This window comes from Chenopodium album, chromosome 4, assembly GCF_948465745.1.
Source record: "Chenopodium album chromosome 4, dcCheAlbu1.1, whole genome shotgun sequence".
In the NCBI taxonomy this organism is placed as follows: Eukaryota; Viridiplantae; Streptophyta; class Magnoliopsida; order Caryophyllales; family Amaranthaceae; genus Chenopodium; species Chenopodium album.
In genome coordinates, this window is record NC_137837.1 from 75138530 (window position 1) to 75282708 (window position 144179).

The window sequence follows — 144179 nt, forward strand, 5'->3', positions numbered from 1 at the left end:
AATTATGAATGAAAAGAAACTTCTAGAAGAATCTAGAAGACTAAAACCATTCCTAATTGCATTAGGAATGATAAATCCATATTAGGCCCTCCTCTAAATCATTGGGCCGCATATAGGGCTCAAACCAGGCCCAGTTTAGTAATTTGGCCATAACTTCCTCAATATTCATCTGAATTGGGCTTATAATATATCGTTGGAAAGCTCTTTTCAAGCCCTATCCAACTACACTACTACTGGACCCATATCATGGACCAACCAAACTGGATTGGCTGTTTTCTTAAAATAGGTTTTCAAAAACAGAGAGAGGAGAAAAGAAATTAAAACTATCTGCAACACTAAACTTTCCACACTTTCACTTCATTCGATTACGATTCGATGTGAAAGGTACTCATCACTGGGTTTGGTTTTGGGGAGACACAAATGGGTGTCTACAGTAAGTAAGTGAGGTTGTGTCATCATCAAAATCATTAAGTCCAACAATTAGTAAATGAAAACATAAAAGAAGTACATACTACTTTTATATAATATGTCTACTATCTAAAAATTAAGTTACTACAAAACTTCATATACATGTGTTTTATTATTTTTTTTCCAATTAAAATTTTAAATGTACAATTTTGGTAATAGAATAACTCTTATTATTATTATTATTATTATTATTATTATTATTATTATTATTATTATTATTATTATTATTATTATTATTATTATTATTATTATATGTAGTATAGATTTTGATTTTTTTTTTTTGTGATTAACATTGACGTGTGTAGACACCCATTTATGTCTCCCCAAAACCAAACCCGGTGATGAGTACCTTTCACGTCGAGTCATAATCGAATGAAACGAAGTGTGGAAAGGTCTAGCGTTGCGGGAAGTTTTAATTTCTTTTCTCTTCTCTCTGTTTTTGAAAACTTATTTTAAGAAAACAGCCAATCCAGTTTGGTTGGTCCATGATATGGGTCCAATAGTGGTGTAGTTGAATGGTACTTGCAAAGACCTTTCCTACGATATATTATAAGCCCAATTCCGATGAATATTGAGGAAGTTATGGTCAATTTACTAAACTGGGCCCGGTTTGAGCTTTATGTACGGCCCAATGATCTAGGGGAGGGCCTAATATGATTTATCATTCCTAATGCAATTAGGAATGGTTTTAGTCTTCTAGATTCTTCTAGAAGGTTCTTTTCATTCCTAATTCAATTAGCATTGATAAATTGACTTTTGTTGACTTTTCAGAGTTTTAATCAAAATCAAATAGCATTTTCGAAGAAATTATATTATTTTATCCTCCAGTACGGTAAACTTATCGGATTTTCGAAAACGCGTTAAAATCAAGCTTGGCGTCCAACCCCAGGCCTTGGCGCCTGGAACCAGGCGCTAGCCATTGGCGCCTAGCGCTAGTGGTGGTGCCTGGCGCCAGCTAGCCAGGGTTGGCGCCAACTCTGTTTTCTGAGCGTCAGACTCTGTTTTGTTAAATTATCTTTTCTGGCTGATTTTCTCTATAAATATCGTATTAAAAACTTCGTTTTCATTCATCATCTACATCTACCATTCATCATCAATTCATTCATCACCTATTCTCTCTAATCATTCACCAACTCTCATCAAGATTCGCTTGATTATTCTCCCTTAATTCTTACTTTGTTTTCACCTACAAAATTCCGCATTCACAAGATCTAGAAACACCTAGCCATATTCGAAGTTGCCTTCGCCCTAGACGTGAAAGGTTTAATTTCTGAGGGTTTGGTCCCAAATCTCTCTTTCAATTATTTAATTTTATTGTTTGATTATTATTTTCCTTGAACTTACTAACGTGTGTATTTTGTTATTAGAAAGAGGTACGAGGCATCAAAGTAAGTACTTTAATTGATTTATTGATATTATGATGTAGAAATCATGTTTACATTGTTATTATGATATTCCTAGTATCATGTCTAGGGTAATTTTAATATTAAATATGATTGTTGCGATGCTTCCTATGTTATTCCTAATATTTATGATTGTTAGTATCATGTTAGGGTTAAAGACTTGATTTTTATTGCTTAGTGACATGCTAGGGTTTGTTATTAATCTTGTTAGTATCATGCCTAGGATCTTGCAATTATTATGCTTTAATATTAACATGAACATGATTATGATTATAATTATTTTTATGATGATTATTTTATTTATGATGATTATTATAATTATTATTCATGATATTTATTATTATTGTTGCTTGATATTTATTGTTATTGCTTGATCACACCTTTTATGCATGTTTAAAGGGAATTGGTACTTGTAATCACGCTTAATAAGATTATTAATAATCTTGTTAGGGTTAATTTTGATTATAATTTCAAGTTATCGCCAATAATAGTTTGTTTGTGCATTAATATTCAACCAACATATATAGATTAAACAGGTTTAGGGTTAATCCTATTGATTGTATGTTAATCAGAAAGCGCACATGAATACGATCAGAATAAAGTAGAGGCCTATTATTAGGGCAGGTTCAATCTCTTTAGGTTGGATTTGTACCTTCATCCCCGAACCCTTATTTGGTTCATGACCTTATGGAGTTGACGATCTCTTGGATCGTTAAGGGGTGTAACCTTCACCTCGTGAACGGTTTACAAGTTCCTAAAAAACTTGTTGGCGACTCTTTTGCTCTATCTTCTTTCCTTTTGGACGCCACCGTACTTTAGTGTATGATCACAGTGGGGTTCAAGCTAGTGGGATTAAAGCTTGAAATATTCCCTACAACGTGTATTCTTCTTCTTATTATTATTATATTTATCTTTAGTTTAGGCAAAGTTAAATTGTTTTTCTCCTCAAAAAAAAAAAAAAAAGTTAAATTGTTTTTTTTTTTTTAGGAAATGTGCTGAACTTTTTTTTACTTATGATTATTATTTAGTCTACAAAATCATTTTACGTTTAAATGAATATCATATAAATGCTTAAAAGATCATGATTCCGGAATTCCCTTTAAACCGATTTGTTTAAAATAATAAAATAAGAGTTAAATAATATGTTTTGTATAATTTTTTTATTGTGGCTTTTCATCGTTTATAAATGACACGTAAAAGGTAAATTTGATTCTTAAACCAAAAACCATGTCTAAAATTCTACAGTAAATGACAAATACCGCTATTTACCACTAAAGCAATGTACCACAATCTACCACTATTAAAATTAACTAAATATTTTATTTATTTTTAAAATTTTAAATTGAATATTTACATTATGTGTTAAACTCACAATAATTATAGGAGAAAACGGCTTAATGAGCCTTAACCATTCAACACATATATATAGCCTTACAACATTAACCTAAATTGCCAAAACTCCTAACAAGATATATACAAAGATATTCACAAAATATATCTAACTTATCATAATTATAACCTAACACTCCCCCTTAAGTCGGAGCATGTAAATCACGAATGCCCAACTTATGAAGAAGAAAACTAAATTGTCGTTTCCCAAGTGCCTTTGTCAAAATATCTGCTAACCGATGATCTGTAGGAATATACGTAGTAGCTAGATTACCATTCACCAACTCATCACAAACAAAGTGACAATCTACCTCTATATGCTTAATACGATCATGAAAAACAGGATTTTTAGCAATATGGAGAGCAGATTGACTATCACAATACAACTTCATAGGCTTGGGATGCAAAATACCAAGAGAAGATAACAAAGATTTCAGCCACTTTAATTCACAAGTTGTAATTGCCATAGCACGATACTCAACTTCAGTAGAAGAACGAGACACTGTCGGTTGTTTCTTAGTCTTCCATGAGACAGGAGAACGACCAAGAAAAACCATATAACCAGACAAAGAACAACGAGTCAAAGGACACGATGCCCAATCACTGTCACAGAAAGCCGTCAAACACATGTCCTTCATAGGGCGTAACAATATACCCTAATCAGGACTACCTTTAATATAGCGTAGTACTCTGATTGCAGCATCCCAATGTTGTACCTGCGGGTTACTCAAAAACTGTGAAAGAGTATGAACAGAGTAACTCAACTCTAGAGGAGTTACCGATAAATAAACAAGTCACCCAACCAAGCGACAATACTGATCAGGTTGAGAGAATGGCTCCCCCTCGGCATATGCCAGACGATGGTTCTGCTCCATAGGAGTATCAATAGGCTTACAACCTAACATTCCTGCTTCAGATAACACATCCAAAGCATATTTACACTGAGACAAAAATATGTCTTCCGGACCACGGGCAACTTCAATACCCAAAAAATACTTGAAACACACCAAGGTCTTTCATATGACAGCAAGTACTCAAATATTTTTTAAAACGAATTATTGCATCATGAGACGAACCAGTAATAATTAGATCATCAACATACACAAGAACATGAAGGGAGACCATACCCTGAATATAACTGAACAAAGAATAATCTGCATATGATTGCTTGAAACCATAGGATTTCAAAGCATTAGACAATTTAGAAAACCACTGTCGTGGAGCCTGTTTCAAACCATATAGAGACTTACGCAGCCTACAAACCTTCCCTGGAGTAGGACAATTATAACTGGAGGTAATTGCATATACACTTCCTCCTCCAAATCACCGTGAAGAAAATCATTATGAACATCCATCTGATGTAACTCCCAGTTTAAAGAAGCAGCAACAGAAAGAAAAAGTCTAACTGTCCCTATTTTTGCCACAGGAGTAAAAGTCTCATTATAATCAACACTTGCTACCTGTCGATTGCCATACACAACAAGGCGACCTTTAAGTCGCTCTACTTCACCTGTAGAAGTATATTTAATTTTATACACCCAACCACTACCAATAGCCTTCTTGCCTGGAGGTAAGTCCTCCAATGTCCATGTGCCATTTCGTTCGAGAGCAGCAATTTCTTCTTTCATCGCCTTACGCCACCCTTCATGTTTCACAGCTTCTCTAAACGAGGAAGGCTCTTTACCTTTTGCAATTGCTGTCAGAAAACACTTATGTATCATAGAAAAATTGTTATAATCAACATAACAAGCTATATCAAATTGTTTACCTAAAGAACGTGATTGAGTAGCGGGAGCAGTAATTGTTGAGGGAGTAGGGTCTATTTCTTGGCGAACAGTTATATTAGTCACATAACCACGGAGCTTCGTAGAGGGTATTTTGGTACGATGACCACGACCCAATATTTCACCATCAGTACCTGTAGTTCTACCATCTGCCACATAACCACTACTAGTACCTGTATTGCTACCCTCTGCCACATTAGCACTCGTACTCCCCCTTAAATATAGAGGGTCAGAAGCATAAATTTCACTAATTAAAACATGATCAGAAGCAAGACTTGCACTAGGATCTTGACTTGATGACGAGGCATGCACATGCAAGTCAGAGTGGACATCTTGCCTTAAAACTACTCCATTATCACACATCACAGTAGCATGCATATGTAAATCATCATCAAATTCCTCATCGTCCCACAAACTCACTTGATTAAAGTAACGTTCCCATTGCAACCTCTCAGACTCATCAACAGATTCAATAAAAGGGAACTTATCTTCAACAAACTTCACATCATGACTAATTAAAAACTCGTTAGTCTCCAAATCATAAAATCGCCAACCCTTTTTACCGAAAGGATAACCAAGAAATATACACCTCCTAGACTTCGAATCAAATTTATCTTTACCACGAACATTATTCACAACATAACTCAAACACCCAAAAACACATACTTCATCATAAGAAGGGGGTTTTCCAAACAAACATTCATGAAGAGTTTTTCCACCTAAAATAGGAGTGGGAGTCAAATTAATAAGGTGAACGGCGGCCAAAACACATTCACACCAAAAATACTTAGGCAATTTAGCTTGAAAACGTAAAGCACGAGCAACATTCAAAATATGCTTATGTTTCCTTTCAACACGACCATTTTGTTGAGCGGTATCTACACATGAGGTTTGATGTATTACTCCTTTTTTTATCAAAAAAAGGTCTCAAACACAAAAACTCTTGCCCGTTATCACTTCGTACAACTTTAATCTTTTTATTAAATTGAGTTTTGATTAAAGCCAAAAAATCACGAATTATTTTCCCTACTTCATGTTTACCAACCATCAAACAAATCCATGTAGCACGAGAGTAATCATCAACAATAGTAAGAAAATATCTAGCATTGCAACTAGAAGAAATTCTATTCGGACCCCATATATCACAATGTATAAAATCAAACAAACCAGATGCTTTATTCATACTTAAAGGAAACGAGTTTCGGGGTTGTTTACCCATAAAACAAATATGACAATCTAACACACCACACTTTTTATTCATGCTACTACTGGCTACTCCAGGTAAAGATGATATTACTTTCATCGAAGGATGACCTAAACGCCTATGCCATAACATACTTGCATCTGGAACACCAACCGAATTTTCTAGACAAACACGAGCACGAACCGGCCGGAAAAAATAGACCCCATTACACTGCACCCCCGCTCCAATCAGGTTCTCCAAAGTGCGGTCCTGAATAGTACATAGCTTGTTAGTGAATAGAACAATAAATTTTTGCTTTTCTAATAATTGAGACACTGACAACAAATTACAATTTAATTCGGGAACAAACAAAACATCCTCTAAAATCAAATCATCACTCAAAATAATTTTGCCTTCTTTTGTGGCCGTAGTACTTTTCCCGTTAGGCAAACCAACAGGAGATTTAATGTCACGCAAATTAGAAAATAAACTCAAGTTACCAGACATGTGGTTTGAAGCCCCTGTATCAATTATCCACACATTAAATAAGACGTACCGTGAGATTTAGCATCTGTCAAGGAAGTAGTGGAATTACTTCCCTTTATAGCATTTAAAAATTGTGCCCACTGATCATCAGTAAGTGTTGGAGCAGAACCACAATCCTCGGCATTCACCTCCTGCCCACTGCTTTGCCGAGAGCTGCTGTTTACATTGCCAGCGAACCCACGTCCACTAGAGTCCGCTGTACGACCACTGCGATTGCTGCGACCACCTCCACGGCCAGACCTGCCACCACACTGACCTCCACGCCCACCAGAATTGAAATATTCGGGCCAGTCATTTAAATCAAAGCACTTCTCCTTAACATGAACTTTTTTCCCACAATGGTCACACACACGAACTTCACCACTACTACCACTCGACCAAGTAGCCCTGCCTTGAGCAGAACCCGAGGGCGCAAACCCCACAGCCTCCGATCGCGAGTCTTGAGAATCAGAAACAGTCTGTTTTCTCTCATCCGACACTACTTTCGCGTAAGCCACGTTCAATGACGGAATTGGGTCCATCATAAGAAGGGTCGATACAATACTCCCAAACTTTTTTGGTTCTAAACCAATAAAAAATTGGTGAAGTAATTCACTTTCAAGAATCTTGGCATATTGAGAATCAGCATCACACGTACACTTAGGGAACTTACAATAACTTGCTAATTCATCTTGTAGCTTCCTCAATTCACCAAAATACACGGCCACCGGTCTACCACGTTGCTTGCAATCCACAATTTGAGCCTTCAACTCAAGACTACGAGGACCATTGCCAAGGGAATATCTATCACGTAGATCATCCCATAAAGATTTGACATGGTCGGGAAAACGAACCGTAGAACGTACCGAAACATCCAAGGTATTCACAATCCAAGCAACGAGCATTGAATTAACGATACCCCATTGATCAAAATCTGGAGACTCCTTGCCCGGCACCGTAATAGTGCCATCAATAAAACCAAGTTTGTTCTTAGCACGAAGATTATTTCGCAAAGAACGAGACCACTCCTCATAGTTATCTCCTTTGAGCATAATTGGGCTAATCACAGCCCCTGTACCCTCACTTGGATGGAGATAATAAGCAGAAAATGGCTCATAACGAGGGGCCTTGGGAACATCATCACCACCTGTCATCACTACTCAATAGACGAACAAGCACAAAGCGGAAGCACGACCAGGAACAAAACAGAAAAGGAAAAAAAAATCAAGAAGAACAAAGAACTAGATTTTGTGTTTAGGAAGAAATTAAAGAACGTAAAAATTCTCTAAATTAGAGTGCTGTTGATACCATGTTAAACTCACAATAATTATAGGAGAAAACGGCTTAATGAGCCTTTACCATTCAACACATATATATAGGCTTACAACATTAACCTAAATTGCCAAAACTCCTCACAAGATATATACAAAGATATTCACAAAATATATCTAACTTACCATAATTATAACCTAACATTATGTTAAATCTTTTTAATTAATTGGCTTGGATAAAAAATCTTTTTAGTTAATTGGCTTGGCTAAAAAATCTAAATATGAATATAACCATAAATTTGTAATTATATATATACAATATTTTTAAAAAATTAAATGTAAACACACAAATTTGGTATAAAAATATATTGTAATATTGTAGAAAATCATTTGTTGGTAAAGAATATTAGGATCCCTTCAAAAAGGTAAAGTATATTAGGATAGAATTTTGTCAAAGTTATTCCCTCCAAATCCCCAATTCACGGCAACAGTGGCGTATTTTAAAAAAAAAAAACATATATATATATATATATATATATATATATATATATATATATATATATATATATATATATATATATATATATATATATATATATATATATATATATATATATATATATATATATATTCATTATTTCTAAAACCAATATTATTTTTTTTATCAAAAATCATGTAAAACCTAATTAGCTCCCGCGCGATCCACGGATATTATAAAAATAATTTATAATTGTGTACATTTTTAAGTCAAATTATCACCCAAAATATGTAAAATCTTTGTATTAACATAAACAAAACTACAAAAATTAAAATAATATAATCAAAAGAAAATTTATGTATACAACAAAATTTAGTGGACTTTGTAATTAGAAGGAGTAATCACATAAATACATGGTTAATATTTGCTCTCTTTAAGATTATCTATGTGTGACAATTTTTTTTTTTTTTTTGAGAGAATATAACTTAAGATAATGTAGTTAATATTAACTTTTCAAAATTAAAAAATAAATAATTAAAAAAGTAATGAAAATTGGACTTTGAACATTTATTTTATTAAATTTATTTTTTGCTTTTTTTTTACATTATTAAATCGAACTTAGTAAGCGTGGAGCCCAAGTAAATCTACCAGAACAAGAGCGCAGCGCAGCAATGGTTTAGTTAAGGTTTTATCTTCTAGATTCATTGTTAAATATGTAAAGTAGGATATGCATGAAATTTATTAGAAGCGTGACAATTAGCTTGGCAAATAAATTAAAATCGGAAAAGATAAAAGATAGAAATAGAAAAAGATTTTCTTTAAATATTTATCTTTTAAAATCAGTTTGTTAAAAAGATATTATGCTTTTAACTCAATATTTCTATCTTATTTTCTGAAAAGATTTTCTTCAAAAGATTTACTTAAAAACCGTGTTTTAAGATAAGTTAAGTTTTACTTATTTATCTTTGAGAAAATCTACTTTCTATACAAGTAATACTTGTATAAATAGTAGAGAATAATAGGAGTTTAGGTTTTTGTGAGTTTTATGCGTGAAGAATTTACAGAGCTATATTCGTGTAAGTTTGCCAAGCTTTTCATATTGTCATATTAGTTTCGGGTTTCATGCATAGCTTGCCTATCATATACTAGGTGTTTGTACTTGTAATTGGTTGGGATTATTTGGGTGAGAGAGTATTTTTATCATTGCATACAGAGAGAGCTTCTGGTGAGAAGGGGAAGATCTGTACTTAGGGAGTACGAGAGAGTTTGAGTGTGGGACTCAGACTCGGTAGAACAGTGCATTGTTCTGTAGCAAGTTCATTCAGGAACTTGTGAGTAGAGGCTTAATTATAATAGGTTGTAACTTGGTGTTTTGCCCTATTATAGTGGAAGTATTTGTGTGTGAAATCCCTAAGGTAGGGTCGAGGTTTTACTTCTAGTTGGGCACTAGAAGGTTTCCTCGTAAAATCCTGTGTGCTTTGCAAGTTCCTATTTTGTTATGTTTTATATTTGCAAAATTAGTAATTAGGAACTCATCTACAATTCACCTCCCCTCTTGTAGTGTTCATCTCAATTAACAATATATAATGCCACCTTTGCTCAGTTTTTCTAAAACAATTCCACTTTTTACTTTAATCTTCTTTTAAATATGTCATATAATAGTGGCATATGATATTCATATTCTTATGTGTCACAGCTCAGTTAAAAAATAAATCTACATGTATGACACTATAATGCGATGTAGCTTGTGAATGTGTAGTCTTACCGCAGGATTTTACAAAAATTAATACGAACAAACATCGTGTTAATAATCTAAAAATATTACGCAAGAGCAATATGATCATGGTGATGAAGATGGTGACATACCACATGAAACTTTGAGGCCATGTTGGCGTAGAAGACGAAAACGAAGAGAAACATAATAAAGATCATTCTCATAGGAACTATCATCGTACATCTTGTCGTGGAACTTTTGAAAAATGTCATCAATTTCATTTTCAAAGTGGTATGCAATTCCAAGCCGATGTATGTCATCTAGAAATACAAGTCTTTCCTTTGGATCCTTATGTTCTGCAGGAATCCGATAACCCAACTCCAAGATCCGAAGCTCGAGTGTATAACCCGTTATTTCTTTGCGCACTACCTCCTTCAGTTGTTTAGCCTCTTGCTCCATTTTCCTTTGGATAACCTATGCCAATAGTATTCGTTAATACAATTATTGTTATTCCATAACCACACCACGTTTCAAATAAAATCAAATTAAAGTACTCCCATTGTCTCAAATTAATTACGTGATACATGCAAATTTCATTATCAAGTTTAAATCAATAAACTTTGATTTTAAAACATTATAAACGCCTATGTAGGATTTTTTTTTTTTTTTTTTTTTTTGAGAGAGAGAGCCACAAGAACGATTAATAAGAATTAATCATCAGGATCCCTTTTTAAAATTAATAGAGTAACTCTAACCACTTAAGCTATTCCAAGCTGACTCTCATACGAACAAAATTTATCAAAAAAAAATAAAACATGTGTAAGTGATACATACCTCATCTGGAGGACAATAGTTTAGAAACTGATCGCCCCAAACGTCAGGATGATAATTAGCAATAGGACGACTTATTTCTGCGCTCTCTTTCTCGCACTCCATATTCATTTCGTGTTTCTAACGAGTTTTTTTTTTTTTTTTTTTTTTTTTTTTCCTTTGTTTAAGAGTGATCACATACTATGTGAATATATTACTTCTATATTCTACACTTCTGTAGCGTACCTCTATATATACAAGGGGACAACCCAACCAAGGATCCTAGTGCACATCATAATATCTTGGATAAAAGGGTATTATAGACATTTTAACTAATCAATAAGTTTATTAGATACACTAGATAATGTCGAGCATGGCTCGGCTCTTTTTTATTTTATTTTTTTTTTTTTAATAACTTCCTCTGCAATAACTTCCACTTCTCCATTTTTTCAAACCATTCAAAAAAAAAAAAAAATAAATAAATAAAAAAAAAAAATACTACAACTACCGCTTAATTTATTTTTTCTTTTAAACATACATAAATGCTCCAAACTCCCAATCTTGTTCTCACGCATTTATTTATTTATTTTATATTATTATTTTTTTAAATAAAAAAAAACAACTACCCATTCCACTCCTTTTTTAAAAAAAAATAATAATAATAATAATAATAATTCAATAACTACCATCCCACTATTTCTTTTTTTTTTTTTTGTATTTTTTATAAGGGAATACTAATATTACACTTTAATCTAAGAACACTACTAACATCCCGTTTATAAAAATAAAAAAAAAAAAAAGAACACTACTAACATTTCACTTTGTGTTATGTTTTTTTTACGTATTATAATATATGACATGCAGTAATACGAGTATATAGTTCATTTTATGAATAATTCACCATAACACTCAAAATCCCCAAACCCTTCGATTATATGTATTTTTTTAGGAAATACCCTCCAAACAACTTCGACTTCTCTAATAACCAAAACAATATATATATATAACACGTTTTTTGCGAAACTGGCCTCATCGAAATCAGTTTGCAAAAGAACAGAGTAACTCCTACATCACTGAACCAAGTTACCCGTATAACACTAAACCGGTAACCTCTATAACTTTTACAAAGTAAACCCCATAATTACTCGCCACATTGCGTGGCCACCGACATATAAGAGTAGATCTTGTTCTTTTAAGCTTCTGAGTAGGGTAGAGAACATAAGATTCCAGCATAGCAGTCAGCGTGGAAAACCAAGTGTCAACAAATTAATAATATTCAGTAGAGCAGAGTTCAGCAGAGCAGACTAGAACACAAGTCCACAACATACCACAACAGCTCAAAAGAACAGGGTCTAAGTTACAACATCAAAATCAACTTTCCGTATTCTAAGTATAATTTTTCTTATAGTATATATTTAATATCTTTCTAATATAATATATATATCCCGTGCATTTTGCACGGGTACACTCTAGTTATTATAATTGTAAAGTTATTGGAAAGTTTGAATACTCGGTATATACAAAACTTTCAAATTACAAAGAAAAACATAAAAATTACATATGCATATTTCGAAAAACAAAAATATAAAATAATTGCTAACATTCCATACATTTTAGGTGGGAAAATTTTCTACCACAACTTGACATGTGTACACTTAGGAAAAGGGATGATATTTGTGGTTATTATTTTAGTACTAGGTTAGTCATGGGCGATGCACGGTTTTAATAATGAAAAAATTACTTGTAAGTGTGTAAGAAAAATATTTTAAGCTAGCAAAACAAAATAAATCGTAATCCCTCTAGTAAGATTAATTGAGCTAAAATGAAGAACATGATGATAACATTCATATTAATTTCATAGTTATAATTAAATTTTAAAAATGTTAGCATTTATTTTTTTATTTATCATAGAAAATTTGAAGAATTAATAAAGAGTAGAAAATTCAAATTCTACAATCACTAATAAAATAAAGGAGATTTTCTTTTTTTAAAACAAATCTATGTAAGAGGAAAAAAATGTAAAAGAGATCAACGTCAATTATTTTTACTCCATAAAAAATTGTATAGTTTGCAAAGCATCATCAGCTCTGCATGCTGAGTTACTTGCTTGCCTAGGAGGTCTATGTTGGGCACGGGATGCAGGATTTCATAGCATAACAGTTTATACGGATTCAACAACGGTTATCCACTTACTGCAACCAGAATAACAAAGGGGATATCGAGCAATGTATTACGCCTCCATTATGCTTGGTACAGTTAGTGCAAAACTAGTGTTAAGAACAGAAAATAAAGTTTAAAGAATGTTAATCATCATTAGAGCATCCACAATGATTGCATAAAATGACCTGCTTACAATTTCTAAATAATTAGAGCTACATGCTAACCATTGTGGAGTTACATAGGTTGTAGCTAAGGCCAAATTACACAACTCTATATATATAACTATATAGTTTCACTCCATCCAATGCACATATATTGATGCATTTGTTTAACATGTTATAAAATGGGACATACTAAATTACAAAATGAATTGAATTAGTTTGCCATTGTAGTGGTTGTAGTTTAAATAGTACTCCCTCCGTCCCTTAATACAATGTCTCTTTTAATCATTTATTCCTCACATAATAAAGAGAAAGAGGCATTGTATTAAGGGATTGAGGGAGTACAATTAAGGAAATAATGATATGGTTATTGCTAGCTACGTAGTATAAAAAAAAAAGACATGTTAGTCATTGTGAATGTTCTTCTCTAGTCTTCTTGAGCCGCCTAAGAACAGTCCAATAATCAGCACCTGATCCGTATTTATTTGCTGCAAAAACATTGACATAAATCTTGAAAATTGCTACTCCGTATAAAAAACAAAGCAAAACTAGAAAACTGAAATTCAAGCATCTTATCAAAAATTCAAAACCCATCATGTGTATTGATTATTACATGTTGTTTGGTTTACATGGGAGAAATTTCCATCTATATTATAATTACAGAGTCATTTTGATGAGAGTGCTCTAAAACCTAAATGCTCAACTTTCATGCATATAGTTTTTTTTTTTTTTAAGAACAAAATAACTACCCATCCCACTACTTCATTATTATTATTATTATTATTATTATTATTATTATTATTATTATTATTATTATTATTATTATTATTATTATTTTATCACTTTTTTAAAAAAAAAAAATCAATAACTACCCATTCACTATTTCCTTTTGGTTTTTTTTTTCAAGGAACTACTAATAACATTTCACTTTGGTACAATAGTATAATATATGTCATGCATTAGCACAAGTATACGGTTTCTTTATCAACAATTCACTATAGTACTCTAAATCCCCAACCCTTCAATTATATGCAATTTTTTAGGGACTACCCTCCAAACATTTTCCACTTCTTTAATCATCAAAAACAAAACAAAAAATGTACAACACGTTTTTGTGCATCTAGCCTCAACGAATAACTACTTGCAACAAAACAAAGTATGTAACACCTAAGCAAGACACTAACCCATATGACACTAACTGAGTAACACGAGTAACCCTATAATACTGAATAGGTAACCTCTATAACTTTGAAAAAGTAAACCCCATAATAGCATTGTGTGGCCACCGACATAAAAGAGTAAGATCCTTTTTTTTTTAGCTTCTAAGCAAATCATAGAATATCATATTTCAGCATAGCACATCAACTGTCAGCACATTATTAGTACAATTATTAATACTCAGTACAACAGAGCTAATTAGGGTTCAACAAAACCGGCCAGTCCAAAACCGACCATTACAGCTCAAGTCTAAATTACAACATCAAAATCAACTTTCCATATTTTAAATATATTTTTTCTTATATATCCCGTGCATTTTGCACGGGTACACTCTAGTGATTCCAAATTCATGAATCAAATTCATGGGCATTATCTATACCTGTTTGTTTTTTTTTTTTAACATCTAAAATTGTTTGATTAATGACGTTGGAAATAACTTTCATGCGAATTTCTACTTATCTAAGGGTTTAGGTAAGTAAATTCCTACATTTTGTGGAAACTCAAATTTCCTATAAAGTTTCACTTTCCCTCTTTCACTAAATTTTTGTCAACCAAACGACACACAAAACTTGCCCTTAGTCACCTGTTGGTATACATCACAATCAAGATATAGTGAAAATAGAATAGTACACTAGGGTGCGCCATGTGCGTGGTGCACCTAAAAGGCAGAAAGAACATATTATTGTTTGACAAAGAACATATTGACAAAGAACATACCTATATATATGTTTGATACTATGTTCTTTTATTCTTATATTTTTTAACATCTGTTTACTAAACATATTTTTTTGGGTTTCAATGATACAAAGTATGTTATTTGAATTTGGCTCCTATGTTCTTTGAAGTAATGAGTGATGCACATGACAAATTCTTCTTTTTTTTTTTTTTTTTTTATAATCATATGTTATTTGAGTTTGTTTGTGTATTCTTTGGGTATGAACTATGTTCTTTACATTATAACTTATGTTCTTTTCTTTGTTTATTTTTTTATAATCATATGTTATTTTGAATTTTGAATTTTGAAATTTAATTTGAAAATGAAATCTTGAATTATTTTTAGTTGAAAATAATTTTAGAGAGAGAACTTAAATTATTATGAAAAATTGAAGAGAGAGAAAACTATTTTTGAGGAAATATTATATTTGGTAAAGTTTATGTGTACCTTTCTATGGAATTTTAATAAAGTTTTTATCACGTTCTTTTTGTAATGTCTTCATGTCAAAAAAAAAGTAACGCATATTCTTTGACAAACATGAACATGTTCTTTTTCAAATAAATGAATGTTCTTTTCGCCTTTTTTTTTATTTAACCGGGTGCACCATGCGCATGGTGCACCCTGGTCATGGTGCACCCTGGTGCACAGATCATGCATTAATATATATGGTATCGATCTGACTCAATCTACATCTGTTCACAATCAACATGATACTTTGCAAATAGTATATATTAATTTCATATTTTATTATTTGCAACAAAGTAATATTTTATATATCACATATAATACCCCTTTCTTTCAAATAATAAGAAATTAAGGTAGTATATAGACCCAAGTCAATATTCATTTTGCTTATACGACACTATGTGGCTTTTATAGTTTTCACCTTATTTTTAAGGCCCCGATCAACATATACTTCGCAAATAGTATACAGTACTACCTCCGTTTCTTATCATTTGCAACAATGTACTCCCTTAATTTTTTTTTATTTGCATCAGTTTGATCGGCACATTTGTCGATTCGCAACTTTGACCATTTCTATCTTTAATAGTCTATTAGTAAAAAAATTGTAACAAAGTTATCTTATTAAATTAGACCTTATGACTAATCTAATGATATATTATATAATAACATTTTTTTTATTTTATAAAGGTGAAAAAATTAAGTCAACCATATTATGTGAATAGTAGAAAAATCAAAGTGATGCATTTAAAAAAAAAAAAAAAAAAAAAAAACGGATGGAGTAATATTTATGTCTTACACAAATAATGCTCTTTTATTGCAAATAATAAGAAATTAAGGTTGATATTGACATGAGTCAATATGCATGCTTGTACGCACTACACTATGCGATCGTGAATGTTTTCACCTTATTTTTTAAGGCTCCATTTGATTTGATGTAGCATATTTTCAATAAAAATTAGTTTTCATGAAATATATATTTTCAAGGGAACCACACTTGCAAGATAGTTTTTGTTTGTTGGGTTATTATAAGAAAATTAAAGAGTCATGTTAAAAAGAAAAGTTAAAGAGAAATTAGAAATAAGAGTGGAAATGTGGGATGGATTAGAGGAAATGCTTTGTAAAGAAAAATGTTTTCCACCAATTATTTTTATCCCTTTACAAACCAAAGAAAGGAAAATGGGAAATAAAATCATTCCATAAAAACACTTTAAATCAAACCAAACGGATTTGAAATTTATTAAGATAAGATAATGGTTAGTACTAGTACCAATCAAGTTCAAATAATACTTTCTCGGTTATTTTCTAATCGCAAAGTTTGGAATTTAGCACTACTTATTACCACACATTCATTTTTTGATTTATATGTTGGGAAAAAGGGTTGAATTTTCTAATCGTAATAAGGGTTGAATTTTCTAATTATATTTAGTTTTAGTTCGTTAAAGCTGCTTAGTCTACTAGGACTAAGACTTGAGCTATATGTTCTTTGATGCTGTGCTGCGTGCTTCTTCTTTTTGAAATTTCTACACTTAATAGAAGAAAATTATCCGATATAAAGTTCACTAACAAAGTAACAAGAGTTTCTTCAGTAAATTTCAACACCTAACGAAGAAATTAGTTGCTACTCCGTACTTTTATAGTCACCTTATTTTTAGTACTTCGTAGATCACATGGTCTTCAATCTAGCTTTAATTATGTTAAGAGTCCTTGTGTAGTTGCTAGTTGAAATTTGGCTACTCACTTGTTTGACGCGTTAAATATAACTAATTTCTCAACAGATAATTAAACGAAAACCTCCCCCCTTTCATCGGCCAATATGTTTGAAAGGCAGTTTATGAGTTGTATATGTTTTTTTATCCCCAAATGATTTGAGTGCTTTTTACATGTTATGTAACTGATTGTGCATTTCTCTATCAAGGAATGGGTGGGGGAGGGTCATCGGCGTCGGGGGATGGGAGGGGGAGGGTGGTCGCCGGACGCCGAAAAGTGGCTAGGTAGTGGCAGTACGTGGTAGTGGGTGGGGGTTGAGTGTGTGCATTATAAACCAGACTCACGTAAAATGGTGCCACGCAAAACCTTCTCTTCATACAAAATACGACACACATGCCTAAAAAATCACTACTTACTTTTTAACTTTCCCATCTAATATTCTCACAACATTCTTCACCTTTTTTTCTTTTCCATATAATATTCCTCTACTTTTTCCATTCTTCTTAAAATCGTACCTTTTAGAGATATTTGCTTGTAATTATGAGAAGAAGAGAGTAAAAAATAAAAATAAAATAAAATAAAAAATGTGTATCAATTATTATTGTACAACGAGGGTAGTACATTTTGAATTTTCAAATTGGTACAACCAAAAGAATGACATATTCGCAGTACCAAATATAGTGACGATGAACATGCAAAGAAATTTATTATGAACTTGAAAAGGTAAATGATACAAATAAGAAAGTACTACCTCATTTCAAAATAAATACGTTTGTTTGAGTATTATTTGATTGACACATATGCTAATGTGGAATTATAATCAATAACTTTGTTCTATAAAAATTAATTTCTCTTTTTTTTTTTTTTTTTTTTTTTTTGAAAATGACCTATTTCTTTTATCATGGCGATTTAAAACTTTAGCAACCAATAATTTTAAGTCTTCGTAGATAAAAATTATAAAATGTATATATTATGATAATATTTATTGAGACGAATTGAATTCAAAAAAGACAACACATGAATAAGTTTTTCCTTACATATTATTTGCAAAAGACAGTAAAAAAAGTAGTGGTGAATAGCATAAAAGTCAAAATAGGTCAAATAAAAAAAGAATAGAGGAAGTACAAGAAAGTACTACCTCATTTTCAAAATAAAAAACCTTATGGTCTGTTCACTTCAGCTTCAGTTCAGTTCAATTCAGCTCCTAATTTCCTTCTCTCATAAAATATTGATTTCATTTCAGTTTAATTCAGTTCAGTTCAGCTTAGTTCAGTAAATGTGAACAGGCCCTTAGTTTGAATATCCTTAAGTGTAAACTACTCCCTTTGTTCTAATCTATAATAACTAGCTTAGAGAGTAATTGATATTGTATAAGTATATACAAAAGGTTATATTAGTACAATATAAATACCTTAATTTTGAAAATTTTAACGTATAGGCGACTTTACTATGTTTGATACTTGTTTTGTAAAAAAACATATAGATGTTATGTAAAGAATATATAGTTGTTTTGTAAAGAACATCTAATTTTATGTTTTTTTTTTAATATCTAAATAACATCTATAATATTAATAAAGAACATGATAATATTATATAATGAACATTATTTATATATACAATACCCACCATAATTTAAATACAAATTCAACACTAAGCAATTAACATTATGTCACAAATAAAAGTACATTACATTGACAATCAAAGAACATGGACATATGAACTCTTTTTTGGTGCAAATATATATTTTTTTCTTTAAGTATATGTCGTTTATTATATTTTAATAGTATGTTCTTTTCAATACAACCGCAACTGTATGTTCCTTACATTTGTATAATATGTTCTTTTCTGCAAAACGCATGTACGATGCGCATCGTACAGACAGTAGCGGATCCAAAAATTCAAAGTTGGTGGGTCACCATCTATTATACTGAATATTGTTTTAAGAGAGCAATTTGTTTTTTAAGTTTTAAATAATTTGAACATAAAGTTATAATTGTAAATATTAACATATGGGTTTGAAAACTTCAAATATACGACAATTATGACTACTTATGATAAAATTTAATGTCATAATCCAAGTTTCAATCATAACCAATAATTCGAGGGAGCTGGCTCCAAGAAAACGTGTTATTTCCGATGGTTTCCTTCCGATGGCCACCTAATTTAATGTCATAATCCAAGTTTCAATCATAACCATTGCATTGTGAAAATTTTGTTTGTTTAAAAATATATTATAAAAGTTGTTATTCTTTCATCACAAAATCTTGAAAATTAAAATTTAATTAATGTAGAAACTAGAATTATAGGAAAAGCGAAAAGTAAAATGGTCAAATGATAAGAAAAGAAGGAAAAGATTGAATAAGAAGCCAATTACAAATTCACAATGGCTATGTACCATAAGTCCATAATGGTAAAATAGAAATATAGGGAAGTGAAATTAAAAGAAAAAGGGGTTGAAATTAAAAAAAACTAACAGATCGAAAATAAAAAAAAACCAAATTTTGAAATATTAAAAAATATTGAAAGAGAATTGGGGAGAAAAAATAGAAAAGCGTGCACAACAAATACAAACATAGGGAAGTATTGTATGAAAGACTTAGGGTAAGGGGGGCCTTGGATTGGGAGCATTAGATTAAGGGGTAATAAAAGTCAACCCAAGTAAAATTAAACATAGGAGAGGGAGAGCCGGTGGTTATTTGATTGTAAGAAAATTTATATAGTGATGGTGTGGTCTATGTGAAGAAAAGGAACTAAAACCCTCATTTTGGGATATAAGGTTACACCAGGGGGAGGGTGAGATCCACCCCTCTCTTTTCCTTATGTCACTACAACCTAAATTTATTCATAAACGCCTTGCCTCCCTACAATAATACCTCTAATTAATTATAACTTACCTAGTTTGACTTTTATTACCCCTTTAATTTATTACCCACATTTTAAATGCTTAAAACAAATGTAAAAGAAAAGGGGAAGAAATAAAAAGGCTAAGATGAATGTAAAAGTAAAGGGAAAGAAATTGAAAAGCTAAAATCTATAACATTCTAAAAAGAAAATTCATGGTTTGAGTGAAAAGGGTAGTTCTACAGTAACATCTTTTCACTTAATTCCATTTGTGTCCTTTTTATTATTATTTTTTTTTTTTTTTTTTTTCCTATAACATTCTAAAAATAAAATTCATGGTAGTATATGTGGAAGTATTTTCTATTGATTTGTAGATAAGTATTACTCCCTCCGTTTGTAAATACTTGCCCCATTTCTCCATGTGCGGAGTTTTATGAGAAATTGAAGAAAGTTATAAAATATGGAGGTAGTGAAGTGAGCAATGCCCAGTTAATATTGCATATTAACGAAATATGTTAATATAGTGGCAATATTGCAATTTTGAGAGGTTGTTGCTATTATTTTATTGCTAATTTATTTTGCTGATGAGTTGGCTGATAACTTCACGTTATCAACAAAAGTTAACGATTCTTTTTAATTCTTTCATCTGCCTGTTATTCCGTATTCACAGACTCAATTGAACCCCATTGTAGAAACACCATCTTCTTCCTCTCACACCCCCACAATCTTCTTCGTCGCGTTCTGCTCACACCCCACCATCTCTTTCATCATCGTTCATCGTTTCGGCGGCTTCGCCGCCGTATTAAGCGAAAAACCCTAACAAACATGGAGAAAGAAAGGGTATGGTTAACCCCAAATGGTAGGATTTGTCTTACTCCTGCACTGAACATGTTTGTGAGCATCGAATTCCATTGAAACTGGACGACGAAGGACGATGAAGAACACACTGTCATTGTACTATTACAACCCCTATTTAAACGCCGGCATTTTGGAAGTTAACAGTCCTCTCACATGTTTACAATTTTACCCTTACTAAAAAGGTGGAAATTACCGATGCGCCCTCATATAAACGAGATTGGTTAATATGTCATATTAACCAGACTTTTCTCGTAGTGAGATAGGTGAAAGAATAAAAAAAAATTGTAAAAAGTAAAAGTAGTGGGGAGAATTAGAGGAGAGAGAATATGAAATTAATAAAATATGATTTATGTTGGGTCCATTAGGTGAGAGAAATGAATTAAATAATGTAAAAGCAATCCAAATAAGGAAATGGAGCAAGTATTTAAAAACGGCCGAAAAAAAAAAGTGGAGCAAGTATTTAAAAACGGAGAGAGTACTTTCTTTGTTCTTTTTCATTTAACATGGTATATTTATTACGTTAGTCAACACAATACATAAATTTAATCACCTACTTCCTCAGTTTTTTTAATAGCTGCAACACTTCTCTTTTTACGCTTATCGATGCAAGTTTTCAATCGTTAATATCTTTAATTCTTGACATGTAAAAATTATACATTTGATATTAAAATTGTTTAAGTCGAGACGAATCCAACAAGATCCCACATGACTATATTTTTATTTAAGTATAAACCGTCAAAGTGAAATACGTAAATAGTTTAAAAATCAAACTATTGCAACTATTAAAAAACAGAGGAAGTATATTATAAATTTGTAATAAGTAAATATCATAAAATAATTAATATTATGATAGAAAAGAAAAGAAAAGGGGAAGAAATAGAAAAGCTTAAAAAGGTAAATGCTGAACATGGGAATAATTAATATGTACTTGGACAGGGCCGTCTTAAGTATTTCAGGACCCCGTACGTGTGTTATTTATAAATCTAGACCTCAAAAACTAAAAATACTAATATATTTACATTATTTTCCGATGACGTGTAATTTATTATTATCCTTAGAATAGCACAAAAGTTGGCCAATTGATCATATTGGTAAATAAAAAAGACCCCTAACGACAATTTGGTAAAAAAAAAAAAAAAAAAAAAAACTTACTCCGACGACAATTTGGTAAAAAAAAACTAACCATATGCGACAATTTGGGAAAAATAATAAACTCCGGTGACATTTAGACCAAAAACTCTATTTGTTTTCGACAAACTCTTTAAAAATCCTAATTTGATTTGTTTTTGTGTTTTTAAATTTATTTTTCCCTTTTAAAATTATAAATTAATATGTCATCTCCTTTTTATTTTGCTAAATTCCAATACCAAATTTATTTCCAACCCCTTTTTAAAAACATTTCGTTAACAAAGGGTATGAAAATTAAGTGAAAATTGATACTTAATGTTATGAAATATTGTATGGATATCCATTATCCTCCTTTATCATTTCGTAATGTTCTAGAACTAGGGTTTATTGTTATCTAAGCAAACCCTAGTTATATTGTATGTATATATATATCCCCACTCTATGGAATAAAATAGATAAATCTATTCTCTCCCTAATTTCTCCTCTTTCTCTTTAATTTTATAACACGTTATCAGCACCAAAGCTCTACCCGATTGAATTAGGTTAATCTACTCTAATAACCAGGAAATTAATCTTAGTCGATTAAGCATTAACCTTGGCCGATAAGGCGACTAATCGTTTAATTTAGATCTCAATCAAAGGTACGTATATACTTCAGATTGCTTTATGTAAATAATTCTATGTACAAGCAAAGATGAATAATTTCGATTTTATTTCCATCGATTCGATAATATCACTTAAATTAACGTATACTACTTCGATTGCAATTTATTCTTTTTCCGCTTTATTTTGTTTAAGAATGATTATTTGAGTAATTTCATAATGAATTTGTGATTATCCTATTCACATGTGCACAATTTTTTTTATTTGTATAAGGAAAATTTGCGAGGAAGGTCTTTTTAAGTGGTAAACCTTGTAAGAAAGGCCCTTTTATAAAAAAAAAGTGGCACAAAAGGTCCTTATATCATGTTTGGGTTGTGAGGAGGGTCCTTTGACCATTTTTCGGCGTTGACTTTTTTTATTTTCCGGCCAAAAAAAGTCACATCTAAGTTCTCTTTTTTCTCCCTCCTCTTTTCCCTCGTTTTCCCCTTTTTTTCCCCTATTAAACCCTAATTTGTGAAAACAATTAACACCAAAACTTCAATTGTAATCCCGTAAATTAAAATTGAAGGCTATTCAAAGTAATTCAAGGCTAATCATCCCCACAATGAGAGAAAATAGGAAAAAAAAAAAAAAGGGAACTTAATAAGTCACGTGCTTTACACGTGGCTTTTTTTGGCCGGAAAATAAAAAAGTCAACGCCAAAAAATGGTCAAAGGACTCTCCTCACAACCCAAACATGATATAAGGACCTTTTGTGCCACCTTTTTTTATAAAAGGGTCTTTCTCATAAGGTCGACCACTTAAAAGGACATTCCTCACAAATTTTCCTTTGTATAATTGTATTGCATTGTATCGTATTGGTCAATATTCCTTTTTTTTTGTTACTGTGACTTTGAATTAGTATAGAATTTTATAGCATAATCGGCAAATTCCATTAAAGCTTTTGAAATATTTGTTGATCATCAGTTGGACTTATTTATCAAAATCCTATCGGCTAATCAAGTCGGTAAATCGGTTACGTTATTTTATCATTTTTGTTAATAAATAATAGGATCAAATTAACTATCTATGCTAATCTTTATGTTCAGTGTTATAATTTATGATACTACCTAATTATATTGTGATTAAATAATAATTTATTATTATTTTCTTTATTGGCTATGATACGATAATTTTATACAATATGGAAATCAATCCTATCCGATTAAGAGATAAGGAAAACCTATCATCATCAAGGTAAATGTTTTGTATTTACTGAAATAATTAGTATGAAATTTATCATGAAATCATCACCTTTTATGTTAAGATTGAACTATATTCTGATTTATTATACATGTACATGTTTTCATAATGCAAAGTATATATGATAATATGATATGCACCACTTGTTGAAGTTGTGGTATATAGTGTTACTGATTCTTGCTTTTATCAAAATAAATGATTAAATAGTTTGTCTAAACTTCTTATATGCATGAAGAACACAATTTGGTACCTTGCATGCGCCGAAGAGGTTGCAAAATGTTAACAGCCTAACAGAGTATCCATTATTATTCTCTTTTATAGGTTCAATAATTATCTTAAAAACTTCCTCCTTATTTAAAGCATATATGCTAGTTTTCTAGTACAATAGAAATAAACTTGTATTAGTCGTGGAGTACGTAAATGTAGATATTAATTGTGTTACATATTTAACTTTAGGAGTCTAAACTATCTTGATTGAATCAAGTGATTATTGTATCATGTTAATACTGTCTTTGGTAGAATATAGTGAACCAGTCAAGTTGTGTAGCAAAGTACCAAATAGTACTATTTTATTAAAATAAAAGAAAGAGTCATAATTAGGAAGACAATTTTTTTTATATGGTTCTGAAGCTTTTTAAATTATGAAGGGTCAAAAACTCTCCAAAATAACATGAAGATACGTATATGCCTTTAAATTACTATTAGTTTGTAAAGTATGTTGCTTAAATTATCTACCATTCTCAATACTAATGTGGTTTTATAAGCACAATGTCATAAGAGAATATACAAAAGATTTTGTGTAATATTCTATATGAAAACCAAACTCTAGGTGAGAATTGATGATTCATATATTACTTGATTTACTCACTCCCAGAAGTGAATAGGAATTTGTGGAATTAATAGGATAACAAGTATGTTTGCATTATAGTTTCTTGATTATATATGAAAAATATCTATTTGAACAAGAAATAGTGATTAAGTTAAAGAAATTTAGCATGACATTATGAGTTTCGTAGTTGAAAAAAAATGTATTCATTATGCCCATACTTGAATTTTGAGAATTTTCAATATAAAGATTCATATAATTGGGCAAGAGGAAAAAAATAATTTTGTTTTGTTTGATACATGTACTGCTAAAGAATTTATGGCTTAAAAAGACCAAGAGATATAAAGATTGTTGGATTATTTGTATACCCCATATGCAAGGATTAGCGGGAGACAGTGTTTATTCCTTTGCTTTTATGTAATCCTTGCACATGAATAATTAAATATGTTGATGGTCAGTTTGGTACATACACTAGCCTAAATATCTATGATTTATTTCTTAATAGAGGTGGCCACGTGATAATCAAATATTTAGAATGATACCATCCTGAAGATGGATATGAATAAATGTCATTACTTATATACTAGCTATAAATGTATATATAAACTGATGTCCTAGAAGGACAAGATCAGTTGCTATTGAAACTAGCACACCTAAAGTGTGGTAATCCAAAGAGTTACAACGATAAGAATCCTTGGAAGAGGAAATGAGCAATAATTGACAATGACAAATATGAGTAAGTGACACATTTTTTATGGATCTCCTAAAGATATCATTTCTATTACATTAAAGAGGGTTATGATTATATAAAGTACTCCAAAAGAGTATAAAATGTTGTCCAACAAAAATTAGCATACATGTATCAGGATTACAATCAATGCTCTAGCGGAGTATGAGTATTAGTTAATTGTCTTGCCAATTGTAGAAAGAAACACATTGGTGTATTTATATCACGACCATGCATAAAGTATCTTTAATAAGGTGATCACCAGTATTATAAAACTGACCATAATTTAAATACCTACTAAAGGAAAAGTGATTATTAGATGTGATAATTAAAAATTAGGCCATCCGGGGTTTAATAAATAATTCCCGTTATGAAAACCTTAAGTTTCATTTGATATGAAAGAAATAATGTGCTGACGCTCTCTCATGTAAAATATATGAAATAAATTGAATGGAAAGACATAACATTGAGATTAAGCTATATTTAGATTGTGATTTTTAATAGTTTGTGTAAAAAGAAAAACTCAAGAGATAATATATTGGTTTTTCTGAATAATTGGTGACCAGAAGTTCACTAGAATAATTTATATGTTGACAAATATTAGGTGACCAGAACCTCACCACGTACAAGTTATATGTGAAAATTTTAAGTAACTAGTATTACTATCAATGTTTCTAGTGATCCCGAAGATCACCACCTAGTGAAATTACAAGAAAGTTTATATTTGTATAACAATTCTCTTGATTGGGTCTATTGTATGTCAGCACATAAGGAATAGAATAAGAAATTAACAACTGCACAATTTATTACCCCCTATTAATATTGATCTCTAGAAGAGAACAAAATTCCATTATTCTCCAGAAGAGATAGAACTTTGTTTGTTGAATATATATGATCATCCCACGAGATAAAATTTGATGCACATGAAATTATATTCTAAGTTGGTGAAGAATTGCCCCAACATTTGAGATATTTTACCAACTTAGAAGGAAGAATTGAAGTAAGTTGGCAAAATTATAATACTATAAATAGTTGATCCCTCTAATGATACTTTGTAAAGTTACATGCCAACTTTTGTATCAACATATGTTGCACATCTATGATTTGATTTGTATACCGTTATGACCCATCTAAAGGAATAGAGAGATATATTTTGATTATGGTGATAATGATATTATGTGCATACATTAAGATAGATCTTGCCAATTTACTTTAAATCACTGAACCTGAAGTGTAGTTTGTATGATCGGTTCCAACAATATAAATATGCGATATACGCCAAGATAGTGCAGTTGATATTTTAAAGTATAATAATAGTATATTAATACCATAGTGTGAGAAATACCCTTAATATGTGGTATAGATATCTGAATTATTATAAAAGATGGCCTATTATGTAAGAAAAGTTATGATGGTACCAATGAGAAATGCATTCAGATATCATAGTAAAATAGCATGCGAAATATACGTTATAGGAATTTTATGATACCGGCACACAATGGAACCGATGAATAATATGCATGATAGAATGGACTAGTGAATAAGGGATCTGAAATATATCTCCATTTTATTGTCGACATAATGATCAAAAATTTATTATGGACTAGAAGTCCAATTAAATATGGATTTTTAAATCCACACTGTACAATGTCTTGCATCATTTTGAGTCTTATTTTCATGTGCATGTGTGATTCATAAGTTAATGGATATTTATTACATATATAGGAAGTTGTTAGATGCATTACTCATTGTATATTTGTTAATATGTTATCATATTTTCTATATCTCATATTGCATGCATTAATTTCTTACAATAACTGTGGTGTATGTAAATGTTCATTCAAAGTATAGTAAGATATGTTTACAACTTTGATGAAAAATTAGAAAGAGATAATATTCCAATGGCCTTACAATTGTGATGAAATTATTGATGACACCGATTTAATTGCACATTATGAATTAAGAAGAGTTCCTGAAGAACTTATATACGACCTATTGTAATATCCAGCCCTACAAAGTTTATATCTTGAATTTGCAATTATTATCAAACTCTTGAAAATCTATGTACGTGACAACATTATTAACATCTCAGCCTGAAGTTTGAGCATATGAGAGTTAATGAGATTTACTTTTTGTATTTGCAAGAGAGCTATCGTGTCAATTATGAAACGTCTAAATAATATCAACGGATCACTTATGCGTGACTATGTTTTCTTATGGTCCAGAAGAACCATGATTAGCGTATATAATTACGTGTGTTATATTATAATTTATATGAGAAGAATGATATTAATAATATCAAGTTTTGTCATCAAATTATTACTCGTATTAATGAATGTTTGATCAAATAATGATCATCAATATTTATTATCAACGACTTCCAGAAGAAGTCATAACCGTATAAGTTTATCCTTTGAATCATTTATTAAACAGATATTTGAAATAATGATATTAACGATAAACACATTTATGGTGAAATGAAGACACTTCACATGTTTATGTGAAGACTTGAAGATGCAATTTCAGTTTAGGAGTATCGAAGATCAACGAGTGATATTATACTACATATGAGAAGATATCTAACATATTGGATTCATTGCTGCGACACTAGAAGATCTCAAGCTATGTATTCATCAGGGGGAGAAAATACGCGCTGCACTCTTTTTCCCTTGACCATGGTTTTGTCCCACATTGAGTTTTCCTGGTAAGGTTTTTAACGAGACAGCATCTCGAGCGTATTACGAAGAATGTTGTACTCTTTTTCCTTCATTAGGTTTTTATCCCATAGGGTTTTTCCTAATAAGGATTTAACGAGGCACACTCTTCGATAATGGACATCCAAGGGGGAGTGTTATGAAATATTGTATGGATATCCATTATCCTCCTTTATCATTTCGGAATGTTCTAGAACTAGGGTTTATTGTTATATAAGCAAACCCTAGTTATATTGTATGTATATATATATATCCCCACTCTATGGAATAAAATAGACTGATCTATATTCTCTCCCTAATTTCTCCTCTTTCTCTTTAATTTTATAACACTTAACAAGTTTTTTTTTTCTTGTAATTGTTATTTCCATAAAAAAGGGCTGGTAAAAAAACAAGAAAAACGAACTAATTTAAGTATTCTCGAGTAATTTGTTGGAAAGTTTTGCATTTTTGGCATAAATCTCGACTGATATAATTTATTTACCAAATTGTCACTTAGGGTTAAATTTTTTTACTAGATTGTCGCCAGAGTTAATTTATTTACCAAATTGTCACCGAGGGTCTTTTTTATTTACCAATTTGATCAATTGGCCCACAAAAGGTTATCATTGTCCAACTATAAATTATTCTTCTTGTCTTATTCACGTTATATTTACCATAATTTCCCATTACCCAAATTCAAATTATCACATTGTTTAACAAAAAAAAAAAAAACAATGCATGATCTGTGCACCTGGGTGCACCATGAGCATGGTACACCCGGTTAAATTAAAAAATAAAAAAAAAAAAAAAGGCAGAAAAAAAAATTTAGATGTTCGAAAAAAAAATATGTAGGTTTTTGAAAAAGAATATGTTTGTGTTTAACAATGAACATGCATTGTTAAAGAACATAAAGACATTACAATAAGAAGATGATAAAAACTTTATGAAAATTTTATGAAAAATCACATATTAACGGAAAAAATCTTTACCAAACATATCATTTCCCCAAAAATAGTTCTCTCTCTTCAAAAATTTAACTTTCCATAATAATTTTAGTTCTCTTTCTAAAATATTTTCGACTAAAAAAAATTCAAGATTTAATTTTCAAATTAAATTTCAAAATTCAAAATAACATAGGTTATAAGAACATTTTTTTTTTTGAAGGGTAGGTTATAAGAACATAAGTTATAATGTAATGAACATATACTTCATACCCGAAGAATTTTGGGGTGTAAATCTCTCATTACTCATCGGGATTGAGAGGTGACCATCAATCACTGCTATAGAGAGGCTAATCGGGCTGCGGATTGGTTGGCTAATTTTGGGGTGAATGCGAATGAGAAGATTACCATGTTTGAGGCGATCCCGAAGGATCTTCGTGCTATTTTATTGGAGGACCTTGGGGGTGTGGCTTGGTCGAGAATGGTGTCGGAGACCTAGATTAATGTGTTGCTAGTCTAGTTCGTTTGTTTTTATTTCTGTTGTTTTCTTTCTGCCTTTTTGTTTCTTTTTTCTTTGTTTTGTTTGTTCTCTTGGGGCTTGCCCCTCTCCTTCACAAAAAAAAAAAAAAAAAAAAAAAAAAAAAAAAAAAAAAAAAACCCGGAAGAACACACTGACCAAACTCAAAGAACATACGATGATGATAATAATAATAATAATAATAATAATAATAATAATAATAATAATAATAATAATAATAATAATAATAAAAACAATGATATATGATAATAAAAAATAAAAAAAATAATTGTGCGTCACCCATTACTTCAAATAACATACGAGCCAAATTCAAACAACGTACATTATATTATTGAAACCCAAAAAACATGTTTAATCAACATATGTTAAAGAACATAAGTATAAAAGAACATATTATCAAACATATATGGGTATGTTCTTTGTCAAACATAAGTATGTTCTTTGTCAGTATGTTCTTTATCAAACAACCGTATGTTCTTTCTGTCTTCTTGGTGCACCGTGTACATGGTGCACCCTGATGTACTATTCTATTTTCCAAAAAAAAAAAAAAAAAAAAAAAAAAAAAAACACGAATACAATGTTTATCAAACATGTCAAGTTTTTAATTATGCAGTGTGTTATAAACTGGGGGCCCATTATTTCGGAGGCCCTATTCCATTGCACATCTTGCACTTGCTTTTCAACGGGCCTGCACTTAGAGTAATATAACCAATTTTCTTTTTTGGAGTTGGTGGGTCAAGTGACCCACCAAGACCCATGCTGGCTCCGCTAATGGTACATGCGCCTATACGAATCAGTCTCTGGCTAGTACACGAGGAATATCCAATGGGATAGGGAGTAATTGGTACGAAGTATTAGTATATACAATTACAAAAGGTTGCTCCTTATTTCTTCTCCACCCCAAGCTTGCTCCTATTATCCTATACATACTAGGTAGATGATCTTATTGACATCATTAATTAGTAATTACTCAGTAGTTCGTTATATTATAGATAGATGAGGAAGAACTTTCCTCTTATTTTGTATGATATATGGAGTAAATAGCTTCAATTCGTGATAAAAAAAAAAAAATTCATGCATGTATGTATGAAATGATGGTTCGTCTTATTGTACGTTTACCGTCAAAGTGGCGATAATAAAATTATTATCGTGTGAGGAAGGTGATAATGCTTTCTTGTTGAGTTTTAAGAAATTAAAAAAAGTAATAATCAATTATTCAATTTGCTTTGCTTGAAAATATAAATACTTCGTAAATATGATATCTGAATAACTGCAGTTAAAAAAGAATTAAAAAGAGAAAAAAAAAAAAAAAAAAAAAAAAAACCTTAACTAACTCAATAATTTTCAAAAAACTAACCTGAATTGACCTGCTAATCATTTCAATTCGTTATAAATCGAAGCCGATAAAATCCATTCGAAATTAAATCGTTTATTAGAATTAACATCCCTAAATCAGAATAATTCTTTATCCTCAATCCTTATTACACTACCTTATCCTCCTTAACCTTATTTTTCCTTACCAAACGGCCATTATGAGATTCATCTTAAAAATAAAAAATAAAAAATAAATAAAAAAAAAAGGCCTAAAATCATTTACTTACATGAATTTGATAGGTATTAATTGGGCCTTCTACAAGCCTGGCCCGTTTACATACTCTTATCCACAACATCATCATCATCATCTTGAAGACTTGAACAAAGGAAGAAAGAAGAGGAAGAAAATCGTTCAACACTTCGCAACTCTACTCCCACACACAAATACACACACTTGAAGAAGCTGCAAAAATGGCAGCAATGGCTGCTCTTCAAAGCTCTTTTACTTCTCTTTCTCTCTCCTCCAACTCTTTCCTTGGTCAACGCCTCTTTCCTTCTCCTACCTCTCCTCAGGTTCTTCGCCTAATCTTATTTTATCTTCATATTCCTTTTTCTGGCTTCTAATTTGGATTTTTTTTACAGTGAATTTTGATTTATTTTGACTCTTGTTTGCTAATATTCAATTGGGTTTTTCTTTAATTTATCAAATTTTACATTGCTTACTGGAATTTGATTAATTTAGACTCTTGTTTGCTAATATTCAATTGGGTTTTTCTTTAATTTATCAAAGTTTACATTGTTTACTGGAATTTGGGTGCTAGGGTGATTGTGTATTGTGAATTGTAAAATTATTTTGGTACATTTTAATTTTGATTGCGGAAGTTTAACTTATTCAATTATGCAATTTGTAGATAATCATAATGCATTATTTCTTGATGAAATGTTAGCAGTTTTAATGCCTAGGTAAAATCTTCAGCCAACAAAATTCAGAATTATATGATTAATTAGACAATGAATGATGAGAAAAAGAATACATCAAGTTTGTGTTGAAATAATTTCAAACAGTTTAATGTTGATACGATTCATGTCTACCCCTACCTTACCTACCTGCAAGCCACCACAATTCAACCCTGCCAACCCCCCTAAACACCCGCCCCCATTCCCAAAACCCGAACTCAACAACCCTACTAACCACCGCGAATTATACTTGGAACAAATTTTCTCAGATTAAAGTGAGTTGTAGAGGGGGTGCATTACTCTCTTTTGTGTAAGGAAAAGAAAAGGCCTTGCATCCTTCTTAATATTTGATTATTAGGAAGTATGATAAAACGATCAGTGGCTAATTGTTAAATGGCGGGAGAGAATGTTATCAATGCTGTAGCATTCAGTTAAAGCAAGAACTTTTTATGAAGTGTGTTTTCTTGCATTGTTCAATGTAGGCTTTTGATTGTAATTTGAAACTCTCTAATGTGAGAACATTCAAAGTCCTTTTTGCTTGGGAATTGCATATACTCTTGACTTTAGAAACTGAAGTGTTAGATGATGACTCATGAGATTTAACTGTGTGCACTTTCTCGGTAAGGGTTTTTACTCATAAGGGATTTTAAATCAATCAATCAATCAAAGCCTTAATCCCAAAAGTGGGGTCGGCTAACATGAACCAAAATTGATTATTCCGTGTAGTCATCAACATAAATCTTTCTCCTCCATCCCTTACGATCCAAAACTTCATCCTCACGTAAATCCATGCACTTCATATCCTTCCTCACTCCTTCCAACCAAGTCATCTTTGGTCTCCCTCTTCCTCGTTTAATCCCTCCATGGTCCCACTCTTCCACTCTTCGCACCGGTGCACCCTCGGGTCTCCGTCTTACATGTCCAAACCAACGCAGACGATTTTCCCTTAATTTATCTACAATGCCCGCCACACCTACTTTCTTGCGAATAACCTCATTTCTGATTCTATCTCTTAAAGTGTTTCCACACATCCACCTTAACATGCGCATTTCCGTAACCTCCATCTTTTTAATATGCTCTTTCTTAGAAGCCCAACATTCTGTACCATAGAGCAACACTGGTCTTATGGCAGTCCTGTAGAATTTTCCCTTCAACTTTAAGGGAATGCTGCGGTCGCATAACACTCCCGTGGCCGCTCTCCATTTAAGCCACCCTGACTTAATCCTGTGGGTCACGTCTTGATCAATGTCACCATTCTTCTGGATGATCGACCCTAGGTACTTAAAACATTCACTCATGGTCAAATCCTTTCCATCCAAACTCACCACTTCATTGCTTGTCCCCCTCTGAGTGCCAAAACGACATACCAAATATTCAGTCTTACTCCGACTTAGCTTAAACCCTCTAGATTCCAACCTTTGCCTCCATTGCTCCAACTTGACATTAACCCCATCCTTAGTCTCATCCACCAAAACGATATCATCTGCGAACAGCATACACCATGGAACCTCATCTTGAATTGGTCTAGTTAATTCATCTAGAACCGTTGCAAAAAGAAAAGGGCTTAATGCAGACCCTTGATGCAATCCGATTGTAATAGGGAAATCTTTTGTCAACCCTCCGCATGTCCTCACATTTGTTGACACATCCCGATACATATCCTTAACTAGGTCTACATACCTTCGTGGGATACCTTTCTTCAACATTGCCCACCAAAGTATCTCTCTTGGCACCTTGTCATATGCCTTCTCTAAATCAATAAAGACCATATGAAGATCATATAAAGACCATATGAAGATCAATAAAGACCATATGTCATAAGGGATTTTAAACATGACCCTTAATCACTTTATCAGCAATCTATTCATGAACTTCAGAGAATAGTTTGTCCTCTACCCCTCTTTCCATTGACGTATTTTCTATGATGTCTACATGTAGAATTCCTACTTGACAAAGTTGCTAACTAGAGAATTATAGAGAAATGTTTCTTCCTGAAAAGTTCGGTTCTTCTGCAGTATATCTGCGGAAAAAAGAGGGGGGGGGGGGGGGGGGGTTAGGGGAGCAGGCAGCTCGGGAGATGGCCTTCTAATTATGGGTTTGCAACTTGTGTGATAAGATTAGATATTGAATGGTAAGATGGCATTTTTCTAAAAAGGTAATATTTAAAGGATTTAGTCTTGTATGTGAGCAAATTTATGTGCATCACAATTTATGAAATATACTCCTGATACACCTTCTACCTTCCAAACCTGGATATAACCTGTGTTGCTATTTTATAGATATAGCTGTTGTGCCACTTTCCATGGACAAAACATAATGTGATATGAGATTGTAATATGGATGTTTTTTTAACCATCTGGTTTTCTTATTTGCAGGTTAAAACCGAAGGTCATCCGCCATGTCTTATTGTCATGAAGGTTGGTTCTTCAAACTCATGCTGTTTGTTACCTCTTTGAACTATGTCTTGCCTAGACATTATACAATCAAATTCCATGCCACTCCCTCTCTCCTCTCCCTCCCATCCTTCCCCCAGGTCCCCTAGAGGGAAGTGTGGACAAACAACACAAGAACATTTAGAAAATTGATAGGATACAACAAGAAACCAATCCTGTATAATGCTCGAGACTGACTGCAACCACAATTTCCAAATAAAAAAAAAATTACTGTAGAATTGATGATGATATAAATGTGTATCCCTCTGGAAGTTCTCTTAGAAAGGTAAAGAGAACATAGACTATCAGATTGGTCTTCTTGTGCTTGAAGGATTTCCGAAGGGATAGAATATTAATTCCAATTTACTTGTGAACCCAAAATAAATCATTTTTCAAATATATTTTTTACAAGCATTATATAGTTCTCAGTGACAAATTTTGAACTCTGCTTTTACCTATGAAGAAAGTTCTGTTATTGGTGATGGTTCTCCTATGATCCTATCCCTTGGGCCATGGTGAATTGGTGATCCTTTTTTTTCTCTTTCTTCTCTTTTGCTTATTAAAATACTTTAATTTGTTCTTCAACCAATCCAATTGCATGGTGATATTGGGAACTTTATTTTAGGTCTTAGGATTATTGTCCAATGTCTTATTGGAGAAAGTCATGTATACCTTATGGAGTTTTTGTCACACAAGGGAAATGTTTCTCAATGACCCTTCGTCATTGTATATTTGTCAATTTGTCAGTCTCAGATAGAAGTCAGGCACTTATCCAAGTCATTCCCCTTCCCTGTAAGGTAAAAATCATCGTTGATAATTCATTATGAGAGAGATTATTGGGTGATGTAGGACAATCGTGTCATTCGTGATCCTGAACACTAATAGATCTGCACTTGGAGATTCTAATGGCATATAGAAAATAAAACCCTGAAACATCAATCTTGCTGAGGTAATTTGGTAAAGTGTATCCCATGTGGCAATTTATTACTAGTATTGTTCGGGACTATGAATGTCGTGGTGGTCCTTATGCACTCGATTATATTTTTCCAATGCGGAGACTCGAGCAAACATTACGCTATGTAGTCATTTATTTTTTCATCATGCAGCTCAAGCGCTGGGAGCGGAAAGATTGCAAACCAAACAGTCTCCCAAAACTTCATAAAATGCATGTCAAAGTTGGGGATACGGTGAAAGTGATAGCAGGAGGAGAAAAAGGCAAGATTGGAGAGATTAGTAAGCTTTATAAACACAACAGCACGGTGATCGTAAAGGATATTAACTTGAAGACAAAGCATGTGAAGAGCAAAGAAGAGGGTGAACAAGGTCAGATAATCAAGGTATGTTGATTGTTGACATCAATCACCCTTTTTTTTCTTTTAATATCATTGCTATTTCTTTGCAACTCTGATGATCCGTATCCCCTGTTCAGATGCAGAAACATGCCTGTCAAATTAGCTTATATTTAAAAAAAAAAAAAGTGATTATAACATGATTTCTGCTTTTGCTGTGCTTGTCTGATTCTCATATGAAGACTTGAATATATTTGGTGGCTTGCTTATTGACACATTATTCTAGATATCCTCTCTTATTTGTGGCAAACTTTTATAGTTATATGCTTTTACTCTATCCCCTGAGGTTCTTTAGTAAATTTTATTATGAATTAAAAGATTAATTCAAAATTACCGCTTAAATTGAAAAACACCCCTAATTGTTGGACTACTTGCCTTTTCAGCTAAATATGTTACATGTAAATAAATGATTGTTAATCTCATCTCCAGATTGAGGGACCTATCCACAGCTCGAATGTCATGTTGTACTCAAAAGAAAGTGAAGTCGCCAGTCGGGTGGGTCATAAAATTCTTGAGGATGGAAGAAAAGTTCGGTACCTTATCAAAACAGGGGAGATAGTTGACACTCCAGAAAGGTTGAAGGAAATCCAGAAAAAGAAGGAAGCCGAAACAGCTATTGCTGCTCCTGCTTCCTAGAAAGCTCTTTTTGAGTGATCATGTCTTTTCTGTGTGATATATCCGATCTTCCTTGTTTTTAAAGCTACTGTAAGATGCTAGCTTAGCCGGAGAATAGCCATTCCACATCTTTTTGTAAACAAACTCTTGGCATATTAATTGTTGTAGTTATCCGGGATATCAATCCAAGTTATATGTCATTATTTGCTCTTTTCTTCTGTCTTCCCTGTCAAAGTGGCATATGATCTTTCTGAAGAAGTCGAAGAATAAAAACTTCAGTATCTTGACAACACGAACTTCAGAATATAGTTTAAAGGTTTAATCATATTTACATCAATTACCTCTTATAATGACATTCTATGCTGTTGCATTTCTAGAATAGACGGCTTTGAGAAGACACAGAAGGGCATACCCATAAGGCACCATGATTCTCGCCTTCACAACTGATTCATTTCTTCTCAGGTAACATGATGCCTGAAGCAGTACGATTTTCTTACAATGTGCCTGCTTTATACTAATAATACTAACCTATTAGTAGATTATCAGAAAGATTTTTGAACTAAAATCTAGTGTACTAGATTACTGAGGCGAATAATAGCTGTACGAAACTCGATCATGTAGCTCCTCTTCAAAGTTCTGGTGAGTGGCAGAATACTACTTGGGCTTGAACCTGAAATCTGAACTTTGAACTCGAGTACTCGACTAAGTACTCGACTATCTAACATCCCCTTCTAGTTCAGTTTGACAAAATTTTAACTCCCATTTTTACATTGATCTGAAGTGAACTTAACTTCTTATTGGAGCTGAACTGAACTGAATATTTTATGAGAGAAGGAAATTAAGGGTATGTTCTCATTGACTAAACTCAGCTGAATTGAATTGAACTGAAAATAATCGTATGAGAACATGCCCTAAGAACTGGACTGAACTGAACTTATTGGAGATGAACTGAACTGAAAATAATCTGAAGAGAATAGACCCTTAATGTAATTCATAAAAGTGGACACATGTAATATAAAAGAGAATTTATTAACAAAAAAAAAATGAATAAGTAACGCATCTAAATTAAATTTTCAAATACAGATTATAAAAAGTGATGCATAAAACGAAAAAATACACAGTAACAAGGAATCTGTACGTGACCTTCAAGATTGTTCTACAACCGTGTAGATCTATTTTGACAATTGATGATGAGTATCAAACAAAAACAACGCAGATAGATGCGTCTTTTCTTACACTTAAATCAAGGCATGCTTAAATTAGTACGAGTACTGTTTATTTTACCATTTGTTTTCTATTTTTTTACTCTCTTTGTGCACAAACATACAAAGATACAACTAAGCACTATGCTAAACACACTGTTTAAGGTACTTCTTTGTACTTTTTTATAAAGCAACCAATTTACACTGAAATATTTTAAGTACAAAGTGAAATAGTGAATCAACTATGATAAAGTCAGTATATCACGAGTTATATAGTGGCTTATGCATATTTTCTTTCTTTATTATGTTATAATAATATATAGTTGAATCATACCAAATGTAGCATACTATGCTTAAAAAATCATATCATAAACTTAGTGCTCAATAATAACTGTGTTAATGGAGGATAATGGAGGAAATACATCAAGGAAATTCAAGACTACATCAATAGTAGATGAAGCAAAAACTTATTGTGTTACAGGTGCAACTGGCTATATTGGATCGTGGCTCGTCAAGGCTCTACTTCTAAAGGGTTGTAAGGTTTGTGCCACCGTTAGGGATCTAGGTAAGTAAATTCCTTTTCTTCGTTTTTATTTTTAAATATCATTCGTCAAAATTTCTAAAGAAATTTTTAAATTTGTGGACAAAGTTTATAATTATAAAGAAGAAATAAATTACTATGTAGATTGAATTATTAAAGTTGTATATTTAGGATACATTCTTACATATGTAGGATTTGTTCGATCTCTTAAGACTTAACTTGATATTGATTGAACATACTTTATACTCCTTAATTAATCAATACAAATTAAATGATACATAGTTTTTACAATTGTTGATAATTTCGTCAAAATTGATTTGTACTATTTCCTTGAAATAAAGAAAATATGGAGGTAATTTGCTTTATCTACAAATTTATTTGTTATGAGCTCCCAAAGATTGTAGGGAAAATGATGACTCTTATATGTTGTGAGTTTGTATAAAGAGTGAAGACTGAAGACTAACTCGAGTATATGTAGGGTAAGTTATGCACAATTAGTAATTTATCCAACTAAGTTATGCACAATTAGAATTTTGTGTACTAATATTTGAGGTATAATTTAGAATTATCTACAATCTACTCTGTTCTTTAATGACTAGCTAGATTACTCAATATAGTAGAGGTAGACAAAGTTTTTAATTTTTTTGGAAATCAAATCTGATAAAAGCATGTAAAACGCCAAATCTTCTCATATCTTTCAAGATGCATTGGGAAAATTCTCGAACCATTTGTTTTTAATTTAACTCCATGTACTCAAAAGCCACAAGTTACTCCAAAAACACCCTAAAACATTTTATTTACAAAGTACAATTAAACACGAATATTCAAACATATCCCTCGATCAAATCCTAAGATACACTAGTTGCAAACCTTTTATGGGACTTCGGCTTATAAATAATACACTTAAATGTACCTTAGATATGAACATGTGTAATTTTAAGGTATCTGGATTAGGGATGGCAATCTAGTCCGGATCCGACCCTACTCCGTCCCGATCCGAGGTAAAATATCCGCTTCGAGTCCGAAAAAAAAGTAATCCAAGTTCGACTCCGTTAAAATAATCCGACTCCGAGTCGGAGGAGGGTCGGAGTCGGATCCTATAAAAATCCGAGAAAAAAATCCGACTCCGACAAATGTCCGACTTTAACGGATTATCCGACTCCGACTCCAATAGATAGTGGATTTTTGTGTGGGTCATGGTGGCATTGGGTGTGGGTTGTAAAGGCCCAAATAGCCCAACATCTCAAAGTATATTGAATAATGAAAAAAACTCGGAGTCGGGTCGGATCGGAGTCGGAGTCGAAGGTCGGATATTGAAGTCGAAGTCGGATGTCGGAGTCGGAGTCGGATGTCGGATTTAACCTCCGACTTCCTGTCGGGTCGGAGTCGGATTTAGCATAATCCGCTCTGAGTCCGACCCGTTGTCATCCCTAATCTGGATCATACACTTTCTAAAACAAACGAACATAATAAGCTTCTGATTTTTGTCGAATACATATTATTTCAATTCATATTAGGGAATACTTTTTTTCCAAATAAAACTAAGGGTATGCAAGAACTTGCAAAAATAAACACATCAAAATATTGAAATGTTTATGTTTCTATTAGAAAAGTACTTTAATTAATCTCAAAAGCTCTTTGAAACGGATCGTTCTGTATATATGAAAGTACAGTATAACAAATTAAAGTAGTCCATCCAACAATTAATAAATAAATCAAAAACAACAATTGAAATAAAACACTACGTATATATTAACATTGAAATAATATGACACATTATTTATATGTAAAAGGGACTACGATTTTCATCTTACAACATTGTATGAAGATTTTTGCTACATATATACACAAACATAAAGAATAAGAGTTTAAATTGATACAAATAGCTAAAAATAAAATAAAAGCAATGTTAATGTGATCCAGACAACCTATGAATTGAAGATTTTTCATTTTAGGAATTACATTTTTGCAATGCAATTTTAATTAAATCGAGCAATTTCTTAGGGAATTATGGTCGGAGGAGCTTATTTGCTAGAACCCTTGTCCCCATCCTTCATGCTTTCTGGTGGAATAAGTATATTAACATCTTCTGAATCGATTGGCCGAACTTTGAACCTTTCATTCTTACAAGTTGGTGAGCCAAGGCTTAGACTTCTCTTTAAGGTTCGTCCTGATGACTTTTCTTTCTCCGTTGTAATACTCTCCATAATCAACGAATTCACCTTTTTGAAAAACTCGGAGAGCTTAGAATAAAATGACGGGAAAATATTCTTCAATGATTCCTCATTTTCACTGTAGAGATGCCTAAATGGCTCCAACATGTTAACAATTCGTGGATTAACCAATAATTTTTCATTTATCATCCAATCATAATCACCTTCCTTATTTTCATCCGACTTTTCAATTTGATCAGCATGATTGTTACCCCCTTCCAATAATTCTTGCATGTTTGAACAACTACGAGAATTATTCACAATTTGAGGTGCATAATAAGGTACTCCAATATTTGGAGTCGTACTCACTCTTGGAAACCCTAATTGGGAACCAATATCGTGTACATAATGTGGACTAGGATTATGGTATCCCATAGAATGAGAAATATGAGGAATGAAATAATAGTAAGGAGTAGATGTGAGGTATTGCACATAATTTGTAGCCATTGTGTCATTAAAATGGGGTGGATAAGCATTAATGTAAGTAATTGGAGATGAATACATATTGGAACTTATTACAAGGTTATTTTGGTTTGGAATTTGCTCCATAACTCAAAAATTAATACTTTTGGAATGTAACTTGTTGTAAGAGTATAAAGTTTGTTAGGATGCTAATGATTGTATTTGATATCTATCTTAAGTTTGTCCTTTCTTGGGTTATATATAAAACATTATAACCTATGCTTTTTTTTATTATTTATTATTAATGATGATTTATGTTTACACATTAAGTAGTTGACCTTGTATGTAATTATGTATAACCATCAATGTCAAAAATTTCAAAATATTTTTAAATTACTTACATTTACAGGTGGAAGTTGTTGAAGATAGCCAGATAAGCTATAATCTTTTGTCCATTTTAACATACCATCTTATAGCATAATTATATAATTAATTGTGTATTAGTCATCTAAATATGGTAATTGTAGCGTATTAATTTGATAGACATTGGTCAATTTCCCGTATCTTCTTAAGCAACTTTAGCTTATCTGCTTGATGAATTGCTAATATTACATGTTTAATACTAATCCAAACACTAAAATAATAACATATCAAAAATTGAGCTGTCTTTTTATTTCCTTTATTAATTACAATTAGTTAATTTATTTATATGAAATTTGACGCATAAATAATCAACCAGGAATAATCCACGTCACTAATTGTATCTGTGTTCATCCTTGAATTGGCAGGTTTAGCTAAAATATCCAAAATTTCGATAACATAATTTTCATTCTTACCAATTTTAATCCAACTTGATCAAATATACGATTTTCAATTTTATTGTTTACACCCTCCATTCTTTAATACCTACAACAATTAAACCTTTATACTGTTTTTATTACATTAACTTTGACTATGCATGACTTTTTTACTTTGATATTAATTAAAATCAAATGTTACTCTGTGTGTATGTAGTTAGATTAGTATTAAATGTTAATGTATAATATTATGTGTTATATTTTTATAACTTTTATAATAATATTTTTAGAACTTTTATTATGTGTTATGTGTTATATTTGTGTTAACTTATGTATGCATTGAGAAGTCAGTCATTAAGCTATTGCAAGTAATCAAGAATGGATGGAATAATTTGGAACAAATTGGGCATTGGGGTTTATCTTATAGTGAATCCATATTTAACTCAAAATTGGTTAATTTAATCGCAAATTTTTACATGTGGTTGGCCACATTGTGTGGTCAACCATTATGGAGTTACTTTATTAGTGCTATAAAGGTTACTCACTCGGTTATGGGTTACTAAGTCGGCTAGAGATTACTCGGTTAAAGATTACTAAGTCGGTCAGGTGTTGTTCGGTCAGGGATTACTCACTCGGTCAGGGTTATTAAGTCGGTCAGAGGTTACTCGATCAGGGGTTACTCAATCAGTCAGGGATTACTAAGTCAATTAGAAATTACTCATCGGTCATAGGTTAGTATGTGTTATTGGAAAAGGCTAAGTATGAAATTTCAAATTTGTAAATCCTACTTAATATGAATTCAGATCATCAGATGACATAATCCAACATTCCTTTGAAGCTCGGAGGCACCTCCTTCATGATTCATGACCCTCCTAAATTTGTTGTGATTATTATAATTAATATCACCGCCATATATTATTATAATGCCTATGTTTATATGCCGCCTAAACCTTATTAGATTATGCTTACCATATTCCATTTTGCTTCCTAACTACATAATTTTTGTTTTTTTTTTTTTTTACTCTAGAAGATTCCTAATTACATACCTACTTAATTCTGCCCAATTTTCTATGAAGTGGGTGAATTTAGATTATATCATTGTTAAATTCTACTTCATTCTCACACAATAGAACACATAACTTTATATAATCAACCAAACTGTAATTCTATGTACATAATATCACGGGAGAAACGACTTCTTAGACAATACTTTGTGTAATTTCACATGTTCAACCAAACAAGCACTAACAAGAACAATAGTTTGCGAAACTTTCCTACTTACTTACTCAACATCAAAGGCCTATCAAACACTCAATGCTGCCGAGTAGTTTATTCACCATACTCCATTTTTCTTAAAACAACACTCTGTCTCAGATTGTACCTTTTTTCTTTTTTTTTTTTTTGAAGAAAGATTATGCATTTCCTTTTCTAATTAACACAAATACACAATCTTTCATAATTTCTCTTTATATAATTTACTTATCATAAGAACAATTCTACATATCCATATAACAAAGTAAAATATGCAGATGAGACAATCTTTAAAAGATAGATGGAATATAATATGATTGGTTTAATTTAAATCCAACCCAAATTTAATCTCCAAAATTTGGCTCAAATGGCCATTCCATATGTAGCCCAATACAGATATCTATATCATAATATACATGGCCCAATCAGTAAAGCCTCAGATATGCATTCTTGTAAACCTTTGATAAGTTATTATGCATAAACACATTATTACACTAATCCATTATCCAAAGGCGAAATTTAGAGGGACACTTGGCAATAAAATATAAAAATTTTCCCTTTAAAATTACTTACTAAAAGAATATTTTTTTTTTTACATAAAAATAAGGTTTGTTTTCAATTTATGATGTCAAATTGTCCAATATAACTATTACATATTTAATTATTTTCTTTCATAAAATATTTCATAATTTTTAATATGAGTCCATTCATAATATTATACTCCGTATTTTATATCAATTTTTTTATAAAATGTATTATCATTAAAATTCTTTAACAACTGCGTATTTCACGAGATTTAATCTAATAGTATCTAAAAACAAAAACAAAAAGCCTGGCCTTTTACCATGAACCCAACCCTTCAAGTCTAGAGGTTAGACTCCTTATTCATGTAAATTAAACAAGATACATCTAGAATGCAAATAATCTCGTAAATTTTTTTTTTTTTTATTATATTGGATTATGAAAATTGTATGTCGAACTGTTAATTACTCATTTGTGATGAAAATCCGATTCTTTTTTTTTTAATTGTAATATGTACAATAAGAAGTGTCTCCCTTAGGTAACTAAATCTGTTTTTCAAAATTATGAGCATTTCTAAAATCATGATTAATTATTATTTGAACTCTCCATATCATGTTAGAAAAGGCTTCATATCTAAAATCAAAATGGGAAAATGAAGACCGGTTGAAGCTCTTTAAGGCCGATTTACAAGATGAAGGAAGTTTCGATGAAGCTTTGGAAAATTGCGATGGGGTGTTCCATGTAGCAGCTTCTATGGAATTCAATATTAAAGATCAAGCAAATATTGGTAAGACCTTATAAACAAAATAAAACTCTTTGCATTTCATACTCCCTTCAATTTTACTACGTAGTATTAGGCCGTAATATCTCCGTTAAATATTATGTGCAACTTTGAAATATTTTATATCTCACAAATAATACTCCGAAGTTGCACATAATAATTAACTGAGGTAGGATGTCACATTTAAAATTTAGTGATCTGAGTTTAACATTACAATGAAAGTTCTTAAAGTAATTTAGTACGTCGGACATGTTAGCATGCATTATATTTGTAGACTATACATAAAAATTAGTGAACGATAACTATGGTATCTTAATTTATTTCCTACAAAAAAAAAAAAAAAAAAAAAAAAAAAAAAAAAAAAAATTGTTCAATCAAATTATTTAAGAACGAAAAGAGTATGCACTCTTAGGTACATGCACATCATCACATATGTCATGACTCGTTTGTTCTACTTTATCGGTACTAATTTGTTCTGTGTTTGTACCACAAAGAAAGTTATGTACAATCAAACATCATAGACCCAGCAATCAAAGGAACCTTAAACCTTCTGAAGGCATGCAAAAGATCAAAATCAGTGAAAAGGGTGGTCTTAACATCTTCCATTAGCACCATAACAGCTAGGGACGATGAAGGAAATTGGATATCTGTAGTTGATGAATCTTGTCAAGTTTCTATTGATCATGTTTGGAATACAAGAGCTAGCGGATGGGTATGTTCAATTAATTCTTCCCTATTCACGTATCTATAATAATATTATTAAAACTCAAAGGGATAATATGGTATCGTCATGCATCACACTTCCCTTATTATTTTTGGCGCCACATGAGCAATAATGACGCGTCAAATCTATACTAATAACCAAAATTTAATGCAAATTTATGATTGAGTTATTATTTGAACCATTATTGAACTTAAGAATGGCATATATATACCATCAAACTATTAATTTCTTGACTTATTGTGATTAATAAAATGATTTAATTTTCTACGCGTTATGGTTTTTTAATCTGACTGTAACGCTTTTTATTTCGCAACTTTGTATTAACTGCTCAATATATGTTATTGTTTCATCATTTATTATAAGCAAACATAAATTCATTTTTTTAATTTCAACTTTAATTCACTATTGAAATTTTGTAATCATAATTTTTTTAGTTTCCTCCTTCTAGCTAATATCTATCAAATTTCATATTAATGTAGAATTTATAATTAAAAATAACTCTAATCAAAATAATAGCAATGACCCGGGACAAAAACTAGTTTTATTATTAAAATCCGTAATAAATCAAAGTATAACAAACCGTTTATTACTCTGTATTAAATAATTCGTTGTATATATAAAACAGTATTACTCCATACGAAGTATGTCTAAGGCCCAAACCCAAACCCAAACCGTACATAAAATTCGACGTGTTATACTGTTATTAGTGTTATACGTACATGTGAAGTTGTGAACACATATTTTAGAATAATAATTTTATACTTTTATGTTTGAATAATTTTTTTAAGACCAAATTATATATGTTCGATTTTTAGGTTTATGTATTATCAAAGCTTAGCACCGAGGAAGCAGCGTTTAAGTTTGCTAATGAGAACGGACTTGACCTTGTATCAGTCATCACTACCACCGTAGCCGGCCCCTTCCTTACCTCGACTGTTCCATCGAGCGTTCGAGTCCTCTTATCACCCATAACAGGTTCGATTATCTTCTATTCAGCTGGATTTGTATGCTAGATAGATTTAATACGATGGTTTTTTAAGTTAGGTGTTCAATGTTCATAGTTTGAAAAATAAAACACAATAGGTTAGTCTTGTTATGTCATATACTCATATAGTCATATACACACTAATATTAAATTCTTGTTATACTCTAAATCAACGTGCAAGTCATTTTATTTTGTTATGGTCATGAATATGCGACCTTAAATCATATTCCAAGTATAAGTCTTACAGAAATTAATAGCAAATTTGACCTTGAATATACTGAGTAAATGAGTAATACGTCTGACTTTTTTATGGTATGGAGTGGAGGATTTAGGCATAGTTTAATTTGGTTGAAAAAAATGTTGAAAACAGTGAATTGTTGAAATCATCATCACATCAACTCGGGTCAAATTGCTTGACCATCAATTTCTAGAGTAACATGGCAACATTATAATGATGCAAAACATCCTTTTATTAAATAATCATTTAAATGTATAAAGGGATAGTAAATGATAGTTTAACTGGTTAAAGCTTCTCTCCCTATTGTACTGTATATCCTATATGAGATCAGGGATGGTATGGGTTTGATTCTCGTCATTGTAAGAAGCTAGACAAAAGTATTTCCTCCGTTTCATAATTGTGCGTGATTTTGTCATTTACTCCTAAACTTATACTCCCTTTGTGTTCAAATAAATAAAACGTTTTCTTTTTCCAGCCATGCTTAAATAAATGAAATGTTTCTAACTTCTCTCTATTTTTAATAAGGATCTTGCTAACATGGTATTAATGTACATTTAAAATAGTACCTAAAGTTTTTTCAAAAAATAATAATAATAATAATAATACCTAAAGTGGTATTAATTTGGGAAAGCATGACAAAATCACGCGTCGATCGGTGTAATTAATGTTCATTTTAATTTAATCTTTCTACTTTTAGGTAGCTTACCGGGGCGTTCGTTAGCTTTTTCCTTTTTATAATTCTCTATATTTTTAATAGCATTCTAATAACTAATAGTCTTCACAAAACGCCTTACTTTCTTCTCTTTCCTCAACTAGTACCCCACTACCTAGTACCTATTATTTTAATAAATTCAACTAACCTTTCTATAACTCCGTAAAGTCAAAACGATTTATTTATTCAACTTAATTAGTCGATTGTTCTTAATACTACATAGGTGATCCTGAGCTATTCCCAATTTTAAAAGCCGTGAACGCGAGAATGGGCTCAATTGGCTTAGTACACATTGAAGACATATGCAATGCTCACATATTTCTTATGGAACATCCAAATTCCGAAGGCCGTTACATGTGTTGCACTCAAAATTGTCATATGTCACAATTATTGGAACTTCTTGCTCAATCATATCCTAGTACATCAAATATGAACTGGTAATACTTCATATTATTTCAATTCATCTTTTATATGTCATCTTTCATTAATTGTTGTCTTTTTGCACGATCACTGATTTTCTATGGTACGTCGTTTTCGATTATGTAGGTCAAATGATGAAGGTATCGTACCATCTGTGATTTCATCAAAGAAATTGAAGGATTTGGGATTTGAATATAAACATGACCTAGTAACTATTATCAACCATACTATCAAGCAATGTATGGAATGTGATTACCTACCTTCCTTTGAATAGTTATGATTTATTTGTTTCCTATGAATTTTGTCAATCTATGAGGAAAAGAACTAGGAATTATGTATCAAACAATGCATCTTATTTGATCTTTTTTATGAAAATATTGTACTAGCTAGTATTTGGAAAATCAATTGTTTGTTTATACTAAGACCATGTTAATAAAGGTTATTAAATTTAGAGTGCCTACACAAATTTCACAATTGTATTTAGATTTGTTCAATATTCATGTCTATGAGTGCACGTACATAGATTTGGAGGGAAAATAGAGTGAGTATGTGAATATAAAGATTAAAGACTGGTTTTGGATTGAGAATAAATAAGAGGAAAACCTTACTCCATACTTGAAAAAAAAAAGATGGAGTAGCATAATTGTTAGACGTCTCAAATTAACATTATCTTTAATAAATAAATTTTTACTATCACTCCAATAACCGAGCAATTGATATTAATCAATTCAAATTTTAGGGTCAATGTCTTACTACTAGTACTAAGATAGCATAGTATAAGACTATAAGTGTACAACACCAAACTAGTGAGTTGACATGTGAATCGGCTTAATCGGGCCCACTATCATCACCATCCCCAACAACTTAAAAAAGAGACTAGGATACTAACATGATTTTTACTTGTTTATCCTTAAAAACCAAGGTGTAAATATAGTCAGTTCATAGGTAGGTGCTATAGTTCGCTTAACTAGTTGTTGGTTCTTAGAGCTTCAGTATCCTCTTCATCAAGAAAGTATGGACCGATCAACCTTCTTTCTGTCCTTATTCCTAAAGAACAATACATTTTAAAGCTAGGATAATAACATCTTTAACTTTTTCATTTACATACAAAATAAGATGGCCTATATATAGTCAAGGAAATGACAAGCTAAACTAGTTGATTGTACTATTGTGTTAGTAGTTACATGTCAAAATTTGTTTAAGACTGTTAGCACCTAGACGTTTGTGAAAGTCAACTACATCCTACAGTAAATTTTTCCTTTTTTAATCGTGTTACGTGTTTAAATGATTATTAATGGAGATAATTAATTCCAAACAAAGAGGGTATGAATTAAAACAACGTTTTTTATTCCCTAAACCAATACCGGACCGGGAAAAGGGTTTTAGACAATTGTCTTGTTATATTTGGCAATGTCGTATGCCCTTATTTATGTCCACTTTGTCTTATATCTTGTTTGCTAACATGCATTAAACTAACTCTGAATTCACGAGATTGGAAGATATTATTAATCGGCAGTACAAACCTGTTGTAAAAGAGCTGAAAGAGTGAAAGTTATGATGTTTCATTACTAAGAAAACTGACAAGATTGAGGCTTGAGCTTGTCTGAATCAAAGGCAGCCTTTCCACCAACCATATTTAAGTCCTAACATGCAATATGAATAATAAGGTATTTTCGCGTTTATATATATTATATATACAGCGTAGAAAAGAAAGTTTTATAAAGTATATATTCACGTAAGAATCAACATATGTACATATATAACTTCAAATAACAAATATCCATTAAAAAGAGCAAAAAATTAACACAATACATATTCCGTGTATAAGCTTTATATTTAATCTACTACCTCCGTTAATTATTATGTGCAATAAAAGAGTATTATTTGTGAGACATAAAAAATTTCTTTATTGCACATAATAATTAACGGAGGTAGTATTTAATTTAGACGGAAATTATGCAAAATTTTCGTAGTAGTGTAGTCAGATCTCACAGATGGACACGTATTTGAAATTGACACTTGTAACCGAGCACAAGTAACATCAATCTGTGTCGATTTTTATATTCCTTCAAAAGAAATCCTATACAGTTTTCACATTTAAGTCCATGACATTCAACTTTCAAGCTTTCAAAAGATTTCAATCCACAATTTAGAGATTACTCACATAATGTGTGTTGGAGGTTGCAAGGACCATAAAGCTTTTAAAGCTATGCAGGAATTGCAGCTATTAACATCACCAAACTTCTTAACTCCCCAAATATATAATGATATTAAATTAAATGCTTTTTCTAAATATATTAATATATAATGGACCAATTAGAATCTATTTCCTTATGAAAATCTATGGAATATCTGCCCTGTTTTTTTTTTTTTTTTTTTTGGGGGGGGGGGGGGGGGGGGGGGGGGGACAGATTTATTAAGCAATGAAATTTATTTACAGTAAGAATTTAAATCAGAGATAATTGAAAGTAAAGACAAATTTAAATTAGGCTGGTGCAAAATTTTGTTTCTATTTTTAACCTTAAGTTTATAACTTATTTGCATGGACCACATGCCCTTTTGTCATATGATGCAATTGGTTTTTCAAAATCTTGCTCCTTAGGGATAAGGTGTTTTTCTCGTCGCATTAACAATTACTCTTTCCGGTCATAAATAACATTGTAAAGTAGTCAAAGTCGTTCAAATGTATGTACAACAATACGTAATAAGGAGTTATCACATGTTCTAAGATTGTTCAAATATTTCGTAATAGCATGTGACTTCTAATACGAAGTATTTGTATACCGTAATTAGTTGTTCCGAGTGCTACTAATATGAAACAAAAGGAGTATAAATTTTGGTTGGATCTTTCTCGATCTTATTATTAGTATGAAAAGTCCAGATCATGTTTCTTTAATGCAAACTATAAGTGACAAAACTGAGTAAGCATCATAACTATTTTTGTTGTACACTAGCATAAAAATTGGAAACAATATATTAGACCAATAACAAACAGAACTCCAGTAAATCAGCAAGTAAAATGTAAAATATTAATGGTTTTTTCTAAGAAGGCAGGTCTCAACTAGTCAACTCTCAATGCATGTCTCATAATATATAGTTTAATCTTAATTAACTAGTTTAATAACTATAAAAATATATATATACTACGTATGAATTAGTTTAATATTGGTAATCCTGACAAATTACGATTCTAGAATTCTTCTGTTCATTAATTAGAAGGAATCTAGGATGCACGATTTTATCATCATAGTATTACTGTATTAGTAGACTACTTTTTTCATAGTTGAGGAGGCAAATTGTTAGTTAAAAAAATTAGCATATGTCAATTATTTGTGCTTTATTAATTGGGCAAGTACAGTGCTACATATAAAAGACAAGTAATGATGTAATGACCTTAATAGGTTTAAATCTATGGGTCATGTAACTCATGTTCGAGTTGATTTCGAGTTAATTTTAGCTAGGTCGTGCTCAATTGTCTTCGAGAAAGAAAATAAAGGACAAAGGAGAAGTAAAAATGCAAAATAACACGGAGTAACAAAACCCTTTAGGCTTTAACTTTGTTAATTTCCAAATGTTCGGTATTGTGTGTAGTTAGGATATGCCTTTTAACTATAATTTCATGTTAGGTTCTACTCGGCTTAAAGATTGTCTACTCTATTTTAAACCGGGAAAAAAAGGGGGAAACCAATGAAAACAGTTGCTTGAAAGATCTTCAACTGTTTGATAGTTTGGGGACTTACTAATGTAATGACTACACCTACCAATCCAGTGCTATGAAGTTGATATCAGACCCACCTCATAACTAGTGTACAAGTATATCTAACCACTAAGAACATCAAAATTTTGATTCTGGCAAATTATTTACTCCTGTACTTTAGTATTTAAATTTTTTTTGTACTTGCAAATTGACAACTTCAATTTTGTTTACATTCTACTGTTATTTTCTTTTAATCAGTATATATATAAATATCTTCACTTCCCTAAACAAAGATGAGCAATTTCCAGGAGTTTTCTTGGCCAGAACTGATACTGTCCAAGTTTGGATACTTCTAAAGCCTCTAACATATCCAAAACAAAGCATGAAACATAAAACATGTGATGATGCGCGCATGTTGTGCACGTTTCTAGACCAATCTAGGTACTCCCCGGTGCCTGAAATAATTTTCCGGTTACTATTAATCTCAAATTCATACTACATTGCACAGACTGAAAGAATATCAATATGCATAAAGATGAATTCCCCAAAATTTTCACCAAATGAACATTCAAAGCATCAAACATGAACACATAAAGAGGGAAGAGGCTAATGCATAATTGTCATTTTACGCAAAGAGCTGCCAATGTAAGCGATTTCACAAAAGATCTATCAATGAGGCAGTGAAAATTGGACGATTTTTAACATCCCTTCACATTCACCTACCTACACTTCATACAATGCTCTCAATATATCCAGATTATACACCTTATCAAATGACATTTTTGACACCCAAAAAAATAAAAGATTAAACCATCAGTTTCAGGATTTGCAGATTACCACAAAACAAGGTAGTAGAGCCCTAGGATTGAGCAAATACAGCTCCTCAATGCTTGAATACAGACCAACTTTCCCAGCCAATGAATCAAACCCTGTTTGCCCTGCCAATTCCTGCAAGTTTTCCAACGGCCTGTGAACTCTTCCAGCAATCACCCTGCATACAATAAGCGCCTTCTTTATCGATGGATCACCATCAATGGATTCAATACCTTCAAACGCCCTCCCACTAGTCGAAGTTGTAAAAACACCAACTCCGCTCTTAATTTCCTTCTTTGTATAGAAACCATGCCTTATGATTCGACAAACACAGCATTTTCCTGAGACACAAAGGCTAGAAGACCCATCGATGCCTAAAGAACAGGCCACAGTAGTCCCGTAAAATCTCAGTAACTCATTTCCATCAGCAATACATCTTGGATGCTTCTTAGGGAGCTTACTGGCTTTAATCTTAACCATTTCCCTGTATTCTTCGAATCTTGCTATTGTTTTCTGGGTGTTATGGACTTTCAACACCCTCTCTATTCGACCACAGTGGTTCTCCGACTTCAGCCAGCTTGTTCTGCATATTATTTCAACTATTTTCCTTGAAGAATCACCTTCCACAAGCTCAGTTACTGCAGCAAAACATCAGTATTATTCAATTTATGAAACATCATATGAAACATTGTTTAGAAATTTAAATCCAAGACATTTATTAAACATTATAAAGTAAAACAGCTGAAATTAAGGACAAAACATTCAAATGTATGTAGACTTTCCAAAACTCCTACCAAACTAAAATTCAAAATGCACCCAAAACAAAATGACCCAATTGTGAGTTTGTGACTTATATCGAAATTGAATCAAACAAACCCAAAATTTATACAGCAAAAATTGGCTAAAACCCAAGTATAACCCACAATCCAAACGAACTATTTGTCACCTCTATTATTCGCTAGCAGTAATGGCGGTTTTCTACTTATATTAACACAGTAATTACAAATAGATAGCATTCATAGACTGAAATTTAAGCCTACTAAGAAAACACCTGAAAAATAAACTGAGGAAACTTAATGTACTAATCTAAGCAGAGAAAAAGCAAATAATTCCCAAAAAGAATGTCTAGAAGCTGAAATAAGTAAGCAACCCAAAAAGTGGAAAATCAAATTTAACTACTTTTACACTAAAAAGCATACAACTTTTATAAAAACAATGCAATAAAAAAATCATCAAAAAAAACCCTTAATTAACAAACAAAAAAAATACACTAATTAGCAACTTAATTAGAAACTTACCAGCATGATTAGAGAGATGATGAGCTTCAAGTGCATCCCATTTGCTAAACTGCTCTTTACACTTATGACAACTCAATTGAACGGAAGAAGATGAAGATGAGCCATTCGAATCGATTTCGAGGGAGAATCTCTTCTTTGAATTACTACTTCCACTTCCATTATCTCTTTCCAAACTATAGGACTTTCTTCCATTAGCCCTTAAAAATGAAGGGTTAGCACTATTATTGGTATTGTTAAAGTAATGCATTGTAGGGTGCCCTCCAGGACCAGGGGTACCCGGCCTTAAAGTACCTACAAACGCAGACTCTTCACCCTTCCTCGCCTCGTCTTCTTGACAACCAATCGAATTGGAACCGAACCCGGACCCATCAAAGGGACCATAGCCAGTAATCTTGAGCTCACACCTAGAATTATTATTACTCAAAATAACTTCATGAGTAATTGGGTTTAAGAATTCACTACTTCCAATAGATCTTGGACTACAACTTGGTGGTTTTTCAATGTGCCTTTTACTTCCACCATTAATTACATCTTTTAGATTTGCAATTGACCTTGAACACCCTGATCTTCCTACTCTTCTTGTTAATATTGAGTTCATTATTTTGTTATTATTTATGTTTATATTTTTTGATGGATCATGCACATCGGACGGCTCAGATTTGCAGTGGAGAGATTTCTTCAATGAGAACCATACATTTGGTTTGCTGTTCTCTTTGCCCTGTTGTTGTTGCTGCTTCTTCTTCCCCTGCTTCCCACCTTCCATATTTTTTTTAACTTTCTCTCTCTAACTTCACTTTTCTCTCTCTAGATTTTGCTTAATTTCCACCATTTTAAGATTTTAACTAGCTAACCCTCAAATAAAAATAAAGATAAAACCCAAAAAATTAATTCCAAAATTTGGGTTTTGAAAGGTGAAAGTGTTTGCAATTAATGCTACTTCTTACACTATCAAGTATATAACTCAAAAAAAAAAAAAAATAATAATAAATGAAGAAAATATTTCTAATTTTATGACAAAGAAATATTCAAACAATGTCTAAAAACCAAAGGGTTTTTTTGTTTTAATTTGTGAAGGTTTTTGGTTTCATGCACATTGTAAAATTCTAAAGATAGGTTTTTTTTTTTCCCTCTCTCTTAATTTCTGGGTTTTGGGGGTGGAGGAAGATAGAAAGAAAAAAAGGAAAAAAGAGAGAGAGAATCTAAGAGAGTTGAAAATGGAAGAAAAATGAATGCAGAGGAAAAGAGGAGAAGATGAAGGGGGTGTTGGAGTAATAAATTAGAAGGTGGTAAATAATTTAATTTTATGGCTTGTTTCTGACAACAGGTATTGTGGGGTGAATTCATATTTAATACTCCTACCTGTTAGCTGTTTATGCATAACCCGATTGTATTTGGTATTGGACCCGATGTTTCAATATGGTCGAAGTTAGAGTGAAATGGGTTAAACAAAACTCGACTCGACCCGACCCGACCCGACCCTATATGGCTAGATCCTTGACTCCCTGTCTACATATATATACTCGGCGTATAATTATATACTCCATCTGTCTCTATTAGTTTGCCTCATATTTCATTTAATTTCCCTTTTTCCTAATATAGTAATACTAGTTATTTGCTCGAGCAATGCTCGGATATTCACTAAAAAAATTTACAAATTACTCTAAGGGTCTGTTCTCTTACGTTGAAATTCAATTCAATTCAGTTCAGTTCAGCTCAGTTCAGTTCAGTTCAGCTCAGCTCCTAATTTCCTTCTCTTATAAAATATTCATTTCAGTTCAATTCAGCTCAGCTCCTAATTTCCTTCTCTTATAAAATATTCATTTCAGTTCAGTTCAGCTCAGCTCCTAATTTTCTTCTCTTATAAAATATTCATTTCAGTTTAGTTCAGTTCAGCTCAGCTCAGCTCCTAATTTCTTCTCTTATAAAATATTCATTTCAGTTCAGTTCAGTTCAGCTCAGCTCAATTCAGTTCAGTTCAGCTGAGTTCAGTCAATGAGAACAGACCCTAAGTTTGTATGTGTGTATAGGTTTGGTATACATTTAGATATTTATTTACTTTATCAAATTATTATCGATTATAAACGTTAATATAGGATATCTCCAAATATTTTTGTAGTTTGCTACCAAATTGTGAATCTAAAATTGAGTTGGAATCCCTTTTTTAAGTAGAAAATTAACTATTCAATTCTATAAATTAACAAATGAAAATTAAGGGAATATAAAAGATTTTACTAATCTTAATATATACATTAAATTTATTAGTTTAATAATTTTCTATTTGGTACAATAAATTTCAGTTGAACTAATTTAGAAATTTGAAGGGTACTTAGAAAATCACTAATTTAGTAATTTACTATTATTCCACATTGTTCGTTATTCTTAATCTTTTTTAATCAGTAAACTCACTTTTCTTATTTATTTATAAGGCAAAGAAAAATAAATTTATTTATCTAAAGTAGTTGTTATTGTTCTATTTTTTTGGGTTGATTATGTTGCAGATTTTTTTATTTTTTTATTTTTTGTAAAAGAGAAATTATCTTAATATTAAAAAAGAAAAAAAATTTATGGCGGGAAATTTTTTAATGTGGACGTGACACATGTACTTTTGGGATAACTCTGGTGATTAGTTTAGTATATAGTATTGATTGATTGATGTTCCCGCCACTACACTCACTTATATACACTCATAAAAGTTTAAAAAACAACGATTTTCTTATCAAATACCCCTGAGTAATTTGCTTATTTACGAATCATGATATATTCATGAATCTTTTGAAATACAATGCTCAAATTATTTATGAACGTCATTTAGAGTTGTTTGGTGGTTTAGGGGGAATGGGGAAGGGCGGCGGGAACCACCGGGGGGAGTCTCGACGCCGACTGGGTGTCTGGGTGGGGTTGAGGCTGAGCGGCAATAGTCCGTAGGGTAGGTGACGGGATGTTTTTTCAATTTTTTAAAGTTTTATATTTATTTTTAATAATGAATTGAATTATTTTTAAAAACGAACCAATTGTATGCTGCCGCGTGACATATTTAAGCCTTAGTGACTAATAGAGTTGACGTTTGTTGGGCATTTGGTGACATTTTTAATAAACTCGGGGGTGTATGGTGTATTTCAAAAGTTTCATCCATGGGTATACCGTGAATAACTAAATTACTCAGATGTATTTTGATGAAATAACCGAAAAAAAACAATTACACTCTCAACTTGCAATTTTTTGGTTCAATCCTTAATAAAGCACATTTTGCATATTTGCCAAAGGGAGTATGTTACACCTTTCTATTCAAAAATTTGGGCCTTAGCATTAAATTTCATGCCGAAACTCATAAAATGTTAGATTTAGATTTTTAACCCAAAAAATGTATTTAGGATTATCCAAATCCAATGAGTTAGGTCACCATAATCTTCTCACATTTTTCTTGATTAAGTTCATGTGGCTAGGTACATTCCTCCATCTTTATTTGGAAGATTCTAAGTGTCTTTCAAACATCAATATATAGGAGAGCTTTGGAGATGCTTAGCAATTTAATCCACAATAAGCTTTGTAAGAGTACCCGTAAGAGAAAGAAAGACACTTATTAGGTGAGTGAAAACTGTGAGTATATTATCCATCTATTTTGGGTGAAGATTTTTTGTAATCCTACAATCATTTTAGTGGAAATTTTGGACTACTAGTCCGAGTAGTCTTGTGGGTTTTCTACTTTTCCCTATTTTGGGATTTTTGCTTTACCAAATTTTTTGTGTCACTTTATATATTTTATTATTCTTATTTTTATTCCATTTTAATTACCAAACAAATAAAATACTATATTTCCCAACAAATAATTTTGTTAAGATAATGTTTGTAAACTTACCAATCATAAAAGTTGTTTACAAACGTTTTTCAACCTATTGATAACCAATTTTAAAAAATAAACCCAACTCCTCAATCTTATCTAAAAAAGTAATAAAATTGCATTTTTATGCTTTACTATGATAAATAAACATTGAACTAGCGAATTGCTATTATAAACTTGATTTAATTTACTATTACAAACTTGATTTTGTTTAATATTTCAAGATGTACCCAAAATTAACATTTCAAAAAGAATAAAAGAAAAAAAGTTTATTTTTAGCATGAAAATGAAATATAAATTGATTACAAGATGAATCAATTCCTTTACTTTAGGGTTCTTATGAAAAATCTTACAAGCTGTACGTAATTTGTTGATACTAGTTATTAGAGCACTCGCGTAGCACGCGCTCCCCCGATGATGAAGAATTCTCGAGAAAGTGTATATATATAATTAATCAATGTGTATATGTATAATTATAAGTGTGGTTATGGTAATGAACAAATATGTTATCATTTGAATCATTTTAATGTAGTGATGTTGTGATGATAGTGTGATCAAAATTAATTTATGAAAATTTTGATTCCACCCATCTTTCATAATTGCATTATTTTGGTGGAAGTATAATAGGGTACTTATTAATTTACAGTAATCTATATATTATTAATCGAGTCTAATGTAAATTTAATAAATGTAATACATTTTTTAAGTTTTTTTTTTTTAATTTGAATATCCAAAAAAGCCCTAAATGTAAAATTAATCAAGGTTAATTTTACAAATTTTATTTTTACCAATATAAAGCATTATAATTTCGAGAAATTAAAAGGACAATTGCATTTGTCTCTAGTAAATATATACAAATTATAGTACAGTAAGACTGAGTTTTGGTCACTAAAAAGTGAGATTTTCAAATTGAATCAAATTAGTTTTAATCGTCAAATTGCCACAGGCTCAGAACTAGAGCTGTGCATGGGTCGGGCCGGCCCACGGGTGGCACGGGCCCGACACGAAAATTGCACGACATGGCACGAGCACGCCAGCGGCACGACACGACACGATGACCAAGGAGTGGGCCATGTTGTGAACACAATTTTGAAAATTTGGCACGAACACATGCAGCACGAACCCGCGGGTGGCACATTACTTTGGCCCGCAGCACGACCAAGCACAACCCAGTACGACATACGGCACGCCAGGCATGACCCGTGCAAAACGACTACTCATTCGCCGCTTCAAATAAATCTAATATATATATATATAAAGGGGAGTTTTTTCCCGAGTTTTTAGAGAGCCACGTAGGATTTAATTTTTTAGCGCGCCACATAAGATAATAAATTTTAGTGGTAGCAAATTAAATACGAGATTATTAATTTCTTTTAGAATAAATAATTTAAATGACACGTAAGCAAAATTGACAAATGAGGTTTCCCAGTTTAAATTAATTAAATATAAAATATTATCTTTTGATATCAGGAATTTTCTAAATATATAAAAATTTTAGCACATAAATATATAAATATAATTTATTTTTTTTAAAAAAAATTAAACAAACCGTGCATCGCACGGGTTTCATCTAGTTAATAATAAAAATAACATAAATAATAAAGAGTTATAATAATAAAAATAATATTTATAAAAAAAAATAATCATATAATAATAAAATAATATAAACAAAAATTAATAAAATTATTTAAATAGTATATCCATTTTAAAAGTTGTTCTTTAAAAAAAAATAACATAGGTGACAAGTTGACTGACCCGGCACAGCACGCCAGGCACGTGGGCTGGGTGTGCCAAATGATGGCCCGGCACGACCGCCAAAATATAGGCACGGCACGACACGAGCCACCACTAGACACGGCGAAGCACGACACGATGCCCACCTCTACCCAAAACACATCATATTTCATAAATGCAACACCACATCAACAAAACAAAAACCTTTAAAAAAAAAAAAAAAAAAATTGTTTTTTTCTTCCAATTTACCATCGTTTTTTGGGATACTACGTTTTGATTAGCTGCTTGCTATCTCATACAAGTATATGTTTTGGTGTGCCGGGTTGCTACGTCTAGATGATTAATGCTGCTCAATATGCCTACTGGGGAGATGTCTATCATCCAGCCATTACTTGTGGTTAGGAGCCTGTGATATGTAGTATATGGATCATGGATGATATGTAGTATATGTTATCAATAAGATTTGTTCATAATTTCATAGTTGAACTTTGAATACAGAAAAGAATCCTGAATTCAAATAATGCTATCTTTCTTCAAAAACATTACAATGTATTAATGTTAGTTTGTGGATCCTAGTTGCTAATTGCCAAAGTCATACTCTTATTTTTATTCTTTATTTTTTTTTTTACTTCAGATTTGCATTTAGCAATTGTAGAAGGGACTAGGGAATCAAATCATTACTATTGTGCTGTTTAATGGATGTCAAATAATTTAGTTGGTTAAATATTATAATATCATCTGCTATTCTCTATACATTGACAAAAAAATTTTACATTTTCAAGCTACAGTATTTCATTTAGTCATTGGATTAATCTCAAGTTTAAACTTGTCATCAATAATTAAAAATAAAAAACTTGTTAGGGGGGGTCTGTTCGTCATCCAGGGGAAGCAGGGGCTGCTAAAACTTCTATGTTAGCAGCGTATAGGGAGGCGTCGAGACGAGGTGCTCGAATGCAGGGAGGGGGAAGCAACGCCAAGGAGTCACACGGGCGCTGGGGTATTCAGACAATGCTGCATAAACTATAAAGCTGGAGTATAATGTTACGGAGTAATTATTCATAAACTTTGTACTTCGTAAAATGGTACGTTCATTAACCTACTTATTTATAAAATTGTATCTGTTACACAACAGTGGGGTGGTGGCGCAGTTGGCTAGCGCGTAGGTCTCATAGCTTCTGAGTAATCCTGAGGTCGAGAGTTCGAGCCTCTCTCACCCCAAAAAAGTTTTGTTCTTTTTTTTTTTTTTTTTTTTTTTTTGGACACCACTTTTATGGTCACTAAAATGTGTACATCTCCATTTCCATAACTACACATAAAATAAAAATTTAATGTCAATAAAATATACAATGAGATGTATTAATGGTATTATTAAGATTTGAGATGTATTAATGGTATTATTAAGATTTGAGATGTATTAATGGTATTATTAAGATTTTAGATGATTATAATATACTGCGTACATAATCAGGAGTTTATTATAAAAAATTTAAAGTATGGCATGACCCAAATAATAACACTTGGAGAAAAATTATAGGGACGGAGTTAATTTTAATCTTCCTCTTCCTCTTCCTCTTCCTCTTCCTCTTCTCCTTTTAGTTCCCTTGATCAAAAAGACTTCACCACCTCTGACTCATAATCTTCTCTAGGTGGCATATCTACTATCAAAAAGAGTACCTAGACAACCAAATTTCCTCAAAATTTGATAATTTCATTTTGTAAGCTCAGTGGTGTGGTCTAATGTTGTTTAGTGACCTTCCTCCTCATAAACCTTTAGTCCTTTACTATTGTGGAAATTTTGAAAGAACCTACACCCTATGTTGAAACTGTATATGTTAAAAATATTAGATGGATTGAGGCTATACATTAACATTTTGTTTGGATAGAAGAAAATGGAAGGAAAAGAAAGGGAGGGGGCCAAACTCTCTTATTTGGGTAAGGGATTGGGGAAGGAAGGGAAAGGAGAGGGGGGATCAATTTTCCCTCTCCCTTTAATAAACATAATCCCTTCGAAATTAGAGAGATTTGAAGGGAAACTGGAACTCACCTCCCCCTTCCTTTCTTTCCCCTTCCCTTCCTCCTATTTCCCTCCCCTTCCTTTCCTTCCTTTAACACTTTGTTTGGATAGAAGGAAATGGAGGAAAGGAAGGGAAGAGAAAATTGAGGGATTGATAATCTTTCATTTGGATAACAAATGAGGGAGAAAGAGAATTGGAGGGGAAAGAAATGGAGGGATCAAATTGCAAGAAATCGATCTCTCCAACAATGGAGAGATTTGGAAGGAAAACTCTTCATTCTTCCCTCCCATTCCCCTCCCTCCCTTCTCACCCCTTCTCCTCCCTCCCCTTCTTTTCCTCTCCTCTAATCTATCTAAACACAATTTTATAACAGATTATAGCAGCTTTAGAAAAGATACATGGATTTTATTGCCTTTAATTTACCCCCTACTCCCCTAGCAAGAAAGCGATGTAAGTGGGTTTCCAAAATCAAGATTTTTGTGTTTGGATAGAATTTTTGGAAGGAAAGGGAGGGGAAGGAAGATGAAGGAAGGAGAGGGTGAAGAAAACAAAATCCCTCATTTGGATAACTAAGAAAATGAAGGGAGAGAGAGTGAAGGGATTTGTTTGTTCTTGTGAAGGGAAATCCCTCAAATTTTCTCACTTATCCAAATCAAAAAATTTTGAAAATTAATTTTTGAAAATCAATACAATAATTTCTGAATGTTGGTTTTAGAAAAAGAAGAACACATTTTCTAAAAATTGATTTTCGAAATCAAAACTTTTTTTTCAGAAAATCATTTTTTTGAAGATCATAACTCAGTTTTATAAAACTTGATTCATGAAAATAAAAAATAAATTTCATGAAAAATCGATTTTTGAAAATCAAAACCAAAAATTTGTATCTCATCATTTGAAATTTTTATACTATATAATCAAAATTTCTTAAGATCGAATTTATAAAAAGAAGGAGAAAAGCTTGAATACTGCAACAAATGATGCGGTGGATATGGCGGCGGAAGCTGACGTGCGTGGCCTGTGGTGGAGGTGACAAACAGTTGGGGCGGGAGAGATTTGTTTTTGTAGAATCAAAGTTTTCCTTCCAAATATTCTCATTTGGATAGATTTGTTTCTTAATTGTGGAAGGAAATAATTTCCTTCCATTTATCTTCCTCCTAATTCCCTCACCTCCCATATTTGCTATCCTAATGGAGGAAAATTCATCTCTTCCTTTCCCTGCCCTTCCCTTGCCTCCATTTCTCTCCATCCAAACAAGCTGAGTTTTAAAGCAAGATTGTTGCATTGGTTAAGTGTTATAATCATATTTGGGCGATTGATTATGATGAAGCATTTTTACCTATGTGCGAAAATGGTTGACGTGAGATTCCTTATGGCCTTAGCTGCAAGCATAAACTGGACTCTTCATCAATTGGATGGAGATTTGATTGAGGAATTTTATTTGGAGGATGATATGCTAATCAATCCTCATATATAGCAAGGTTTAAAAACTCATCAAACCATAGTATATCTTAAATAGTCTTTTATGCAATGGTTTGCCAAGTTAGTGGGGGAGGGGGGGGGGAGTTACAGGTTATGTTCAATCTAAAATTGACTATTCTTTGTTCATTAATAATAAGCTAAGAGCATGGGCAATAACATCATCATCCTCTAATATACTCTATCTTTTATTCTTGTTTTGACACCTCATTTTCTCTTTCATATACCCCACTTTCCACTAACTTCATCCTTTTAACTTTTTTTCATCCTCTATTTCCCCCCACATCAATTAAGGATCCTCTTTCTCATCCTCCTCTTCTCTCTCCTACTTTTTACAAATATCCCATTGCCAAGTGTCCAATAATAATTGGTGCATGTTTATGCTTTTTTTTTAAAAAAAAAAAAAAATCCCTTATCACTCCTCACGTATCACCCACTACACAATTCCACCCAAAAGTTGGCTCTTGAGCTAATGCATCTTCATCCTCCATCTATAAAGGATCCCCCTTCATCCTCTCTAATTGAGGATCCTTATAAAATCTTCCACAACAATTCTCATCCTCTAACATCACAAAAAAACATAATAAGGATGAGCATTGTAGTTCTTATTGTGGGTGCTCTAAGGGACCTCCATCACCAATCACCATAGTAGTTGTTTATGTTGAAGATATGATATTATTCTCACAAAGAATTATGAAAATATGAAATACAAAGTTTGAAAGCTCATATTGATGTGATGTTTTAATATTATTAAGAATTTGGAGAAGCTCTGTTAATTCCTTAGTATATATTGAAATTGGTTGAATTGCTTACAAATCAGGGTTAGTAAACCAAATTGGGGGGTTTTCAAGCTCTGTTAATTCCTTAGTATATATTGAAATTGGTTGAATTGCTTACAAATCAGGGTTAGTAAACCAAATTGGGGGGTTTTCAAGCTCTGTTAATTCCTTAGTATATATTGAAATTGGTTGAATTGCTTACAAATCAGGGTTAGTAAACCAAATTGGGGGGTTTTCAAGCTCTGTTAATTCCTTAGTATATATTGAAATTGGTTGAATTGCTTACAAATCAGGGTTAGTAAACCAAATTGGGGGGTTTTCTCAATTGAAATTAGGGTTTTACGAATTGATTAATTGGATGAATAATTAGACAATAAAGATAAGAAATGTTCCAACAAAGATAAGAAATCAAAACACCACCAACTCACCGCCCCTCTTCCCGTTAATATTCAATTGGGTAAATCATAGACAAACAATTTTCCATGGAAGAAAACTCTAATTAAACCTTTTTTTTTATGAACTAAATTGTCTAAATAAAGTTATTTTTAATGGAATGAATTCAACATCTATGTAGGATTTTTTTTATGAGGAAGGTGAGAATAAGGAGGATGTTGTAGCAATGGCGGAAGTCGAGGAGGAGGCAGAGGTGGAGGCGTGTGAGGGTCATACAATCCCATAAATTGAAACTGGTTGTAGGAATAATGGGTTTAGTAATGTCTAGTTAATCCATTTGTAAAACCGTACCCTAATTTCAATTGAGAAAACCCCCAATTTGATTTCACTAACCCTAATTACTAGACCTGGTTATTGGGCGGGTCGGGTCAGGGTCAGTGCGGGTCGGTTGCGGGTTAGGGTAAAAGAGGGTCACATTTTATAGGGTCAATATAGGGTCGGGCCAATGCGGATCGCGGGTCGATAATGGGCGGGCCTACAAAATATCAATTAAAATAAGGTTATTTTAGATTTTAACACCTCACAAAAACGCGAAAATTGATTTTAACACCCCCATAAAAAAATGGATTTTAACACCAGATAAATTTCCAAAAAATTGGTATTACCACCACTTAACGGTTTCCATCCGAAAATTCCGTTAAGTGTGGCCCACAATAACACGTGTTAGCATTTTATTTGTTACAAAAAAAAGAGAAATTAAAAAAATAAAAAAAAAGAAAAAAAAATAAAAACCAAATCTACCCAGCCACCACCACAACACCACCCACGCGCCACCGCCACCTTCCCCCCAACTCACCACAGCCCTCCCCGAAACCACCACCCGAGTCGCACCTCCACGCCCAACCCACCTGAACCCTCCCCCTCCCTTTCCCGCAACCGTAATGCCCCCAAAACCACCAAACCCAAAACCCTCGTCCCCCCTAAACGGCCACGAATCCGGCTTTAAAAGGCCGAAATCGGCCGGTTTTGGGGATTAATGGCCTTGACCGGCCGATTTCGGCCTTTTAAGGCCGGATTTGTGGCCGTTTAGGGGGGACGAGGGTTTTAGGTTTGGTGGTTTTGGGGGCGTTACGGTGGCGGGAAAGGGAGGGGGAGGGTTCAGGTGGGTTGGGCGTGGTGGTGCGACACGGGTGGTGGTTTCGGGGAGGGCTGTGGTGAGTTGGGGGGAAGGCGGCGGTGGCGTGGGGGTGGTGCTGTGGAGGTGGCTGGGTAGATTTAGATTTTTATTTATTTTTCTTTTTTTTTTTATTATTTTTTTTGGCCAATAATAACATGACACGTGGCTTATAGACCCACTTAACGGATTCCTAAACAGAATCAGTTAAGTGGTGGTAATACCAAATTTGTAGAATTTTATCTGGTGTTAAAATCCATTTTTTTTTATGGAGGTGTTAAAATCAATTTTTGCGTTTTTGTGAGGTGTTAAAATCTAAAATTTCCTTAAAATAAATATTGGACAAAACCATTATTAAATACATATGAATACAAATTAATCTATATAATTATTTTTACATTATGTATTTTCTTTATCAACTAAATTGAAAAAACATGTTGGCCCTATATTGACCCTACCCAATAAGGACCCTGTCCATTAATAGCCCTGTCCATTAAAAGCCCTATAAGCTTGGCCCTGACCCTATTATCATTGGGCTACCCTGTCCAATAACCACCTATACTAATTACACATGATTTTCCTCTCGATTTTGAATTGTCAATTTGTTGAGGTCTTAATTGCAGAATTTGAAACCCTAACTTGCGAAAATGAAACAATTGAATTAAAATGTGTAAGCAGAAGATACATAAAGAGGGAAGAAAAGGGGAAAATCGAGCAAAGAAAAAGGGTAAAAGGGGGAAAATGAAAGAAATAAAAGTCATTTGTGCGGCCCAAGATGACGTTATGTAGGAAAATGATTGTAGTTTTTAGCTTTTTGGAAAAAAACTAGGTGGTATAATGCAAAAAAAATAAAATAAAAAATTGAGGTGGTTTTGTAAAAAATGACTATAATACATGGCGGTATTTTTCAAAATTTTCATAAGATAATTTCAAAAGGCACTTATTATGAGTTTTTTGAGCCCAAAAAACTCTTTTAATAAGCTATGTACCAATCATCCAAATTAGTTATTTATTATAGTCAAATATTTAATAGTGCTTAATAAGTTAAAAGCTTTCCAAAAAGCTATTTACCGAACAAGATTGAAGAGAGTACTCAAAATCCGTATTTTTAGGTGAAACTTAAATGAGTATTTTTAGGAGAGAGAGTATTTATTATTATTATTATTATTTTTTTGTAATGTATACTAATAAGTTAGTATCTAAACTTAGCAACTTCAAAAGAAAGTTACTAAGTTAAGTTTAGATACTCAACTTTGAATTTCATTTGACAAAAAATGTAGATCCTTGTCAATATTTTAAGATATTCTGTAATTTATTTAAGCTTTACATTTTAATTTTTATTTTTTAATCTTACAATATTTTATACTTGTATTAAAAAAGAAATGAATTTGGTGGGTCATAAATTGAAAATGACATTTGTATACTTTACAGAGTCTCATTATTGAGAAATTAGACTTCACATGAGTTGCTAAATTGATAAGTGAAGATGATATCACCATTGAAAGTAAAATACAACTCATTTTATACTTCAATACTTAAACTTGAGTCTCACCATTGGAGATGGTATTATACATAACCCGAGCATAAAACGTGCCCACAAAGTACTTTGAATTGAAATAATCCAAACAAAATAATTCTGACATCAGCAGTTCAGCACTCCAGCACACCCTTAAATATTAGGCGCTGGCGCTCAAAAATCAAAACCCCAAAAATATATCGTACGGAGTTTAAAAAAAAAACCAAAGGCGGAAATTTTAAAACAAAAAAAAGAAGCATCTTACAACAAACGAACTCCCACAACCGTCGATTTCATAAACAATCCAACGGCAAAGAACCACGATCCGTGTGCTTTAATCTTATTGGCTGATATTCAAACACCCAAAACAAAACCTCTATATAAACATAACAACTCCCATCAGCTCCCAAACATCCTTCATTTTCTCTCTCTAAAATCCTCATCTTCTTCCTCTTCAACTTTCTCTCACTAGAAAAAATTCTCAGAAGCTTCAAAAATGGCAGGAAGAGGTAAAACCCTAGGTTCCGGCGCAGCGAAGAAGGCGACTTCTAGAAGCAGTAAGGCTGGTTTGCAGTTTCCGGTTGGTCGTATTGCCAGGTTTTTGAAAGCCGGGAAGTACGCCGAGCGTGTTGGTGCCGGAGCTCCGGTTTATCTTGCTGCCGTTCTTGAGTACCTTGCTGCTGAGGTATTTTCTCTCTCCTCTTTTGATTTTGAAGTTTGTTTGATTTTGTGTGTTTTTTGTGTTGTTTTTGGTAATCTAGGGTTTTGATTAGCTGGTATATTTTGAAATTGGAGTTGTTCTGGTTAATTTTGTGGTTGTTTGAATTTGAGATTTTCGATTTCTGATGTTTCTTCTATGATCTTCAAATTAGTTTAAATTTTTATGAATTATTAGAATTTCGTGTAAATCTGGAGTTGCAATGTCTTACATTTCTCATGAAAAGCTTAGTTATACCTTTTTTGGGTTAATGATTTGAAAACAATTTTGTGGAATGTTTCATTGATTAAGCATGATTTGTATTGCTGCCTGAGATTTGTTGATTACAATGTTTAATTATTTGTTGTTTGATGGTTGAACAGTTGCTGATTATTATGTTGAATTTTGTTTGGTATATAGGTTTTGGAATTGGCAGGAAATGCAGCAAGAGACAACAAGAAAACCCGAATCGTGCCAAGACACATTCAATTGGCAGTAAGGAACGATGAGGAGCTGAGCAAATTGCTCGGAGATGTGACAATTGCCAATGGTGGTGTGATGCCCAACATTCACAACCTTCTTCTCCCGAAGAAGGCCGGTAGCAACAAGCCTACCGACGATGACAATTAAGAAATTGAGTTTGAATTCGATGATCATATGAAAGCCGGGATCTTAATAATCTCAGTTGGGAACCCGAAAAATTGTTGTCTTTGTTGGTCTTTGGATTAGATTTATAGGGTTGTAGTTAGGAGATTAGGGTTTTGCTTCATTTTGTTGTTACTTTGGGTTATGGTTAATGGTAGTTTGGGTTAATTTTAATTAATATATTAGGGGGGCTTTGGATAGATTTTACCTTCTCTAATGTGTATAATGTTCATGTTTCATGATCTTGACAATTTGAATGAAAAAACAGTGAAATTTGTGGAAATAGTTTGTGTTAAATTTATACTTCAACTTTGGTTCTTTGCTTTTGATAGCATTTGAAAGGAAAGAATTTTGTAAATGGATGTATCCAAATTTATGTTTATCATTTACGTCATTTTGTTCATGTTTCATGATCTTGACTATTTGAATGAAAATACTGTGAAAATTGTGGAAATGTTTGTGTTAAATTTCTACTCAAGTTTGGTTTTTTGCTAATTTGATCACAATTCTAAATATAAAAATTATAGTTGTAATGCAGATTTATTACATTTATTCTTTGTTTTGCAGTAAAACTTGTGCAACATTTCTATAAAATATTTGGTTTGAAATCACGTGTCATTTGGTGTAATTAATGTCAATTTTATTCTAATATTTCCACTTTAATTCTCTTATCTAACGCCCCGGGGGCGTTCATCGGCTTTTGCCTAATTAGCTTTCTAAATTTGTGTTCTTTTATGCAATTGATACCGTATTTGGTTATGACTTACGAAATGATCAAACAATTTTTTTAATTAGAAAGACTACTTGAGGAATTTAACTGAATGCTCCTGTAAATGGATCAAAGCGTACAATGAGGCATTTGCATGATAAAATTTACAATTCAGTTTATAATGAGAATCTTTTCTATAGTTTCAAACTGCCAGGCAATAATTGTGATCTACAGAGTCAGACAAATAGACGATCATACAAAAAATGAACTAAATTAATTAAATTAAAAATAAATTACAGGGTGAAAAAGTCGTAGCTAAGCACGAGTCACTAGGAGAATACGAGCTGAAGGTATATTTCTACAAGGGGGATCTGTGATGAACTGATGATGCAGAGTTGAGGAACTGTTAACATTTTATACGCCTTAATGTCGGATCTCCTGAAAAACTCACTTCAGAAGGAGTTTGGATGATAACTGTTGATCTTCTTGACTAGGGATTCCAAATAGAAGTCCTCCTGATCCCCAGCTGAAATCTGCAAAAACACAATAAAAGACTAAAAAATGAAGTTGAAGTAGAAATTAGTTCGAATGGATTGAGAAAAATCTACATGTGTTCAAATTTAAGTCTGCACATCCTGCAAATTTACATACCTACAATTACAAGAGATACTGTGTCAGTGTGTCCTCAATCATCATCTGAACTTGTACCATCGTCCATTCGCCTCTCTACAATAGCCGGGAAAAGTTTTTGGCGAAAATCGGGAGAAAATGGTGTTCGAGGGGTTTCAGAAGACGTTTGCCTCGACGGAGGCTCTCGTTTCTTCTGATTTTTGGTAGGCCACCTCGGCTTCTCCTTCACCTCTCGGCATGCTTTGTCCAACATTATTAAGAAATCTCGGACTATAACAAACAAACGCAATCCCTCTTCCTTTCCAGAACTTCCATGAAAGTAATCAACAGTATTCTTTACAAGAGCTGTAATCCTTTTTTCATCCTCCAACAGACGAGTGATATCCCCCTCAGCAAGCTCTACAAAGCTTTTAAGGGCTCGGTGGAAACCATTATGCTCATCCACTTCTGACATTTCTTTGTTGAGAAAGTTCTTTGCTTTACGCAAAGCATTTCCAAGCTTTGTAAGGGTTCCTGTCAAAATATCTGAATCCAAACATGCTGCTTTCTTGACATTTTCTAGCTGGTCTCCTACTCCTGAAACAACCTGAAGACCAAGACTGCGATAGTGCTCCTCAGAATCATCAGGAACATCTTCCAAAAGATCTTCAGACTTAACGCTGGACATACTTTTGCTCTCTCGGGAAGCACGGGCAGCCCTCACACCTTCTGAGCGGATTATTTCCTGAACAACAAAATGGAGAAGTGTGGTCTTGCCATCTGTTCCTCTGACATCGGCCAATTTCAACAATGTATCCAGCTTAAACGCATGAGCACCACCACGATACGTTCCATCATTCATACGGTTACCAGTCTTAAGAACAGCTTCTAGAAGCTTCAGAAAAAGGCGACTATTTCTGAGTTCCTTGCAAGCAGCCTGCTCAGATATGCAAGACATGAAGATAGAATTAAAGAGTAGAATGAGCAAATAAAATCAATTTAGAGCTTATCAGGATACTCAGAGATACTGACCTCTAAAGTTATGAAGGATTCCTTCACTGATGTAGCTTCCTCTTGTAGAGTAACCATAAAAAGTAAAGTATCCATTCGCTTGAATGCGAAAGGGATGTCCACCAGAGCCTTCAAAAACCGCTCAGCTGGTCCAAGTTGAGATATTTGACCATCAAAAAGTCTCAGTTTCAGTTCTTCTTCTTGGGTTGGAGCCATTTTTAACAAAGTTTCAAGGAGTTCCGAAGGAAGCTCATTCCCTAAAAAAAGATGGCAAAATAATCAAATTTCAGCAAGTAATACATTATACATATACTGTTGCTCTTCTTTTTGAAAGTTTGGTAGCAGGGACTTTCAAGTGAATCTTTCATCAATCATAAACCATAAAAGTATGTTAGCAAATAATGCTGCTCTTGTGTTTGTTTAGAAGCCAGTAAAGGGATTTTCTATGAACAAGTTCAAACTCCTAAGAGCTATATACAAGAATTATACATATACACTGTATTTCCTAAAAGGATATTACAGGAGTTTATGACTGAGTCACGTGTTATTTTGTTGCTTAAGGCTGCATTAGCTTTTTATTAACCGAAAAATAGGGAGTGTTCTACATTCATGGAAAACAACCCTGCATAACCGTATAAGAATTATAAATACTACGTATATCAATTGAGAAAGTTTAGGTACACATGAAACATAATTTTAGGAACACATAAAACATAATACGTAGTAAATAAAAATATAAAATAAGGTTTTAGTAGACAGTTTTAAAATAAGATGATGTGACTTAGATAAGATTACGACAAAGGCCTCCTTTAAATCAGTTTTCTCCCAGAACAATTTCTGGTACAAGTTGATTAAAGTATGATGTGGTACGAATCTTTCTAGTCAGATTTGATGGCTAAACTTTGACTGTAAGTTTACACTAATGTAAGAACTTTTTTAACAATGCGTATATTCCAAAGACCTAATAAGAGCTTAATTTAAAATCAATAAGGCTAACAAGACAAGGCGTAATAATGCTAAGAAAAGTGTGCATGACAATGATAAGCTTGAAATTTTAACATTTCCCCCTTTCTTTAGTGAATTGCTTTATGCAAAAGTAAGTAACATCACCTTCTAGCAGAGCATCACGAACTTCTTCAGTTGTAACATTTAATGCCCGTAAAAGGATAGAAAGATTTTGTGCCTTTTTCTGATCAATAAGTTGAATAAATTGTGATGGTGGATCGCGAGAGGAAGACTCTTTCTTTTTATTATTTTTGTTCTCAGAAGCGGCAAAACCAAATAATGATTCTATCATCTCTTCATTGAACCTGTAAAGTTGATTGAAGAATTATAAACACTGCACTATCAATGATCAGGAAAATGACAAATCTATTTAAGTAGGAAACTCACTGGAAAGACCCTGATTTAAGTTGGTCCCAAACCATTGAATGTTCAGGGTTGGCTTGAACCTTGTCCCAAAAGAACGGTTTTAGCTTGGCTTTTGAAGCATCATCCCCATTAGCAGAACTGCTACCTTTGACTGCAATTGGTGGGAGTCGAGATGGTGTACTACCACCCTTTGGCGGTGGTGGTGCTTGGGGCCCAGGCTTCCCTCCACGAGCTGGTGGCGGTGGCGGAGGCCCAGGAGGAGGTGGGGCTGTTTTTTTAGGAGGGGGAGGAGGAGGAGGAGCAGCTGCTTGGGGCTTTGGAGGAGGAGGAGGAGGTGGTCCTCCTGTACTTGGACCTCGCCTCAAGGAAGCAGGGCGTTCAGGTGGCAAGGGATCTGCTCTCCCAGGGGGTGGCCTCAAAGGAGGCTTTCCAGAGGTAGGCACACCAATTCTTCCAGGAGGTGGCTTCAGCCCTGATGATACATTATTATTGCTAGACATGTTTGAAGTATCAAAGGAAGTATTTGCTGTCACGTTGTTAGCAGATTCCATTGATAACTTAACATCTGAAGAGACACCACCAATTGTACTCAAGTAAACAGAATTTCCTTTCTGAACAGAATTTTCATAAGTCCAAAACTTTGGTGAAGAACCTGAAAGATTAACGTCAAACATCAGTACATCATTAAAATTTGTAAGTTTCAACTCCAAAAAAGATATTTCAGATAACTAATACCATTAGCAGAGATGTCACTCGAGCTTAAGCTTAGAAGGGGTCTGTCATCCTTATGTTCCATTTTGGAACCTCCGCCAAAAGCTTTACGACAGCATAAAAATATGATTAAAGCAGCGAAAAATGTTACACATGCAGTAACAACAACAGCAACAACAATTGTAGTGCGGCTGTGGTCTTTGCTGCCAGTGTCTGCTGCGGAATCTGACTCAGAATGTCCACCATCTGGTGAAGATTTGGGAACAGTTATTGGAAAGGAAAAAATGTCTGGTGGAGGTGGAGCTTTGCGCTTTGGACCAGAAGGTTTAAAGCCAGAAGATTGAGGAGAAGGGGCAAAGGCAGGAGAAGGAGATGGAGATGAGGATGGAGAAGGAGAAGGAGAAGGAGAAGGAGATGGAGATGGAGAAGGAACTTCAGCTAAAAGCCTTCTTGAGTCGACAGTGGGCTTCAGCTTTAGGTGTACGGAATGCAGATCTTTATGAAACCAACCATCTGGACTGGCATCTTCACCGGAGATTGGGGAGATCTGAAAATTATCCCTGAAGCATTTGAAGATATTATTCTTTTTCTGTGGCTCTATAATGCTGAGAGCTTTCCGAACATTAATCTCTGTCAATGCTTGACTGTTGAGAATTTTTCCAGTTTTTGATCCTGAAGCATCTGGCTCAGTAAAACCAAGACCTTTATAAATTTGATTCACATGTATCAACTCATTACTGCAACTAATAGCTAATACCTCCACCTGTCAGAGCACATTATCAGGTTAATATACAGTCAGGAATTGCAGTATGTAAAGGCTCATATCTTAAAATCATAGGAAGCATAAGCGTCTGACAGATGAAGCAAGCCCATTCCTCACTCCCATGGAAGATTAAAAAAAAGAGAGAGAGAAATATCTAGATGGGGGATATTAAAATATAAAACAGTGAATCTGAAGCCAAAGGGACACAAATGATAGCTCCTCCTAAAAAAGTACATAGAATGTAATAGAACCACAAGTAAAACCCAATTTCCCAAGAGTATGGCACAGAATCTTAGTTATCAAACTAAGAACATCAGAAAAGTAACTTAAGCAAATTCAGAATGCCTAGAACAGAACAATTTACCAAGGAAGCACAGGCAATCCGCAAGGAATTACTTCAAAAAAGATTTTCATCAAGTAACTTATAGACTTAAAGTGGCCTGCAAAAAAGAATCTAGACAGATTTATTTGTATATAAGAGCTCATGTTCAGATTTCTTTAACAAAGTCAAAATTTTAATATGATAACTTATCTAGGAAACAAAATTTGAAAAGAATATTAGTTTGTTTATTTTCTATTTTTTATTGTTTAAGTGAAACTAATGGAATAAGTTTTAAAAGAGAAGCAAAGATTGCCACTTTATTCTACATATGCCAGATGCTTACCATACTGATCATATATCAGATATTACTTCTTGGCCATATGCCTTAAGCACCAAAAGAAAAAGGACACAACATCCTACTGACCTGTTAATTCCTTCCTCCCCCCCCCCCCCCCCCTCTTGTGGTTGGAAATGAGTAAAATGGATAACGATGCCCATGACAGAAGTGAGATAGACCACTTACAAGACCGATGGGAGTTCCACCCCCTAAAACTATTGGCTGCGGGAGAATAAACTTCCTAGGCTTATGAGGTGATCATTTTCACGTCTTTTCTACTTGTAAAATGAGACCTCAATCTTGTGCACAATATACGAGGATCAACGTGATCAAAGCCAAGAAAAAGATATTTATTGAAGTTAACAACTCAAACCACCCACAAGCATTTTAGCAACTCATTCCATCAAACTCAAGCACTAGGCAAACATGACAGAGCCAGCATATTTCTCTTGTGACAATGAAAGAAAGGCAGCTAAGTTCTTAATGAAAGGTGATGAAAAGACCATCATTCAAAACTGCATGAGCAGAGACTAGACAACCTAACTAAGCAAGTGTTAATCAACAAGCCAACAGCCATTCAACCAAGCAAAATTTCCACTAAAGATCAACCTTTATAGGTAAATATTGCTTCATTTATCTCTTAGATTCAGGTGAAAAGCTTGAGTCCTAAACTTATATTGTTAGTAGACTCAGTACACACTCTCCAGCTGCTGATCATCACACTTAAATATTAGAGGATGACATAGCCAGAGCTATTTGACCCTCCTATTCCATGATGCATAACTCCCTCTATCCCTCTAAAATTGCCTTATGTGATTACAATTAATTTTGGTGGAGTTGATGAGAAAAATTGGAGGGACCAAATCTTATGGGAGAGTAGAGCTGTGGTCTCTCATGACCATTATGGTATGGGGTGAACTTAAAGGGACAACTTTAAGGGGAACAGGAGTACAAAACAAAATCGATATGCCTGTCATGATATGCTCCAAAATCAACACCATTCTAAATTCCTCACCCCGTAGTTGTGACTTGTGAGAACAAACTCATTTTGACCTCTCAATTAATTTAGCTTTGGCAACTTCAACTCTGTTTTCCAGCTTACTAAGTACTTTGTGGTTAATACCATTATACTTTAAACATTGATTATTTTCAGATTCTTGCGATTTCTTAAGTGCAAGAACTATAAATCAGGCGTGAACTCTCTTGACAATCAGCCAATCAGGAATACTATTAGTAGCCGTGATGCAGCCCTTGCCCCGAACAACAAAGCATAAATTCACTAATTGATTTTCTAACATCATGGTCGAAGGTGCAGGATAACAAGACATTTAGTTACCACTTAGTTCGGCAGAATAGGACTGAAGCTAGCTAACAAAATTACCCATCTTTTCATCTAGTCTAATGTGAATAACATAGGGATGGACAATCCAAGTACCATCAAGATAAAGAGTGAACTCTAACCTGCTATCTTCTGGCAAACCAACATGACATTAAGCAGCCATCAAATTATAACACTATAAATGTATCACACAGAAATCAGACATTAAACAGCTCCATAAACTAATGCAGTTCATATATATGTATAAAGTTATAAACTTTGATACATCAAATTAATAAGCTCAACAATAAAAAAGACAATCACATCTCATACCAAATTTTGATCAAACTCTTCAGGAGCCGAATCGAGCTCGAAACCAGAAAGTATTTCCCGGATCACTGTCCTATCTTCCAGGGTCGTTCCCAAAAGAGACCAAAACACAAGAACAAGCACCATACAACACCCCACATCTTTTATTTGCATTTTCGGTAGCTTCACTATTCCAAACACAAACAATACTTTTCATCTCATCAATAAAACCCAGAACCTCAAAATTTACCTGGCACTTGAATCAATAACAACATGAACCCTAAAAAAGGGATTCCAATAACTTCAGAAAAATGCAAAAAATTTCCCCCTTTTTGCAGTAGCTACAAAAATCCAAAATACCCATTTCAATTCTTAACACAAATTGCCATAAACTGTCAAATTTGAACCAATTTGACTAATTTCAAGCTGAACCTCAAACCCTAATTCCAGAAAATTTAACTTCCAGCAATACCCAATTGAGAAAATTTCAACCCAGTTGCAGAACGATCAAAATGTCCAAATTAAAACGAACCCAATTGAGAAAATCGATTGAATTCAACCTACAAGCGTTTTAATCAGCAAGAGAAAAGCGTTTGTTTTGTAAATTGTACATGCGTCATCAAGAAATTTCAAGTTGTGTTTGAGACTCAGAATTTTGAAAATTGACTGGATCTAACAATTGAAAAGAAATTGTAACGTAACTTCAGAAGGCCGAATTAATTGACCGCGTAATTGTAAAAAAGGTTAACCAGAGAAGTTGTAACAATTTTCAATTTTGTTTCCCTAAAATTTAGGATATTTTGGGGGTTTTTAAATTCAAACGAGTATCTATGTTCATTCCTTAAGAAACTGAGAATAAAGGGAACAAAAACAACGCGGAAATGGCCGCCCAAATACCACCAAAGTCCCCACTTCATTCATTTTGATTTCGGGCTTGGAACCGGGTCGAGACCAAGAAATTAGTTTGACATAGATGACTCGGACTCTTGACGGAAGAGGTGTTAAAAATTAACCCGATTGACTCATTCTAATCTGACTCGAAAAACATTTGAATTTCGACTCAAATAGACATAATAATTTAGCATGTCTCAACTTTAAAATAGACTTGACTTAACTAAACCCAATCCAAGTACCCGAATTGATACCTCTACGATTTTAATCTTGAGTAAAGATGTTAATTTTTAACCCAAATCGTAAATTTCTTTTTGGGTAAAGATCATCTGAATGGTTTAGAGCCCCTCAATGGGGATCTGATAATTGACCAAACTATATTCAACGCATATCCAAATTTGCATGAAAATCGTTGAACCGTAGACGATTCGTATCTGGAGCTGTCAAAAATTGACCCGACCCAGGAACTTGACCAGAACCGGTAATGATTTGAACCCAACTTACCTGCACCCGACCTGATCATAGCCGTCAGTCGATTTAATCCGACCAGACAACAATCCGAACCCGAACTAGTACCCGACCCAATTAGAACCTGTTATTGACCTGAGTCATGGAAGGTTTAATAAATTTTTTATATACCTTTTGTTCAGCTTATATTTTGGTACAATTTTGTAAACCCACAACCTTAAAAACATATTGGTACAATTTGTTTAGCTTATATACCTTTTGTTCTCTATAATTTCGTATGTAGGTTTAATAAAATCTTGATAAGCTTGATCAAATTATGGAAGACGTAATTATATAGGTTCAACTTGACCACATCGATATTTATTCGAATTAAACTTGAACCAAAACCAAGAATGATCCAACTTTAAGATTATCCAACCAAATAATTATTTGACCTAACCTTAACTCGAACACGAATGTACCCTCTATTAACCTGTCCAAACCCGACTCAACACAACCTGTATTGAAATTGAACCCGATCTGAATTTGACTCAAATCGAACCCAACCTACATCTGAAAGGGTGAACAATCCGAAACAACCTGAACCAAAATTGACCCGGCTCGAATCTAAACCTGATATGAGACTAGATTGACCCAACATAACTTGATCAGTTAATCCAGATTTGACCTGAGACCCAATTTGACCCGACCCGAACTCGACTTGAATACCCGAATTGACATCTCTACCCATATTCGATAATAATTTTAGGCCGTAAATTGTTACACACGAAGTCATGAACCATTTACAACATGTGACCATTTTAACCCAAATCGTTACTAACAAGAAACCGTTTCAACTCAAGGTTAACCCAAATAAACAGACCTGTTGCTATTCGTAACCTGTAAAGCACTGTAGCAGTGTAGCCTATGAAACATGGGTATTTGAAATTGCTGCCATACTCATACCGGACAAAAGGTACTACACCCGCACATTATGGAACCCGTATACTTTGCTATATTTGTTTTGGGTTTTTCTACACAGCACCCCTACAGTATTCACTTTTCCAAGCAGTGCCCACCCATTTTCAAAATTCAACGTTATAACCCCAAGATACCTTTAGCGTGTACGATGTAACCCCTCCACTAATCCTAAAGTTAATACCGTTAAATTTTGTTAAAAAATCTATTAAAAAAATAAAAATAAATCCCTCCCTCTTGCAAACCCACCCACCACCAACCCTTCCCTCCTCCAAACCCACCGAACCACCCACTGAACCCCACCCCAGCCACCGGACTTCACCCAAGCCACCGCACCCACCCTACAAACCACACCCAGCAAACCACTTAATGTGCCACCACCGCCGTTCATTGGAAAAATTCCGACCAAAATTATATGCATATTTGTGTATATTTAATCGGAAAAAACAATTAAAACAAGTTTTGTGCATTATCTTAAACTAATTGAACCAAAATTAATGAATTAACAATGAAAATCAATTTGGGGGAAAAAATTAGGGTATTCTATTGTTTTGAACCAAACTCTTTGATTTCAAAACGAAAACAACAATCAACAACTTATTATTTTGCAATTTAAATCCAATTAAACTAAAGCCCTACACTAATTTTCTACAAAATTTTGAATAAAATTCGTCCATTCATTTGAACGCTTTCTTTGGTGCGGGTGAGGCGATATGCGATGATGGGGTTGTTGGTGTGTGGCGGTTGCTAGGTGTGGCGGTTGCTGAGTGTGGTGGTGGCTAGGTACGTTAGTTAGGGTGGTGAGGGCAAGGTCGTGAGGGATGGGTTTTAGCTAACAACAACTTAATGGCAGGGTTACACCGTACACACTTAAGGTACCTTGGGGTTACAACATAGAATTTTGAAAATGGTGGGCATAGTTTGGAAAAGTGAATACCTTAGGGGTACTATGTAGAACCCCCCTTTTTTTTGAAAGATATAATTTGCTATAGTATATTATTTTTATACTCCTTTATTTTGAGACACTTTATATTCAATTAATTCATTTTGATGATTTTTTAAAAAAAATATTTTGAGTAAAATTCATCAAATTAAATGGAAAATTTCACTAAATTTTCTTCTTAAAAGTAACCAAAAAATGCCATAAAAATATCCTTCTTCACCAAAGAGAAAACCATATCAGTAAGGTAAAATTCAGAGCAAGAATCCCCCCCCCCCCCCGCCCCCATAAAAAAAAATATCAGAACAAGAATTTCAGAAAATCAGTCCAGCTTTCTCAAGAACAGTTATCCTCCTTCAACCTTGTGTTTTGAACACCTGCAAAGAGAAAAGTGAAATTAGGAAATCTAATAAATAAAACAAATCATGTTATAATTTTTATACCATTGAAAAAAAAGGGAAAAACAGATTGACAACAGATTAAACTGACCATAATATGAAGTTAGATACTTCAAATTGACAACCACAACAACTAAATTTGCAACATTCACCCATAAAACTTTTGAGCAACACTTCCCCTATTTTGCGACACACATAATCATTTTAATCAAACCCTAGCGCAATTTCTACAACAATTATCCACAATTCAACAACATCAATCACAAAGAGCAGCAATATACTACATCATAAACACAAATTATTCGAAAAAACAACAACAAATCACCATTGCAATGTCGTTTTTAACCCAAAAACCATAAACCTTAATTCGCTAAATTACACTATTCAAACACCAAAAAAATCGAAATAAAGAATAAAACAACAAATAGATTATTGTAGATCATACATACATCAATAAAAGGCTAAGATTCTGGTCTTTTCCCCCAAATTTGGCTACAATTCAAGCCCTTTTCCTCACCCAACCATGCTAACAATTTTCAAGAAAAGGAAAAGAATAGCGAAAATGAACAGGGGAGGAAGAAGAAAGAAAGCTGCATATGTTTTTTTTTGGTGGGCCCCACAAGTTAACTCAATTTTTAACCAAGGGTACTCAATTGTTAGTACCCAAACGGTGAAAAAATAAAATTGAGTATTCAAACGGTTGTGTTAACTCTTAAATGGAGATAATAATAATTGTAATAAAAGCCAGAGAATCTGACCTTTGTTAATGTCTTTACAAATTACTAAGTGTCATTCATGCAATTGCAACTTTGCATACAAACCAGTTCATCTAGAATATACCACAAGATTCACTATCATCTTAACTCATGAGAAGTAACTTGAAACAAAAAAAAAAAAAAAAAAAAAAAAAAACCATTTAATGACTTCGTAAAGTATACTTGTAGGTGATTACCTGCACTGAAACACATAGTAAGAGATCGAGTTTCTCATTGAGACCTGACCCAACTCGAATCTAAATTAGTCAGTACAAGACGAGGCACTATTAAAAAAAAAAAATAAAAAAAAAAACATAGGTGGGTGCCGAGGAATCCAACAGGGACATGTATCTTGCAATCAATCCTAGTGCAAAAGTACAGCTACATAGAAGAGGAGCACAATAAACAAATCTCCCAAAAGAATTTCCACTAAAATAAGTCATACTATATGCTAAAAATAAAGTATTCTATGATGGATACTACCTATTTAGCCATGATCTCACTAATATTTTGGTGGTGCACTAACCACTTTAGAAAGTGACTACAATAATAATGTTCTTTTTAGGCCATGAAGACAAAAGCATCTATTAGATTGATCCAAACCCTCCTTTTTTAAAAGCACTCTTAAGATGCTATAAATCAAGAGATAATACCATATCATGCTTCAATTTCTTTATTACATGATTTTCAATCGAGAAAAGTAACTGAAGATGCGAGAAGATGCCTCATCACTAACACCAAAATAAAGTCTTTGAAAAATATTCTGTTCTCACATTGTATGTTTGCTATACAGGCTTATATTCATGATGATCACATATAGCATAAGACCGCCCTTTACCATAATATTATAAAAATAATAAAAAGCTCGTAATTGTGTGCATAACAACATTGATCAAAGCCTGGATTAATTCTTAAGTTATCTTACACTCAGATGCACCTAGAGTCAGGTGCACTCGTAACCAAGGGTGTCTGTTTGCTCATTGCATCAAATTTGTTAGTGCACAAAATGATCGAGTCATATAGGCATATAGCATTATCATTAACATCATATGTATTTTTTTCAACTGATTTTTTCTTGATGAATCTTTTTCAAAGAAACCTCATGCATTATTTCAAAATAGTAAGTACAACCACTAACACATTTAGTGGCTAAAAAAAGACTTAGATTACTAGATTAACCATGAAATTTACAATATCTGCCAAGATCCAAGAATATGGTACCTTCATTGGATCCATTAAAATTCTCTACTTACTTTCAACAACAAACTGCTTTCTACAGGCAAGTGATGGTTAACGCGTGCTTATCTCCTTAAGAAATGTTTATATATAGACGGACTTAAGCAGTCTGTCTTAATTTTATGACTATAACATTAACAATTTTGACAGGTGAGACTAGAGAATCTAAGCAGAAAGAGCAAAAGAGGTCCAAATTCTAGCTTGTTTTTTTCCTTTGAAACAGAACAATTACAAGAGGTGGAGACAGCAACATGTGAAATGTTATGCACCCTTTGAGTGTTCAAATATGGAAATGTGTGCACGTTAATCAAACCTTTAAAATCACGGCGAAAAACAAAGGGAATTTCGACTATTTCCTAGTTTTATCAGAGAGCCAGTAATACAAGTTGTGACATGCTAATGAGAGGAAATTGATGGAGAAAGAAATATTCTGTTATCTTTAAATTTCCTGAAAAGATTCTAAAGGAATTTGTTCTGTTTTTACTTTACTAAAAGATTTTCCTTCAAGACTATAAGAAGAATAAAACTAAAACTACACTCTAAAACAAAGTTAGTACCAAAATACATTACTCAAACTCAGGTTCTTACACAACTTCCTGTGATGATGGCTAGCTGCAGACAGATCGACGTTCACCTTGAAGATCGAACACCACATAAATGGATTGTGCCCCTTACAGAAGAGGTTTTCCAAGCCTTCTTATCGAAAGGAAACCAAGCAATCCGTAAAGTATTTGGTGATGGATCATTCTTTAGTCCTATGTTGTTTGGCAAGTTTTTCGATCCTTCTGACGCTTTTCCTCTGTGGGAGTTTGAGGCTGATGTCTTGCTCTCTATTCTAAGAGCTTCTGGAAATAATCAGGTTGATTGGTCTCAGAATGATAAAGAGTATGTACTGAAAGCAGAATTGCCTGGTGAGTTATTTTCTGTTTTTCTGAATTTCTGAACATTTTTTCCTTGGTTGAATTTATGCCATAATTCCATTAATTGTCTAAAAGAAAACATACTGCTAACATGTAAGATAAGCTCATGTATAATTTGAACATTTTTTCCTTGGTTGAATACTTGAATTTATGCCATAATCTCATTAAATGCCTAAAAGAAAACATACTGCGAACATGTTAGATAAGATCATACAGTATATAATTTGATATTCAAATAATTAGTTGTTAATGTTATGTTAAGCTGTTAACATGTTAGAAAAGATCTGCTAAAACAAAAAACTCGATTGTATAGTCGTCTATGCTTTAACTATATGAGCACAAATGGTATGCTTATGCAGGAGTAGGAGAAGATTCTGTACAGGTGTGTGTGGAGAAGGGAAAGATACTTGAAGTTAGTGGACAATGGAAGCAATCATCTGATCCTAAGGCAAGGGACTGGAAAAGTAGTCATTGGTGGGAACACGGGTTTGTTCGAAGGATTGAGTTGCCAGAGAACGCAGATTGGAAGAAGCCAGAGGTAACTGTTAAAAATGACATAATATTAGAGATAAAAATACCTATGAAATCATCAACTAGTCCTACTCGTCGAGGTGATGATTCAGACTGAGAATTGCTCAGTACTTCTGTAAGTTGATGAAACACACAACACATCATGAGAAATTGAGCATAATAAGACATTTTTTTTATGGAGCCAAGAACCTTTTAGTTAAAATTATGTGTATCGATGCAATACTCACAGTTAACAGGGCCGGGGACACAGGAAACATCAGTAGGAACTCACAGAATGACAGGATGCAGAGCTGACATTCATGAAACATTAAAAAGGACTAATTCGAAACTGAATGTTATGGGTTATTTCTTTGTTTTTTGTTTTTCAGGGTAATGCAGAGAAGTTTAAAGGAAGAGTGTAGATTACAAAGGGGAAAAATGGTTCTGACTTAATCAACTTGCTTCTCAACACATCGGTGTTAGAAGTAACTAACTACAGGGAACAGAAATCTCTGAAGACGATTCCATTCATTAAGATTATATTGAACTGATAAAAACTAGATTCAAATTGCTCGAGCAACATTGCACTGCGAATCTGAGAGTGTACTGTTTCTCAGCAAAACCATTTATCCTGCAGAGTGCAGTGTCCAACTGCTGAAACTCTGAAAGTGTAACAATTTCTGCAGAAGCTCCCAAAAGAGCACAAGTACTTGGTTAGATGGCCTAGATCATTTATCATTGCAATGTAATAACTTATAACAGTGTAAACCCAAAGTTTGATCCTCGTTTCGAGGTTTATACTAGCAAGCAGAACTGCTGTTAGAAGTTTCTGTAAACAAATCAGGAAAAACAAACTTATGTTAAGCATACAGAGTTCTGAATTTCAGCAGACATGTAGCTGTATGTCATCAGTCTGATCACATCAGTAGCAAACAACTCGTTTGCTTCTGTTTTTTCTTTCGAATAAGGAAGAAAGACGAAAGGGAACAAGTCATAGATATTTCATTAATGTGAATACACATCTAAACCAGGAGATGTAAGCAATAAGCTCAAGTTATGCCAAATTCTGGAATGTAGGCGGCCGAAAAAAGAAACACATATATACATGACTTGTTCAAACAGATGAAGTTTCTTTGTTTCTAGGCCTTTCAGAAATCTCCTATATAATAAGTGGACTTACATTTTTAAAGTTTGCTGTTAAATTTTTGTTCATATTCCATAAAAACCAATTTTGTAACATAATTAAAGTTCAAGTATTGTCTTGATTAATTAAAGACAAGAAAGCAAGACTAACAGTCCAACACCAACGCAAACACCATTTTTTCCCTAAGCGTTCTTCTACCTGTGCAATATAATGTAGACAAGTTTCGAACCCACGCCGAAGGTGTCAATTCTTACACTTTAGTCTTGTTTGCCAATTGGGTAATGGTTGTATTTGTGTTGCCTTTTTAATGTTCGCTCTTAATAAATATGTTCCGTAAAGTTAAACATTGGGTGGCAATTGTTTCATACAAAATGACCTTAAGGGTATAGAAAGGTAATTAATTTAACAACAAAAAAAAAAAAAAGCTAGTATTCAAAATCAAAAGCGAATAAATAAGTCACTTATCAAACATACCCTTTTATAACTAGCTAATCAGTAATGTGATTGTGTACTCCCAAGTGTAATAAGGCGTTATTTACTAGATAGGTTTGGCACTTTGGGACTTTGGGTATGACCAAGTGGGCAGCTAGTGGGGATTGTTTGGCACTTTGGGTTAGTGAAAGTGCAAATGTGCAATGGCACTCACTCCACTTAACTTCCTTTTTGCCCACCACGTAGCATGACTAGTATCATAGACTCATCCATAGTATGGAGGGAGACCTTAATCTCACCAATATTATGCACGGAGAAAATTGTTTATTTATAGAATGATTTGTAGCTAGTTTCATATGCTCCCTCTTTAAGATGTTACATATTTTATCGAGTCATAAAAAGGTAAGCATCTTTTTCCTAGAGTTGCCGAGTTCATAATTATAAGATCCGTTATAAGATAAGTTTTGGTAAAATAAGCTCACATTTATTTTGTATTACTACCTCCGTTACACGTTAAGTGCAACAAAGGGGGTTGCACATTTCCCAAGAAAAAAAATGAAAAAGCTAATCAACAAAAGTATGGGCATGTGATTATTAGATAATTAATTAATTAAAAAGCTCCATCCCATCATCGCTACCACCTACTGCACCATCAGTCCACCACTACCTGCGTACACCACCCACAACAACCACCATAGAAACCAGCATACCAACCACCAAAAACCACCGAAATCACCATACCAACAACCGAAACCACCATACCAACAAAGCAAAACCACCATACCAGCATACTAACCTACCCGAAACCTGCCATTACCACCCTCTCGCCACCACCAAGATCCGAAATCCACCCCACCTAACTCGCATCCACACCGCGAAGCTACCCCACACCCACCCTGTAACCACCACCACACCTTTCCTCTGGAATCGTTCCATCTTTCACCATTTTTGCTCTAGATCTAAGTTTTCAAGCTCAATCTCAAATTCTCTTTTTTGGGTTTCAATTTATGGTGACAGCTTTACATGTGAAGAGAAGATGGCAACACTCTAACAAGGGGGAGATGGGGCAGCGACTTTGACGAGGAGGGGCAGCGGTGGTGGTGGTGCGGTGGTTGTGATAGAAGAGAGAAAAAGAAGAGAGAGAAAAAGTGGTGGTCTTGGTGGTGGATGTGGTGGTGAGTAAGGAGAGAGAATGTGGGTTTGGAATTTAATAAGTGATGAATTAATTTTGGTTGATTAGTTAATAACATATGATTTGATGTGTTTATTAAAGTTAAGTAAGGGTAGGTTTGTAATTTAAAACAAAAAATTTACTAAAAGAGGAAAGTTTTCATTTGTTACAGATAATATGTAGCATCTCTTTTTGGAAAATGTTGCACTTAATGTGTAACGGAGGTAGTAATAACAAAATGAAAAGAAAAAAAATAAACATTATTAAAAAAAAAAATAGTAATAGTATTCGAACAAAAATGTGTTACCATTATCTATTTAAAAAAAAAATGTATTTACTATATAATTACTGTTTTTTTTTTTAAAGAAATTTTTAGAAAATAAATAACGTTGAAAACATTAAGTCATCAACAGGGGATGTAGCTCAGATGGTAGAGCGCTCGCTTAGCATGCGAGAGGTACGGGGATCGATACCCCGCATCTCCATTTTTGCTTCTTTTCAATGTATTTTTTCAATTCTTGTTGATAGATTTTGCGTAGGATCCCTTCTTGTCGAACTCAGATCCGTGATTCATTATCCATTCGAGCTTTGTTTGTTTGTGAGTTGTGACAACCGCTTTGTAACTAGATATACAACTCAACTTTATCAATATTAATTAATAAATGTATCACAATATCGATCTTCACTGTATAGTTTAGATGTATTCATATATTCATATGATCACATATGCATGCACATGTACCCCTCAACTCTTATTACCCGACTTTTTAAAATGAAATACAGGTATATTTTTTAGTAATTGTGTCGAGTTTAAAGGTGTCATTCATATGTGGAAATTCTAACTTCACAAAGTGATTAGGGAGTGTGGTAGAGTACATGTGGATCAAACCTTCACAATTCAATTAGCAACATATACTTAATTAAGTTCCGTTAATCTTACTTTTGAGTAGGTGTATTCTTGGGTTGTTAAACTTTGCTTACATAAAAAATACTTCCATTCAACTTTGGGCCAACTTTAAGCAAACCCTTGTGTTGGTAATCATCTCCATCAACCTCTCATGGGCTTTGTTTAAACAATAATTAAGCAAACAAGCAAGAAACAAAAGATTGATTTTTTTGCTTAGACTTTAGAACAAGAAAAAACCAATAATTTAATTTATCATCATCTAATTAATGGGAAATATTAATTGTCAACTAACATTAAATATATTAATTCAATTTCTAATAAAACAAAAGGTGCAAATCATCATTTTTTCAGCTGGAATAATCATTACATACATACAAAATGTAACTTGTATATTGCTCCAAATAGCACTAAACAGCCCAAAAGTGCATATAATCATTTTTACAATAATGTTTCAATTACAGAAAAAAAATAATAAAGAGTGCATTATGTAACTAACTCCATAAACTAGAGAATCTAATTTTGTTTTATTCTTGTGGTTGCAAAACCAAGAGATGATTAAAAAAAAAAACTTTAGGATAAGACTTGTTTTATATTGTGTATTTGAATATTTTAGTAACTTCCCAAGTCCAATGAATAAATAAGAGTATATATTAAAATGTGAACTTAAGAAAGAAATGGTTTGGAATGGTCAACCAACCATGACTATGACTAGGTCTAACTTCTAAGGCCGGCTTCAACTTCCCAATACTTTGACAGCTACGATACAAGAGCTTGATACGTATATTTACAGTCCTTTTTAGTTTTTATGGTTTGCTTGGCTTGTGCTCCAGGCTGAACTTTTGTCAAAAATGACCCGACTTGAATTCTAAATTAGAAACTGAACTAAGTTTTGTTAACATGATTTATAAAATTCGTTAGTGTCAAAAAATTGTATGCAGATCAAAATGAATTGGGTGTATGGTTAAAACGTTAGTGGAGATAAATTGTAATGGATTTTACCAATATATACACAATTAATTTCAATAGGGTTTATCCGTGAAGTAATTCAAACTAAGATTAATGATAATTGTAGGCTAGTCCATGGCCCAGCTCACTAACTACGTATAATGCCTTTTAAAAGGATGATCAAAGCATGACCCAATAGCATATTTTGTCATGTTAAGATGTGCTTTTACGTAGAAAAAAAAAGTGGTCCATGACTCGACACACACAAATGCACAATATTGTGTTGTTTTGTTCATACTACATTCTTATGCGTGCCATAATTTTTTTAAGTGGCAAGTTATGTCTTATCTTATTTCAACTCAATCCAATGCCATCTTTATATAGAACAAAGGCAAAATTTCCAAATATATATACTAATATATAGGTAATTGGCCGATCGAGAAAGGGATTATAGTGGTAATATGAAGTACATTGCAATCTTTATCTACAGGATTCTAGTCGTTATACATCGCAATCTCCATCTAAGGTACGTACATGCACCTCTTGTTCCATAATGTGGTGGCACGTTACGTATTACCAGTATGCAATTAAGCATAACTCCAAAAGGTGGTCAATCAATGTGACATTGAACTAGCAAAAACCTAAGTTTAGATCTTCCGATTGAATTGGCCCCTCAATACCTAAGACAGACAAGATGTTAACGTCAAAACGACTCCCAAAAAGGTTGGTTTGATTGTGAATGCATTGATGTGAACCGTAAGAAAATTTATTTCAGATTTTTCATTAGGTAAAGAAGGTACTCGGAGAAAATTAGCAATAATGATAAGAGAGATTACACAATTCAAATTACTGACTTAGTACAAAATTTAAGATTATGATACAACTCTTACTACTAAATCAAATAATATATAGTAAAAACACTACAGCAAAAGGCTTTTTGGAAATTTTTTAGCTTATTGTGTCATATTAGGTCCTGTTTTGATTTTCTGAACTGAATTTAAAATAAGCTTAAGAAAACAGACCCTTACAGGTTTATTTGACTATTTATAAAAGCTAATTTGGGTGTTTGGTAAGGAGCTTTTGGGGCTCAAAAAGCTCTTTTACAAAAAATTCATTATAAGAGGTATATGAAATGAGGTTATTGAACAATTAGCTTTTTGGCTATTAAATACACTAAAACGGTTAACAATTAATAAATATTTATCAAACATTTTTACACAATCAGCTACGTAGTATTTTACAGCTAACTAGTCAAATCAGTTAATATAACCAGCTAGCCAAATCAACTAATACAACAAATTATATCAATTAGTTACCAGCTAAATATCAAACGGAGCCTTAAAATCATATGCTAATCAAATTGGTGCGACTGATTCAGGGTAAAGGGAGTAGTAAAAGCAAGGAGTACATGGAAAACAGCTCAATTAATCATATGCCTTTGATACCCTTTTTATAACAATGATTCACTGCAACACGTTTGGCATAAATAAGGAGAGAGAAAGGTGAAGAAGAAGCTACACAAAAAAGGAAAAGAGAAAAGATTGATAAATTAGTAGCAAGAATGCAACAAAGCACCAAATGACGAATTGAAGTACCAACTTTCTAATTTTGAGCAAAATTAAAAGTGGATGCTTACATAGTTCACATGTTTGTTAGCCTTACCAAATAGAGGCTTACAGGATTAGAGGAGAAAGTGCTGTAAAAGATTTCTTATAATCAAAGATTAAGATATATATATAATTAATATGCTTTCAATAATTAATTTTGGGTGTTTTGGAGTTGTAAATTAAAAGTGGTAGTGTACTAACTTTGATGCCTAAGACCTTGGTAGATCTTGTCGGCTTAACTTTTCATAAATCTTCCTCTTGATCTTATGTTAGACATAATTACTTTGGATACCAATAGTAATAAAATGATATAAACTAGGTCTTGTGTAAGACTATCTGATCGTGTTATTATATATTAGAGAGCCCTTAGAGATGTTAATTAGAGATGTCAATGGAACGAGTTTTAGTAGAACCTCGCTTTGTATATATTCAATCTATTTAGGTGGGGATGGGTGAAAGTTTGTTTGGTGATGACGTGAGGCGGAAATAGGGATAATAACTAGGATAATTTGCCAATTACTACCGCAAGTTAATACCACTTTGTAAATTACTACCGCAAATTAAAAAAGTTGTGAATTACTACCGTAAAAAATTTTAAGATGTTGCGATTACTACCAAACCTCCATTAAACCCAACTATGACGTCATTATATCCCTTTAACCCGTGTTTGACCATGGTTAAGGGCTTTAACCCCCCCCCCCAAAAAAAAGAAAATGGATTAGGGATATAATGACGTCATGGTTAAAGGCTTTAACCATGGGTTAAAGTGATATAATGACGTCATAGTTGGGTTTAATGGGGGTTTGATAGTAATCGCAACATCTTAAAATTTTTTGCGGTAGTAATTCACAACTTTTTAAATTTGCGGTAGTAATTTACAAAGTAGTATTAACTTGCGGTAGTAATTGACAAATTTTCCTAATAATTATACTTACCTACGTACTATAGGTGGAGGAATGGATCTGGATTTTAGGGTAATCCTACCCTATACCCTATTTTATACTTCGTATATTAAAAAAAAAAAAAAAAAACTAAAATTTAGTAAATAATATATGTATCTGTAAAATATGAAGTTTTTAAAATGACCGAGCAAAAAACATCAATTTTCAGCATTAACTTGTATACATATATAATGTCTACAACATATATAACGACATTTATACACACGTTTTTTTAATAATCTCAAATCACATAAAAAACAACTTTAGAAACGATTGACAACTACTAATACCATTTGGACACAACAAAATGTGTTGTATGTGGAGTATAAAACACTCGTTATATACAAAACATACCGCTCCAAATTGTAATCAGTTGTAGTGTGACATAGTCTTAAGATTCCAAGTGACATAGTTGGCTCCAACAAAGACATAAAAGGGGGCAAGTCCATGCCTTCATGGTCGGACCTTCCATCATGTTTTAGTCTCCATCAGAGCCAACAATGCAACCACGTTAAATCAGATTGCTTGACATTTTGAAGCACACGTTTGCTACTCATTTCTTAATTCCTTCATTTATACAACTTGTTCTTTGGATAACGCTATACTTGCCTAGAGGACACTAAACTTTATATTTATATTATATTATTACTAATTATTGATTAAACAACTATAATTATTGCTTAAACTAGTATAATATCTTGGATTTCATATAAGACTATACTCCTAAACATAGTTTGTATGAATAATTTATTCTTAGGTATTAGAAAAGTCATCATGCTAAGATCGATTTGACCAGGGAATTTCAGTTTGTGGTGACCAAATAGTATCAACATCATGAGTTTTATATATGAAGAAAGTACAACATTAATTGTTGATAGCATTATGTTGCTTAATGTTCAATTAATCTAAGAAAGCAAGGGATTTCAAAATTTAGGATGTCACATTTGATTACATAGTTTGATTGACTTAATTAGATGCTTGATTAGAAATTTTATTTTTTCGCTCTTCATAATTTTTTTCACGAATTGTAATTATTTTCGTTGATTTTTACAATCAATTTTAATATAAATAATTGAGTTTTATATATGAAGAAAGTACAACATTAATTTGTTGATAGCATTATGTTGCTTAATGTTCAATTAATCTAAGAAAGCAAGGGATTTCAGAATTTAGGATGTCACATTTGATTACATAGTTTGATTGACTTAATTAGATGCTTGATTAGATATTTTATTTTTTCGCTCTTCATAATTTTTTTCACGAATTGTAATTATTTTTACTGATTACGTTGATTTTTACAATCAATTTTAATATAAATAATTGACTTCCACATATAAAAACAGATTTACTAATTGACTAGATCTGTGTTTTTATAAAGGGAAACTATTATTCGATTTTATCGGCTAAAACAAATTTTACATATTTTCTCCATAGATCAAAACTGTTTATTAATAAAACTTACATGCACCTAAATCTGATTATTACTCTGTATTTTATCTTTTAAGGTGAAGATGACATAGTTTTATTGATTATGGTTTTTTCAAATATATATATCATTGAATTAATACAATCAAACTTTAATCAAATCGTCGTTGACCATGAAAGTTTTTGTTCTATTGTTAATCACATGTGTTAGATAACAAGACAATATATGTATGTGAGACGACACATTTTATTGCATGTATAGATTAAATAACTAGGAGCGAGGAGATGCTAAACCAACTTAGTCAATGTGGTCCTTGATAGGAATATGGCAAAAAGAATAGATACATAGAATTCAAACTCTCGTGTTCATGACCCATAATGTAGCTAACCTAGACCTAGTGCAATTAGTAAATAGTGAAGTGTAGGTAGTTCATATTAGATAAGGATAATAAATTTATTAAGTTCTTTATCGGAAAGGCAAGTAGCAACCTCCTATCTACCTTTGGTGGTTAATCTGGTTATGCTCAAAAGGAATGAAACAAAATAATACGTAGTAGTATAGTAATAAACAAAGAGGGAGGGGGGGGGGGGGGGTGAAAATAATAATAATAATAATAATAATAATAATAATAATAATAATAATAATAATAATAAGGATTTTTTAGAAAATAACACCACAAATTTTCACAAATTTTGCTTATAACACCACATTATCTCAAATTTTTACTATAACACCACCAAAAAACCAAAAAATTTGATTTCACCACCTATTAAAAGATTTTTGGATGGAATCCGTTAGTGGGACCCACCAAGTATACGTGGCACTTGTTGGGAAAATAGTTGTTGATCCAATAACAAAATAGAGAAGATGAAAGGGAAAAATACTTGATTGAAGATCTTAACTCACAGTCGCGCCGTGGAACAATAATCCACTGCCTTAGAAGCGAAATACGCCACCACCGGTACAGGTTTCCTGATGACGCACGCCCCCCAAGTTTAATGCAACTCTCTTCGTAATTCGTGCACCCGAACCCGAAGAGTGGAATTGCTCAAGAACTGTTCAGATCTCAAAGGGTAGGCTTTTTTGTTTATGTGTTTAGGGTTCAATAATATGAAAATTATGAATACAGGAAAGGCAATGCTCGTATTTATATGTGTCCCAAAATTAGGAGACAAATAAACAAACCGACCTAAGGAAAAAGGCGGGCCCGATCGGGCAAACATCCGCCCGATCGGGCGCGAGATAAAGTTTTCCCAGACCCGGTGTCGCGCCCGGTCGGGCGAACACCGCCTGGTCGGGCGATCTAGAAAACCCACCTCGGGCGAGCCATCGGGCGAGAGCCGCCCGATCTGGCTCGTCAAAAACTTGAGTCCGTCGCCCGGTCGGGCGAGGGCCGCCCGATCGGGCGCGAGAGTTCTCCTATTTTTCTTAGCCACCTCCGCCCGGCCGGGCGAACCACCGCCCGATCGGGCGCGAGAATCCGTTTGCATTACCTATTTCCAACAATCCCCCACTAATGCAAGCGGATCTTCAACATGAAATCTGAACAGTAAATGAAAGTCTTAGTACTTAAATGCTAGGATCCAAAGGTTTGAACTAACACATTAGTGCACAAGGTTTTCAACACTTCCCTAGTGAGTATCTTAAGATTTGAACTCCTAGGAGCGAGGAAGGGACCTTGAATACACATACCTTGACTTTAGAGCTTAAGCAACTCCGCCAATCTTGGCCTACACCTTGGGCTCTCATGAGTACTTCAGGAAAACTACACCACAATTTTCCCTTGAAGGAGGCCACCCCTCGTACTCACATAGGTGTTCCGTCTGTGTATAAAATACACATTCCCAGCATATCTAGGGTCTTTCCTTGCAGGCTTAAAACACATTCAAGCACCTTGCAAACCCAAGATTTTCTGTGCAATGGAATAAGAACATTAAGAACGAAAAGTTCAACCCTATCAACTCGACGGTGCATCTATCAATCCACTACTCAATGAGCTCTTAGGCTAGATGCATTAAGGGATACTCCCAACCTTAGTCATTCGGTACCACTATCGTTCCCTACTCGATTAGTAACTGGGCTAGTAGTATTAAGAGCAAGCAATGCTCAACCTTCCACCTTCGGTGTCATTATCAATCCTACTCTAAGAGCCACTGGGCTAATGGTCTTAAATCCACTTAAGAACCATTATCAATCCCTGCTCAAAGAATAACTGGACAAATGACATTAAGAGCTACGCTCAACCTTACTAATCCACCTGATCAACAAACCACTGGAAAAAGTTATAGATTCAATAAACATAAACGGTGTAAATCCAACAATGAGTCAACCAAAACAAGGCTTTAGACCCATTCAGAACAAAAGTTCCACAAATTAAAACACTTCGGTGTGTCCATGTAAGCTGTCTCAATTGACCACCCAACCTGGGTTATGGACATATTAAGAGCACTTAAAGCTCAACCTGCAAACGTCAAGCAACAAGTCTACCAAAGCATCTCATAACCATATAAATTAGAGGGTTATCAAGCCAGATCACTTCAGGACGTAGACTCAATTTTTTAAACTTCGTCACTAGAATAATTTAAAATACCCCACAGGATCTTAAATATATTCTCTTAAACAATCAAGCACTTACCTGTGCTTCATCCTAGTATAAGGACCTGCTTGATTCTTCTTTCACGCACTCTAACATGAGTATCACCTCCACAAGATCTGTCTAACTTTGTCACTACATCTGTAGTTCCTGACAACATACATAGACACTTGTGAAAAATAAAGTAGAGAACATGAGGATCAACTTACCCCCACAATGGGCAAACTTCCCGAGATTAATTTTTGCAACAATCATCTTCTTGACCACGTCATCCAATCTAATGAACCTTTTCTTCATAATGGATAGCGTACAACAATTTGTTTTGCAGCGCACTCGAAACAGAGCATCACCCTTCATCATGTAAAAACCATACACTGAAGAGGTTCAACTAATCATCGTTGTTCATTCAATCATTGTCTCTTAGAATTTACTGGATAGGTACTTGAGAAACTTTCTCACTTTAACCTACATCCCTGTACTATCTGAAACTCAAACAATAATTGAGTAGTTCTCTCTTGATAAACAGAATGAACAATATAGTTCACAACAAAACCACTACACGTCAAGAATATTCATCATTTAGATTGCAAAACATCAGCACATTTGAATCAAACATCAAGGCCAAATCATGAAAATAACTCTGGCTTAGACATGATAAATATAATTTACCAAACCACTTTCTCTACATCACGATAATGAGATTGATGCGTACCTTTATTAGTTCATCGGCATACTGCCTAGAACCATTCTGCTTATCACATTATCTTGTACTTGTTTCTTGGCTTAGAGACACATATACATCTTTATCTCAATTAACAACATGCATGTGAAGTTAACAACTTATGATTATTCTAGCAAATGAACTTTATCAATGCGAACCATAGTAACATCACACATGCATCAAGAATTTCAACTCACATGCCAAGAAAAACTTAACATAACAAGTTAGAGTACTCAAATCTAACCCCCACTCACCATACATATCACAAAGGATATAACATCATGAGCAAAAAATACCTCATCTTCTAAGTTGTCACTTGTGCATACGTTTTAAAATACACACCCTTGATTTACAATCAATCATGCCAGAAAGCTTAAGCAACCTTACTGCAAATCAGACAAGCTTAGAACAAACCAGGTGAGTCATAAGAGTTGGTCAGCACCAAACTTACAGAGTAAATCCTAACAACATAGTATCTTACCTTTAGCCCATTTCCAATCAACCACCTTTCAACTCACCTTGAAAGATACTTACAACAGATGGATTTCTAATAGCAAGGCAAGATATACTCTTCTCAAACATATCAGACTCAAAGAGAGTGCACAACTCGCGTTAACATGCTTCTTTCCACAACTAGTCAATCAGGTTTATCCATATGGTTTAGGAATTTTCCATTCACCACTACATGAATATATAAACCACACAACAAACATCTACATACAACTTTTGATCAAGAAAGTAAAACCAAGATGATACACAACTAGTTTAAGCTTTAATCCAATACATCTTAGATGAAGAACTCATCAACTTTACTAGCAGAAAAAAGCTTAGGAAGCAAGAACAAATCCTATGAACGAGCAAAACTAACATGTCATGTCATAGGAAAACATATACTTGAGACATTTCAAGGATTTAACTTATCAAGCTTGTACATGATAAACGTAGCAGATATTCAGCATACATATCACCCACAGTCCCACAAGCCTTCATGCTTTATGTGAAACATATATAGAAGTCAATTCTTCTTTATTGGAAACCCCCACATCACATATACCACATGAAAATAATCATGACTCGGGTAACAAAAAAAGGGAGTATCAACCAAATTCTTGGGTGAAATACTTACTAAACAAATAAACAACTGAAACATATCTGCAACCCCCACAATACTAACATTCACAGAATATTAATAGACTTTAAAGACATATGGGATGTTAATTCTCATCCTTACCTCATGTGGGACACTTACACTTCAAACTTGCACGACCATTCTAGCTTTGTTAAGTCAAGCCTTTTTATTCTGCTAATAAGCACGGAAATCAACCCGGTCTCATCTAGACCATCAACAAGAAAAATAATTGCTACACCTCTAGCAAATTAAATACATTTTAAGTTCGTGAACAAAGCGGATTAAGATCACAAGAATTAAAAGAAACAATAATTCTAAATCCCTTTTTAATCTAAAAAGAGACACCTACAAGCTTATCACATACTCCGTGCTCAACAAAACATTGTCCATGATTAGGAAAAATAACAATAAAAACACTATCGTAAGATAGAACACATGTCATCCCTAATCTACTAGGACAAAACACATTAAAGACCATGAACATAAATAAATTACCATTATTGGACAAAACATAAATTAGCATAAATAAATTACTTGCAAACCAACAAGCAAATAACCACAGATAAACGTCTCTTACGGAGACCTTCCTCCTCTATACCACTCATCAACAAGAGTACAAACAACTAATTAACTTACTAGTTAGTCTCAAGATCTAACTCACCTCATCCCCACATTGCATTGCAATAGCTCATAGTCATAAAATTAAGCATATCAGGGGCCACATAATAATAGACACCATATTATGTAAAGTTAGAAAATAATTATTTGAGAAGGACTTATCTGATTTAGCTTATTGTAGCTGTTATAGTTCTCCACTCTGATCATATTCACTTGATCAACCGAGTGAATCGAGGAGACTGCTACTATCGGGCTAACAGTTGTATATCACATCACCAGAACAAGAACCATGTTTTTCATGGAAATACAATCCTGAATTCAGATATCCATGCGGCACTCTTCAAGACTCCGATTAATAGCTCCCGAAATATATCCAGTTAACCACAAAAAATAATTTAATTGCAGTGCCTTTATGTCACAAAATAGAGACAATTTAAATGTCCAACCTAATTGCATCATCATGGCTTCAAACCTTAGAGCCCAAAACCAATGGCAGTAATTCATAATTATGCTCCACCCAAACATCTGAGATAAAGGACGAAGTAGGCGCAACACTAATATTCCTAGTTGTATATTGAAAAAAGATAGCTGTTTCACGATTTCATAAATTACTCAAAATTCCACCGCATCGATGGGACGACAAGGATTCCGACGGTATCACAAAGAATCCCAAAGATTGATATAAAACTCAAGGACGATATCTTCTTCCGGAACCAGATAAAATAAAATTGAAATTATAATTCATCCCAATATATAAGTTAGGGTTCTTGACAATTACGTGCCGCTTAATTCTTGTTCCCCAAGACAATGATTTAACACAAATTCTAGGAATCAACAGATTACATATTAATATTATTTCGCTTCTAAATTGTTGGGAAAATACCTGTCGATTCCAATAACAAAATAGAGAAGATGAAAGAGAAAAATACTTGATTGAAGATCTCAACTCACAGTCGCGCCGTGGAACAATAATCCACTGCCTTAGAAGCGAAATACGCCACCACCGGTACAAGTTTCCTGATGACGCACGCCCCCCAAGTTTAACACAACTCTCTTCGTAATTCGTGCACCCGAACCCGAAGAGTGGAATTGCTCAAGAACTGTTCAGATCTCAAAGGGTAGGCTTTTTTGTTTATGTGTTTAGGGTTCAATAATATTAAAATTATGAATACAGGAAAAGCAATGCTCGTATTTATATGTGTCCCAAAATTAGGAGACAAATAAACAAACCGACCTAAGGAAAAATGCGGGCCCGATCGGGCAAACATCCGCCCGATCGGGCGCGAGATAAAGTTTTCCCAGACCTGGTGTCGCACCCGGTCGGGCGATCTAGAAAACCCACCTCGGGCGAGCCATCGGGCGAGAGCCGCCCGATTTGGCTCGTCAAAAACTCGAGTCCGCCGCCCGGTCGGGCGAGGGCCGCCCGATCGGGCGCGAGAGTTCTCCTATTTTCCTTAGCCACCTCCGCCCGGTCGGGCGCGAGAATCCGTTTGCATTTCCTATTTCCAACAGCACTCATTGATTAGTTAAAAAAAAAAACCTCAACACTAATTCAGCTAGCCCACCGCCGCACCACCTATCTCCGGCAACACAACTCCAACCGAAAACCACCTTTCCCCCACCTTGATCGGCGAAACCGAGCGTTTTCCACCCCGACACCGGAGAAACCGAGCGACCAGCCACCAGCCGTGAGCGCGTTCACCCCTTCTCCCTCCTCGAAACCCATTAACCGTTCATCCCTTCTCCCTCCTCGAAAACCAGCCACCAGCCGTGAGCTCGCAGCCGGCGTAACCAAAAAAGGAACAAGAGCAGGGCACGTTATGGTGTTCGCGATTGAGAATTAGAGAGGCTAAATCGATGATATTCACCGGCGAAGAGCGAGATCTTGAACTTTGTAATCTCCTCTTCGAAGCTCAGAATCATAGAAATGGGGGTCGATTTGACCGTTTCAAAGGTGGGGAAATGGGGGTGGTTTTACGCGCGGTGGTGGCGGGGGTAGGTGTAGCAGGTACGCGGTTGGGATATGGTGGTGTGTAGGCACGGCGGCTGAGGTTGGGATGCCAGCAGTTGCAGTGGTGGTGGTGGGGTCAAGGCTGTCGGTGGTGGGCTGGTGTTAAGGTTAGATTTTAGGGCTTTTTTCTTTTTTTTTTTTTAAAAAAAAATTCTTTTTTTTTTAAAAAAACCAACGTTGTATTGACATGTGTCCATAACGGGTCCCACTAACGGATTCCATCCAAAAATCCGTTAGTTGGTGGTGAAATCAAATTCTTTAGTCTTTTTGTGGTGTTATAATACAAAATTGAGATAATGTGGTGTTATAAGCAAAATTTGTGAAAATTTGTAGTGTTATTTTCTAAAAAATCCTAATAATAATATATAATAACTTTTTAAAAGGATTGTCAAAATATCAACCAATCATTATTGAATTGAAGAGTATTACACTAGTTTTTAGTTGAGGTGTTATACTTCCTTCTAACACTATAACCAAAATACGTCAGAGGATGCATTGTTATGTATTTGCAAATGCATAATAAATGCGGAGTAATAAAATATTGAAAATTACATGAAAGAGAGAAAAAGGAGGAGAGAGATAGGTAAGTGAAACCACTTTTAATTGTACCACTGAAAGCTTATATAATATTATTGGCTATTGCATCCATTATATTTCAAATATAAGCCTTTGAAGTTGACACATATATAGTAATTCTCCAATTCTAGAGAAGTATAAATATAATTTTGCTTTTACCAAGTACTATTATTATTATTACTAGTTGTGTGCCCGTGCGATGCCCGAGTTTTTTTTTTTTTATTGAATTTTAAGATAAATTTTTTAATCTATATGTCTAATTTTAAAAAAGATCATTAATACAAAATTAGTTAGTAATTAACGTGCTTTTGTGACGATTTGTTATCTAGTAGGCATATAATGACTAATAATAATGTTGGTGGAAATGTTTGATTTAATTACATTAAAAAATTAAAAAATAGCAAAAATAAAATAAATTAAATAAATGTTCAAAATCCGTTGGGTTGACCCAAACCCAAAACTTTGGGCAAGGGTTGAACATTTCTTGACTCGTAACTTGAAGTGACCCAATCTGAGATGACTCATGACCTGACCCAAATTGACATGTCTACATAATCTATTATGATATTAAAAATAAATTTATATGATAATTTTTTAGAATTATAATCTAATAATTTTTTTGAATAGAATTATAATTCAATTTTTATATTTGAAATATTGGTATTTTATCGAAAATAAAATTCTAAACCAACAATTTTATCCTAAAATTCTATCCAAATAGATTTCTAAACTAACTTTTTTTTTTTTTTTAATCTTGTGAAGTCTATTTAGATCTATCCAACGTGGCACGACACTTGGCAAAAAGTTGGAACGCCAAGTGTCTCTGTTTCGTGACCTGGCTAAAAGTTTAGCTTTATATATTAGTTATATTATTATTATTATTATTATTATTATTATTATTATTATTATTATTATTATTATTATTATTATTATTATTATTATTATTTTATGTATTTATTTATTTTTTTTTTAATTTTTTTTTTGTGTTTAGAGATCGAGCCACAAGGGCGGGGTGAGAATTGATCCCTGAACCTTCTAGAATTGGGGAGGGAAGCTCTAACCACTTGAGCTATCTCTCACTCTCTTTTACAAAATACTATAAGAGATAAGTATCCATAACATTGCATATTGCAAGCAGTACTTGTATTATTTTTGGAAAATAAAGAAAATTTAAGACAGTTATATAATAAATGTTCTTCTAATTGAAATAAAGGAAGCACAATATACATTTTAGAATATATATAACCTTCAACCTCAATATCTCATGTTTAGTCGTATATATAATTCTCCGAGCTAGTTGAGTATATAGATAACTATCCGTTGACTTTGTTAATAATAAACAATCAAGAAAAGGACACGCTAAGGATTTGTTCTAATTTGCTAAACTGAGTTAAACTAAATTGTACTGAACTGAATTATTTATGAGAAAAGAAAATTAGGAGATGAAATAAATTGAATTGAACTAATTAGAGTTGAATTGAACTGAACTGAAATTAAGTTGAAAAGAACAGGCTCTAAGTGGTCCCTTTTTCTTGTTTGTTGAGGATGGTAAAAAGGATATGGAGTAGCTTGTTATTAAATTTCTTTGTAATTTCTCATGTAAGATGGGCATGTAATATCGTTTCTCATACAATAGGTGAAAAAGGGGAAATAGTCTTGAACGTGTTGTATTGGTGTTTTTTCTCAAGATATTCTAACCTTGCCAGAAATTGACTCATAAAGTCATAATAAATTGTACGCCTTATTTCTTCTTCTTTTTTTTTTTTTAATAAACAAAAAACATGGAAAATTATATGGCATAATGTTTACATTAATTTTAGTACCCTTTGAGTGTCAAATTATTATGAAGTTAAGTGCTATGTATTAGGGCTTGTTTAGTTCACCTTATTTTTTCTTATCTAATTTAGAGCCTGTTCTCATTGACTGAAATCAGTTGAATTGAATTGAACTGAACTGAATTGAGCTGAACTGAACTGAGCTGAACTGAACTGAACTGAATATTTTATAAGAGAAGGAAATTAGGAGCTGAGCTGAACTGAACTGAACTGAGCTGAGCTGAACTGAACTGAACTGAATTTCAACGTAAGAGAACAGACCCTTAGTCTGGTCTTATTTGATTTGATTTGATCTAGTTTGGTCTGATTTGGTCTAGTCTGGCCTGATCTGATCCGATCTAAATGACAAATTTGACTAAACTTTGACCTTAAATATACGATAATCTATATGGAAAAAATATATCAAGTAGGGTCTTGTTAAATTCGTAATAATGTGTATTTTATTAATATGTGATTTTCATATTTTTTTATTATGAAATTAAAGATATTTAGTGATAAAAAATCGGACATAAAACGATGATATGATCTGAACTTATTTTTTCTGATTTATGGATTATTTGAATGCATATTCTTTTGTTTGTAAGGAGTATTTGAAAGTACAAATGAATATGGATTAGTACTTTTAATTTGTTTACACTACTCCATATAATGCATTTTAAATAAAATATCTTTTAAATCGCAAAATAGAATAACAATAGTATATTATGAAATTGAGGATATATTTAATGACATTCTTCTGGTCAGTGAGGCAATGTGGGGACATATTTGAAATTTTGAATCAGCAGGGATATTATAGGCAATACATAATTTGATCGAATCTAAGCAAAGAGCCAAAATAGACTGCACAATTGCACATACCGCATAAAATATCCTACCTCAAATTTATCACATTAATCAACCCCTATAAAATTGGAAGATTGACTAATATGGAGTAAGGACTAATATCTCACCTTTTTTTTTTTTTTTTTTTTTTTTTTTGAAACCATACTAATATCTCACCTTAATAAACAATTTTCATCCATTTTAATCGTATTAAAGTTGTATTGCACTTACTCCGTATTATTTATATGGAGTAATTTAAAAATGTATTCGGTAAGATATATGAATTCTTTTACATTGAAAAATACGGAGTACACCTTATTACAAGCTTATTTGCTTAAGATAAGCTCAATCTATATGAGGGGTATTTATGTCATTTCACACTAAATTAATTGTCTTGTGCAACATAAGTTATACTACGTATGATTTAAGACATAATATAATATCAAAAAGCACAACATGACATGGACTTATGGCCGGTTCACTTTAGCTTAATTAAGTTCATTTTAGTTCAGTTCAACTCCAATCAGTTCAGTTCAGCTCATAATTTCCTTCTCTTATAAAATATTGAATTCAGTTCAGTTTAGCTCAATTTAGTAAATGTGAACAAACCTTTAGAATAAGCATGATATGACATGCTACTTATGTTAGTCTATGTCACCTTTTTCGTAGAACGAAGAAGCTTATAACACAACACGACATAACATGACTCAAAACGACACAATACGGTCAAATAAGTGAAATTTAGTTTACATATTGGAGCAAATTATGACACATTACAACACAAACACAACGTCACTGATCTTGGAATGTGCATGTGTTCAATTTCTCGCCCTTACTCTTAGTTTGATATCGACATATCACCCTTTTGAAATTTTAACACGACATGTAGCGAGTGGGCTCAACCAAAATTAACCTAGCCAAACCCAAAGCACACAACCTTGACAGGAGCCACATAATGACACGTTGACACCTCTCATATCCATTTTTTCAAAGTGGTACATTACACCATCTATTATTTCTAATTACACAAAACAAATCTAATACGTGGAGAGAGTTTTTTTTAGCTAATCATCAATGTGGAGTGAGTTTGAAAAAGGAGGATAGAACAAGACTTGAGTACGGAATAGTATAAAAAAAACAAAAAAATAGTACAAAAATACAAATGTTTATCAATTTTATAATTTAAAAACTTTAGGATGAGATGATCACTCTTGTAGTTTACTGCTCACATAAGCAAGCAACGGTTGCGATTCACATGATTGCTTTGATTACAATTTTTGACCCCACACCAACATAAAAATAGTAAAATCACTAATTTTTATTTTTTCAAAAAAAATATTTTAATTTTGGTTTCTAAAAATTTATTTTTTAGTTTCTCTCTCCTCCTAAAAGTTCAAACTTCACTCTGTCTTTCTCTCTCTACTTCTTCTTCTTCTTCTTGGCTTCCTCTGCAAATCCCTCTTCTCCCTGACTCAAACCCTTATCTTTGTAAGTTCCATTTTTGTTTATTTCATTTAAAGTTTTTCTCTTTTTACTTATTTTGGAAATTCATAGTAGTTATTATTAGGATTTATGAATATTAATGTGTCCCATTTTCTGCTTTTTTCTTAGCTCATTTTATGTAAATTTCATTGCATTTTCCTGGGTTTTTGTTTTACTGTTTGTTTAAAATATGTGAAACATTCAACTGAATTAATTATAATGAAAATGAGACTAGGTTTATTTCTTAATTTAAAAATAGTTCATTATCAATAGTCGTTGAGGGGTTAAATACTTAAATCTATATTATTATTAAAGTAAAGGTTTCTAATTTAATTTTGTGTGTTTTAATAATTCAAAAAATTGAATTATTCAAAATAATGGCTAAATTATAGATAATGGGGTTCAATCTATGGTAAAGTTACAATCTTTGTGTTGAAATTAACTGAAAAATTGAAAATTTCAAAACTTTGGCTAAAATATTGATAATGGGTTGTCTTACATTATTTAATTAAATTGAAAGCAACAATTTTATGCAATATTTTAATGATTTGGAGTTTTTGTGTAGAAATGTATAGGTGGTAGATAGTATATGATGATGAAACTTCAGAATCAGTTTAACGGTGTTGGGATTGAGAGTTTGGAGCAAAGGAGAAGAGATAGTATGGTTGGACCTAGATCAAATGGCACCATTCGGCCCCGGCAATCTTTTTCCAATGGCCGCCGGGAATCGTTTGCGGCTAGCGCCCCGCCGAGTGCTCCCGGCAGCAATTCCGGTTCGGATGTTGGTGCTCTTGACTTTAATAAGGAAGATGTTGAGGTCTTGTTGAATGAGAGGATGAGAACCAAGAACAAGTTCAATTATAAGGTACTTTATTAGTATTTAAAAAATTGAAGAAATTGGGGTTTATTGATTAGTTTTTCAAATGTTTTGTGTTTTGATTTAGTTTATCTGTGTAATCACTGTATTGCAATTAAGTGTTTGGTTAAGGTTTGAAAAGGGGGAACAGGTATGTGGGGTTCACTCAATTTCAAATTTCCAAAAAAATTGCTAGGATTTATGAGGTTTTCCAATGTTTTAAACTTTATTTAAAAAATTATAATATGAAATTAATTTATGTACCTTAGATTTACAGTTTATGGTTGAGGTAAGAAAAGAAATTACAAGCTTGTAGGGTTCACCCAAATTTAAATTTTCAAATGGATTTGTTGAATTTATTTCTGTGTTTCTTATGGTTATATATCTTACTTGTGTTATGTAATTTTAAGTACTGTAATCTTTTGGCTATGGTAAAAAAAAAAAAGGAAACAAGATTGTGGGTTGTTTTTCAGATCTAAATATTTATATGAAATCTGGAATTTATGGGGCTGTGGCAATGTATTTTTGATGATTTTTTTTGTAAAAGGAAATTTCTTCTTTTTTTTGTTTGGTTTTGTTCATCATTCTCGTGTAGTCGTGTTCTCAATGAATTTTATTCTAATATGTTTTTGGCAAAATTGGATTACTTTAGGAGAGGTGTGAACAAATGCTGGATTACATAAAAAGACTCCGGCTTTGTATCAGATGGTTCCAAGAGGTTGAAGGAGGGTATCTCTTAGAGCAAGATAATCTCCGGGAAATGCTGCAATCAGCTGAGATAAAATGCTCAGAGATGGGTATGATTGATAAGATATTGTATTATTTTATTGGGTTTGGTATAGATTTTGGAAGGCGAACAAATTATCTGATAAGAATTGGATGTTTTACCATTTTAGAGATGCTGATGCAAAACAAGGAGGAAGAATTGAATGCAATTATCATGGAGTTGAGAAAGAACTACAATTTGTTGCAGGATAAATGTGCAAAAGAGGAATCAGATAAGATGGTGAGCCCAAAATCAAATTAGCAGATGTCAAATATCATTGCTTTTCTTTGTGATTGTATTAAACTTGATCACCATGATTAGGCATTGATGGATGACTTGTCAAGGGATAAAGAGGCTAGGATTGCTGCAGAAAGGTTGCAAACATGTTTGTCCGAAGACCTTGAAAAACTTCGTCAAGAACAGCAAACTTCCAATCAAAAGGTAAGCTGACAAATGGGTGATTCATTGTGCTGCTATTTCTTTTTTGGGACAGTCAACTGAATCAAGATGGTTGCTTTTCTGCGCCTGTGTGTTATGTGCAGATAGCTTCACTTAACGACATGTACAAGAGATTACAGGATTACAATACTAGTTTGCAGCAGTATAATAGCAAGCTTCAAACAGAACTTTCTACGGCCAATGAGACCTTGAAACGTGTTGAGAGTGAGAAAGCTGCTGTAGCTGAAAACCTCAGCACATTGAGGGGACAGTATAGCTCATTACAGGAGCAGTTGACTTCATCCAAGGTGAATCAGGATACATTTTTCTGCGACTTATTCATTTACAAGATCAGATAACATTGTGATCTGTCCATATCTAAGTTATAGAAATTATGGTATCATAATCTACCAGACTTCTGTCATTGACCTAATTTCAATTGAAGTTCTGGCTTACATCATATTGGTCCCTATATCCCTTTGATATAGCAATGTCCCCATAATTTTGTCTCTTCGGAGGCAAGAATAATGCCTGAATGCTGCTTTCTTTTGCACGCAAAACTCTTAAACTGAAGATGACATTCTCATTATATAGTTGAAACTTTATCTATAGGATTTCAATATTGAGCTGGGAGACTGTTATGTTTTGCTCACTTATATTAAAGATACACCTTTGGTTGTCTCATTTGGACTTGCATCGATCATGTTAATAGGCATATCAAGAAGAGGCTGTCAAGCAAAAAGAGGCTTTAATTAATGAGGTGGGATGTCTAAGAACAGAGCTACAACAGGTTAGAGATGATCGTGATCGCCAATTATCACAAGTACAGACTTTGACAGATGAACTAAGCAAGTACAAAGACTTCACTGGCAGATCTGTTTCCGAGTTGGATTGCCTCACAGAAAAATCGAATGAATTAGAGGTCTATCACGCTAACACTTTGGCAGTTTGGCCACTTGTGAAATGCATCCCCCTCTCTGAGTTCTCACACTTTTATACTAATGTTTCCTAGCAGGCCAAGTGTTCGACGCAGAGTGACCTAGTCAGAACCTTACAAGATCAGTTAGCAGCTGCGCACAAAAAACTGCAGGTGATTAATCGCTCTTTTTCTCTTCATTCAGTTTCACTGTAATCTGCTCTTGATGATACAGTTGAATGATATGGCACTACTCTTGATAAAACCAGTGGATGATATGCACTGCTCACAGTAATCTGAGTATCTGACTTAACGTTATCATTTACATTTTGTCTATGTACTCTATCCTTACTCCCTATGGAAAATTTCTGTATTCTCCCCTGTATAAATTATGCTCTTTTGAGAGGGTACAGGAGGTCAAAATTATTTTTATTGAATGTATATTTTTTTGTGGCTTCAGATGAGTGATCTGTCTGCAACGGAGACTAGAAAGCAATACGAAGAGCAAAACATGATTATTTGTGACTTACGGAATCGATTGGAGGATGCAGAGGTGAAACTTGTCGAGGGAGAGAAATTGCGTAAAAAGTTGCACAATACTATATTGGTACATCCCATTTCATGAACAATTTTGCTGCCATTGTCAAAATGCAGGATCATTTATATCATTTTTGTTTGCAGGAACTCAAGGGGAACATTCGTGTTTTTTGCCGAGTAAGGCCTTTATTACCTGATGAAGGTTCTAATACTGATACCAAAGTCATTGGTTTCCCCACAGCTACGGAAGCCTTGGGACGGGGAGTTGACTTGTTGCAAAATGGTATATTGAAGAATTATCTACAAAGTGTTCTTTTATGGTCAAATTATTTTTCTTTGGTATCTAGACAAGATCCTGAATCATTTGTGCTTCTTCTTTTACTTTTGTACGTAGGGCAAAAGCATTCCTTCATGTTTGACAAGGTATTTGTCCCTGATGCTTCTCAACAAGATGTATTTGTGGAGATCTCACAGCTTGTTCAGAGTGCACTTGATGGCTATAAGGTGAATATATTGAAATTTTCTTATACCTATGATATTTTGGATATTCAATGTCTTCCTTCACTAAGATAAAATGTTCTTGGTACTTCTTTTGTCCTTAAATATTATAAATTGGTGGTCTTTATTAAGGAATTGAATTGAAATTCCACCACTATCGTTTCACGGATTTTTATATCTCCACTACGCCAATCTTGTTTCTCTTTAGAATCCTTAGTTGTGTCATTAGTCATTACCACTTACCAGTAGTATCAATAAGTTCAAAGTATAACTTATGGATACTGAAAAGTGGCTTTATTTTTGGATGGTACAATGGCATTATGGCATTGTAGCCTATTATTTAGAAAGAGGATAGTTCTGATTGATTACATAATGATTTACAGTTGTCCTTGCTCCTATTTTGATGTTAACAAAATCTTTTTTCTGGAATCCTTGTACCATGCACTATGGCTTCTCTCATGTTACTTCAATTTGCGATTTTGGAAATTTGTTAAATTATACTGAACTATATACTCATGAATTCCTTTATTACTTCCAATTTCAGGTATGCATTTTTGCCTACGGTCAAACCGGCTCAGGCAAAACATTTACCATGATGGGTAATCCTGGAAACCCAGATAGAAAGGGATTGATTCCTCGATCATTAGAGCAGATATTTGAGACAAGACAGTCACTGAAAGCGCAAGGCTGGAAATATGATTTGCAGGTGAATAATGAATCTCTCTGATACATCTATGCTTGACATCATTATTTTTTTTCACAAAGGAGGCATAAAGGTGAAGTATTGTCATTTGTGGATCACCAAGATGTACTCCTTACTTTACTCTTCTGATTGTAGGTGTCCATGTTGGAAATCTATAATGAGACAATCCGTGATTTGTTGTCTCCACATAAATCAAACTCATTTGATAATGGTACTCCCGGAAAACAATACACTATCAAACATGATGCAAATGGCAACACACATGTCTCTGATCTTACCCTAGTTGATGTTCGAAGCTCTAAAGAAGTCGCATATTTGTTGGATAAGGCTGCCCAAAGCAGGTAACTATCTTATTTTATGCTAAAACAGCGCATAATTATTTTACCATAAGTATTTTCTTTCTCCTCTTTCACAATGCTTTACTGCAATTAAGAATGGAAGAAGTTAAAAATAAAAGTGCTACGAAAGTGAAGAGTACAAAGTTTTTCATCTTACCTACCCTAAAAAAACAAAAATGTCAAATGCTTTTTATGAAGTTTCACTCATTATTGTGGAGAATTTTTTATGTTTTTGAGCTAAGGATCACATAATTACTATATTGTATGTGGTTTCTTGCAGGTCAGTGGGCAAGACGCTGATGAATGAACAATCATCACGTAGTCATTTTGTTTTCACGTTACGTATATCTGGTGTCAATGAGGTATTTAAAATTTGACAATAGCCTAAATTTTATCATATTGTTGTAGTGTGTAGCAGATTTACTGATTATGCACTTAATTTCCTTAAGAGCACTGAGCAACAAGTACAAGGTGTACTTAACTTAATTGACCTTGCTGGAAGTGAGCGCCTCTCGAAGAGTGGGTCCACTGGAGATCGACTGAAGGAAACTCAGGTATTGCAGTACTTTCTAATCTGGAATGTGAAGTTATGGATTTTCCTTTGGTTTGGACTTAAAACATTATGGTTTTATTCTCTATTTATCAGGCCATCAATAAAAGCTTATCCTCTCTAAGCGATGTCATATTCGCTTTGGCGAAAAGGGAGGATCATGTGCCATTTAGAAACTCCAAACTGACTTATCTCCTACAGGTATGTGTTCTGTATCTTTTGTCACATAAAACATAGGTAGCGTTATATACTGATACATATATTATTTGTTGAATTGAATGCCAAAATGTGACAAGGAATGTTAAAGGTAGTTAGGATGCAAATATGTTGCTTACGTTTAAAATTCTGTACGAATAAGGCATTCAGTAATGATTATGATGATTGAATATTTTGGTCTAATACGAAGTATAAATTCAATGAATGGTGTTTTGATTATCAATTGCTCAATTGTGGAATAGCCTTGCCTTGGTGGGGACTCGAAGACCTTGATGTTTGTGAACATCTCTCCTGAAAACTCCTCGTTGGGAGAGTCATTGTGTTCGCTCCGATTTGCAGCCCGAGTTAATGCTTGTGAGATTGGAATTCCCCGGCGACAAACCAATATGCGGTCCTCAGATAATCGTCTGAGCTATGGTTAATCTTCTGATCAAGATCAGCTTTGTTCCTGTGATACAGCAGGTTGTGCATTTTGTATTTTTCGTTGCTAATCTTCACCCTCTGAAGCGTAAAATAAAGACTAGAAGAGCAGGGAAGAACAAGGAAAGAAACATCGATCGATAATTCTAACAGGTGAGAAATGATTTTGTATAGTAGTTAGTATAAATGGAAATGTTGAATATGTAATTTCTGATATCGGGGCTTCATTTTAAACGTTACACTGAGGCTGATGTTTATTTTTTCTCCTCATGTGTATTTATAATTTTAATACTTATGTGAATCTGTTCATGTATTTTTACTCGAACCACGGATAAATATATCAGTGATCTCTATCTTGCTTAGTACTCGTATCTTTGTTCTGTTTAATTCTCGGAAATTACTTGTACAATAACAGAACGAAGAAGAATGGAAGAAAAGTATCTGCAGAGTTGAGTTATGCAAATCTATCCATCACCTCTTGCAGGATGACTGTTGTGTCGTCGTAACAAGATTGTGTTCGAGCAAGGTCCTTCAGTTTTATAGCTTCTTGAATCTGCCAACATATTGATGATTCATAAATCAGTATCTCTTAGAAAAAATTGACAGTTGAGGTATCAATCTGTTTGGTTGGATAAGTACCTTTTCGAAATTGTTGAAGAGTCGATTTGCAAGATCTGTGAGAGGCTGTTTATCATCGACGGGTGCAGCAGAGATGACCTTGTCGAAATCATAGTACATGAAGGTGCCCTTAAGACGGAGGTACTTTCGGACGTAATTCAAGGTATCTTGGCCTATTAGATCTCCCAAAGCCATGAGATCGAAGGCATATTTTCCAAGCCTGTATGCACTTCCTTTGGTTCCAATGTTAGCCATGTAGAGTCCCGTCTTCAGAAATGATCTTGTTCCTGTTTCCTCATTGTATATTTCTGCAATAATGCACAGCCAAGTTGGTTTTAATAAAACCCTAAAAGTAAGCCTATAAATTCTTTTGTGTAAAGAGAAGACGGGACACAACTATCACATTGTCACAACCCCTTTCATATCACATTGTCATAACCCCTTACGCTCGTAGAGATGATGACATGATTTCATATGAAAGTAATATTAAAATTAATTTAGTCCGTTCTATCATATGATCATCAACAAGTGTCATTTTGGAAAATCCACCCCCAAATCACTAATGCTACAAAACATACGACAACTTTTACCAGACATCTTAAAATAGTATATGACTACTAATTCTTGATAGAAAGAGAGGAAATCGAAAAAGTTTTGAATCTCTGAACCTAGAAAAATATATCTAGCTACATTTACTTGGACATTGCACATAAAATTCAAGCAGCAATGCAGCATTGGAATTCTTGCATGGAATTGGCTTAAATTGACCCCTTTATTTTTTCTGTCACCATCCTATATTCATATACAGCTTGAACTCATGAAATATGATTCTTAGTTGAATAGTTTGAATTACTTAGTCTATTTGACGTCAATTTTTAATTAAACCAAATAATCAACTAGTCATATTTTTTAATATTTTGATTAGGTACCAACTAGTCGTTGTCTAAGAAGATCATGATTCTGCTTCTTAAACAAATGCTTAGTTCTTAAAAAACATTATCTTGGATTATGTCTTAGCTAAATTTATTATGTACATAGCTTATATGAGGCTAAGTAAGTCATAGCCAATCATAGAAATTTGATAAAATATATAATCCAATCTCCAGTGTCTTTATTTTAAAATTTCTCACAACACAGTCAGAATACTCCCACACGTCCCTAAATATACACAATATAGAAACAGAACAATCTTAAAGACCGCCAATACTTACTGTTTTCGGCTGGACGTAATCCAGGAAGAGGGTAAGGGTAATCGAGCCACAACTTATTTTCCTCCTCAGCCAAAGAAGCATTATTAGTACCAAGTTGTGAAAGAAGAGCAATAGAAGCAATGCTAATAACAGACCTTCTTGAAGTATTTTGATGAGAATCCTCTAATTTTTTGGCATGGCAAATTATGTTACATGATTTTTTAGTAGGTGCCCTTAAAATGTAGGGAACCTTAGGAATTGCTGCTGGTAAACTTTCTGTAACACCATATAAGTTTCCCAATTGAGCCATGAGGTTGAGGATTTTTGAGTTGTGTATGAAGATTAGATGAAGTGGATGTAATCATCTTTGGACATTAGTTTTTTACAAGTTTGTGAAGTTTTGGATGAGTTATTGTGTATTATTGACCACCCAAATTGATATACTTATTGAGGGTAGTTTAGTAAATTAAGTTTCAATATTACAAATTTTACATTTTTTTTTTGAAGAATTGTCATTTTGCTTATTTTAAGCTCTTTAATACTACAAAATGTGTTGTGATTTCATGTTTTATCTTTGTAATCCGTATTATTTTTAGCACAAGGAAAAAAGTTATATTTTTGGAAGGTATGGCAATTGTAATTAAAATACTCGTATTATTTTATACTAATTGCTATAAATTTAGAGCTAATTGTGATGTGTTTGGAATTTAAGAGAAATTCAGCAAGCTTAGAAGCTTTACCATGTATAAAGGGGAAAATGTATAGGATGTACAACAAGAGTCTGTTCATTTCAGCTTAATTTTAGTTCAGTTCAGTTCCTAATTTCCTTCTCTCATAAAATATTCATTTTATTTCAGCTCAGTTCAGTTCAGATCCAATCAGTTCAGTAAATGTGAACATGCTCTAAGTATAATGACGAGAATGATGACTAATAAATTGGAACAGAATTGATGACTAATCGAATTGGAGCTAAACTCATCTTAATTCTCAATTATCAAATTATACCTAATATATTAAAATCGTATTATCTGATAACCTAATTTAACATTTGACAAAAGTATTCATCAATTAAAATGTGGTAAATTATTGTATCATTTCATAAGTCAAACTATCACCATCTCATCTAAAGTCTTCTTATGACGCTACATCTTAAACGCTTACACGTAAAGGCATTGCTCATTAACAGCTTGTTGCATTGAGATATTGTCATCAAGATTAATCATGAAAATAGTTAATTAAATTATTAATTAATTGATCATGAAAAGTAGCCTTATATTTTAAATACCCTTTTTCTAGTGCTGACAACTGAAACCTAAAAACACAAAATCACTCACAAAATTAAAGCTTAAAGTAAACAAATGGAAGCAAACATAATAGATTTATTTATTAATTTAGGATACTTCCCATTCGTTTGGTCATTTGGAAAATGGATTAGTGATGTAAAACACTAATTATGTCAGTGGAGAAAAAATAATGGTCACATCAAATTTCCAAATTTAGAGATTACTCATGCATTAACTACTTAGATGATGTATTTGACAAATGATTAGAATTTGATAACCCGAAAAAAGTTTTTAAATATGAAAAAGCCATAATGAATGAGTTTAATTTTACACAATAATTTGGTACACTTTAGGTAAATGTCATTGTAGCCTTTGTAGGTTAATAATACTTGCATATGATCACTAAGCATGTTAAATTTGGTTGGGTCCAAAATTGTAGATTCCTAATTTAATCCAGCTTCGACGATTAGAGATTAATTATCTACACTTTAAAATAAAAAAAAAAAACTCCGATATTTTGAATTCGAAAGATGAATCAATACATCAAAAAATTGTGGTATGATGAATGTATATATTTAAGCTTGTACGAGCTAACCCTCAAGAGTTGTTAAACAGGGTTGCAGCTTTATCAAGCCTAGTCTAGTTTGTGCATGTCTATTGATATTCTCCCTCTATCAAATGTTCCATACTTGACACATAGATATCGTAATTTAAATTGACAGTGTGACGATTGAATGTAAACGGAGATTTTATTATATGTGCAAAATTTCAACAAATTAAAAAAAAATTATTTTACACTACTAAAATTCAGTCAAATTGCGACCGCTTCAAACGGTCGCAGAAAATAGCAAAAACAGTCGCAAAACATAATTGCGACCGTCAACGGTCGTAACATGACGGTCGTTATTCTCTTGGTCGCAAAAAAACAAAATTACGACCGTTTGACGGTCGCAGATTTTTTGCGACCGTTTTTACTATTTTCAACGACCGTTAAGAAAACGGTCGCAAATAATAATAATTGCGACCGCTTTATGAAACGGTCGCAAATCTTGAAATTAGCGACCGTCATAAGCGGTCGCTAAAAGTTTTAAAAAAAAACAAAAAAAAAAAAGGAAAACAAACCCACCACCCACTCACCCTTGACCCAAATCCACCGAAACTAGATCCCACCTACCCAAGCCACCACCACTGCCCACCCTAAACAACCACTATCCGCCGCCCTCTACCCACCACCACCTTCGCCAACCTTCAACCATCAATACCCACCACCACCCACCCACCCTTAACCCAAAAAAACATAAATTTATAAAAAAAAAATCAACCTAGAAATTGAACCAACAAAAACACCCAATTAAACCAACAAAAAAACCCATATAATTTCGAACAAATTTACAAAAATCAAACAAAAAATCGAAAAAAAAACAACATAAATTAATCAAAACAATTTAACCCACATATAAAATGCACAAAAATTAAATAAAAATCAGGAAAAAATACGAACACAAATCAAACCCACAAACACTAAGCAAAATTTGAACAAAAATTCAACTAAAAAAACCCACAAAAATTCGAACAATCACACAATTTCGACAAAAATCGAACCACTATTTGAACAAAATCAACAAAAATTCGAACCAAAACTCAAACAAAAACACACAAAAATCGAACCAAAACTCAAACAAAAACACAAACAAATATCGGGAAAAATTGAACAGTCATGGAAATTAGAGAACAAAATAAAACAACAAAAATTGAGAATAAAAAAATATATAATAAAAATTCAGAGAAGAAATACATACCTTTCACAAAACTTCTTCCTCTTTAGGTTTATATGGTCAAATTCGATCATAAAAACTCCAGATCTGGAATTTTTATGGTCGAATTTGACCATTAATACCAAACTTTGACGAAAATACAACACCACAATTCATTAGTTGACAGAAATCCTAAGAAAAAAATAAAATGAAGAAGAAACAAAGAAACAGAGATGGAGGAAGGTGAGGAAAGAGAATGAGAAGGAGAAGAGGAAAGAGTACAGGAGGAAATTTAGAGAAAGAGAAAGAGAATTAGAGAGAGGAGGAACGTGAGAAGGAAAGAGAGGAGATACGAAAATGAAGGAGTAGCGGCTGTGAAAATATTAGGGTTAGGGTGAGTTTCCATCTCTTTTATACCCTATTTTAAAAATTAAAAAAAAAATATAATTACGACCGCTAAAACGGTCGCAAAATTAGAAATCTGCGACCGTTTTAGAGGCGGTCGCAGATTCTGACATTTACGACCGTCTCTTTGACGGTCGCAGATTATGACATTTACGACCGTCTTTGACGGTCGCAGATTATGACACACTACTAGAAATCAGCCAAATACCGATGGCCAAAATTCATCGGTAAAAGTATAAAAAACCATCGGTATTCAATTTACCGATGGCTGCCATCGGTATTTGGACATCGGATGACAATTTATCGGTAAAAACGAAAATACCGATGGAAAAGCCATCGGTAAACCGGATACCGATAGTTTTACCGATGGCCAAAAACCATCGGATTTTTTTAAAATACCGATAGCTTAAGCCATCGGGATATTTTACCGATGGCAAAAACCCATCGGTATTTTCGTTTTACCGATGGGAAAAACCATCGGTATTATTTTAAAAAAAATTAAAAAAAAAATAATACACCCCCAAACCACCCACTGCCCATACCCCCTACCCCTACCATACGTCCCAAACTGCCCACACCACCACCCAAAACCATCTACCGCCACCTCAAACACCAACTGACAATCACGACCACCCTCCGCCCTGGTAAAACATGCAAATCAACCCAGAAAACTAAAAACAACTAAAATCAAGAAAATAACCAAAATCAAACAATTAAATGAAAAACAACAAAAAAAATCAAGAATAATAACCAAAATCAAACCACATAATGCAAATCAAGAAAAATAGCCAAAATTAACCCACATACCAAAAACCAAACCAACTAAAAAAGCAAAATCAACCCACAAAATCAAAGTATTAAACCTACTAAATAACTCAAACAACCCACAAAATCAAATAAAAAAAAATAAAAATCAACACAAAATCAAACAAAAACGAACATACCTTTAATTTTATGGCCAAAATTCATCTACTTAAGGTTTAAATGGTCATATTCGGCCATAAAAACTCCAGATCTGGAGTTTTTGTAGACGAATTTGACCAAAAAGACCATAATGTCGCCGAATTCGCACGAAATTCATCTACAATGACCATTAAAATCCACGAAGACCATGAGAAAAATAAATCGGAGGTGAGAAAAGAGGACGAAATCGAGAAAGAGAAGAGAAGAGAAAGATAAAGAAGAAGACAGGAGAGAGAGGAGTAGGTGTGTGAGGGAGGAGGCGTATGAGAGAGAAGAGGAGAGGAGAGAAGATAGAGGAAAGAAGAAAGAGGCGTAGGAGAGAGAAATAGAGAAGAAAGAGAAAAGGGGAAAGGGGAGCGCCCGGATTAGGGTTACTCTATATTTTTTAATTTTGTAAAAAAAAAAATTTTTAAAGAACACCGATGGCTTAAAGCCATCGGTAATTTTTTTTTACCGATGGCTTTTAACCATCGGAAAATAATTTTAATTTTCTTTTAAAAAATAAGATTTACCGATGGATAAAAGCCATCGGAAAAAATATACCGATGGTCAGGCCATCGGTATTTTGAGAAATACCGATGGATTGAAAAAACCATCGGTAAATTTTTTTTTTACCGATGGCTTTTATTGACCATCGGTATTTCCCATCGGTAATTGAGCTTTTTCTAATAGTGACATTTACGACCGTCTCTTTGACGGTCGCAAATGATTTAATTTAATTTAGAATTATTTTTAATTGTTCAAACATCCTAGCGACCGTCTAAAAGGCCAAAAACGGTCGCAAATTTTCGTAATATTGCGACCGCATAAAAAACGGTCGCAAATTTCATAATTTGCGACCGTTTTTCAGACGGTCGTAGAAATACGGTCGCAATTTAGCCGAATTTTAGTAGTGTTAAAAGAAAAGGAAAATTTGATTCTAATAATCCAACCTTTCGCCGGTCTTATTTTATTAATCCCACCTTTCGATTATTGCTCATTAATCCCACCTTTAAGGGGCATCTCATTCTATTAGGCCAACCTGACTGGTTACCTATTATACATGTAATTTTTTTTTAAAATTTTTCTAACAAAACAAAAAGGATTTAAAATTAAAAATAAAATAAAAAACACAAAATTTTAAAAAAATCGGGTGTACAATAATTATTGTACATCCATTATAAAGATAGCATAAATTAAAATGATTAAAAGTTACCCTTGAAATGAATAAAAGTTACCCCAATATGCGTAAAAGTAACCCAATTCAAATAAAAATTATCTACGCTTTATTAGTAAAGAATCACATTTTAATTGACAAAAATCAATTATTAGTGATTGAATGTAATTAAATTACCTCAATAAAACTTTTCTTGTTATCTATTTATATAAAAATTGTATTATGTTTAAAGTTACCCAAAGAAAGGCAAAAAGTTACCCTAAAATTAGCTAAATGTTACCCTTATACTACTCGATGTACACTAATATTAGTGTAAATCGGATGTATACAAAAGTTTTTGAATAAAAAAAGCCTCAGCAACCACCCATGACCCACCTTCCCCTAAGCCACTCCTAAGTCCCTCATGGATTCCGGCAGCCTAGCTGTCACCCAATTCCGGCCAGTCCTTCCCCCTAACCTTCCTTTTTCGACTCCCCTTTCCTCTCTCTTTCCACTGTTCCGACCAACCCTTTGTAGGAAACCCTAAACAACCTTCCGGCCACTCTTTCCCCTCCCCCTAACCGCCCTGTTCCGGCCAACTTGTCCCCCTTCCCCTCTCTTTTAGGCAAACACTCAAAATTCTCTGAAAATCCTCAACAAAAACCCTCGAAATAACCCAACCCGTTGGAAACCATCATTGAAACCTTTGAAATTCGAAACCCCACCCATCAAAATCCTTGAAACCCGAAACCCCACCCATCGAAATTGAGAAGAGAAATTAGGTTGGGGTTTCGGGTTTCCGCCGGACTATATAACAGGGCGGCAAGGGGGAGATCTTGGTCGTGGTTGGTGACCCATCGAAATTCTTGAATCCCGAAACCCCAGCCATTGAAACTGGAAAAGGGAAACTAGGTGGGGGTTTGGTCGTGATTGGGGTGGCTAGGGAAGTAGGGAAGGGTAGGAGGGTAGCTAGGGTGGTTGGGGAAGGGCGGTAGAGGTGGCTAGCTGGGGTGGCTCGGAGTGTAGTATTAGGTTTCATGGAGGTGAGGGGTAGGAAAGAGGGGAAAGAAAAGAGGAAAGACGGTAAAAAAAGGATTAAAAAAAAGATTTTTTTTAAAAAATTTCAACCAACCGTAGTAAGACACGTGGACAGGTAGCCCACTGTAGAAGGTGGGATAACCGGTTGGGTCGGATAAAATAGAAAAGGGTGTAAAGGTGGGATTAATTAGCAATAATCGAAAGGTTGGATTAATAAAATAAGACCGGTGAAAAGTTGGATTATTAGAATCAAATTTTCCAAAAGAAAAAGAACTATCTTTATTTATTTGCAATTGCACCTTAATATAGAGTTGTTCAGTTCATGTCTCGCCTTTAAAAATGATCGAGTTATCTTAATTTGTAAATCAATTTCCAATTTATCACATATTGCTTTGTCACTTTGATAACCCTAAACATTTGTTCTCCTTAAAATACTCAAATTCAATTCTATTAAGACTTGCAATTATCTTTATAAGGGCTATTCAAATTTAATTTGGCCGTTATGAGTAAGCTATTCTTAATTTCTTATCACTCAATTTTAGATATAGTGTTAATATCGAACTCAAATCATTATTAGCTTGGGTAAGAAAATGTGACAACTTTTTCCACTTTTAATGTGTACGGTCTATCATGTTTCATGTATACATCTATCACGGTTTGTGATAAACCTAAAACATATGAATTGAACCCACTAAACAAGTATTTGTCGCATATATGAGGAGTAGCTCCTTTTAAAGATTGATGGTGATTAGACAAATAAACACACCAGCTAAAAAAGAATGGTCTTCAAAGGACAAATAAAATCTTCAAGGGTCAATTACAAAGAAGAATATATAAGATAGCTCCATGTAAATAAAGGATCATATCAAAAGAAGTTGTTCCCCATTATAAGTCTTTTCAATTCTTAGTAAATTCTTTCAACGTAATTTCAACTTTTTAGAACTGTTTGGCAGTTTGGTTTGGATAAGGGTTTTATTTTTTCCTTGATATAATTAAAATTAATTTCTATTGAAAATAGTGATAGATCTTGCTTGAGATATTCTAGATATTTTAATGAAGGTTAAACGTAAAAGAATCGTGACTTTTACTAATTGTCAAATGATAAAATACAAAAAAAAAAATAAAAAAAAAAAAATAAAAATAAAATCCAAGTCTTTCTTATAAAAAGAAAAACATATACCGCCTTCTAAGAAGTTAAAAGTAGACAGATAAATAATAAATAAACATTTATTACACTGATTTACTCATAAATTGTCAATAAATTTTCAACTTAATACTAAAAAAAATATTAAATGCTTATATGCAACACATTACCCCTTATATATAAAATGATAAGGGTTATGCTATATCTAAAGTTCTATATAAACATTAAGTACACTCCTTAAAATTAAATAGTGTGAATTTAGAAATTCATGACAAAACACGCATAGATCAGTGTAATTAAGATTTATATTTAAAATATCCTTACTATTTTAGCATTAATACATTGATTTACACATGTTTTAAGAAAAAAAGGGAATTAATAACATTGATGTACATGTGTATTTTTTTTCATAAATTTCTAAATTTGTACAATTTTAGAATTAATGCTTATACGCATCTCTTAGGAGGGTTGCATGTAGCATTACCTATCTCGAACTCCTTAATAATCACTTGACTTTAGTTATCAAAACACAAAAAATTGATGATAATATTATTACTCCTTATAATATATCATATCTAGTCTTAATGTGCACAATTTTTTATATGTGGTTGGTCACATCGTGCGACCGGGGTTACTTATTTTAAAACACAAAAATTTGATGATAATATCATTACTCCTTATAATATATCATATCTAGTCTTAATCTGCACAAATTTTTATATGTGGTTGGTCACACCGTGTGACCGGGGTTACTTATTTAAGGGCTACTTATTCAAGGATTATTACTCGATCGGTCAAGGGTTACCCTGTCGGGGGTTACTTATTCAGGGGTTACTCGGTCGATTAGAGATTACTCTCACACAGAAAAGATGCTAACCGAATGAGTAAATTTATAATTAGTAAACCCTGGCCGACTGAGTAATCCCTAAATAAGTAATCTAGGTGAAAGCGCGTTAACCAACCGAGTAATAAAAAATAAGTAACCCTTGACTAACTAAATAACCCTTATAAAGTTATAAGTAACCCCAATCATACAGTGTGACCAGATATATAGAAAAAACACCACTTAGGGCCCGTTCTTTAGAGCTGCTCTGCTCTGCTCTACTCTGCTGAGCCCTGCTCTGCTCAAATCAAATCTGCTCTGCTTTGCTCTGCTCTGCTCTGCTTAATTTTCAAATAATAATTAATAATAACAACAATAATAATTAATATTCAATAATAATAATTAATATTGTATTGATGATAATAATTTATTATTTTGAATAATTATAATAATTATTAATATTAAAAATAATTTTAATACTTAATAATAATAATAATAATTTTATTAATAATAATAATAATAATTTTAATAATTAATAATAATAATAATTTTAGTAATAATTAATAATAATAATAATAATTTTAATAATTAATAATTAATAATAATAATAATAATAATAATAATTAATAATTATTAATGATAATAATAATAATAATTTTAATAATAATTAATAATAATAATAATTAATAATAATAATAATTTTAATAATTAATAATAATAATAATAATTATTAATAATAAAAATAATAATTTTAATAATTATTAATGATGATGATAATAATAATAATAATAATAATAATAATAATAATAATAATAATAATAATAGTAATAATAATAATAATAACAACAACAACATTAATAATAATAACATTAATAATAGTATTAATAATAATGTTGAAATCTGCTCTGCTCGGCTCTGCTCTGCTCTGCTCGGCTACCCTGAAATCTGCTCTGCTCTGCCGACCCCTGCTCTGTTCTGCTCTGCCCAGAAGCTCAAAAGAACAGGGCCTTAATGTGGTTGTAAGAGTTTTGATTAGATTATTGATTCGAATTGATGTATTAGCTCGATCATAAAGTCATATTAACATGAATTATTCCAAATTTCACTCGTTATTTTTAGATTATTGATTGGCTAAATATTATATGTCCAATGTTGGAGCGAAGGTTTAATTTTAAAAAAACTAGTCTCAAGTAATTTTTAACGTACTTTTAAATTGAAAAAACTATATCCCCCCCCCCCCCCCCCCCCCTCCCTTTCCCCCTCTATCTCAAATCAACGTATTTACCATCACAACAATCATGCACAACGTCGAAGGCCTCAAGGGTGGTTAACTGGTTACTTTAGATTTTAGAATATTTTGAGACGACAAAATTCCAACATAAAATAACTTTTTTTTTTTTTTTTGTTAATTAAAAGTGTGGCTAAGGAAGTAAGGAAGCCAACATCGGTGTGTTGCTAAACCAATTGTTAGACATAATAATATGTAGATAACTAGATACTCCATTATTTGTCCATAATAATATTTACATATAATTATGTCTAACAATAGTACACTAGTGTTAGACATAATAATATGTAGATATTATTTGTCCATAATTAGCTTTGTATATACTAGTGTATTGTGTATTATTGTAAACCCTAATAGAGTTGGGGTGTATATGTTGTGCTTAATCAATAGAAAGCCTCCGAGGAGTATTCTACTATCTTACACCAATAACAATTATTGATGATAGATTGATTAGTTAATGTTCCTTGTCACAACTAAATTCTCAGGGTGCCCTTCTTATCTTTTCTTTATTTATTATACTTGCATATTTGGAATAAGCCAAGGACACTCATCCTTTTGATAAGCCAAAGACGACACTCATCAGTTTAACTTACATGCTAAAATTTAGTACGTCATTTCATATCTTCTCGACTTTTTTATAATGATTGATCGAAAGTGGTAGATGTATTATATCTTCTCGACTATCAATTTAAACTTTAGTTTGAGTTGCCCTTTAACAAAAAGACTAATTTCTATTTATTAGCGTAGTAATTTATATGAAATCCTTAATGTTTACAAGAATAAATAAAGTATGTAGTTTGTACTTTAGCGCAGACAATCCAGACATAAACTCATGTTATAATATTCTCATTCTCTCTAATACATGATGTTTTCACGAACCTATTTAAAAAGCTAATCGATCATATCTTTGAAAAAAATGCATAATTTGATTTACTCCATTTTGTAGAGGTTAATACTATTTGACCGCAACTTGAAACAAGTCTTGGCATCTTCTTAATTAAAGAAGAATCAAGTTCCAATTTAAACGGACCACATGCTAAGAGAACTTGTGCACATAAAATAGAAACAATCAAACGAAAACGATGTATGATGTATGTGACTATGTGAGAGTGTGTGACACATACTTTAAGCCACTAAATCGCATAAATAAATAAACATTATCATCCTTTTTGTATTAATATAATCATGGTTTTTTTTTTTTTTTTTTTTTTTTTTTTTTTTGACTAAATTTTCAGCTTGCGTTATCCTTCCACTTTCATTATTTGTTTTTCAACTCTAATTCACAAAAAGAGTAAATGTGCACTTACTTGTATTATTGTCCCTACATGATTATTCTATGGCTCTTTACATCCTTTTAACATAGTCCGACCCTTTCCTTCTCTTATTAGCTAGTGAAAGGTAGGGAAAATAATCTTACAACAAGGTTTTGTTTGGATGGATGATATTACATTAGGCTCCACTTAAAAGGTTTTTTTTTTTTTTTTCAAATGAAATTGAGAAATAATGTAAGAAGTCATATATAGAGGTGTTTTGTGTACAAATGCAACTTCTATATTCCTATAAGATAATAAGATTGATCCGTAACTGATTAATTAAAATCAAACTATCTGATTTGGACTCAAGTTGTACTTGAATTAAGATAACTCGATTATGATTGATCTTATTGAAATTGACCTCAAAGCATATTAGTTTTCGATTCAATATACGCATGCAATATAACTTGGAGCATCATTTTGTAATATAAGTATAATTAAGAACTTTATATACAATATATAAAATTGTGAATAGACCTAAACAAGTTAAAACTTACCTCCTTCGCTTTATTAAAGAATATACTTATTATAATAGCTTATGTTATCTTGTAATATGGATTGATTGGATTGGGTTCGAATGTGATGATTTGACTTTTGGTTCGAATGTCAAGTAATTTTTGGTTCAAGTCCATCAATCAAAACTTGTTCAGATCCAAAGCATTTTGGTTAAATGCATAAATGATTTTTTTTTTTTTTTTTTTTTTTTTTTTTTTTTTGGTGCGAACGAGGAGCAAGCCCCTAAATGAGAGAAAAGCTGATACATAACTAAAAAGAAAAAAGCAAAAGCATAACAAAAATAGCAGAAAAACAAAAACAAACTAAAGCAAAAAACAGAAAAACTAAAAAAAAAAAAAAAAAAGAAAAGAAAAAAGAAAAAAAGAAGAAGCCTTGACTAACTAGTTACCCTAAGACGGTACCATTCTAGGCCCTATTACCCCTCTTAAATCCTCCAATAAAACGTTTAAGCTAAGACACCTTTATTATATACTCATTTTTGTGCAACACATATGTAACAATCCTCTCCCAACAAGATATACAACCCTATGTCACGTATATGTAAACCTATCTCAACAAGACATACAACCATACATGACGTATAACAATTTTTATAAAGTGATTCATACAAAGATATGGGCTTAATTACGGTGGAATAGTATAAGTGACATATGGTTATATTAGCGTGTCAAACCTCATTCGACCGATTCGATCTAGAAAATACTTGATTCAGATTTTGACTTGTATGAACACAATATTATTAGATGACTGAAATTTGAAATAGACTCAATTTAACACGACCTTACCAAATCTAATCCGAACACCCGAATTGACACCTCTAGATTTATACAAGTAAAAGCAAGTCGAATCCTTAATTTTTAGTTGATTAGTGTTTACTAGCTAGGTTTAATTGTTGACCATTTAGTTAGAAGAGAAATGGAATCGTTAAATTTACCTATATGAGTTTAGGTCGATTAATTTAATTCATATAACTTTCAAGTTTATTAGCAAAGATCTTATCATAAAATATAGACCAATTTCAACATTCATTACCATATTTATTTATGAAACATGTCAATTTAGGTTAAGTAAATTCCAATTCAAAAATTAGGGCCATCAAATGTATATACATGGGTCCAAAAATTCACATCGGATCATTTTTGCAATGTCTTCAGTAGACAAAACTAACTCATCATATGTTGAATAACCTAAACCCAACCAAATCAAAAGTGGATGACCAAAGACTTGCATGAACTGAAATTGACTTGACTTAAGGTCGAAACAAAATGAATAGAAACTCAAATGGATTGAAATTACTGCATCTTCAATGATATCATATATATAACTAAAATTAATTTGTTCTAGTAAGTTTATCATCAACAAACTTGAAAATGACCTAATTTAATAGGACCCAAATTTGACTTATATCCGATTGCACCTAACTCGTATTCAACCCAAAACTGTTGTCACCTGAATACAATGCATTTTGAATGAATTTATCCTGTATTTGATCTAAACGACCTATTTACTACCTCTACTTTTAACTATTTCGTATGAATCTACGTGTGGAGAGAACGAAAGGGATGTAAAATTGATAGGTTGGGTTAGCAAGCCCATGTACATGAGTAGTCGAGTAGAACACGCTCACACAATCACACCCAAAGAAGAAAGAAGGTTCCTCTTTTTTAAGATAGTGAAATCATTGATTATTGGTTGATGCTTCTTGGAATCTCCTAAAAAACAATTCCTCCAAAAAAATTCACTCTTTTTTTCAATTGTCACAGATTCTCACCCTCTTTTTTTGACACTTCCAAAAAAAAAAAAAAATTTAACTAACAAAAAATAAAAACAGTTGTATATTATTAAAAATAAAAGAAAAATACATCCTCTCTCTTCCACCGCTTTCTCTCTCCACCCTACCCCCGAAAATCCCTCTCTTTCTCTCTCTATTCTCGCCGGAAAATTCCGACCCAATTTTTCCTGGAATTTCCCGGCAATTCTACCGGAGATGGTGTCCCATGAAAACCCTAATTGGTTGTATGATTATTCTTATATAGATGATATCCAGATCTCTGTTCCTGATTGTAACTTTTCTGCCCCTAATTCTGCCTTCAATAATTGTCAATTGCAGCAAGCTTTGAATGTTCCATTTAATGTCAGGTAATTTCCCTTTATTTTGTGTTGTTTGTAATTTAATTTTTGGGGGAATTTCATGTGAATTTTTTTGTGAGGCTAGGGTTTTCAATTTTGACCCCACTTGATGATTTTGTTAATTATGTGGCTAAAAATTAAAATTTTGGGGAATTTGTGAATTACTTATTATTTTTTGAGGAATGAATTATATGGGTTTTTATTTTAATTTGATTTTGCTCTTTTAATTGAATTTTCGGATTCGCCTTTCCTCTGTTGGAATCTGGTGAATATATGATTAGGGTTTGTGTTTTTTTGAATTATTTTTCGATTTTTCATGTACTTTTGTTAAATTTGCAACGTGCATATAATTAGTGTCAGTCTTGATAATGATTTTATTAAACATTATTGTATAAAGTTATTTTTTTTTTTAATGCATCAATGAAGGATAAATGTTTCAAGTTTGGTAGTGTTATGTGATAGCTTTTGATTTCGAAGTTGTTCATTAATACTAGTGAATTGTGGCGCCATCTTAATATTTATCCACCACCTCTTGTTCGAGTTTGAGATGATGCTTCATACATTTTGTGAGTTGGTAATATAGGAAGAAACCATCAATATATTTTATGAAGTGCATTGCTGAATGAATGAATGGTTAAGTAAAACAGGTGGAGTTGTTTGGGGAGATCGAATACTAGGACCCGAGAAAATTAGGTGAGGAGTATCGAATTTAGGATTTAGATGGGATTATGGAGGTGCAATAAGTTGTGTGATTTTTGATGTCTAAAAATTGTTCCTGTGGCGATGATTCAGGAATCCTTGCTATTACTTTGATGTTTAGATTGTGGAGTTATAATGTAAGGGTTCCATTGTGCACAGTTGCACACCTTAAGCCAGTATGAAGAGCTCAATATCGGGATGAGTCATTCTGCATTGGGATAAAAATTTCCTTGTATTACTTTTAATGCTAAATCCTGGTTGTGATTAGTTACTTTTATTTTGTGGTGTTCTATGCAAACATGACACACTCTCTAATACTCATAGTTTTTCTATGTTAAAAGGTATTCTTGGGATCACACTCTCTAATCTCAATACATAATATCAGTATTTTCTTATACTTGCTCATTGTTTATCTCAGTGCGGACATAGATGGAACTTATGGTGATTCAGATGCCCCCAAGGAGAACAACTCAAAAAAGAGGTATGCTTTATGTTCTTTTTATTTCATTTTGCAATCTTTTTCTTGGACCTTTATTATTTAGTTCTGCAGCTACTGATTATGGCGAAAAAAGAGTTCAATAGAGTTATGTGACTTAGAACTTGGAAGATCTATTCAAAATGTGCTAAGTTGGAGAGATTAAGAATGAATCAAACTGGCAGAACCTTTGTTCTTGGACTGTGAGCTTGTGAGAGATTGTGGCCTTGTTTTTTTTGGTCCTTCTTTCAGGTTACTGCCATTGTGTTTATTGACAAGACATGAAAGGTGGCTTTTATTTTTATCAATAAATAATAATTGAGTATCAATCTGCATAATGTGGTAGGGCTTAAAAGATATTTAATCATACTACATCACTTTTCCATCATATTCAATTTATATTTGTAAGACCTCTCTACATTTATGCATTGGGTGCCTCATGTGAGGCATTAAGGGAATGTTGTTGTGTTGAGGTATGTTTTTATTGGTAATGTTAGTAAATCATATCATGTTCCCTATTACAGGGGAAGATCAGAATCATGTGCTCCATCTAGCTCCAAAGCTTGCAGAGAGAAGGCACGTAGAGACCGACTTAATGACAAGTTAGTTCTCCTTCCTTCTATATAAGTTTGTCAGATTAATCGGTTTGCACTGGTTATAGATACGGCTTTTTATTAGAATTGCTTGTAGCAGGATGCACAATAGGTACTTATTGTTGCTTTGCATGTGTTAATGAAATATTGTTGTACGTCTATGTGTAGGTTTATGGAATTAGGTGCAATTTTGGAACCTGGTAGAACTCCTAAGACTGACAAGGCAGCCATTTTGAGTGATGCTGTTCGAATGGTGACACAGTTAAGGAGTGAGGCCCAAAAGTTGAAGGACTCGAATTCGAATTTACAGGAAAAGATAAAGGAATTGAAGGTCTGTGTTGACTATCAGTTTTTGCTTAGCATTGTAAATTTATAAGATCTTTGCAAAATGATAATAAGTTTGTTTATTGTCCTCTTTAGACTGAGAAGGTTGAACTCCGTGATGAGAAGCAAAGGCTGAAGGCTGAGAAGGACAAGCTAGAGCAGCAATTGAAGACCATCAACACCCAGCCAGGATATATCCCCGCCCCAACTGCTATCCCTGCTTTTGCTCCACCAACTCAAGCTCCAGGAGGCAAGTTGGTACCCTTCATGGGATACCCAGGAGTTGCTATGTGGCAGTTCATGCCTCCAGCTTCAGTCGATACATCTCAGGATCATGTGCTCCGCCCACCGGTGGCTTAATTGGATGTCATTAGTCCTTTGTTCAGGATTACTATCATCACCTCTTGATTTTCTCCTCCCTCCCCTTTTTTTTTCTCTTCTTTTCAGGGTCCTTTGTCAATTTGCCATTTGACTGTGCACTACTTTTGTGCTGAAGTCTACTAACAAACTACATTGATGGAATGTGGAATGTGTATGTGAACAGTGGAACTTCAATGAAAATGCCGCTTCTGGTGGTTGAAAATGAAATTGTAAATGTCTGATTAGTATTGCTGCCCTGTTTAGCCATCTTGTAAATCGGTTCTTCTGCCCCCTTGACTCCTAGTCTCAGGTTTACCTAGGTCTCATTTGATTGGATGTAAGCGACTTTATGAAAATTTTAAGGCCTTTGGAAGGACGAGAAATTGCAATGTCTTGTTCACTTGTTTTCATGGAATAAGTTTTTGGAATAAGTTTTTCCTTTGGTACATAAGTGTTGCTATTGTTACTTGGTTATATGTGGCAGTGGTCTTATTTGGCAATAAGCTGTTGACTTTTTTATCTAGCTGGTTTGACTAGTTGGTATCATCAAAGATTTTATAAGCAATGTTAGTCAATGGCCAACTCTTAGCTGTTTATATGATAAATAATCAACATTAGGATAATGCTATCAAAAGTCAATGTTTAAAGGTGGTTGTTGCCTTAAACAACAATATTCTCATTTTAGTAAGAGATTTGCTTTTTTGCATTATTAGATTTTCTTGTATCAAATATATTTACTCTAATTTTGGCTGTTTGATCGCATGAAAAAAGTCAAAACACGAAAATAGTAATGAATTACTTGTATGGTCATATTCGTATATGATAGCTATTCATATTGTTATTTAGAAAGTTTGTAACTTTATCTAAGAACAAGCCTTGTTTGTAATTTTAATGTTAGGTGGAACACAAATTATGCAATTTTTATGGGTCTTTTTCAAAAATGGAAGATGAGGTTATTGTTAAAAAGTATGGTTTGATGATTCATTGATTCGCCATTGAAGCTCCATAATAGGATTAGGACATTATGACTAAGTCAAATGGTAGCAAATGCTTGGTAAGCACGCGTAAAAGTTGCCTATGCAAGAAACCAAATTGTGCGTAAAAAGTAGTGTTGAATTAGTAAAATTAAAGTATTTATTTATCTGAAAGTACATGTGATAACAATACTAGTGAACTGAAGTTTATGCCAAATTTATTTGTACAAAATACTGAACCAATATAAATTAGTCAAGCTTGGCTCGCACCACCAACCGTCAAGGCGCCAAATTAGACTAGTCTTCAAATGTAAGAATCCAAACAAAGTGAGTCCAATAATATGAAGGAGATTGGAAAATAGATGGAAAAAACTCGTTTGGATCTGGTACAAATTCTTAAATGAACCTAGTTCACACTAATTTATTGTGGACCATTAACATTAGAGATAATATGATTTTTTTATTAATAAAAAAAATAGGTCACTATATTAAAATAAAGGTAATTATGTTGTCTATTAAAAAAAAAAGGTAATTATGTTGAAATAAAAGTTAGTGTGACATTATAAAAGCTATGAAAGGTTAATTTTTTAAATGAAATTTTTAATATAATGGTAAATATGAATAATAAAGATCACTATGTTAAAATTAGGTCACTATTCAACATAATGTCGTACTCTAAGTTCATAATAACATTAAAGGTCACTCAAAATTTTAAAAAAAGGATACTATGTTAAAAATAAGGTTACTATGTTAAAAATAAAGGTCACTATATTGAATATAATGTCAATTACGTGTGAATAAAACTTAGGCTCACAATAATATTATTGTGAACCAGTCCACGCAAGATTTTATGTGGATCTGGTTCAAAAAAACATTATCGTAGATTTGTAGACATGAGTTTGTTGAATTTAATTAATATGATAACCCTAAATTTAATATAAGGATCTTTATTAATATTGTGTGAATCTAACTCACAATATTATTTAATATTATGTTGATAACCCTAAATTTAATATAATGATTTGAGGTTTACGCGTGCAACTAATATTATGTTGATTACAATTATCCTAATTTTAACGTAGTGACCTTATTATTTATATGGACAAATGTATTAAAACTCTCGTTATAAAATTTATTACTCTAATCTTTATTCCAACATAATAACATTAATTTTAATATAGTGATTTTTTATTGATACAACAACCTATAATACAAAATAACAAAATTTAGTGTTAAAAAAAAAAGTTTAAATAGTGACACTAACATAATTTTACATAAATCTGATGACTAATAATCAATTTCTCACAACGCTATTAAAGGATTAGGCGTATCTAAGGCTTTTTACTACTCAGTTGTTTATATGGATAGGTAAAAATTAACGTCTAATAACCATCAAATATAGACTTGGATACACCTGTGACCTATCTTTATACTTGTATGATTGAATATTTGAATACAAGATATAGATTATCTGTTATTTAGTATGTTCATTAATTAAGTGAAAAGAAATGAGGAGATGGAGGGATGGTTAGTCCCTCTATCTCCTCCCCATGTGATAGGGGTTCAACTCCTCGCAGCCCTCAACCTCTTCCATTATAACAAGCAGCACTTGTCGTTTCATTGATATGCACCTATTCTTCTTTAGTATAATTTCGTACATAAATCAACCCAAAAAAATAATATGTCAAAATCAATTAAATTTGGCTAACTTTAAACTTAATTTGATTATGTAAAAGATATTATTTGAATATATTTTATCTTAAATCAAATTAAATCATAATTTTATACTCAAATTAAATCAAAATTAAATAATTTATATTATAATTAATTATAAATTAACAAATTACATGAAACTACGTATATATTGGATACAACATCCCGTGCCAAAGATTTGGCAACGGTTTGTTGGCCTAACCATTTTTGGAAGGCATGAACCCGCCAATGTTAGGCGGGATGAACTTGAATTGCTAGGGTCATACTGTAGGAGTTTATAGGTATTACGCAGCGGAAAAACATGAATCATATTCAATCAAGTACCAATCCCAAGAATCACATGCATAACACACAAGACACATAATCATACCTTTGACGCGTGAATTCCACGAAGCTATTCGACTGGCAAATCAGGGAGAGAATAGAGCCCCAGGCGTTGCTCCTCTACTTAGTCCTCGAGATTCGAACGAGCCGTCCACCAATACTAGATTGGTCGAGTGATGGAGGAAAACCGCGATCACCACCTTTATGGACAACCGACCACCGCACGAACCACCACCACCGCGACACACCACCGGCGCCTAGGAGGAGGAGAGAGCCGTGAGAGAGAGAGGACTATGAGAGGGGTTGGGTTTCGTGTTTGCTAATTAGGGTTTGATCACACTGATCAGTTAATTGCTTACTTACTGCAAACCTAGGCACCTAGTCTGTTTATAATCTCATTATAATTAGACTAGGGCACGAAGCCCAAAACTCCTTCTAATCCACTACATGGCCGGCCACCTAGAGTGATGAGGCCCATGATGGGCCTCGTCCTCTAATGCTCGATCTAGCCCCTTTGTGTGACCTTATAGGATCCGTCCAATTGGGCTTTGAACTATTTTACTAGTCCAAAGATCGTTAGTACCTCTAGCTATGGCAAAACGACGACCCAAATGTACGAACTTAATTATCTCCATAATTTGATCCATTTATATATCTAGTAATTGCACACGACGAAGACATAACTCCTTCAATCTCCCACTTGTCTGAGACAAGGGTGCAATATTCAAATTCCTTAAGTCAATATATGTGTCGATTTGATAATATGATTGCATCACATGTCGAGATCATATTAATCTACAAATCGTTTCTTGAAATCTGAGTTAGAATTACAAAACCAAATGATTACTGTGTAATGCATTTGAACGCGACCACGTATTTTCTGAATTCTCCCTCTTCAAGCGGCCATGACACATTTCCTAATTTAATAGGTAGACTCTATCCAATCTTGTGGTAACATGACTCCCACTCAACTTCTGAAATAACCGGGAAACACCCTTTATAATCTCCAGTTACGGCTAGACGTTTGAGTGTACCACAATCACAACATCCATTGAATGAAATCAATGTTCCACTCATGTCAAAGGAATCCACTAATATATATGGAAGCTCTATACTTGAACTTCAAAGTAGGTCAATAGTTCGATCATGCATCATTCATGCATATCCAAGTGATTGACCGAGCATCACTATGCCCCTATAGCCCATGAAACTGCGCTATCCAATCAATCTTACATGCTAGTTCTTTTATTGAAATCATTTATGTCCACTTTAATGATCTCGAACTAGGAACTTTAAATAATATATGAATTTTGTTCACCTGTGGGGTTTCAATTCACCAGGTCATCAACCTGATGATCCCATCAATTCATAATTATTTTGGACATTTTATTTAATTTCCAAAACCATAATTAAATAAGAGAAATAATAATTTCTATTTTAAACATAATTCTGCAAATTGATGCATTTCTCATGTAATATGTTTTCTCAAAACATATACAACTTAAATTACACAACTTACTTCAATCCTTAGACTTTAATATGACTCTCATATCTTAGTCCATGGAAGGGGTTTAGTGATTTCTCACTCATAATAAAACTTTGCAGAACACGACCTTCCGCTGGTCAATGATCTCATAATTGAGGTGATATCTTATATCCTTTTGTTTGGATTTGTGATGTGACTCTGGCTCCTTTGTTCTTGGGCAAAGGTGACCTGTTAGTCACATGATCCGAACTTCCTCTCTAACTATCTCACTATAGTTTAATACACATATTCTGACATTGAGTATGCAATAGTGCTCTGCTTTGAACTCTTCAAGCTCACCGTTCTTTTCCATCCAGACACAAACATGCATTTAGATCACCATCTAGAATCATCTTGCTTGTTTGAAAAACTTGCATTCGTGTAACCTTTTGACAACTTGCTTAAATTACCATTTAACACAATAGCTAGAAGAATTCCTATTAGTGCTTCTCAAGTACTCAAGGATCTGTTCTTGGTAATTCTCCGTATGCTTATTCTGAATTTGCTTAAATTCTGCTACACATGCACAAGTCATATGCAACATCTTGTATTGCACATTTCATGGCACATGTAATGGATCCTTTTGTAGAAGCATAAGGTACATTATCCATACAACTCAACTCTATTAGCTTTTGAAGGCACTGAGTCTTACTGAGTGTATTACCATGAAACATGGGAAGATATCCTATCTTAGAGTCTTGCTTCATGAACTTGTCAAGATCCTTATCAATATAAGTCTCTTGATTCATTCTTATCATTCTTCAAGATTCACTTCATGGATCTTAATTCCCAATATGTACTTAACATCTCCTAAGTCTCTCATATAGAAACAATATTTCTAACCATTGCTTGACTCATTCAAGCATTGATGTATCATTTCATATGAATTGTATGTCAACTACATACTAGACTAAGAAGACCAATTGCTCCCACTAAACTTCTTGTCTCTACAAGATTCCTTTGTTCTATTAAGGAAATCAAACTGTTTGATTGCCTAATCAAAACAAATGTTCCAACTCTCTGATGCTTACTTCAATCCATAAATGAATTTCTGAAGTTTGCATAACTTTCTAGGAATTTCTAGATTTCAAAACTCTTAGGATGTATCATATACATTCTCACCATCAAGAAAATTTCATCAAAGTGACTTTGATATCCATTACTAGAATAATCCGAATAGGCTTACCCAACTAATAGGTTTGACCCTATTTGTAAGACTATTATAGACTAACACATTTTTACAAACATGGAGTCCATACTGGATTTCATAGCTTTAAGCCATTTCCTAAGTTGGCATTTGTCCAAAGCTTGCTTGTAGGCCATGGATTCTAACCATTCTAATAAGAAAATTTTAGAATCCACCTTTTCTCAGAATTTCAACAAACTGTTTGTTTTGATCCCAAGTAACCTACAATAGGTATGAGCGACAATAGAATTATTCTCTTCAACTCTTTGAAGCCTTTCATTCTAGTGGGACGATAGAAGCCTCGCTAGTGGAATTAGCTTGCTTCGACACATGGTTTATCAAATTAGCTGATTTCATATGCCTTCGTCTCTGATGTAGTGTTATCTACATCCATTTGTTGCTCGTCTTGAATCTCATAAAGATCTAACTTTACTCCCACTTGGCTTTGTAGGAAGTCATTCTTTCTATAAAGACACTATCGCGAGCAACAAACATTTTGTTTCTACGCGATTGTAGGAATAATACCTCTTAGTTTCCATGAGAAAAACCCATGAAGAACTACATTTCTGATTTAGGGTGTATTATGTTATCTTTGTAAACATTTTACATTGATTTCATAACCCTTAATCCCTTTTAGAAAAGATAACTTTTGGAACATTTCCAAATCATAACTCTTATGACATCTTTTCTACTGCTTTGGTTAAGTTTCTTGTTTATTTTATTCGCAATTATTGTTGTAATGCATGTCCTCAAAACGATATCATTAAATCTTGGATCGAACAATGGCAAGCAAAGTTTGATTCCATCTTCATAAACATACAATTTTAATTGTAATGTTTTTGGATTGTGAATTAATTCAACAATTCCCTTTAGATGATCATTCCTTTTTGAGTTAAATATTTATCACAACAATCATATTGTGGTGTTAAATTGTTTTATCTCAAATTGATTTTACATTTCATTTTTGGAATTTTGAACTTTTCAATTGTTCCAAGCTTTACTTCATTAAGTAATTTTCGATATATTTACTTAAATCGTTAGTAAAAGCAATGAAATAGTTAAATCCCTTTGCTAGCTTTGAACTTATTGATTCACATACATCATATGTATGAGTACCAAAAGGTCATTTTAGCTTCTTTTACCCTTTCTACTAAAAGGCAACTTGGTCATTTTAACTTTTATCAAGCATGACTTCTAATTCTCAAGTGATTCATAATCATATAAGAATGAGAGTCCATCCAAAACTTTGGATGTGCAAATGGTTTATGTGACCTAACCTTACTTTGTTATAAGTAAGTGTATTTTGAATCATCTAAATTTACTTTTGTGATCTACTTATATCAATGTCATACAACAAAATTAACTCATATCTAGCAAAATGAAAACAATTTATTACCTTGGTCATGGATCAACACTTGTCCAAGCCAAGTAAACCAAATTCAGTATTCAAAACAAGAAAACCGAAATATTGTCTCATCAAAACTGGAAATTGTTCTAAAACCATGATAATTAATCAAAATTTAAAACTATGAAGCTATCTCTGGCCACTCTAACACTTCTAGTGCACCTTCAAGCTCCATTTCCATGCTAGCTTCACTTATTTGCAGTTCCTGCGCAACATCACTATGTTAAGCACTGCAACTTGGTATCTCATACCTTTGTGAAAGTTAAAATGTTTATAACAAGAGTGTTAGGTAACTCTTACCTGCCACTTCATCCTAGTGAGTACATCCATGTTCAAGCACTGGCTTATTCTCCTTTCAGATAATCCTCTGCATGATTCTTGAGTAAATCAACTAGTTTGACTCCAGAATCTTCATCATCTTGACAAAGTTTCTCGAAGTCAAATCCATCATGTAGAGAATGCAGAATTATATCATGAACTTGATGATCTTCATATGGTCTCCCTAACATACTCATGCGGTCAAATAGTTCAACCATCGTATCCACATGAATCTGTACTGACTGACCTGACAAGAGTTTTCTTGAAATTATCTCGCCATTGAGCTTATAGGTTTCAAACCTAATACTGCCAGTCCAGGAGTCACCATTCTTGGGAACCATATTAATGATTTCCTTGACGTTTTCATCCATTTCTCCATCAACATGGGAATTCAGAATTCCATAGCAAACATCACGTAAGCACTTGAATAAGAGATAAGGTTCATAGTTCATGAATATTTTAGCCCAATCTTCTGGAATAGAAGACAACATCATATGCGCAATTCTCTTACAATCTGAAACATTTCTCAAATGCTTCTCAAGAGTCATGCCTGGACTAAATCTGCCCTCGATTGGTAAGTCTAAACGAAATTCAAGATTTTCGTTCCTTAGAACACTTCTAAGTTCGCTTTCCCAATCATTGAAGTTGAGAAAGTTAAGCCTTGTTATCATCGTTGGAGGTAAAGAATAGTCATCATTGTTACGGCTACCCATCTACGTCAAAATAAGGCAAAGTTTAATAATTATGTTTAATTTAAAATTAAAGTACCATAAACGCATTCATTTGGTAACTTTAAAACACTTTATTCAATAATTAATTGATCCCAATTGAATTTAAGTGATTCCAAGATCCTTTATTTGTGCAATAATTGACCGGACTGAGGCCCTACCATCAACCATTACATTTTCAAGGTGAGTAAACTCTTTACTGATTACAACTCTTGTAACTCTTGGTTGAATAATTAATCATCTCATGCTTAATTATTACCCTTAGCTTCAAAGTTCTAAACTCTTTAGGTAACCTTGTTGAGTATAACCAATTAAAAGTGTAAAACGTGATTTACCCCCACTCCCCTAAGATATAATATGACACCCAGCTGAGGCATGACCCATCATAGAATATCAAAGGTTTCATCGGGTTTTTAATTGGAAAAGCTATCTCAATATTACTGGGACCCAGATTTAGTATGTTGTGATTATTTAGTGGACTCTAGCGCATCATCAATCAACATAAATAAAATCTAACATGCATAATCTACTAATGCAATAAATCATGACATAGTATGGCCCCTTAGTCCTAAGAAAACTAGAAATGAAAAAGCTCCCACTTGAATCATCATGTATCTCCATCCACCTTGCTCCTTTGGGCCTTCACTTCATGGGCTTCTTTGGACTAACACTATTTAAATAACTATTCTATTTACTTTAAATAAAATTTACAAAAATACTTAACGGTACGCAGACCGTATTTTAGATTACAAAAATACATCACGATGCGCAGATCGTATTTAAGAATCTATGGGTCATACTAGTCTATATATAGCAACATAATATCATATATTATAAAAGTGCCATATAATAAATCACTCAACATGCTTGTCTAAACTACAACATCGAATGTTCATAATAAAGTCAACGCATTTCCTAAAATATCTCATATTTTAATCATAATTAGATAATATCATATATTATTCATGACCGTTTATTAAATATCATATATTTAATTTAGTCATGAGATAGAATCAAATCATATTTTAATCTAGAAAGATAAATCATATTTAATCTTTCATGATTATCCTAACAAATTTAGGAGATTCTATCCTAATTACTAGCCAATCAAATAATTTTAAAAACAATTATATCCTAATCTAATTATGGGATAATCACATTATTTAAATCAATTATTATCCTTTTGGAATATGCTTAGAATATCCTAATCAATCTTATCCAAAATTAACCACTTTAATTAGGATAATTACCAATTTAACAACTTTAAATATGGATAGTATCAAATATAACAACTTTTGAATATTTGATTTTATCCTAAAATAATAGATTTTATCCAAATAAAACCAATTTTATCTTTTAAAATAAAAGATCATATTTTTAAAATATTCTATCTTATCCAAAATAAAATTGATTTTATCCCAAAATAATTCATAATTATCTTGAAATAATTTTTAAAATAAGATGAATTTTTTTTTTTGAAAAACCCAAGCCACCACCGCCGGCCACCGTGGTTGGCTAGCCGAGGCTAGCCACGGTGGCTGGCTGCCATCACAGCAGCCACTGCCGCAAGGCAGCAGCGGGCATCTGCTCTGGCAGCCGTGCAACGCTTGCACGCTGCTGCCCACAGCCACCCCAGACCGCCTGCCCTCCCTCCCTCCCTCTCGGACTGCCACTTGGTCGGCAGCCGTCGTGGCTGCGCCACCCAGCCGCGGTTGCCGACCACCTAAAATATTTTTTTTTGTGTTTTAATTTAATTAAAATAACACTTATTAAAATTAAATTAAATCAGTCCAAAAGATTAAAATTAAATCACATTCAATTTTAAAATTAGGGTTCTTCATAAAATTAATCCCAATTTAATTCTAACTTTTAAAATTAAATTGATGATCATACACAAAACACTTTTATGCATAAATCAATCCGATTAAAATTATGAATCTTAAAATAAATCGAATTAAATCAAAATCAAGCACAAAATTATATTTTAGGGCTATAAATTTCGAAAAGTTCGAAATTTAGGGTTAGGGTGTTCGAAAATTTCGAACAATTTAGGGCTAAAATTCGGTCTCTTCCTGGCTATTTTGAGCATCATTAAATCACATTTAATCGATTCCAAAAGTTTAATCACATTAAATATAATAATTGAACCATAATTAAATTAATTTCTCCCTCTTAATTGATTATAAAATTAACGTGGACATCAAATAATCGTACAATTATGATCTAGCGCGTTCATGCAAGAGGCTAACTGATACCACTGTAGGAGTTTATAGGTACTACGCAGCGGAAAAACATGAATCATATTCAATCAAGTACCAATCCCAAGAATCACATGCATAACACACAAGACACATAATCATACCTTTGACGCGTGAATTCCACGAAGCTATTCGACTGGCAAATCAGGGAGAGAATAGAGCCCCAGGCGTTGCTCCTCTACTTAGTCCTCGAGATTCGAACGAGCCGTCCACCAATACTAGATTGGTCGAGTGATGGAGGAAAACCGCGATCACCACCTTTATGGACAACCGACCACCGCACGAACCACCACCACCGCGACACACCACCGGCGCCTAGGAGGAGGAGAGAGCCGTGAGAGAGAGAGGACTATGAGAGGGGTTGGGTTTCGTGTTTGCTAATTAGGGTTTGATCACACTGATCAGTTAATTGCTTACTTACTGCAAACCTAGGCACCTAGTCTGTTTATAATCTCATTATAATTAGACTAGGGCACGAAGCCCAAAACTCCTTCTAATCCACTACATGGCCGGCCACCTAGAGTGATGAGGCCCATGATGGGCCTCGTCCTCTAATGCTCGATCTAGCCCCTTTGTGTGACCTTATAGGATCCGTCCAATTGGGCTTTGAACTATTTTACTAGTCCAAAGATCGTTAGTACCTCTAGCTATGGCAAAACGACGACCCAAATGTACGAACTTAATTATCTCCATAATTTGATCCATTTATATATCTAGTAATTGCACACGACGAAGACATAACTCCTTCACATACATGATCCCTAGGAGTGAAAAGCTCAATATAGTCCACAAAATGGCCAACCACTTCCAACGGGTGGCCAATGCGGCCGAAGCGGGTAGGTCTAGGGTACCCATTTATTTCGGTGGCCTAGTGTAGGGAATAGTTTCAAGCCTTAAAAATCCCACTAGCTTGAACCCCACTGTAATCATACACTAAAGTACGGTGGCGTCCAAAAGGGAAGAAGATAGAGCAAAAGAGTCGCCAACAAGTTTTTAAGGAACTTGTAAACCGTTCACGAGGTGAAGGTTACACCCCTTAACGATCCAAGAGATCGTCAACTCCATAATGTCATGAACCAAATAAGGGTTCGGGGATGATGGTACAAATCCAACCTAAAAGAGATTGAACCTGCCCTAATAATAGGCCTCTACTTTATTCTGCTCGTATTCATGTGCGCTTTCTGATTAACATACAATCAATAGGATTAACCCTAAACCTGTTTAATCTATGTTGGTTGAATTTAATGCACAAATAAACTATTATTGGCGATCACTTGAATTATAATCACAATTAACCTAACAAGATTATTAATTATCTTATTAAGCGTGATTGCAAGTACCAATTCCCTTTAACCTGCAATAAAAGGTGATCAAGCAATAACAATATACAACAATATGCATATCAAGCAACATAATAAATAATCATCATCAATCATAATCATAAATATAATAATCATAATCATGTTAAAGCATAGCAAGATCCTAGGCATGATACTAACAAGATTAATAACAAACCCTAGCATGTCACTAAGCATTAAAAATCAAATCTTTAACCCTAACATGATACTAACATGAATTAATATTAGGAAGAGAATAGGAAGCATCGTAACAATCATATTTAATATTAAAAATACCCTAGACATGATACTAGGAATCATAACAACAATATAAACATGATTTCTACATCATAATATCAATAAATCAATTAAAGCACTTACTTGGATGCCTCGTACCTCTTTCTAATAACAAAATACACACGTTAGTAACTTCAAGGAAAATAATAATCAAAACAATTAAATTAAATAATTTAAATAGAGATTTGGGACCAAACCCTCAGAAATTAAAACCTTTCACGTCTAGGGCGAAGGCAACTTCGAATATGGCTAGGTGTTTCTAGATCTAATGAATGCGGAATTTTGTATGAAAAAGCAAGAAAGAAAGAAAGAATGCTAAAAGATTAATGCTATTGAGAATTGATGAAAGAAAGATGATGAATAAAGAGAATTAGGTGAATGAGATGAATGATGATAAAGAATAAGGAGAATTAGTGAATGTTGATGATTGTTGATTGTAGATTGTAGATTGATTCGTCCGTGAATCAAAACGGAATTTTTGATACGATATTTATAAAGAAAATCGGCCAAAAAAGATAATTTATCAAAACAGAGTCTGAAGATCACAGAACCAAATTGGCGCCAGCCCTGGCTCATTGGCGCCAGGACCAGTGGCTAGCGCCAGACGCCAATGGCTGGCGTATGGCGCCAATCCTGGTTCCAGGCGCCAAGGCCTGGGGTTGGACGCCAAACCGGCTTTTAACGCGTTTTCGAAAATCTGATAATTTTATCGTGCTGGAAGATAAAATAATATAATTTCAGTCGAAAATGCTATTTGATCTAATTAAAACTCTAAAGAATCCTAATTGAATTAAGAATGATAAAACCTTCTAGAATGTTCTAGAAGACCAAAACCATTCCTAATTACATTAGGAATGATAAATCATATTAGGCCCTCCCCTAGATCATTGGGCCGTACTTAAAACTCAAACCGGGCCCAGTCTAGTAAATTGGCCATAACTTCCTCAATATTCATTGGAATTGGGCTTATAATATATCGTTGGAAAGGTCTTTGCAAGCCCCATCCAACTACACCACTATTGGACCCATATCATGGACCAACCAAACTAGATCGGCTGTTTTCCCTAAAATAAAGTTTTCAAAAACAGAGAGAAGAGAAAAGAAAAGAAAAGAAACTTTCCGCAACACTAGACCTTTCCACACTTTCGTTTCATTCGATTATGATTCGACGTGAAAGGTACTCATCACTGGGTTTGGTTTTGGGGAGACACAAATGGGTGTCTACAGAAGCCCCCACTTTGACTGAGTTTGGAGAAACGCATGTTTCGAAAACGAAAGTCAAAGTATCGATAGGGACGGAGAATGATTCAGAACGTTCTGCGATCCTAAATCAATCTTATAACGCCGATACCTGCAAAACAATGTTAGTTAAACAGATAAGAGAGTTAAGAAACGTGTATCTTGCACCGTCGAGCACACGTCTCTGAAAGTAACTGATTTGCTTTGCTGTTGTTTTGACGACCTCCTGCAAGCTAGAGAATGTCATCCCGCTTGAAAACCGCTACGCCTTGTAATTGCTTCCAAATTAGAAGATTGCTTCGCCTGAAACTATCCTCTCCGCTGTGATAATATTCCACGTCCAAGGGAATACTATCGAAAATTATTTCTCTTGAAATAATTCTCATCCGCATTATGATCACATTCCATGCCTTAGGAAATATGATCGAAGACAATTTCGCCCGAAATTACCTTCAGTTGTTTGTGACAACTTTCCGCAAGCTAGGGAATGATGCCGAAGACATCTTCTCTTGAAGTCATCCTCATTTGATGCGATAATCTCCCAAAGGAAAATACCGAAGATCCACGCCCGTCGATCTTTAAAAGTTCGCCTGAACTTTGCTTTTTTGCTATGCCTGTACGTCGGCGCTCTTTGCTCTTGAACCTATATGTCGGTGCCCTTTTGCTAATGAACCTGTATGTCGGTGCCTTTTGCTAATGAACCTGTATGTCGGTGCCTTTTGCTAATGAGCCAATGCTTAGGCGCTTTAAGCTTAGTGAGACAATCTTTTCATCAGGTCGATCACTTCATGTAATCAAGCCGATTACCTAATCATGTCAAAATGCTCAGAGGGGCTAACTGGCGTACCAAGGAACCCAAAATATATTGCAGAAGGCTAGCACAACCCCAGAAGGTGGCTAGCTGCTTTGGCGTCGCTGAAAATAGATCAGTGCCAACTTTTCGCATTAGCGCCATGCGCTGAAATTGGCGTCTGGCGCCAAGAACATAATGTGACGCCAATGCCTAGGGACTGGCGCCAACACGGGAATCACTTTAAATTCCCGTTTCAGTTCATTTCGTGCTCTGGTTTGTTGCGAACGCTGCTCGAAAGAAGTCGAAACTTCAATTGATCGTTGCTCATTCGTTTCTCAACCGAATTCGCTCAAATTTGTTGCAAATCAAAGCTCTTTTCATCCATATTCCCGATCTATGTAAGTTTCCTTCTAACTCGCACCGGTTTTTATGAATTATTGGCATGTTCATTCACGAATTTGATGAAAATTCGAAACTTATAATGCTCAATTTGCTCTATTTATCAAATTTTATGCCATGAAATTGCTTGTTTATGTTTGTATATTGCCTTGGAAGCAAGTAATTTGAGACTTGTTTGACTCAATTTGGCGAAGAAATGAGCAATCCGCCATTGTTGGACCTCCTAAGGTCGTGAAAAACAATGTGGCTTGTTCTTGATGTTTTTGCTAGCAATTCTTGTTCAATTTGTCACAATAATCACTATAGTGTTGCAAGAAATTGTTTGATTGCTTGAAAAATGCTTATCATGCTCAATTCGAATTTGTGCTCTGTTTTAGTACTACGTACTCTGTTTTTTGCGAACATAGTATCATGCGGCTAGGCAAACCTTTAGATACTATAGAACCTTGATTTATGATGATTCTGCACAATGTAGCATGGCTAGACAACGAGGCTCCGGTTCACGGTCCCGAAACACCAGACGGGAGCATGAGTCCGTGGAGGACGACACTACACCGTCCACTTCGCTTGGTCAGTTCCCAGAGTGGGATGAGCAGACCTTGTTCTTTGCTCCTGTCCACCACATTTCTGAGAGGGTGAGACGGGGAACCGAGCCGGGAAGGACACGACATCACGACTCTGGCTGCGATGGTCTCGGTGATTTGTATAGGATGCATATCGCTAGAGATCGAGAGACGAGACTCCTATGGGAGTCTTGCGGGTTGATTGCCCTATTTGAGACCTCCGAGGCTATGGTCGCCTCCAGCAGGGGTCATCACGTAGTACGCGCTCTGGTGGAGTTCTTTTGGGACACCACCAACACATTTCATTTTCCATGGGGTGAGATGATGGTCACTCCTACAGACTTCAGTCTTATCACAGGACTGGAGTTCACTTCTGTGCCGCTGCCATTCGACGGCGGTATCGACGTCTTTTCTCCAGAGGTCGAGGAACTACTGGGGCCGATTGCTGTTCGGGCCCGAGCTGAGGTCGAGACGAATCAGTTTAGTGCTAGAGGGATTCGCCGCTCGACGCTGGCAGCGGCTCTTGATGACGATGCGACCACCCGAGAGCAGCGGCTGCGCATTTTCGTGCTGATGTTATTGTCAGGGACATTCTCCCCTGATAGGGGTAGTAGGGCATTGCTTTACTATCTCCCTGTTGTTCGCGATCTCCGGCGGATCGGGACTTATGACTGGGCCAGCTTGGCCTATACTGACTTCGTTCGCGCACTGAGGGACTCGTGTCGCCACCGGTCTCTTAGGACGAATGTCGCTTTGTCCGCTTTCTGGAAAGTTGTAGAGGTAAACATTATTCCCTATAACATTTAGCCCTATATGTTTAATTGGCATTTACTCATGCTTTAGCCTTTTGTAGATCTGGTTCTATGAATACTTTCCTTCCATTGCGCCGGCGAGACCATCGCCGAGGGGGTATCCGGTGAGCGCCTCTTGGGGCGGCCACCATGTGGACCTGTCTACTGCACGTGTCCGGAGTCGGATCATCTCGGTATGATTTTTGGTGCTTATCTTCTGCGATGTTTTATACATGTTCTTACCCGATTGGTAATTTTATAGGGACCTGAGGTAGTATACCGGCCATGGGGTGGTTGGACAGTCCCTGGATTAGCCGCACAGTACTCTGCTGAGCGCCGTAACTTTCTGGGGACCTACGGAGCAGTTGCGTATTTAGGAGAGAGAGTTGCTAGACAGCACTCTTCCGATGTCTTTGTCGTTCCTGCTCCTCCACCACGCTACATGTTCGACGAGAGGGAGTTGTCGAGCATGGCTGAGGAGCCTGGTTCTCTTTGGCGGTCCCATGTGATCCTTGGGCGGGGTTATGCTGAGGAGCTACTTCCTTTATTAGCTCCAGCCCCCATGCCGGCCGAGGATGTGAGGGTAAGATTCTTGACTTTTGTTTTTCGCTGAGTAGCCCCCCAAGTAATACCTTACTGATTTCTTTTTCTGTTTTATCAGGATGGTCCCACTGAGTTTGTACCACCCCGTATGTCCATCCACTACCAGGGGATGTACGGGCCGATCGAGGAGATGATTTCTCCGGCTCCTGAGGGTGAGCGCTTCGTGGAGCGGTCGATTCCTCGTCATCAGACCAGAGTAAGTTTAGCTCTAATCCAGAATCTTGTATTCAGTTATCATGCATTTTTACTGACTTAACTTTCCTTGACAATTCTCACGCGAGGTGGTTTCGGCTATGGCACGATGCATAGATGCCTTCCGGAGCCAACTCGTCCGATGAGGAACGCAGCTACCTGTCGTCGAGACGACGCTGTCCGAGAGGTAACTTTTCTTTACTTATTGTTTCTGCACTATGCTTCAATTTTCACCTTGTTTCTGATTTATTTCTTTTTGCAGGGTCAGCCGATTGCTTCTCACACCCGTACGAGGCCTGAGGGGCGAAGAGAGCCGGCGAGGTCTAGCTCGAGACGTCGTCGCACTTCGTCAGGAGGTAGAGGTGGTCGTTCTGAGGCTGCTCGAGCCGACGTTGCTGAGGGCTCAGGGTCTTCTTCTGAGGAGGTTCCGGCTGCACCGTTAGCAGAGGCTACCTCGGCTTTCAGAGGTGGTGGGATGTACAAGGTTGGCTCGTCATCGCAGCAGCCTCCACGGTCTCAGCCTCAGGTTGGTCTTGGTGCTGGAGCTGGTGCTGGAGCTGAGGCTGGAGCTGGTGGAGAGGTGACTCCTCGGACGGCGCAGTTTTATGGCATGAATGGGCCTACGTCCTCCGGCGCCGTAGTTTATTTCTGTATATGCATTTTATTTTGACTTTTTATAGAACTTTGTCTTTGACTTGTTATTTAGACACTTTTGTTCTGTAAATCTATTATTATGTATTATTATTATGTTAGTGTATGTTAGTGTGTGCAAATGTGATAACAATTTTGCGCAAAAAGATTCCGTCATTTTTATTATTAATGGAGGGTATTATCCGACTCTCTCCCCCAAAAAGAAAAAATAAAAAGGGAAAATAAAACGGAGAGAAAGACTGATTTTTGAATTTTCATAAAAAATCCAAAAAAAAGAATAAACAATAGAAAATTAACTAAACATAATTGCTATATTTAATT

At 33.6% G+C, this 144179-nt stretch overlaps 10 protein-coding genes and 2 non-coding genes across 15 annotated transcripts; 8 read left to right on the forward strand and 4 right to left on the reverse strand.

The window, feature by feature from the left end:
• Positions 1-10341: 10341 nt before the first annotated feature.
• Positions 10342-11151, reverse strand: LOC145628164 (valencene synthase-like). The gene is made up of 2 exons (XM_081680474.1): positions 11050-11151; positions 10342-10689 (listed from the first exon to the last, which is right to left on the reverse strand). The coding sequence occupies exons 1-2, from the start codon at positions 11149-11151 to the stop codon at positions 10342-10344; spliced, it is 450 nt and encodes a 149-aa protein (XP_081536600.1).
• Positions 11152-31530: 20379 nt separating this feature from the next.
• On the forward strand, positions 31531-36733 carry LOC145629338 (large ribosomal subunit protein uL24c-like). The gene is made up of 4 exons (XM_081681912.1): positions 31531-31735; positions 34495-34536; positions 35658-35888; positions 36330-36733. The coding sequence occupies exons 1-4, from the start codon at positions 31634-31636 to the stop codon at positions 36534-36536; spliced, it is 582 nt and encodes a 193-aa protein (XP_081538038.1). The 5' UTR covers positions 31531-31633; the 3' UTR covers positions 36537-36733.
• Positions 36734-37984: 1251 nt separating this feature from the next.
• On the forward strand, positions 37985-47749 carry LOC145628165 (putative anthocyanidin reductase). The gene is made up of 6 exons (XM_081680475.1): positions 37985-38282; positions 44063-44230; positions 44719-44936; positions 45764-45923; positions 47107-47320; positions 47430-47749. The coding sequence occupies exons 1-6, from the start codon at positions 38117-38119 to the stop codon at positions 47575-47577; spliced, it is 1074 nt and encodes a 357-aa protein (XP_081536601.1). The 5' UTR covers positions 37985-38116; the 3' UTR covers positions 47578-47749.
• Positions 47750-51599: 3850 nt separating this feature from the next.
• On the reverse strand, positions 51600-54437 carry LOC145627294 (uncharacterized). The gene is made up of 2 exons (XM_081679688.1): positions 53112-54437; positions 51600-52451 (listed from the first exon to the last, which is right to left on the reverse strand). Exons 1-2 carry the CDS (start codon positions 53872-53874, stop codon positions 51820-51822), a joined length of 1395 nt encoding a protein of 464 aa, XP_081535814.1. The 5' UTR covers positions 53875-54437; the 3' UTR covers positions 51600-51819.
• A 5379-nt stretch (positions 54438-59816) lies between these two features.
• Positions 59817-59901, forward strand: TRNAM-CAU (transfer RNA methionine (anticodon CAU)). The gene is given in 2 exon segments: positions 59817-59854; positions 59866-59901. It is a non-coding gene; the product is annotated as a tRNA-Met (tRNA).
• A 6535-nt stretch (positions 59902-66436) lies between these two features.
• On the forward strand, positions 66437-67661 carry LOC145629340 (putative histone H2A.3). Its single transcript, XM_081681913.1, has 2 exons — positions 66437-66721; positions 67154-67661. Exons 1-2 carry the CDS (start codon positions 66533-66535, stop codon positions 67361-67363), a joined length of 399 nt encoding a protein of 132 aa, XP_081538039.1. The 5' UTR covers positions 66437-66532; the 3' UTR covers positions 67364-67661.
• A 596-nt stretch (positions 67662-68257) lies between these two features.
• LOC145629341 (formin-like protein 5) lies at positions 68258-75711 on the reverse strand. 2 transcript variants are annotated; one of them, XM_081681914.1, is made up of 7 exons: positions 74863-75711; positions 71814-72552; positions 71100-71730; positions 70818-71017; positions 69729-69964; positions 68739-69633; positions 68258-68620 (listed from the first exon to the last, which is right to left on the reverse strand). In XM_081681914.1, exons 1-6 carry the CDS (start codon positions 75010-75012, stop codon positions 68773-68775), a joined length of 2817 nt encoding a protein of 938 aa, XP_081538040.1. In that variant the 5' UTR covers positions 75013-75711; the 3' UTR covers positions 68258-68620; positions 68739-68772. The 2 variants fall into 2 exon arrangements, with proteins under 2 accessions (XP_081538040.1, XP_081538041.1); XM_081681915.1 differs by having other exon boundaries at positions 68258-68641.
• A 4917-nt stretch (positions 75712-80628) lies between these two features.
• Positions 80629-82753, forward strand: LOC145629342 (21.7 kDa class VI heat shock protein-like). Of its 2 annotated transcripts, XM_081681917.1 has the most exons (3): positions 80629-81394; positions 81763-81941; positions 82303-82753. In XM_081681917.1, the coding sequence occupies exons 1-3, from the start codon at positions 81085-81087 to the stop codon at positions 82333-82335; spliced, it is 522 nt and encodes a 173-aa protein (XP_081538043.1). In that variant the 5' UTR covers positions 80629-81084; the 3' UTR covers positions 82336-82753. The 2 variants fall into 2 exon arrangements, with proteins under 2 accessions (XP_081538043.1, XP_081538042.1); XM_081681916.1 differs by lacking the exon at positions 82303-82753 and having other exon boundaries at positions 80632-81394; positions 81763-82114.
• Positions 82754-85072: 2319 nt separating this feature from the next.
• TRNAA-AGC (transfer RNA alanine (anticodon AGC)) lies at positions 85073-85145 on the forward strand. Its single transcript has one exon. It is a non-coding gene; the product is annotated as a tRNA-Ala (tRNA).
• A 16840-nt stretch (positions 85146-101985) lies between these two features.
• Positions 101986-108876, forward strand: LOC145629343 (kinesin-like protein KIN-14N). Of its 2 annotated transcripts, none has more exons than XM_081681918.1 (17): positions 101986-102279; positions 102839-103138; positions 103782-103926; positions 104026-104135; positions 104217-104336; positions 104438-104641; positions 105046-105255; positions 105346-105423; positions 105710-105856; positions 105931-106069; positions 106181-106290; positions 106829-106990; positions 107123-107328; positions 107606-107687; positions 107775-107879; positions 107972-108076; positions 108334-108876. In XM_081681918.1, the coding sequence occupies exons 2-17, from the start codon at positions 102863-102865 to the stop codon at positions 108511-108513; spliced, it is 2379 nt and encodes a 792-aa protein (XP_081538044.1). In that variant the 5' UTR covers positions 101986-102279; positions 102839-102862; the 3' UTR covers positions 108514-108876. The 2 variants fall into 2 exon arrangements, with proteins under 2 accessions (XP_081538044.1, XP_081538045.1); XM_081681919.1 differs by having other exon boundaries at positions 101987-102279; positions 105349-105423.
• LOC145629345 (photosynthetic NDH subunit of lumenal location 3, chloroplastic-like) lies at positions 108804-110694 on the reverse strand. Its single transcript, XM_081681920.1, has 3 exons — positions 110341-110694; positions 109151-109437; positions 108804-109064 (listed from the first exon to the last, which is right to left on the reverse strand). Exons 1-3 carry the CDS (start codon positions 110627-110629, stop codon positions 108966-108968), a joined length of 675 nt encoding a protein of 224 aa, XP_081538046.1. The 5' UTR covers positions 110630-110694; the 3' UTR covers positions 108804-108965.
• Positions 110695-123693: 12999 nt separating this feature from the next.
• LOC145629346 (transcription factor ILR3-like) lies at positions 123694-126790 on the forward strand. The gene is made up of 5 exons (XM_081681921.1): positions 123694-124120; positions 125229-125291; positions 125810-125887; positions 126047-126209; positions 126299-126790. The coding sequence occupies exons 1-5, from the start codon at positions 123969-123971 to the stop codon at positions 126560-126562; spliced, it is 720 nt and encodes a 239-aa protein (XP_081538047.1). The 5' UTR covers positions 123694-123968; the 3' UTR covers positions 126563-126790.
• Positions 126791-144179: the final 17389 nt, after the last annotated feature.

Excerpts from the sequence above, each read along its gene's own strand:
- LOC145628164 (XM_081680474.1), bottom strand. The coding sequence starts at position 11,151 with ATGGAGTGCGAGAAAGAGAGCGCAGAAATAAGTCGTCCTATTGCTAAT. Across the intron at positions 10,690-11,049 it reads ACTATTGTCCTCCAGATGAG|GTTATCCAAAGGAAAATGGA; the intron begins GTATGTATCACT and ends CTATTGGCATAG.
- LOC145629338 (XM_081681912.1), top strand. The coding sequence starts at position 31,634 with ATGGCAGCAATGGCTGCTCTTCAAAGCTCTTTTACTTCTCTTTCTCTC. Across the intron at positions 34,537-35,657 it reads CATGTCTTATTGTCATGAAG|CTCAAGCGCTGGGAGCGGAA; the intron begins GTTGGTTCTTCA and ends TTCATCATGCAG. Across the intron at positions 35,889-36,329 it reads AACAAGGTCAGATAATCAAG|ATTGAGGGACCTATCCACAG; the intron begins GTATGTTGATTG and ends TCTCATCTCCAG.
- LOC145628165 (XM_081680475.1), top strand. The coding sequence starts at position 38,117 with ATGGAGGATAATGGAGGAAATACATCAAGGAAATTCAAGACTACATCA. Across the intron at positions 38,283-44,062 it reads TGCCACCGTTAGGGATCTAG|AAAAGGCTTCATATCTAAAA; the intron begins GTAAGTAAATTC and ends ATATCATGTTAG. Across the intron at positions 47,321-47,429 it reads AGTACATCAAATATGAACTG|GTCAAATGATGAAGGTATCG; the intron begins GTAATACTTCAT and ends TCGATTATGTAG.
- LOC145627294 (XM_081679688.1), bottom strand. The coding sequence starts at position 53,874 with ATGGAAGGTGGGAAGCAGGGGAAGAAGAAGCAGCAACAACAACAGGGC. Across the intron at positions 52,452-53,111 it reads TCATCTCTCTAATCATGCTG|TAACTGAGCTTGTGGAAGGT; the intron begins GTAAGTTTCTAA and ends GTTTTGCTGCAG.
- LOC145629340 (XM_081681913.1), top strand. The coding sequence starts at position 66,533 with ATGGCAGGAAGAGGTAAAACCCTAGGTTCCGGCGCAGCGAAGAAGGCG. Across the intron at positions 66,722-67,153 it reads TTGAGTACCTTGCTGCTGAG|GTTTTGGAATTGGCAGGAAA; the intron begins GTATTTTCTCTC and ends TTTGGTATATAG.
- LOC145629341 (XM_081681914.1), bottom strand. The coding sequence starts at position 75,012 with ATGCAAATAAAAGATGTGGGGTGTTGTATGGTGCTTGTTCTTGTGTTT. Across the intron at positions 71,018-71,099 it reads CTTAAATCAGGGTCTTTCCA|GTTCAATGAAGAGATGATAG; the intron begins GTGAGTTTCCTA and ends TCAACTTTACAG. Across the intron at positions 69,634-69,728 it reads AATCCTTCATAACTTTAGAG|GCTGCTTGCAAGGAACTCAG; the intron begins GTCAGTATCTCT and ends ATATCTGAGCAG.
- LOC145629342 (XM_081681916.1), top strand. The coding sequence starts at position 81,085 with ATGATGGCTAGCTGCAGACAGATCGACGTTCACCTTGAAGATCGAACA. Across the intron at positions 81,395-81,762 it reads ACTGAAAGCAGAATTGCCTG|GAGTAGGAGAAGATTCTGTA; the intron begins GTGAGTTATTTT and ends ATGCTTATGCAG.
- LOC145629343 (XM_081681918.1), top strand. The coding sequence starts at position 102,863 with ATGATGATGAAACTTCAGAATCAGTTTAACGGTGTTGGGATTGAGAGT. Across the intron at positions 105,256-105,345 it reads AAAAATCGAATGAATTAGAG|CAGGCCAAGTGTTCGACGCA; the intron begins GTCTATCACGCT and ends AATGTTTCCTAG. Across the intron at positions 106,070-106,180 it reads AGTTGACTTGTTGCAAAATG|GGCAAAAGCATTCCTTCATG; the intron begins GTATATTGAAGA and ends TTTTGTACGTAG.
- LOC145629345 (XM_081681920.1), bottom strand. The coding sequence starts at position 110,629 with ATGGCTCAATTGGGAAACTTATATGGTGTTACAGAAAGTTTACCAGCA. Across the intron at positions 109,438-110,340 it reads ATTACGTCCAGCCGAAAACA|AAATATACAATGAGGAAACA; the intron begins GTAAGTATTGGC and ends GCATTATTGCAG. Across the intron at positions 109,065-109,150 it reads TCTTCAACAATTTCGAAAAG|ATTCAAGAAGCTATAAAACT; the intron begins GTACTTATCCAA and ends ATATGTTGGCAG.
- LOC145629346 (XM_081681921.1), top strand. The coding sequence starts at position 123,969 with ATGGTGTCCCATGAAAACCCTAATTGGTTGTATGATTATTCTTATATA. Across the intron at positions 124,121-125,228 it reads AATGTTCCATTTAATGTCAG|TGCGGACATAGATGGAACTT; the intron begins GTAATTTCCCTT and ends TGTTTATCTCAG. Across the intron at positions 125,292-125,809 it reads GAGAACAACTCAAAAAAGAG|GGGAAGATCAGAATCATGTG; the intron begins GTATGCTTTATG and ends TCCCTATTACAG.